Here is a 144179-nt window from a genome sequence, read left to right as displayed (position 1 = left end):
GTTTTGCTGCCAGCAAATTACAGCTCAGGGACCTGGGACTTTGTTTGGCCCAAATAGAAGAAAGTGCACTAAAGCTACCAAAACCAAATATTTGGTTTCTTCCAACAGTTATAGGAAGCCAAGACAGTTCAAAGAAAGTGTCGGTCTCAGATGCATCTTCAGCACTGTTTTAAAATTCAAAATTGCTCAAGACTAACAATTGCCAAGTATTCAGTTTGATATGCTAAAGAATCTTCTATCATCCATGACTAACTCCTGAAAAGCCATGCCTGAAATCAAGCTTCTTCTGGGGATTTTTTGATGCTTTGTCTGAATACTTTCACTGTTTTCCTATTGTAGCAATGAATGCAATAGTAATACTTACTATTTCCCAAGATATTGCATCAGAGCCATGCAGTAAATACAGACCTTATTTCACAGTCCTGATGGGCCTCAAGAGCAACAGTTTTTCCTTCAGGGGGCTTTGATGATCCAGAAGGAAAACCTAATATAAATTTTAGCTTAATAGCTTCCATAGCTCTAAGGCATCTTGCAGTAGTCTATTTCTGTTCACCACAAGCTCAGTTATTAGCCAAACCCTCTGGCCATCAACCAGATTATCTCGTGCTCTTGGGAAACAAGGATATTCACTTCCATTTAATCTTTGGATGGAAATTAGTGAAACAATTTCAGCACCTGAACACCTGCACTAGTGCTTATTTCTTCCAAGAAGCCAAAATACAAATATTGAAATCAAATAATCTGACATTTTCGATGTCATGTCACAAAGGAGGAAAGTAGAGCTGTTGTACTGGCAAGTTCTTGGAGCTGAGAACTCAAGTCACACAGGGTATGGGTGAAAGACCAAACCAGCAAGCTTTAAAAAGAAAAGTAAGCTGCAACCTCAGGCCATAATATGCTGTCTTTCAGCCATGCAGATAGCATCCACCACAAATAACTACTTCATTATGGTGGTTGTATTTAACTTCAGGTCAAAAAGGCCCCTGCAACTTTCTACTACAGTTCATACTCCAAAGGAGCTATAGAAGTGGAAGTCAATATTTGAAAAATATTATTTCACATCTTGACCAGAGCATTACATTGCATGCATAGCTCTGCAAGCCATTATTTTGACAAATGTGAAGTTGTTTTCTGTCCCCTTGAGACAGGCAATATCTCCTCCAGGAGATTTACTCTTTGGCCTTTTGGATTACATATGGAAACAACACAATACTAAGTGATAGGACCTCCAGGCACAACACTGGAGGGAAAAAGCTACCAAAACACATTCTGCATCCTGACAGATATCACAGATTGGCTTTTAGGTCACTTAATGCCATTTGAGGGTGCTTCCAAAATGCATATAACACTGAACTATGCCACCTTTTCTGTTCCCACGGGATTTAGCACTTTGGCGTAATTATAAGTATGAATTGAGCCCAGGATAGACAGGAAGCAACTGAGAGTCAAAGGTGATACCATTGTGTCACCTTTGGGTTAATTGTGTACTTACACAGAATGCTGACATAAACCATGTTAAAGAAGTTACTGGTTTTCCTATGTGTCTTGACTCAATCTGGATGAAGATTTTATACTAGTGTTCTCCTTACCAAAAGCTATTCCATTCACATGGAGTTACACCTCTTCTAATTTAATTCTCACTCTTCCTGAGAAACAAGATTTCCACCCCCAGGCTTCACAAACAGCAGCTGTAGGCCAACTTTGCAACACCCGCCAACACAGCATCAAAGGAGGTAAGTGTCTGTTGAAATATTTATAAGCTCATCTTCCATGTCACAACACAAACCCAGTCTTTAAGAAACTTCCTCCTTATATGTGAGTAAGATAAACCGTATTTGAAGGAAAATACATCTAAGTTGTTCTGTGAGGTATGAAGTAGGAGAATGAATGATTCAGGCCCAAATCGATCACTCTGAAGCTGTTATAAAAGCCATGACAAGAACACAGGTGTGACAATTCCAGTTAGCAAACTCCCTGTCCCAGTGGAAACTTCAGCAGGCTGATGCCTGATTCATGTAGAGGGCTGGATGTTCTAGGATCTCTAAAACACTGGCATCCCTCCAGAGAAAGCAGAGAAGTTGGTACTGACACTGTTCATGCTACATACAAAATGCACCAGTTCCCAGCAGTGTCACACTGGGTCCTTTCAGTAACTCTTAGGTAAATATCTATTTATTTGTTAAACTAGTGTGGGAAAGTTCTGCATTTCAGTGCAGGCAGGAATTAAAGAAGTGGGTCTCTGTCAGGCCCCACTGGCACTGTTATGAGATAGACCAGCATGAAAGACCTAATCAGGAGACCCATACAGGCATTCAGCTGGAGGAATTTCAAATCCAGATTTAGCAAGGTGAAGAGTATATAAGAACAAGCATATTACAGAGAGCCTGTATGCATCTTGGCAGTAGTCTGTTGCCCCTCACATCTCTGTCAACACTGCAGCTACATCCAGCCTCACCTGACAGTGAGTTCCAGAAGACCATGTACACTGATAGAGTTTGGTTTAGTGTCAGCTCAAGGCCTTGATCACGCCCTTTTGCCACACAACCCTCTGCTCAGATGATGAGGATGTAGCACCTTCAAAAAACCAAGGATGAGCTTAAAAAGCAGCCTTTATACAGCAGAGAAACATTCCCTTCAGCTTCTGTTGTCAGAACACACCGAATTCTTTGCTGCATCATGTCAGTTTCAGAATCAGTTTAATCAAGTAAAGCTTTGACTAACAGCATGAATAATTCCTATTTCCAGATACTTTTCAATTCCCTGTGCTGATTATATCTAGCACAAGGAGGACAGTCACTTTTCTAGGAGCAAAACAGAACAATTTTCACCTACTGGAATGACTGAAAATTGTAAGATGAAAGCCAAGACTATCTGAAACCTACACAGACTAAAAAACTGCCTGAAGGTATGTACTAGTTTTCACACCCTTATGCTTCTGCCTCTCCCTCTTTGGCAAACTCACAGGCACAGACACTCACCATTTAATAATTACGTTTACTCCTTCTTCTTTTCTGCTAAATAGACATTACTTAATGAAATTTATGAGCCATTCTAGAATCACAAACCCACTCTGGAAAAAAACTGGCTCGATATTAAAATAAATCAAATTTGCTAATGAGATCAAAGCTACCTACCTGGGATGATAATCCAGTGTTTAAACGCAGTACTTCTATCACTGATGGAGGAAATGAGAGAGCAACACTTACTAAGATATATATAAAGAGGAATCCAGCTAAGTACTGTCCATTCTGTTGGTCAAACTAAACCAAACTCTAGTAAAGCTTTCAGAAGTGTCTCAGGTAAATTTCATTGTGTTTTAGAAACACAATGGTAGTGCTATTAGAAACACAATAGCTAGTGGTAAATTCAGCATAGGCATCAAAGAAAAGGGTAAGGAGTCACTCCACGGCAGACAGCAACCCCTATTTATAGTACACAGAAAATATTACTGATAGCAGAATGGACATCCAGATATTTCCATCAGGCAAAGAAGCAGTGTTGTTCTTATAAAATTTATCACACAGCATTTAACAAAAAAAAAAAAATTCAAAATAGCACGGTCATATATCATATTGTTAAGGTGTGTAGAAAAATATGTTGCAGTATCTACAGGTATCCAATATGCCTCAAGAAAGCTATGGAAGGGTAAAGAATATAGTGGGATGAGATGACAGACTGAGAGAAGGAAAAGATACGTGAGATTTCAAAAGTCTCCATATGGAAGCTGCTTATCTTTCATTATTCTGTCCAGCCCTTGGAAAGACTTTTGCACATCTATTTAGAAAGTGGCCTGGTCAATATCTGAGGCATAGAGCTGCTCTATGATTTTATGAGAATAAATGTACAGAAGTAGGCAGGGGAAAGGTGGTGGTGGTGGTGGTGGTAGGAGGGAGGAAAAAACCAAACAACAACCATCAACAAGGAAATGACAACTCAAATATCTTTAGATGAAAAATTTGGTGGAGTGATATCTCTGGAGCCTTGTCCTACAAAGTGTCTCAATACTGGCCTTAAAGGTGTCTTCTCGTATGGAGCTACTTTCATTTTAGACCTCTCCAGAGCAGGGCTTCAAGACAGAAAACAAAGAAGGAGTTAAGGATAGAGGGACTCCACATCAATAAGGAACTAGAAAAGCACTTTTAGAGGTAGCAAAATGTAATCACCATCTCAGGAGAATAATTTATTTGGGGAAAACATTCCTAAAGGTTTTCTTGAGCCCTCTAAGCCCTGTTGTGGAAGGATTTGCAGATAATTTTTTCCCCACTCACAAAAGCTTTAATTAAGAGGCATTTTATTGAGGCAACACAGACAGAATGGGTAGGCTTAGCTATGACAATTTTATAGGAATGATAATGTTTGAAGCACTGCAAAAGCTGGTATGGAGAATTTATACATGCCCAAATAACAACAAAAGCAAAATATCCCTTCAGGGATAAGGAAAAAAATAATGAATACTTATTACTTAGAGAAGTGTTTACACTACACTATTTGCACTACAAATGTTGATTAAATGGTGTGAACAAAAGTGGTAAAGGGAATTAATTTTCAGCCATGGACCACATTAGGGCAGTCCTTCCCCAAGTGACAGTAGAGATTGGAGGGAACATGGTGCAGAAGCCATACAGACAACTACTTTGGATCTATACAATCACTCAGTGTGATTTATTTGCTGAGAAACACAGTAGGTGTAAGAGTTCAAGTCCCTTAAGTGCAGGTGATACACACACAGAGGCTTTTAGAAGTTTCATTTCTCGTCCTTAAAATTCTTCTGAGTGTTTGCTGCCCTGCAGTGAGAATGCCACCAGGTTTCTAGAATAGAGCTACTATTACAGAGCAAGGGAGAATTCATTCTTCATTAAGTAGAGTTCATGCAATACAAATGCCTCTTACTTAATTTAAGAATCCCACAAATAATTCAAAATAATTTTTCACATAATAGGTTCACATAATAGTGCTCATACTACAGCTCTGCTTTCGGCCCTCTTCTTTGCAGTCCTGAATGGTTTTGTTTTCTGATTGTATAGTATGCCCTCAACTTCATAAAGTTGAAGGTGTAATTATAAATAACACTTTCGAAAGTTAACGGAAGTGTTTTAAGGGGCAAGAATCTAGTTGAATACATTTCCCAGAGGTAGACAGCTCTAACTATTTATCCCCTTAAAATTACAGCAATTACTTTCATATGACCTGTGCCAGTGGTATACACAGGAAATATAATTTTAAATATATACTGTAAGGCTCATGTGGGAAATTTTATAGATAATCATCCTAATGGGGAAGGAGAAATACTTTATTGGAGGAAATTAGGAAAGCTGTTCTCCATATTGAAAAGCCTCCAGCCCAGCCAACTGTTAGGACAAAAAAAAAACAAAACCAAAAACCCAGATGTTCAGATAGAGTTAGATCTTCCAGTAAAGTAGTTACTGCAGGGACTGCCCAATGTAAGGGTCCCACACCACACAGCAGAATCTCTCCATGCTGAACTCAGGCAACTGCTGAGAAGACATGTCAGTCTCTCTTTTCAGTTAATCCTTGGCTTTTTTCCAAAGACCTCTCGAGAAAGGATAATTAATGCTAATTACAGGGTCTGGTCTTTTTTTAATGAAGTACACAAACCTGCATCTCTATAAAACTGGGCCCTATTAGATGCTGAAATAAAGAAATTAAAGGCTTCAGATTTGTTTTACTAAGTCTCTGAGCCATTCAGTACATCTTTCATCAAAAATAAGTTGTATTAAAATGAAATTGCTTTTAAAGCAGCAGTGCTCTCATGCTTTAGGGCTAGTCTGCAGCTCTAAACTTCTCTCAGGGTTCTTAAAGACAGGCAGGAGAAAAAAATTGCAAGATAAATACCTTTTTCACCTTAAAAATGCATTTTGGAGTGCCTGTTGAATTGCTCTAAACCAGTGATTAAAACACCATAAAAATATTAATATTCTCTCTTTAAAAAGTCATAAAGTCTCCAAGTAGAATCAATTGTTACCTTTTGTTTGTACAATATTCACAAATATGTTATTATATTTACTTATTCTAATCCTATACCACACCTTCATTCTTTTCTTTTTATTTACACAACATTTATAAACACTTCATCTTACTTTCCCTCTCCCTCCCCCAAGAGATGCCTCATGTATTAAACTTTCCTGTGCACTGTGCAACACTTCTAGCACCAACAATGGTACCCTGAGGTTGCCCAAGGCTAGGATTTGGTACATCCTGGCCATATTTTCAAGTGTTTCTTCAGGTACCAATGGTGGATAAATGGGTATTGCTGATAAATGGGTATTGCTGTTCCTGCTATTACTTTTTATTTGCATTGTGGTAGCTTCACATCCTATTGTGAGAGACACTTGGGGGACACACAATGAAAAAGTGTTCCTTACTCAAAAGGGTTACAATCCAAGCAAGACTGACGGGAGTGAGAGTCAGGTGTAAGGAAGCCAGGATCCACAACAGAGTTGCCCTCAGTCAAAGGGTTGAGAGAAGTACAACACGCAATACTGTCAAGAGTTGAAAAACTCAGGGGAAAAAGACCAACTCAAACAATTTCTTATAAAATTTTTCAAGTCCACTACAGAAGAGAATGAAAAAGCTCTCAAGTACCATCAATACATTTGTTTCTGTTTCTTCTCCTGATAATGCTGTCCACAGGAAGGTCAAAGCAGCAGGATGAGGGACTTTCCTCTCCCAGTAGTCCAATCTCCATTTCAGTTAAACAGATTTGGGTAACAAAACAATTTCAACATAAAGCTCAAATCTCCTCTCGCCTAAATTGTGCATGAGGAAAACCAGCAACTGATGTGGAAGCAAACTGAAGCAGTGCCAGGTTAAGTTGTATCAAAAGCAGACCCATCTATAGAATTGCAGAGGGCTTTTTACCAGACATTCCTCAAATCCTGTCCAGTGTTTTCCAGTGCCAAACCCAGCATCTGAGTCCTAGAGAACCAACAGAGATAAATCAAACTAGTCTCCAGGCTGCCCACAGCAGAAGTAGGTCAGGTTCTTATGTGCATTTGAGACATGGAGACTTAGACAACCTTTCACAAATAGCAGTTCTTGCCTTTGAAAATGATCAGGGAAAAGAGAAACAAAATATTTATTTTTACTTTTTTCCTTCATCTCAGCCATTTCAGATGGTGCCTGAGCAAACAGTTCTTTGTCATTCTGTTTTTAATAGAGAAAGCTCACCCCCAAAAAAGTAAACATGTAGTTTTGATGACCAACACATGAGCACTCATTTAAATGTTCTTATTATACTTTTTTGTTCATATAATGTTCATATAAAGTACATTATATTATGCATTTTCCTGACTGACTTCGAAGTACTGTGAGAGCAAAGAGGGATTCTTCCCATCACTCAAACAGGCAGCAATGTACTACATGACACTGGTTCAGTGGCTAAGAAAACCCTTTTATCTTCAGCTGAATGTCATTCATTTCTGAGGCACTACTGTTGAGAACCTTTGTTATTTTAACTTTGAGGAAACCTTACAAATGAGAATATAATGCAATATTACTAATTTCATAGACTGCACAGGTATTCAGGGTCAAAAGCGAACAACTTATTCCATTCTTAATGTAGACCTTATTCTTCTCCTTCTCACAAGCTCTTGAACATCCCTAAATACCTACATTTGCTGCCAGTTCCTCATGACAGATGGTTGCACTCACACCAAGTGAAGCTGATGCACGTGGAAAACTTGACCACTGTGCATGGCAAACGTGATCACTTTGGTATCTTTATGTGACATGAGGGACAAAGGCAAATACTGAAAAATGACTGCTCCTCCTTGCCACATCTCTGTATGCTTCCACAGCCTCTTGACTATCTCCTTTGCTTCTCTGTGAGCAAGATGAGCTTCTCTTTCTAACCCTGACAACTGCCTTGTCTTCTTCAGCTTGAGTAATCTTAGACCTCCTTGAGAGGCTTTTCTTTCATAGCTCTTTCCTACCAGAGTTCACATAAATTGCAGAGACAGCAAGGGTCAGATTTATACCTTTTCTTCTAAGAAAATGATTTGCTTTTCACATTATTTACTCACAGCTACAAGAGGCCAACCTAATCCTGCTTTCCATCTTGGTTCTTCAAATGCATACAAAAATAAGATAATCTACTACTGCCATTTTAGCATAGAGTATTTTTCTTCATGACACTTGCCATCACTTGCATTCACAAAGTTTCCTTTCTGCTCCCCATGCAGTAAACCTGACCCCTGACCAGATCATTTCTCCAACATTATGAAACCTTTTTATTTTGTATCTAGTCCTTTCAAATCAATCTTTACTCCTGTCCACAGGTTTACTAATATTTTATTTTAAATGTTATTTCTTCTTTGCTCTTTATCAGTATCCACTTTAAGAAGTGAGTCCGTGAACTTAGATAACTTTCTTACGTTCCAAGATGAAAAATGCAGTAATCTTAAATATCAATAGCTCAACACCAGTATTTTGAAAAACTATTTATATTACACAGTAACAAAGCAATTTGTAACTTCCACATAAAAGAATTCCAGACAGGAGATATTTCCTCCAGTTAGATCTTTGTTTATCTTAACCATGACGAAAGCAGACCCCTTTACCAAGGTTGCATGCTGTAGATGTCCAACATGTAGTGGTTTATGTCCACTGGTTTCAGCACATAAACACAGAATATTATCCTGTGAAATGAATATGGAGCTCTATGGACCTAACTTCTGTATTTATAAATTAAGCTTGTAAATGAAGCAATTTTCCTGGAAAAGACTAAGACACTGGAGTGTTCCTTTTCTAAACATGATGTGAGATACTGTAAAAGTCAAAGTTGGTATGATAACCGGTTGCATATGAAGCTAAAGACAAGCTGATTACAGTGAAGTCTGGTTTTGACAGCTACCATTCTAACACTGACAACACATTGTACTCTACAGTCAGGTTTCCTCCTCTAGCAATTTGTCTTTCTACTAAATACATAGGCAAATTTCTTTATATAAAGAGGGAATTAAGCTGTAACTTCACCTGCCCAAAATTTTAAAAGAATAAAGCTAGCAGAAATAAAAAGCTCGGGTAATAGGGTTTTATAGCTTCACCTGTCTGTTTGTTCTGCAGCTGCTGTACTTGTGTCCTTCCAGGCCAGGCTATGGTCAGAAATAGAAAATGAAATACCACAATATTATCAGAATACCACAATATTATCAGAAATCCCAGCTATGCTGAAAGTAGTGAGTGTCAAAGCCACAGCAAGAGCCATCCTTGTGAGACATCTCAGCTTAAACACCTTAAGTAGTTCAGATAAAGTTTACCAAAGCTTCTGGATGTGATTTTCCAAGCCTCCACATCTGCCTACTCTCAATTATGTGCATTACACTAGCTTGTTCAGCAGTCATTTCCCATCCTTTCTGCTGGGAGTTGAGTTACATGGACATCCAGCTTTCACAAAACCAACTCTCAGCTTCCCAGGAGTAACCATGCCTCCTAAATATGGCACCCAGGCCAGCCTCACCGTGCTATTTGCCCAAAAATATTGGGGAGGGCAGTGGCAGGAGGCCTGAACAGCCCTGGATGTGAGTAAGAAAGTTAAAGGAGAGCACTAGGGAACACCCCAAACAGACAGACAGTGACACACAGGAGTCCTGCTAGCCCAGACACTGCTGAGCTGTTGGCAAAGCTGCCCTGATACTTCCCTATACTTGTGGCACTGCCAGCCACCTATGTACGACAAGGGTCACCCCATACCTTCTTCTATCACATCACAAAACGTACTTGATGACTATGGATGCACCAGGGTACAAATATTGCAAATTGAGAGTTCTTCAGCACACGTTCTTTCTCCTTTGTGAATAGCTACAGTATTTGCATGTCTTCTTTTACCATGTGCAGTGTGGATCCTGCAGGAAAGTTCCAGCAATCACAGAAAGGAAATACAATCTGTACACAATGATCTTTAGTGTTCAGACCACATTTTGGATGAAAAACTACTTCCTAAAAAAATGCGCATTTATTTCATTAATACCAACAACAATTTTCAAATTTGAAGTGTTAAGAAAATCTGTACCAGTCCACCAGAGAAGGAACATATGAGAAGTGCAGTGCATGGAATTTTAGTGATGTTCAATGTACTTTCAGTGTAATTTACATTGTAATTACAGTGAATAATACTTTGGCAGAGTGACTAGAGTCCTGATTGTTCCAGGAAACTTCCAACAATCTATTGTTAAGTCTAAGTGACTATTACCTCACTTAGTTACAACAGAGACATGATTTTCCAGTCCAACAAAGCATGTAGGGTGAGCTTTAAGCACGTGAACAGTCTAATTGACTTGTTCGGCATGACTGGGGTGCTGAGGAATGAATCTGAGACTCAAGCACATGTTCCCCTGCTAATGGCTTTGTCAGTCTTCTGTGTACTGAAAACACTCCAGCCTCCATTTCTTTTTCCCCCTAAAACCTTTGTAATATAATCCCTGCTTAGATGAACCATGGGACTGTGAGAATGATTACCATCAGGGTTAATCTGAAGAAGAGGGAGGCAGATGCCATTGGCTGCAGTTTGTAAGAGGAAAGACTGAGAAGGTTATGAAGATGAGCCCTGACACTTTGGTTCCAGGGGACTGCCTGGGAGTTGTTAATACATTTCACATAATCATTTAAGATTTCTAAAATCATTAAGATTTCTAAACCTTGGCTGTTTAGCACTCAGTTGTCTTTGGAGGTCTACAATTTGGATGCAGGGATGTGACTTTGCAGCCAGGGTCATGTCTCATCACAGATGTCACCTCCAGATGGGAATAACACAGTTCATGCCAGTTCCCAGAGGAAAGTTATGAGGAAATACCAACCCTTGCAGACAGAGCCATCTCTGAATGTTCCCTTCCAAGCATTGCAGTCTGCCACACCCTCCTGGAACAGAGCTGGCAGGATGCCCTTCCACCCACCACAATGGTATGATTTATTTTGATAATTCAGTTTACTGACAGTTTAGTTGCAAAAAGTTAAAAGCTGCAAGTGGGTACCCAAGTCAGGAAGGGCTGGAGAAGGTTGAGAGGTTTGGCTTTGCAGCAATTACAAAGGTGGTAGCTAGATGAAAACAGACTCATAAAGTTCAATCCTCCTCTTTCACTTGCACTGAGAACCTGTAGCCCAATACAAGATAAAACTTAAAAATTAGAGGTCTCCACAAGTAAAGCTCCCTTTCCCCCTCTTGTGACTTCCTTTGATTCATGGGTCTTTTAGGGCAGTAAAGCTAACAAGGAATAAACCTAGAATTGGAAATCAAATAATCCTATTTAATTTTATGGTTGTTGACACAACTTGTTACATGTGTTTCCTACCAGAATAATGAAATCATAGTCATCTGATTTCCAAATTACCATATCTATTGTTTCAGAAATACAGGGTGTAAATAATTGCAGTGCAATCGCTTATGCCTGGACCTCTCTCATCCGGAACCGTTATCAGGATTAGCATAAATTACGGTGCCATCTAATAATGAAATCACTGAACACTGATTGTGCCAGCTATTTAAACCTGTAATTATTGCTCATTAGAAACGTGTTTCACATTATTTGCCCCTTACAGGCCCAAAGTTGTTGTCAAATGGCTTCTGCAAAGAATTCTACAGAGAGGAGCATGGAGAAATTTGAACCAATGTGCATAAATTTCATCTGCAAAGACTGTCTGTGAAAGAAACATGTTGTGGGCAACATTCATCTACCCTGAAAGCCATTTGTATCTGTTAATACAAAGAAAAGTTGCAACAGGTAAGAACAGGAAAGTTCCAGTATAATTCAGATAGGTGTGACCACTATGTGGTTTTCTACTTAAGTGGATAGTAATTAGCCCACAGTGTCCATTATCATCGTACACAATTAGTATATTGCAGACTCTAAATGAATCAAGCTTCTGACCTAGCCAGAGGGAAGGCTTTTGGCAGCTCTTGTCATGGCTAGGTAAGGTTTAGGTGGGACAGACAGCTGCCTGGGACACACCCCAAAGGTAGTAAAGGACAGATGTCAGAATCAAAGAGAAAATAACTATAATCTTTGCATGCTTCTCTGTAAAAGGTTTGCTAGAAAAGAGTTGATTAAGACTTCTCAGCTGCCCTGTGGATCAAGCTCTTTACCATATGAACTGGCTAAAGAGAGGCTCAGATAAGTGCTCTTCAGATATTTTTAATCAATTTTCCTTGACAGAGTGAAACTGATTCATTTTTTGCCATCTTCCTCCCACTGCACATGCAAAAACTTTTGCTACAGATGAGAAAATAATAGTTTCCACCATTTTCAGGAGCAAAAGGTAGAAAAGTAAGAAAGGAAAGACCAGTATATACCATTTTTAAAGACTCACCTTAGTTTGAAGATCTCAGCTGTTAGTGAGCCTACTCGTTTTCCCTGATGACTCCTTCCAACAGCTGGTCCAAGCCACAGCCATTGCTGTGGTGAGAGGGTTCAGAAAACTCACAAAAAACCCAGCTGCCAAAGTACACATCCCATACAGTCTGTAGATCCTCACTGCAACTGGAGACACATCTATTAATGCTAGAGCACTCTTGAAAGTTTAGCTTATATCAGTGCTTCAAAAACTTGTAAGAGCCCATCCACTTCAGCTGAGATGCAGAAGGCTCAGAGTCTGTCCTTTCCCTGACTAGAAAACCCTTGTTTTACTTACTAGAGGCCCTGTGACATGAAGACATACTATAAAGCAATTGTTGACACTAGGTTCAAATGCAGAATACAGGAAAAACTATATCCCTAGGTGATGTGAGCGTAACTCTTCTTTTTGCATCCCAACAACCAGCAACTTCGAAAATAAAATTAAACTTTTTCTTGAATGTGTGGGACACAACAAGTTCAGAAAGTAAGCCACAACTGTTCTCTTGGGAGATGTTCCCAAATAAAATTAAATAATCCAGGCAAAGCCAATCTAAACTTTTTGTCCCGATATGATGCTATGTGCAGGTATTTACCCTCTGATAAAGCTTTGCATAACTGAATATCGCTTTACTTATGCCTGTAGTCTGTGATGTTACTACTGCAAATCCAATGTCTGATGGAAATAATGAGCTGACTTGGGCTAAAAAAGTATTAGGAAGCTCAGTTGTACCACTACTAGCTCTACCTGTCTGCATCAGCACTCACTGTGGTGAATATCCTTACAGAACTGCTAGTTAATACCCTCCTCTTCCATTCCCCCTTCCCTCCCCCACCTCAAAAAGCCATATTTGGCTGTTCTGATCTGTATCTTTGAATAATGTGGAGCCCAAGCGTATTTCCTTTTTTATTACCCAATAGTCTTCTTCCATAATTTGCTGGGCACTAAGATTCTGTTGTTTGGTCCTTCTCTCCAACTGTTTGGCTTCACTAGATCTTGCAGGTTTACTATTTATGTTTCTGGAGAGAAAAACTCCAGGATATTGTTTATTAAGAAGAAAATCAGCATTTGGATAATTTTTCAGCGTTGGAAACCTTTGACCTATCCTGTGTGGACAACACTGCTTTCCATTGCATGGGATGATGGATATGTCAAATGAAGGAAAAATCCACATAACACAAAATTGTTAAACTTAATTAAAACTGTTGAAACCTTTCAATGATTCACAGTTTATAAAATAAATTGGTATTCTTTAACACCTAACAGGATAAACTGCAATTCTATTCAAATCATTGTTCTGCTTTTTCTGTTTGACAGTAGAAACCAGAAATTTTCTTTCCATTTGACTGCAATATTATATTTAGTGCATATATTCTGTTTTGTTCAAATAGAAGTGGTGATGTGTTGTGACAAGAAGACAGACCTCATACTACCATATATTTATACTCTGTAGAAGGAATGATGGTACATGAATAGGTTTATTAAAGCAGGTTGCTGTCCTTTATGCACATAAAAGGATAAAGCATCAACCAGCTCCACAATTATCTACCCGCTACCTATTTGTTTACCCAATTTAGCACACAGAGAAGTAATCAAAGATGAGAGACTGAGGAAAGAGGAGACTTTAAAACAGCAGCAGTTAGCAAATACCTCATTGGAGAGCTGAGAAATTTGTACATCTTGGACAAGATACCACAGTTCTGCAGTGACTTCAGCATTTTAATATGGATTAATTGCCTTACTCATGTTTCATTGCAAGATTGTGTTAAAGCTTTGATTAAGAATTATTTTAGCATACCTTTGACCAAGGGAGAAAAAGGAGCACTGCTATTGCTGTTGGCACAAGAGCAAACCAACAGTCAGTCATTCAATGGAACTGTTAATGATAAAAACATGTGACTTGTTCTGGTTTGAGTATTTTAGACCTGCTTTCATGTCCACTATCTCATACAAGATAATAACGAAAGAAAATTCTAAACCAAAATTAGGTAAAAGTTTCCCTATTCCCTACTTACACAGTTACAGGTAGAAGAAAGGTTACTTGGAAATACTACTTTATGATAAATATGAAGGGAAAACCATCAAGTCTTAAAATACCTGAGATACCAGACCTTAAATACATCACTTCTGAATGGTCTGCAATAGCAGAAAGAGCCTCAGAGGAGGTAGAATAGGGAGTCAAATGCACCTGTGTAGTTAGTAGTATACAATGAACACAGTTTAGCATAGGTAAGATAAAAAAGCTATTATCACATTTGGTAAGTGTGAGTATATAATGGTTTTGTTGAGAGATGTATAAATATTTGTCCATTACAATGTGCGTGTGTTCACATGCAGGCATATTTAAATATGATATAGTGTACTAGTATGAAGAAAATTGGGAGTTGAAATCTTAGTACAGTTATGTCTCCATAAAAGCCTGTCTATGAGCTCCAGGCCAGTGAGCCCTCAGCGATAGATGACCTAGTTCCAAGCTGTTAGCAAAGCAATATGGTCTAGCCTAAAAAAAATACAAAAAATTACTCCATGAAAATTGGTTTTATAAATAAAGGAGATGATAGCCCAGATGTTTAGAAGTCATTTCTCTTCACACAACAGAGTAAGATCTTTTTGGTATTTCTACATGTAAATTCTGAGTCTTAACCTCGCTAGGAGAGATAAATGTGGTATCAGACTCCAGAGCATTACATATTCTCTCTGTCTCTGTCCCTTTCTCTCTGTATATATTAATTTTATAGATCTTTTTATTGTCTCAACTATACTGGTTGCGTGAGAAGCAGAACAATAGGCCAGGTACTGCCATTTCACACATGCCACCTCCATAATTCAACAAGAATAGTAAAGAAGATCTATAAACTTGCTATAAATCAGTGCCCTAAACTAAATTAACCATTGAAATAGATTATCATAAAAATAATATCATAAAAATACTCTTCACCTTTGTAGTCCATGTGTGTGCTGGTGTGTGCCTATGCACAGGATGCTGTGCCTGTGCCAAGGCCAGTGGCAGTGCAAACAGTGTGGCAGGCTGCATTCCATAGCCTTGGAGAAAATAGCCGGCATGCAGTGCTGTGAAGATGAGCTTTAATATCTCTGTGTCTGGGAAAGTAACTCATAAACAGATCTCCTAAAATCTAATTACTCTACATAACTCACCTTTAGTAGTAGAGAGTCAGATCCGCTTTCTTATTATCAGGGAAGCACTAGTCTTTTTGGTTATATTTCTGGGGCATTTCTGGAAAAAAGATAAAACCCAACCAAGCTGCAGGCTAAAGGATATGACAATTTAAGCAACACACAGCCTTGCCCAAGGCTGGGTCCTACTCTGCTGTCCCTGCACACCAACTCTCCCATTATCTGACTTTCACACACATCAAGCTCCATAAGAAATGCATGTGTAAATATGTGGGGAGAATACAGAGACAATTGGATGAAGTTCAGTACTGGATTGAAAGGGCACTGGTTCAAGAGCTGGTAGAGTTTTTTCCATCCAGCTGACATTCGCTCTAGAAGAAGACATGAAAGCAGCAGAGTCCAAGGTGGTTCTCCCAAAGTTGAAATGAAGCCTTCGTAAACCCAGAAGTGCCACGTTTCCCGGAGGAGCAACAAACACCTCTGAGAACCAGTGGCACCAAGGAAAGAGTAACTCAGCCTCTACACTGGCCTCCCTCTGCAGCCTGCCATTCCTGTTAGAGTTTCTCAATCTGTATTTTGACAAGGCAATTCTTTCAACAAAAGTGAACTGTGAAATCTTCCAGAAAGGCAATACAGCTGCTTGAAATGGTAGAGTTGGGTGGCAGCCATCCAGCACAAACAGGGTCTCATCAGCTGGGAAGCATTGCCATTGCTAAAAAATGGAAATGGAGCACAAAGAGCAACCATGCCCAGGCAATAAAAAGTGTTAAAAACCTGGACAACTGCTTTCTTTCCTGCTAGTGGGATAGAGAGGAGAATGTGGAGAGCAACAACTACCTCATGACTAAGTAAGAGAAAGCCTGGGGAAAAGACGTAAGGGCTGGACTGAAGGAGAGGGACTGTGATACATGAGAAAACTGAAAACAGCTGTTCTGTTTGGGAGGCATGGGTCATTGTCTATGCCCAGTTTAAAGGGCTGGTTATCACTCCAGGAAGAGCCTGTGAGATATTTCCTAAATGGGGATTTTAGAACTGGACAGGAAACATGGATCACACTGAGGAAACTGAATTACTTGTTTCTGCTCACTGGGTTCATATGTGTATGAGCAGCCCAGGTTTTCCACAAACAAATGCTGGTGCACTGTGTGTTCAAGTCTTTATTTTGTTGCTGTAAAGAGCCAGGCAGATCACTGCCAACTAAAGTTCTCTTCATTTGAACTTACCTACATCTTTATCTCAAAGGAGCAAAAAACAGTCTGTTGTTATTGGGGCTATGACTGAGAGGGTAGGTGCTGAACCAGGATGGATGTAAATTAAAGCAGCCTGACAGAGTTGTAACATGAATTTTCTAATGTAATTGGTGCTGAAGTTAATCCAACCTGTGCAGCAGTTCCCTCTTTCATACATTGTAGGAAAAAATGGGGTTCAAAGCATCATTGCCCCTGAAGAGCTTTTAAAAGCCCATGCTTTTAAATGCCTCAGTCTGGTAGATAAGATAAACTCATCCTTCAAGATAGAACAGTCATCACGCCATTCCAAATAATCATTGTTAGAAATGCACTGAACTGCTAGGCCAGTTAATAACAACACCGCATTTTATTTATATGGCTCCCATCTGCTAAAGCCTTCTAGGCAGCTCACAATGGGTTTGATTTTTGGCCAGACCTTAGCATAGCTTCTGTTTATATGGATGCAAATAGCAGCGGTTGGATGGCTCTATGCATAAACAGGTCTAACTACTAATCTTCACGCTGCATGGTTTTATTCCTTCATGCGACAACAAAATGTCCATCTGAAAAATCCCTCTGACAAAGTATACAAAGCATGAAAAAGAACTAAGTTTTTCTGAGTTTTAATGGTTTCAAACAATTCAGCCTTGTGCTTGGCAGTCCCATGGAAGGTACATCACCATTGTGCCCACTGCTTAAGGAGGACCTCTGACTCCACACTGCCCAGGATGGGGTACAGCCCTTCAAAGGTGAAAGAACTAGATGTTCATTCCTTCTCCCATCACCTCCTCTCTCACTCACCACAATGCCCCCCCCACTTTGGCCAGTCCTAACTCCCTTTCTCACTTAACTATGCAGCTATCTCCCTGCCAATTTCCTTTCTCTCTTCTTTGCCTTCTATCTGAGCTTTTTTTCAGCTGTTTGCATACTCCTCAAAGCCTATTTTCTGACACAAGGCACTGACTTCTCCAGTGACCCTTTTCTACACCACCCACTGCTGCTGCTGCTATGCTGCACTGATATCCACGCCTGAGCAGCATTCCATGCCCTTGCTTGATGCTGCCTCCCACCCACTTGTCCTTTGCCAACATGTTTCAGCAGTGGATAACTGGCCTCTCTCTAAGGTGTCTGCATAAGACAGATTTCATCTTTTTGTCTTTCATGCTGAAGAAAGACAGAAATATGAATACCCTATCGAGTTCACTGATTATTGCTTGGAGTGCTTCTATCAACTTGATGGCATTGAGTGCAGTGCCTGGCAGTGCTCGCAGAGCTGGGCCTTCGGATAATGGGTATATTTATAGTATATGCATTGCTTTTGTACCAATAGCTGCCAAAGTAGTAAACAAACAAATGCTCTCCATAAAACAATGAGAAAGTAGGATCATAATCTTTGATCGATGAACAAGGATGACAGGCTTCCTCGCTCTTTTATGCAGATTGCTTTTCCAACTGCCTGAATCTGAGCCAGCATGAGGAGGCTGAAAGTCTGGAAAAGGATTAGGAAGAACAATTCCACACACTGCAATCCGCCCACACTCAGGCAAGAATATGAATGTCTGTCTAGTGCTGACCATATGGGGCAGGACATGTGAGAGGAGGGTCTCTCCAGGCACCGAGAGGGATAGCTCAGAGCCACACTACAAGACATGCACCAGCCAAGCTTCACCTGCACGAGAGGACATGGACAGGACATGGCAAAAAGCCTACCAGGCCTTTTGAGACAGATTTCTTGCCCAGCAGGGACTTCTCAGATGGATAGAGACTTCGGTGAGTGTGAGAATGGTCTTCCTAAAGAAGCTGTTCTGCAGAGTATGTTTCACTGACATCCACAGCCTGAATCTGCTCCTGGAGGATGAGCCTAGGCATGGTTCATCGAACAAGTCCCCCAAAAAGGATGGATTAGAGAGACACATTAAAACTAAGATCCATGTATTGATCTGGATCTAAGTTTTAAATGATTATCAAATCTACCTGCAAACTCTAAATCTCTATTTACATTTTATTCCATACAATCACATAAAAAATAAAGATATGCTCAGTGCAACCTCACTTTTGTTTAATGTCAAATATAAACTAACCAATCCACGAGTTTCAACATGGCTCCATACACCTTCCTGGAAGTCCAGAGAGATTTAAAATCAGTGATCTTGATTAAGGCATTATATAACTGATTAAATTCCAGATAGATCTTTGTTTGTTACTTCCTCAGTAAGTTGAAATGCACATGTTTTAAGAAGCAGCTTAACTGAAAATGTGGAACAGTTGTAACACACTAATCCAAAATAGTTCATGGTGGTTTTGAACTACTAGATAGGAGTGGTCTGATTTTCAAATTGTCATGAAGTAAAAAGCACAAGTTACACCAGTGCATGTTCCCATCTTTGGAACCCAGGCCATTAGAGACATTCTTGAAATTATATTAATAATATTAAATAATATTAATATATAATATTAGTGTGGATCCACTAATATAGTATTATTGTGAAGGGTCTATTCTACCTGAATAAGAACTATTTGTTGATTGAAACATAGAAAAAAATTAATGCTGATGACTCAACTAATAACTTCGCATTTAAACAACCTTCAAGCAAAGGATCCTCAGGCATTATGGAAATCGGAAGCATAAACATGTTATTACAATTTTAGGTAGGCAGAATGAAATTATCCAGATTGGATTCTGGCCAGAACAAAGGGCACTACCCACCCCCTCCTATTTTTATTTTTAAAAAAGCTCCCTGACAAAAGCAACAGAAGCTGTCACAAGAGAGGATCCATCAGTCGCTCACAAGATGGGGGTCCAGAGATGCTTAGAGTGGTGTGACCCTGCTGGGAGGATTTATGCTTTTGGCCAAGACATATTGAGAGATGCAGGGGAACAAATGGGTGTCTCCTCAATCATCCCATACCCCCTGCCACTCTCATGTATATATAACATTTTTAACATGCGTGCTGCTACATCTCCACTATTTCTCTTTGCACTTCAAGTCACCAGGATCTTTCCTGAGAATGGACTTTGCAGATACAGATGGTAATTGGCTTTGTGCCCATTGAGGTGAGCGTGAAGACCAGAATTCACGGGAATGCTCCCTGTACCAAGATGTGACTGCAGAGCAGTGTTGCCCTCTTAGCATCAGTGTCTTCCACAACTGTACTATCCCAAAATAAATATCCTCAGAAGTCAAGTGTTTTCCCTAGTTTCTCCAGACAACCAAAAACTGCAGGTCAGGAAAGCTCTTGCATCCTGGAAAAATGGTAGAACTTAGGTATACATCTAAATCCTCCCTGGACAGAGAGGAGATTATTCATACTTAAAATGCATGTTTATATGCTTTACTTTTGGGGAGCTCAAGACTCCCAGAATAATTGCACTGGACCAGTAATGAACCCTTCCTAAAACCAACATTCTCTCTGTCCCTTTACCCCTGAAATGCCTCCAGACCTGTTAGCAGACCAAAGCTATTCTAGAACTGAAAAGGGAAATTTATTCAACAAGCACTATAGCAGGTGGCAGCTGCTAAACAATCTGCCACCAATCAGCAGTTTATGAAAGAGAGTAAAGAATCCAATAATAACTCACAGTTGGGGAGGGAGACACTGAGCCTGCAGTTACTGAGGGAGGCTCATAATTAGACAGAGGCAATTCTTTGGCAAAATTATTTCTCTGAAAAATCTGCTTAACTGGTAAAGTTGGCACTCCACGACTCCTGCAGGAATGACACCCACAGCTGACCCCACCACAATGTAGCCTGTAGGTTAGAGATGGAAGGCTTCTTGGGAGGGCTGAGTTAGTGAAAATTGAGGGTGGTGGGAAACCCAGATAATTTTATATCTATTCTTTTGCCCATTTCCTTTCTCCTCCTGGAGAAAGTCTATCCTTATTGCAACAGCCCCGGATCTTTAGGACATTCAACCCTTTCCAAGATGGAAGTATGCAGAGTAGTCAATGGCACAATCTTCTCAGAAATCTTCCTAGTGCCAATCTGGTGAAGTGGGGCTCAAGCTGTACAAAGTATGGGGAAGATAGTGAGGGTGGTGTGCCAAGGCACCTCAGCCCATCTGTAGGCTTCTGTACCTATTCATCTCCAGTGAGCTGAGTTTGCCGTGGTTACTTAAAACTCAAAATCCTGCAGGTATGAAATTAAGCAAAATAGATCTGACTTCAGCTTCTAAGAAGGACTAAGACAACTCCATCCAGCTTCGTGGTAAATCTATTTTTTCCAGTTAGATTACAGCACCATCTACAGGCCTTTCCTGATGGAAATCTCGCCTCAGACAGGTTGCTTCACTATCTGTGTATAAATATTTTGTGGCTTCAGCAGCATGTCTAGTGCAGTGACAGACTGCACAGTCCAGCTTAGTGTAAATGGGGCAAAATGCCATTAGACTGGGCTGAGAAAATAGTTGGGTAACAGATGACAGACAGGTTTGTTTCTTCACAAGAAGTAGCTAATTAGTGAGTGGCCTTGGATTTTAATATCTTGATTCTAAAGCACAGTGTTGGAGTCAATCAACTCACTTTTATCTTAAATATTCAACTAAAATTGCATTTTTGTTATACAGTTCTGATTAGAACAGTTGAACCTGAACTGCAAGAGAGAAAAGTAGAAACACAGAAATTAGATTTCAGCTAAAAATGGAAGTATAGATTTTTACTGCTGTAGTATAAGCTTAAAATACTAGTGTTCATGTTGGGCCGCATATGGGAAAGCAGTAAGAACAGTTGATCCACCAGTATCTATTATATTTATCTTTAGCTGTTTGACACAGATAGAAGAACTCTCTACAGTACAAAACCTGGTTGATCTCTTTCTGGACACTATTATTTGCTAAATTACTTGACAGAACAAAAGAAACTTAATTGCTGCTATGCATTTAGAAGATACTGAAATAAGAACTGGTTCAGTGTGAAGAGGGCTGTGGTTAAGCAACCTGCAGAATAGCAATTAACAGTAAGAAAATAGCATCCCTGCAAGCAAAATTTATTTGCTATAAGAGAGTGACTCTGCCTTCATCTGAAGCATCAAATCACAAACAAAATGTAGATTGTTCATTCCTGGCACAAATGCAGTTACTCAAAATCCAGAAGCAAACAAGAATCCAAACAAGAAAGAGCTGAATGGGAATCAAAAACTGCAGAGACAAAAATAAAACAAACTGGGAAAACTTTACCTCTCTCCTGATATTGTGGCTCTTAGGAGGTGAAATTATATTTCAAGCTGTTCTCTGCACCTAGGGAAGAGATATGTCATTTTCTTTTTTTAAAGAAAAGTTGGGATTTAAACAATCACATGAGAGAACCTAAAGTTTTAGGACAGAATATTAACTACCACAAAACTTGTGTTAATATAACACAAATGCTAGCAGCACTGTGTGAATCAGCACAAAAAGTCTACTGAAAATTTTCTTTTTTTGAATCTCTACCATTAAATTAATTTATCTCTAATATCTATGTAAGGTAGGAACCACATACATAAAAGCCTTTCAAATGAGACATTGTTCCTCTCATTCCAAAATGGAGAAAAGGTAAGTGGACAGGGGGATGTGCATGGGTCACAGTTACCACTGGTGTGAGGATTTTTTTGTTTTAAGTGCCGGTGTGTTGAATGCTGCACATATTATGGAATTAAAAAATACAAAGTTGCTGTATTACTGATGTGTAACAGTACACAGTGCACACCAACTGCTTCGGATTAACTGCACGTATAAAGACAGATTTCTTTTTAAAAAGTCTGCGTGCGGAGAAGAATCATTAATTTCACTTGAAATGATTCCCAAGCAGGATATGGAGCCTCTCACAGCCCTTTGGGTTGTGCCAATTGTTTTGTGCAGGTGTTTAATCCAAGTGCTGAACTGCACGTAGGGAACAGTCATTCCGCAAGCACCGGGTGGAGTGGGAGCGGCACGGTGGTGTCACATAGCTGCAAGGGGTTGATTCCTGAAAATCAGCAGAAACCTTGGGAAGCTGCTAATTCTTGTAAACAAGAGCCTGGGTTTTATGGAGCAAAATGGAGCAGAAAACTCTGAAGTACATTAGAAACAAATCCCTTCCGAGAAAGCCCTTTTTATTATACCAGTGAAGCACTAAAACCTGCCATAAACAAGCTGATTGCTCATTTCAGTCTCTCTCTCTGTCTGCAGCCAGGAAAAGCAGCAGCAACCGCACACTGACTTGAGCTGCTGGAATAGGAAACATCTCTTGAAGGTCACCACTCCTTGTATTTTTAGGGTTCGTTAAAACTTCCTCCTTCTCACGGATTTGAAAACAATATATACACATATAGGATAAAAGCTGAGCTGCAATTGTTGTAGGTACAATATATCCCACTCTTTTCACCCTCTTTGTAACACAGCAGTTTGATACCAAGCTGCAGAAAGATTGGATGGCTCTGAGGTGAAGGAAGGGGAGAGGTCCCAAGCTATCACAAAGGATTTTTGAACCTACCACATCTGATTGTGAGGAGTCTGTTGAAAAAAGAGGCTTCCTTAAAAGCCAACAGGGCATCTAGTGAAACAGATTGCACACCCACCTCTGACTTGCAGAGGAGCAGCTCTGCTGCAGGAACCAGGGTGAGTCATTTGCAGTGTCTTGGGAGGAGGAAGAGAAGGAGGAGGAGGAGGCAGGAAGGCTGCGCCCCACACCCTTGCACAATCAAAATATGTTTCCAAAGGGACAGAGCTCTGTGAGAGGCTGTCCTGAGAGGCCTGAGTTGTAGTCTCAGACCTCTTCTGACTTTTTGTCCCACTCTTTTTATACAAAGCCACCTGCCACAGCTCTTCATGCTCTGAGTTGAGCAAGTCCACAAAATGATTCCCATGGGACAGATCTGAAATTAACTCCAGGCAGTGTCAGTTTAGTAGCTTCTATAGATCATGATGTCAGTCAAAACCCAGGAGGTCAGCCCTGAAAAAGGGAACGTGGTCTCAAGCGAATCTGCACTCCAGCAGCTTGCCTTGATCCAGAGTTACCAATAGCTTTCACTCAACCCTATTCAAAAATCTGTGTTGCTTTAAATATTGGCAAGCCACATACATGAACTTACTAAAGCAATTGAAGCACAGAAACTAACACATGGCAGCTATGTGGCTCACAGTGCCCAGTGTGCCTAGGAAACCAAACAGCGCTTCCCAGCCTACCTTCAAAACATCACACCAGCTGGCACCTACTGCTTGAGGTGGCAGCAGCCCTCCCTGTCCTGCACAAACACCACAGTCTTTCTAATACATGAACTGGAAAACAATTTCTTCCACCAAGTGGGACAGACGGTGCTACGGGCAGGCTGGAAGGGAGCACGCGAGCTCAGACTGGGTTTCACCGATGCAATGTAGCTGGCGTAAAGCAAGCGCGTTCACTAATGAATTATTCCAAGATCATTAACAGTCTGAGGGAGACGCTTGCAACAGTTTAATGCTTACTGTCAATGAAGCTAATATCAAGCTCAGCACTACCTCACCAACTCACAAAAGGAAACAAGGCAAAAACAGAGGGGAGTGAAACACTGAGGAAAAAAAATACAGCATTTGTGAGCTTTTAATTACAAAGATGCACATGTTAGAGTAACAAGGATGTTAAAAGAATTTTATTAGTAGACAGGAGGTCTGTTTTTGATAGCTTTGTAAAAGAGCCAGCACCCAGTGGGTCTAACAGTGGGCTGGTGAAAACAGCATTTCACTAAAGCCCATGTGGATCTGACCTCAGCACTCAGCACTGTCTGCATCACACAGGTGCTCAGTAAAACTGCCTGCATGGTGCATTGGGAGCTGTGGGGATCTGTGGCTTTCACACACTCAGTGGCTACACAACTGGTCTTTGACATATATTTTCATGTTTCAAGCTGTAAAGAGTGTTTATTTTCCAGCCTGAGTATTGGCTGTCAGTGTAAAACTCAGACCACTAAGGTGCTGACCAGTCACAGCCCCATACACAGGCAGAGTGGCAGCTAGCATATACCACGTCTTCAGGGAAGACATCCACAGGAGATTAGTAATTTACCCATATATAACAGGGATAAATAAATGGCAAATAATCTGACATCAATCTTACACTTTTTTTTTTTACACTAGGCTCAAGGCAACATAAGTCAAATGCTTCTGTGCAGTCATGATGCACAGAGCTAAGTTGAGCTCATAGTTATCAAAGAATATTTAGCACCCTTACTCTGAAGTTCTCAGACCAATGAAGTCCACAGGCTTAATCTCAGGTTTCCCATGTTAACAATAAGGTTACTGTAATGTTGGCCCTGATACTCAAAGGAAAGAGGATATGAGAGTAGAAACGCCTGGTAATGAAATCTCATGTAATGAAAGAGGTTTTAGAGTGAAATGTTTGCATGTTGCCAGCAAATCAGAACCTCACAATGTGATTTCCAAAAACCTCTATAATTATACAAGTGCCGCAAGCTGGGGATGGGTGGCAGGCAGGTTATTTAACATTTATGGTTATCACATAACACACTATAACTCAGCAAGCAAAAAAGGGTGTGAGAGATAGCAGTATTGCAAAAAATACACACAACACAGTTAAGAATCACAGGCTTGGAACATTTATAAATGCTTTCAGTATATGTTACTTGTTATTGCATACAGTTCAAGAGAAAGTCTTATATCTGTAGAAACCAATAAACCACAAGGGAGAAATCTTTCCAGTGGATGGTAAAAGAGTGGAGCAGCCATATCATGAAGAGGGAGCATGTGAAAAAACTTGAGCATGGTAAGGAGAAAACTTATGTGCTATGGAAGTGTTGCCCAAAGTGTTTCAGCCTACCTCATACCTTGTGACAGGTGAATCAAAACAATCCTCTTGTCAACAGTGGTATCAAAAGATATAAGTAAGAACAGAGGCTATGCATCAGCAAATCCTCTGCACATGATGTTCCCACAACACAGAAGGGTTATCCATGTTACGAAAGGGTGCAGGATTAGGGCCTCAAGGTAAGACCTCAAGCAAAGGAGGGCAGATTGATTTGCATACACAGGTGCCTCCACTTGTGTCAAAAAACACAGTTAAGACGTTTGCTTTTGGCTTGTCCTCTGAGTTAAAGCTAAATGTGACTAAAACCAGATGAATCTCTTTGAAATCTGATGCCCATCATGATATTCAGTAGCTCATTCAGCTATTAATATAGTAAAACAGTATATTTGAAATATCCTTTCAGAATGTTCTCAGCAGTATCATCAGCTTTCAGACAGATGCATCCACGTAATCATCAACCAGTTGATCATCCACCTTTTACAGTATCCCACTTTAATTACTCTCTCCTCAACCAGAATATACATAAAAAGACCCTGGTGCTTGGCTCTTTGTCATCAATTGATTTTCAGAGGTAGCACAGGGTAGATCACGTACTAAGCAAGCCAGGAAGCAGACGTCTCCTCTGCATGAACAAGCATGCCAGAAACACACCTGTCTGCTCAGCCAGCTTCTGCCAAGATCATCTTCCATCAAGATCATTCTTTCAGGATAGTGCAGGTGCAGCCTGTGAATCCAGTATATTCATCAGCAAAGCCTGAAATCTATGTTAAAAATTGGAGCTCATTTGATCTAGGCACTGCATTGATACATTAGAGACAGGTCCTAACATGGGATATTCAATGTCTGCACAAATAGGGCAAATAAAGGCTGGGAGTAATGGAAGAACTACGAAAAGAAGTGCTGTTGCCTATCAGGTCTGCTGTGTTGTTCAAGGACCTTTTATTTTGTGTTTGTTACTTGTTAATTATATCTGAATGTTGGAGAAAGCAAAAAGCTAAAGACAAACAATGCCCGATAGAGTTAGAAAACATCCCTGCTGTAAGGCACAGTCAATTGGTTGAGTTTGCAGCCAAAAGTGTTCCCAGGAGTGGGAGCACAGCTTGCTGCTACAAGAAAAGGGCCAGTTGGTTTCTGAAGCCCATGGACACACAAATAGAGGTGGTAAAACATGAGAGAGAAATTTGGAGATAATTGCACAATGGAAGCTGCACACACATGAGCAGGCTGTGTCTTTCAGAGGATGGGAATGTGCCCTAGCAGGCTGCCATGCACAAGCACGTGATAACTGGGACACAATTGTCTCACAGTAAACCTGACTCCTTTGGCATTGGGCTGCCCCAGTCCTGCACTCTGTCACAGCTTCGCAATTTTTACCAACAGGTAGCTGGGCCACTCTAACCCTGTGTCTCCGTAAGCTAAACAGCAGACTTAAAACTACCTCAGTGCCACTGAAATCCCACTTTTCTGTATTGAGGAGCAAGTGTCTGATGGTCTGGGTGTGCACTTTGGTGGACAGCATTCAAAATAATCCGAATACGGAAGTGTGGGCATGTACATTTATCAAAGCTACTTTGACTCAGTGTAGATGCTTATCCAAGTTTCACAAAATGCTCACCTCCAACACAAAACTCCAGAAAGTATCTTCCATTTTGAGATTTTATATCTCATCAAGTCACAGGTTAATAAAAATTAAAATATAAGACAGCTGTATAAGAAAAAAATATACTTCAGTAAAATCACCATAAAGAATTTTAAACATTGATAATGATAAAGGGCCAGGTTTAATTTTTCAGTACTTGCAGTACCTGGGCCAATGCACAGATATTCTCTACGGCTTTGCCCAGTATATAATCTTTCCTCTTTTTTTTAGCTCTGCAACAAAATTCTCAGGCAAATTCGTAACATATCTCCTGAGCTATTTTAATTTTTTTAAAAGCTTTTTTATGAACTACTTACCAAGTACAAGAGAACAGAGCAACAGTTTTCTTTGATGGAGTTAACAGTAATATTAGGTCAAACAGTAGAGCCCAACTTTACAGCCATTTGCAGCATTTATTACAATATAATTAATATTGCATAAATAAGCAACCTGAAGCTGCCTGCTTTTACTTCTTGACTGAGCTCTGCCCTTTGTATGGTGAATTTCACTCTGACTGATGGAGACAGTGACCTGCTCAGCACTGCAGCAGAGGAAGCATGCAGGTAGACATGAACAACACTGGCAGCAGTAGGTCCTCAGGATGGTAGGAATCTGATGGGGCCGGGGCAGGCGGCTGCTGGATCCCCAACCACTGCCTCTGCTTCTGGGGATGAGTAGTGAGGAACTTCTGCGTCCAGAAGTGACATTAGTCTCACTGCGATTGACAATCACCAGTTGGCTCACCCCTCTAATACAGCATCTAATCCTTTTTTGAGACCATTTAAAATCTTGTTCACTAGTTAGGTTAAAAAAAATAAACACATAATTCAACTAAGAACTGTACAAAACAAGAAATTTCTTTTATTTTCTGCCTGAAAGTTTCACAGGTTACTCAAATGAAGCTACAGCACTGCTGAGAACTTTCATCTCCCACTGGCTTCAAACAGCTCCAGGAGCTCTTAGCAACTATCGAAAAGCAAGTCCAATATAAACATATAACTGGAATTACATGAACATTTCCTTTTTAATTCACGTATCTCCACTCTACAGAAATGTTGACTTTCCTAATGATGTTTTAGACATATTGGCAAAGTGTGTAACCCATTACATAGCCATAAATATAACTATGGAATTACACTTCTGATTGTCTAAAGAATTAGTAGGGATATGAATGACCCAGCTTGCAAAATCAATTTACATATTCAACTTAGATGTTTATCTATCAAAACATCTATCCAGTTCAAATCATCATCATGAGTGCTGCACTGATCTTCTTTCAACAGTTCTATCTCCAGTAATAAAAATAGGAGAAAAAGCTAAAAAGGAAATCAGTGAAACTTCTGTAATGAGAAGGTCAAAATATTGTTCAAATTTGAAACAGAGGCAGTGTTGATTATTCCAATACAGAGTCTGTATTACTCATTGCTTTTCTCCAGCTGGACAGCTTTGCCAAGCATTCTGTTCTGCTGGGTTTCGCTATGCTTGTGTGGACATTGCTGCACAGAGAGAAGATATAGAGCCATAACAGTGGGAGTCATATACATCGTGCTCCTACACTATTCATTTGGTTGCAGAGTTATAAGAGTTGCTATGTCACCACTAATCCTCTCTCTCCTGGTCACCTTTTATATCTTATGGCCGAGACTGTAGTTAGTTATTTTTAGTGACTTGTTAAGGTAGATAATACTTCACACAGGTCTCTTGTTCACACAGATGCAGGCAAAGTACAAGCGTGCTTTGGAAACAACACCACGGTTTCACAGATCGCAGATGTCTGACGTGCAATTCATGGCCAGTGTAAGGCTCAGGCAATCAAAGCAGTGATGGAGAGCTTCCACTGGTAAAACATGGCCCAAATAAAATTCAGAAAGGTTTAACATACTCACTGCAGATGACGAGAATCCTGAATAATTTCTCCAGAGAGTGTGTGTACAGTATACAGCCATTTCAGCCATGTAGTAAATCAGAGCAGTGATTTGGTTTGAACCAATGTCTCACTACCACCACTCCTGCATTGATTATGCTGCCAGACCCAAGATAAAGTGTCTATCAACAGCCTCAAGAAGCCAGGGAGAGATCGGTAGCTCCTGGACACCAGTGGAATAGCAGGTTTCTCTCTTCACAGATATGCCTTGGTAGGAAAGAAAGTGTGAAGAGTGGTAAGCAGGTTGTTTGCAGGCAACAAAACAATTAATCTGTCTGCCTCTAAACATGCACAGTCCAAAACTGCAATTAATTTATGGCTCAGTCTCTCCTGTCCATATTCCCTTTAGTTCCCTCTGCAATGCTTTCTAACAGGTCTTCCTGGTTCAACTGTGTACTAAGTCTAACTACGATGAGAAACTGGCAGCAAGAACTAACGTCCCTATCTGAATAATGTATTTCATGTTCACCATGGTATTTCTTTTACACAAAAAAACACACTAGATTAAATAAAAACACATGGTAGAATTACTTCTCATGCCTGCCTTAATTTTAATTAATTGAATAAATATTATGAACATGATCTGTGGATGGAAATAAAAACAAAGAAATAAAATGGGTAGAAATAAGATCTGAAGACCATCAGTAATTTGACTCAGCTTGTAATTGTGAACATTAATGGTTGCAGTAATACACCTGGTTTTAAACCGTTTCTGTTCTGGAAAATTGGAAAACCATAAACAATGAAATCAGCCTGATGGATTAGTACTAAGACAAAACATTTTGGAGAGGGATTCATGCAAGTTCTATTGCTTTCCATGGATCAGCTCTAATGTGGAGCAGCTCTAACGTCAGGCAAAAGATCCTGATGTGTCTTTAGTATAGCGTGATTCAGTCATAGTTTTTACAGTGTACTTTTAAACTTTGAGCAGAAAATAGGAGTCTTGAATTTGTTTCAGCAGACATCTGATCAATGTCTCATAAACTTATAGGAGTCTTGAATTTGTTTCAGCAGACATCTGATAAACGTCTCATAAACTTGTAGTTTCCCTCCATTTTGCCCTACCCATTACTTTTTGCCCTACAGTTTTGTTTGACGGTTGTCTTCTTAGTTTGTTTTGAAGGGGTTTTTTTGAGGGTGGGACAATGAATATTTTTTTAAAAGATACAGTTGCACCTGTTGCACATTCACTGTGCCTGCACAGGGAGGCTAATCTAAATTCTCCTCACTTGTCATTTTCTTAGTTTACAGTCATGTTTCTTGCAAAACAATATGTATTTTCAGTTCACAGGATCCAGATAGCATTTACAGAATTTCCAAAAGTGCCAAGTGTTGATCTGGCAGCGTTTCCTTTTAAAATGACCTTTTACTTGTCAGCAGTACAGAGAGGGAAAACTAGCACCAAGCACTTTTGAACCTAACTTAGCACACTAAAAAGAAAATTACTTCTTTAAGGATCATGCTTCTATTTTCTTCAATAACTTCTTTACTCCCTCGTACTCTTCTGCTTATCTGTGGTTATCACATGGGTCCTATACCTTCAGAAATGTGTCCCTTTTCTCAGTTCTAGACACTGTTATTTGACCTAATGCAAAATTCAAATGGTTTACATCTGTTTTCTCTTCCTTCGCATTTTTTCCTCTCAATGAGCTTCACAAAATAATGTTCCTAGCCTTGTTGTGTAAGGTTTATTGCCTCTGAAGGCACACTGGTAACTTTTATCAGAGCACACTTCCTCATATATTTTGTGATCTCAGCTCTTAAAATCTCTAGGAACTTGCCTGCAACTGAAGTCCAATTTAGTAGCCTATTATTTCCTATTACCATAGGTCCATTTACACCCCTCTGCCTCCCTATAGAACTATTAAATATTGAAACTTATTTGTATTCTCCTACAGTGACAAAACTCAGCACACTCCTATCCCTCACACTTGCCAAAGACCAGCCAGCAATCAACTCATCTGAGACCACAAATACTAAAATTTACAGATGTGGCCTTTTTCTTGTGATTTCCCAAAATAACACAAATCTCATAGGTTTTGTCAGGATTCCATTTGAACTAAATAATAGCTTTTTAGAAACATACTCTCTAGGTTTTAAGAATCACCACTGATGGGAAACCCACTGCAATCTACATGAATTTGATTTGAAATCAGACTCCTTCCATTTTGTCTTGTAAACAATGAGCAAGTCAACCCAAAACTTTCTTTCAATGTAGCTAACCAGACAGTTGCATGTGTGGGTCATTGACAAACCTATTTATCTTGTAACAACCTTTTTGGATGTCAGGACATGGCAGGGGATAGGCCCTCCGTTGCATAGTGTCTGGTAGAGGGACAGTGCCACCAGCTTGGTCCTATCCTGCCTTACGCAGTGCGAGCCCTGGCCTGTGCCACAGTGCCGCTTTAGGACCTTACATTACACAGTATTCATCACTGTTCCTGAGGCTTTGCTGGCAATCGGAGCCAACAGAAAGTGAATCAAAAAAATCCATTAACTCAGCAACCAACCCTTCTTTCTGGGTTTATCTTTTAACTTTCCACTCTAGGTTTGCACAGCCCAGTAAAACCTTTATTCTTAGCAGCAAGAAGCCACCTTCTCAATGAAAGGAAGTTTCAGCAACTGTGAATGCCAATACCATAACGTTATTGGTAATTTCTAGTGACTCTTTCTCTGATTTGCCTTTGCTCTAGCCAACGTAAGCTTTTACCATTTACACAAACGGGTGCAGGATCCGAGTTCCCCTTACAAAGCACTACTCCAGTATCACTGTACTCCACCTGTGTAACAGTTCTGCTTAAATTGGTGGCATACAGTTCCAAAGCTCAGGAATAGGTAATTATATCTTGGACTTTCTACCCAACATTTATACAAACCTTCAAGGTGAGTATAACGAGTTTTAAAATATAATATATTATATGATAAGACTTAGTGGATTCATAGGGTCCTATTTCTGCCAGACCTACAGTTCAGAAATGCATGAAAAAGTTAAGGACCATGTATATCAACTCACACATATACTGGGGTAAGCTACACCTTGTAAATAAAAGTGTTTGTTTAGAAGGTGGGCAGGGACTGGGGGCAAGGGGCTAGGTGTTCTTCAAACAGCAGTGAGGATGGACTAACCACTGAGTATGAAGAAACTTTTTCTACATTTGTTTGTAAAGGGAAGACTGGAGTGTTTCTGCTCCCCACAGCAGAGTGCAGGAACCCCTCTATCCAGCCAGGTGTTCAGAGGTAAAGCCCACTGAAAGGGAGGAGTAAAAGCCCAAGAAATAACGTGCAAGGTTCTGGCTTAAAAATACATTTTTCAGGAGTGTAAAGGAAGCACAAAGCAGAGCTCAGCATCTAGCCTGTCCTCTCCAGCTCTCTAAGGGGTAAGGAGATGAACCACACTTGCAGGAAAGCAACACAGCTGATGCAGCCTGTACAAAATGCTTTCTCTGGGTGCTTTGCTCCCACAGATTGGCTCTCAGCCTCTCCCAGCAGGGTCTGCAGCCGCCTGTGGTGCTGTAGCTGCTGGTGGTGTCACTGACATGGTAGAGACTGCACTCGGAAAAGGACCCCAACATACTCCCATTTCACAATTCTTGCCCACAAACGCTTTTCCTGGGTCAGGCCCTTGAATAAATTGGCTGTTACCTCCTTGATGAGCAAACACAAAGTATTCCAGGGCCTGCAGCACCACCCTGAGAAATTTTTCCCTTTCCCTGTAATCAGATTTTTTTCACAAGCAGGCAAGCCTGGGAAGGTTTTCTGGCAAACCTCTCCCCAAAGCATCTCTTTGGAGACAACTTTATGCTAAAAGACCAAGTAGTTCATTAGCTGTGAGGAGAAGTCAGGTGGCCTTGCAAATGTCCCTTGCCAGGACATGTGAAGGCAGGGACACCATGGCACCTTCAGGGCTGCCAGCAGCTCCATGTGCCTTTGTATGAGTCAGCAGTGCCTGAGGGGCTGGCCTGGGCTTGGAAGGAGGCGGGTATGGGCTTCCCTGGCTGGTAGAATCTGGTCAAACAACAATGGCTTGGAATCATTTCCAAACTCAAGAACTGGCCTGCCAATCCTGAGTCTGTCCTGAAACTTTGGGGGTTTCCCAAACAAAGGAAAAAAAAAAAAAGGGAAATAAAGCAAAGCCTTCATGAGCTAAAGCACAGACAATATCCAAATCCCCCCTGCTCGTGTTAACCCTAGTTAGTCTAGGAGACACCCTTCATATCCAAAAGAGCATAAAGCAACATTAAATTAATCATTAGCTTCAATTTATGACAAATGCTTTATTGAACTTTATGAAAAGAAAGAGATGTTTGCAAGTGGGCTTTTTGTGCCAGTGCCTCTTGGGTATTTAATCAGAGGCTGTTTTCGCTAAGTCACATGCCCAGTAGGAAAGCCTTGCTTTACCCAGCTTTCTCCTAGAATACAACCAAAGTAACAGGCCTCATGCAATCAACTGCAATGGATTTGATCCTTAAAAACAACATTTGAGAAAGCAGGTGTCTTTGGCGAGCCTCACGCTCCACAGATGGGCGAGACAATTAAGTACTGCAGGAAGTGCTGTCTCGCGCTGCAGAAACCATACCAACAGCTTGGTAATGGTGCTGTTCTCATGAGAAAAGCGGGGTCATTATTAAATGGATGGAAACTGTTGTTTGGAAAAGGCATTTGTACAAATGTAAACCCTTCTTTACTGCCACATTAAATTTATCACAATGCAAAGAACTGTCAGTAAGAGGGTGTTCGGTCTTCCCCCGCCACCACTAGGCCATTTAAAGCAGCTAACTTCATCACTGGTGTGTTAATCCAAAACTCTATGTTCAAAAAGTGATCAAAATACTGATCCTCCTCAAATCCTTTGAATTCCTAGTGGAATCCCTTTCATTTCTGTTCAAGGTAAAGTTAGTTACTGATTGCATAAGACACTGGGAGCAATGCCTATGTATGGTACTTAACACCTTTCCTTATAAAAGAGACAGAAAGAGAGAAAGAAATCATTCTTCCTGAATAAATTTGCATGCAGCTATTACTTGCAGTAGACCTGTGACATTTGGTTTGAAGAAAAATGCCTTTACTTTCTTTCATAAAATTTCACTTGGGCTTTGCTTGTGTAGCAGCTGAAAAGAGAAACCTTTCTTCTCTGGCTTCCATTTTCTGAAGAATAGCAGCTCTGCAACAAAATGCATAAGAGACAAGCAAGCATACCAAATTTTTGCTGGAAATCTAAGAAGATGCTGCAGCACTTGGAAAAGCAGTATGGAGACAAAGAGGCTGACTCTGTCACCCACCTATAAGATCTGTGCAGCTTACACCCCAAAAACACCCAGAGACAGCAGATGCACTCCTAGAAGCATGGGAAAACAGAAAAAAAAGCCTGCCCTAATCTTCCCTCACTCTGGTGAACATCACTAAGACCCAGCATGTAACCTTCACAGTCCTATCCATCACTGGGATAACAGGATCTTCTCCTACCATTAATTTTCCAGTCCAAGGGGTAGTAGTATCTGCTGATGTGCTTAAGGAGATGGATGAAAATCCTATAGGTGACAGGAAAAAAGCAATTCATAGCATCATACGGTACTCAGTTTAACTGGGTTTCTTTTAAAGATACATGAAGTCCTGGTTTTCAACCAATGTTTTGCTTTTTAAAGTGATACTCTGGTTTCAAAACAATGTTTGAAGATTCAAGCATTATGAAATACCAGTTCCTTTGGAAATGCATCCACATTTCGACATGGCACATATAGGGGACACAGTCTTGGAGTAGCAGTTCTCCACAAAAAATCTGCTACAATCAATATACACACTGAAGAATGAAAATCAAAGCAGCAATTAAATCCTTCTTCAACAAAGGCTGGCTGGGGGTTCGAATGTAAAATTATTAAAGATGCATAATTTTAAAAAAATAACAAACCAGCAGCTTTCTACAGAGGAAGTTAATTTTAGTTAGTTAGTTTAAAAATATTTTCCCCAAAAAGAGATGAACAGGTAGAGACAGACTGACCTTGAAGTGTTACACCATTATTTTCTATGATATCCAGTAGGAAAAAAACCCACAAACTATTTTATAGGCACCTGGCTCATTATGTCTTACGAATTAAATCCTCGTTTATCTATATGCACCTAACAGTACCTATTCATCGCTTTCACTTAAAAACACATTGCCCTTCTTTCTAGCCTTGTTAATTTCCAGATGCTAATTAAATTTATATTCATAAATGTATCTGTTTAGCATGCATGACTGGATCATCCCTCAATATCCATTATCCATTGTACATTCCAACATGTTTACCTACTGCTTTTGTTTTGCTTTGTTTTGTTTGGATCCATTTCCATCAGTTTAAAGGAGGGAGCTTATGAATTTAAGGTTCCTGTTGTGATGCTGGGTGGCTGGATTCTCAGGCTTAGTGCTTTTGTAAACACCTTTGTCTCAACCTACTGTCAGGCAGAGGTATTTTCAGATTATAGCGTCAGAATATGGAAGAGTAGAATGGAAAAACACCACTCTGAAAAGAAGCATTTGAGTCCATTTATTGGGTGTTTCAGCAAAGGCATAAATTCTTTTTCTCCCCAGACCTGCCCTGCCCACCACAAAGTCTCACTGAATATTGTTTTCTGAATGCCCCACTCCACTCAGTGTAAGCAGCACAGCCCAAACTCATCAGGAAGGGACTGTGACTACCATAACAGAAAACAGCATCTGAGTTCTGGTCTGACTCCTCTTGCAGGTTTGCAAGATCTGGTCAGGAGAATGAGGTGGTAGCACTGCTGAGCACTTTTTCCAGTAACTTAAAAGTTCCCCTTGACAGGCAGGTAGAGGACTACCTTTCAACTTCTGTACCCAACCACAGCACAGAGCCTCAAGGAGAAGTCTCAAAAGGAGAAAACCTGAAAGGTCTCTAGCCCTGCCCCGCTCTTCTCCCACACACCACCACTGCATCTTCCCAGACTTGCAACACTGGACAGCAACAGCCTGGCCTTCGCTGGCTATCCCGGCAACTGGCTCCCAGATTTCCCCAGCCACCATGTGGCTCTTAGGGGTGGGACAACAAAAGACAGCTATTTCCTCTTCTTTGTTTCTGAGCAGGTACTAACTCCCTGGTCTCACAGTCTAGCCAACTCTACAGTCTCCATTTTTTGGTGTTTTGCACCTTTTTTTTTAACTAATGCCATCAACTTTGGTCTGTAATTTAGTGACTGCGATTTGTTGTGATGAAGGATGCTTGTCCTATAAAAAATCCTAAGATTTCAACAAAACTTTCTATTTTAAAATAGGGTTAAAAATCCACTTTTTAGCAGTAGAAAGCATTCCGAAAAAATCTGCAAGTTTTTTTCCTCTTCTTTCACCCTTACTAATATTTCCTTACTGAAACCTGATTTTTTTTTAGTGATGAATTACATCAGCCAGGGAGGATTTCAACCCAGTTTGACACTTCATGGTGCAGACTGCATATCAACGTACTGCTACTCCATCTCACTGAAACTGAACCTAATGTCTGTCTTAGACTCCTAGACAATTCAGTCCAGGCTGCCCTTTCTCCTCTACCATGCTCCATTCCCCAGCATGATCACAAAAACCATGACTTCCAGCATGGCTCTTGCAGTCAGTAGGTTCTGTGTAGCATGGAAAATGCACCTGGGCAGGAAGTTTAGGGTCAGAGCAGCAGTGGGGCACAATGTCCACAAATTTCCACTAGCAGAGGTCATTGCAGCTGCTTGTTGAGACACAGATGAATGCTGATTCCATCCCAAAGCTACCTGCTTTGATTGACCAAGCACGTTTTGAATTAGAACAGTTCAACGCAAAACAGAACCTACTCTCCATTTTCTCTATGAAAAATATGGCTGTGCAAAGCCTACTTTCTGTTGAGAAAATTTGAGTGAAACATGCCCAGTGCAGAACTGGTAGATGTAAAACTGCCATGCTTACTCAGGCAGAACTCTGGTTTTAACATGATCCTAATGCATGTCCCCAAAACTACCAAAACATGTCACTGCTCACAAACTTAATTAAAAAGATCCCTTTAAAAAATCAGAAATATTCCTAGGAGGACAGCTTGACTGATGCATTTAGCTTTGAAGCATTACAGAAATGGTCTAGCAGGAAGAAAATAACCCTGAGATTAGCTCAGTTGGTTAGAACATGGTGCTAATAACACCAAGTTGGTGGGTTTGATCCCTATATGGACCATCCACTTAAGAGCTGGATTTGATGGTCCAGCCTCAATCCCTTCCAACTCAGAATATTCTGTGAATTCTAGAAGGGCAAATACACCTCTTGTCACAGTGCCTGGTTTTACTGCTGGTAAAGTGAGGAGACTCCCTCTGTAAGAAATACCTGAGACTCTGTATGTTGCAAAAGCAGAGGCAAACAATGCAGGCTGCTGGTTTGCTTACACACCACCAATTCAGTGATTTGATTCAGCACAGGATCTGCAGTGCTATTTCTTTCAGTCTAACACAGATGATCACTATCTGTATGTGGGTGCTGAGAGGACAAGGCATGAGCGTGAAATCAAGGTCAAGGAAGCAAGAAGAACTCCCTTGTTTATCCCATGGAACAGTTATTCTATTCCGCAATAACGCGGGTTAACAAATAATGTAAAAAAGATTGGCGTGCTGCCAGGATGACTGAATTGATTCCTACACAGCACAGCACAAATCTTTTGATCTCCCCATAAAGAATGGGAAATTATAGCCACGGTGTGTACCTCGCAGGAAAAGCAAATAAAAATGAAATGAACATTTCTAGCAGTTTTGACCTTGCTTTGGGGAATACTGCTTTAAATTTGATTGCCCTGCCCACTTATTATTTCACAAGAAGACACAAGCAAGTAAAAAAGACAGCTTTTAGTATTCTCTTTGATGAGGTAGAAAACTGGATTGTGTTCTCCCACCCCTTTTTTTTTTTCCCCCTTCATTCTTATACTCAACAGAAAAGATTTTATCCAGGCTTTGATTTGATTTTCAGGATTTCTGGTGGGAAATTCTTACAGCAGATATTTTACTTCCGTTGGGGTTTATGGTGCTATTCTGTCTAATTATTTCTGGCATTTTGCCCATCAAATTGTGAGTTTCTTCAAAGGAATGAAATGACAGGAGGCCTCCTTCAGAGCAATCATGGATCGGGTTTGAATTTTGTTGTCTTGGAAACAAGCTAGTTCTTGTCATTGAATATATTCATAAAATAATGGTTGGAACATCACTGATAATAATGGGCTCTTTCCTTGTCAAAATTCATGTTCTGGGGACTTTGCTGCAAGAGGCTCTGTCAAAGAATTTTTGCAGATGTTGGAGCTAATTTCAACGCTTCTGTTTAAAATCTCCAGCTCAAGATTCCCACCCCTCCACACCTGTGGCCAGCTCTACTTACAGGAAGTGGCCGGTGGGAGTCAGGAAATCCTCAGTATCACCACCAAAGGAGCATCAGCCAACCGTATCCCTACAGCCAAGACACCAAGGCATGCACCCTCCTGTCCCCATTTGTCAGCAACAGATCCAAATCATGAGACCAGCATGGAGAACTTTGTCTGCATTGTGCCTGCTGATATAAGTTGCAGGGTTCAGGGTATTTACACTCTCTTCCAGGGGTCTGACCAGCTTTTAGCAGGTTCTTCACTTTTTAAAAAGATGGACATTGATCAATGAACCCAGAGAGAGAGGTGCTTTTTCAGGAAGGCTGTTCAAATCAGGAACCCACTACCACTCTTCAAGCTTCTGCATCAATAATCTGCCTTCAGTTTCAGATTTTCATATATATTTAAAATCAAGGAAAAAGGAACCCCTGCACCAAGATGCTGTTGGTTTCTGAAAGGTGTGAATTAAGCTGAGAACTGTGTAGGACTTGATAAACTCCTACGTCTCCCTGAGAGTCCTTATGTGTGTGTCTATCTGGATGTGCACACGTGTGCATGAGTGTGGCACAAACTATGAAGGCAGAGAGGGGTGAAGCTTTAAAAGTCACCAGTGGGACAGGTCATAAAAAGCTTCCATTCTACCAACTTGTCCGTGAAGCATTTGGCTAGATATAGTAAACCTGTGGGACACTTAAGAAAATTAAAACTCTAAATTATTACTAGAAAGACTAGCCATAATAGATCTGCGGCAAGAATCTTACTAGCAGTTTTACAATTTTTTTCTGTCCTTCTCAAATCACTACATAATGACACTCAATACACAAATGTCTAACAAGGCCATTTAACACAGCCTGCAGAAGAGGATTCTCCTGTGAAATTTTACTACAGCCTCTTTAGCACAAAACTTTCTCAGATTATTAGCAATTTGCATTAGATCTCTTTAATTTTGAGGAGTGCCAGTTCAGTGACCACATGCATATTAGAGCTTAGCAAGTGCAGGTGTCTAAAAAGTTACCAAAAGGTCATAGGAATTCTACAAGGCATTTGGGATTTTCAAATTTTCTCTTCATTGCAGCAAGGGAAACCAGCACAAACCCTTTCACAAGGCCAGAGCCTCTCATTTGGGGCCCAGCGAGTTGCAAACATTAGCTGTGTAATGCTCATGTCCTGGCAGAATCCTTTTCCACTACGTACAAGAGTATTTTAGCAAAACTTGCCCATTCCACTGTGAAAGAATAGCCTGAGGAGGGGGAAAAATCCATCCAAGAAATCTGAAGGAAAAGCAGCTTTTCTCATAAGAACTGCAAGAGCCACCTCTTTTCATGCAAGAAACACATGGACTGCTGGTGTGACATATACACTATCAAGGAGTTAGGAGTCACTAGAGGAACTCTGCAGCACTTGAAAATAGTGCTGACAGAACAATCAAATAACAAAGGATAGCAGCAAATAAAAGCAATATAAAGAACTAGGTTAGTTTTCTTTCATGAAAACATCCCTACCTTCTCCTTCCAAAACATCCAACGTCTTGCTTCAAACTGTTCCCAAAGCCTACAAGAGCGTAACACCTGAATGAACAGGTGTGATAAACCCTGCACTTTTTTGAGACCCCAGTTGCTTGATAACTGTGTTTCAGCAGAAAGACCACATCTTTCACCCAGCTTTAAAGTTAGGCCTCAATGGATGTAAAAATTGGTCTCAGAGCCATGTAGTCTCCTGAATAAAAGCCAGATAATTAACTGCTTTTTCACCTTGGTGAGATGGAAAAAAGCACTCACAATGTCTTCTGCTCACCAAGGGCACATAAGCTGTACAGAGCCTCACCAGTTTGTGAGGATATTTTTATGCCTTGTCTATTTTACACACATGCACTATTTCAGACTATCACAGCCACCCGAACACCAGAAAAAATAATTGTTCTGGCTCAAGAAAGTAGGATCTTGCCAAAAACATTAGCTCATCCTTGTGAGTCAGACATTCCAATCAAGATTATAGAATCTCCTACAGCAAGGTCTGAGAGGAAACGCAGCTTTACAAGGACAGAGCATTTCAGGCTGTCCCACATCAGGATTTGAAAGGGATTGTGTTATGCACTGTACCATTGCATTACTCTGAATGCACACTGAAGCATGGGAAGGTGAGGAGCAGACGGGAGGGGAAAACTCTTTGCAATCTGTTCTTTGTAAGTCAATGATTATGAATCAGTTATCTAATGAAGCAGTAATAGGAATGATGACTAAGTAAAGTAGCTAATAAAGCTAATTTATGTGAAGCTGAAATTTTTAGTATTATGCATTAAAGCAAGCATGATGTCTCAGCATAGTAGAGGCAATGTTAGTGCTATTACATACCAAGCACTTGCAACGCTTCAAGATGATAATACAACTAGATATGCTGAGCTTCTGCATTTCTGATTAAAAGCTTAGTTCTTTAGCACAGACCAAGCTACTGGCCTTTCCATGCCACCCACACGTTTGCTGGGAAACACACCCAGCTCAGTTCTGGGTGCCAGCATGTCTTCTCAACTCCATAAGGGAGGAAAGGAAACAAATGAAGAGCCTGAGAAGGCAGATGTTTTTCCTGCTACCAGTGTCTCCATTTTCCTTGCTTTCCCCACTCTTTTTGTAAAATTTAACATGAAACCAAACACAAGCATCTGACTAACCTTGACTGGAATGAACCTGATACTCTGCAATGTGTATAGCTGGCAATAAACTATGGCACATATAGCTTCTCAATACTGCATTTCCATTTTAACTGCTCAGCTATTGAGAGTATTTCACTCATACTGTAACTCCAATGATTACAGATTACTTTAATGCAATTTGCTCTTTTTTCGCTTTCATGGGTTTTAGAAAATTAATAGACGTAAGCAAGCTTGCCAGGAAGTTTGAAGGCAGAGACAAATGAAGGTCTTGGGAGCCCACAACACAAGCTACTTAGCTACTCAGACTATACCCTTCAGAGAGAGGAAATATGTAGTGTGATATATCTGTTTGCTGTCTCCGGCAGGAAGGCCTGCCAGGATAGCCTCACTGTTCTGGCACACACACAAAGTCAAACCAAAGCCAGAGACACAAGGACGCCCCAGGGCTCTCACTATCTTTGGTCTGAGAACACCTTTCTTAGTGAAAATGTAGCTGAGGTGAATCAAAAATTAATATTTGGGATAAGTCTTCACGGTTCAAGTTCCCAAGCCTGGAACTTGAATACACCCATATCAAGGCATCCTAGAGGTGAGGGGCTTGGCAGTGGGTGCACAGTGAGACTCCATACCTGGGACTCCAAGAGGCACAGTGGTTGGCAGCTCCCAGAACTGAGACACGAAGAAGCATGTTCAGGAGCCCTGACTAGACAAAACAGCCATCAGTACATCACACAGTAAAGCACACCTTGCATCATCTGCCCCAGAGGGACCAGTGGTTACCATACAGGATGTTCATGATGAAGGAAATGCCAAGGTGCTCATGCCATAACTGCCTGCAACCCAATATCCTCACTGCCCTGAAATGTCAACAGGGACTTTAAAAGTTGATTTTCTTGTACTGGTATCAAAAGACCAGGCAATACTTTATTAAGATGTAATTCGGGGGCAAGAACAATCAATGAAAGGCAGTAGCCAAAGGGCCAATATTTCTGAACACAAGTATTTTATTGCTTATCCTTTCTCCCAACCATTCTCTCTCCCTCTCAGAGCCTCCGCCCATGAAATTGAAAGATTTCTAGTAGGAATGCCTTTGTTGTATCAGCTTTGGAAATATGGATTACAGTATTCTGTGAAAAACATTTATTACTCTGAACTGTGACTTGGACATTGTTGCATTTCTAGGGTTATAGATTTTCTTTCAGCTAAACTAAGGTTGTAAGTCACAGTGACAGTTGTAATGTGTGTAATACCACAGTACCAGATTCTATTACATACATATTTTTGCTAGAGGTTTATGATGTTAAAAATATTTCTTCTTTCCCCAATACCTTTCCCTACCTGTTGTGTAAATATATTGGAACCTATAACACTGAAGTCAATTTCCAGATGAAATGTGCATGGGAACAAGTAGTTTATCCTTTTTCAGGAGAAAAAAAAAAAAAGAAAGAATTGGGGGAAGGGTATACTGCATACAAACTAATTATATTCAAGCACAATATTGAATTGTAATAAAAGATGAATGAGAGAAAGTGTGTGTCATTGTGAGGAATGGGGAAGGTTACAGAAAACTGAGACTAGGGAAGGATTTATCATGTGTGATGCTTCAGGCATTGTGTTGAAAGATCTGCAGACTTATTTGCAAGGGTGTTTTATGGGAAAAATAGAGCAGCTACATAGGAAAGAATTACTATAGATTTTTATCTTTTATACAAGACAAAGATACAAAGATAAAACACTGTTTCTGTTTAAAAAAAAAAAAAATCTATGGAAGAAATCCCAGTTGCAATACAGAGGGGGAAACCTTTCAAACTGAGCTCTGAGGCCATCAACTGCATAAATTCAGTGAGCAGACAGTTGCTAAAATACAGCTGATCCATAATTTTTAATGTAAGCACAAAAGTGTGCTGGGTTAAAAAAAAAAAAATCAACACAACTGCAACAACTAGAAAGCTTTCCAGTTTTGCTTGCAAAATCTCGGTGCACATATACATGCAAACAAACCTTTTGGCTGGTTGTTAGAATTCAGCTCTAGTACAGTCATAACACAGCTGTGGAAGCTGGAAAAATAATGGCATTTGGATTGTATTAGTATGCAAACGGGCACGCCAACACTTCCACTTTGCTTCCAGAATTCATCCAGCCTGCACATGTCATGTTGCAAATCAAATAGGGCTGGAAATCAGGAGGGTCAAGTACACCTGACACTCCGCTTCAGTCGTTCCTCCTTAGCCTAATGCCCAGCTGGGGCAGTATAAAGCTACTCCACTGCATCTCCAAGCGGAGATGGGACCAAGATGCTCTAGCACCATTCCTACCTCCTGCTGGCATTGTGTTTAATGGCTACAGAAAGGTTCTGTTTGGGCTGTCTTGTGCACTGGAGCCATGGAGTGGGTGAGAGATGAAGCTCTCTAATGAGAAGCTCATGGTTCTTCCATGGTGCTTTCAACCATAGAGATCAAAGCCCTCTAAAACAGGTATATTTAAATTAAACTTCAAGAGGTGTTTACCAAGCTCACAAGGATATTCAGCCCTATATTTTACAAATGGAAAAACTGGGGAACTGAGAGGTTAAGTAACTTTCCCAAGGTCATTGAGCTGAATCAATTTCAAAACTAGGATTAGGCTGAAATTCATTCTGAGCATCTGATCACAGAAACACAGACAGCGTCAACCTTTTTTTCCAAAAGAAGCTACTTATATGCTAAGCTATTTAGGGTTGAAAGGCAGAAGTAAAGAGCTTATTTGGGGAGTGAAGGGATTTGTTTTTAAGGAGTTTAAATTCGAAGAAGAAAGAAACAGGAAACCACTCTACAGCACTCCCTTCAGAACTGGAGCCTCTCCTTGAGAACCCACCAGCCAGCCAACTCAGTCCTTAACCCCGAGGACTGCACGGTCTGTCCACATGTCAAAGTCCAAACTACAGCACCCCAAAAAGAGCCATCATGGCAGGGAGGATAGGTTCCACTCCCCAGGGCTCTGCATCCCTAAGCATCCCAGTGAGGGGAAGAATGGGACTATGATCTCTAGCCCGGAGCTCCAGATCCCACACAGCAGTTTCCCCAGTGGCACTGGGCAGGCTGGGGCAATGTCAGCAGCCTCCCAGCCCATGCCAGTTAAGAGCTAGGACGGAGGATCTGCCCTCACCCCTTCCACCCACCCCATCACAGCCGTTTGAATGGCACGGGGGCACTGACATTTCAGTCCCCTTCCAGAAACTCCGCTGCATTCTGATTTTTCTGTGTGGCATTAAAAATACCATTAGGAGAGAAGGCTTACCAACCACAGAAACTCAATTAATGGTGCTGTCAAAGCTCTGGCAGACTTCAGTGCCATCAGGATTTCAGATGCAATCCCCATGACAACCTTAGCTTGACCCTTCTGTACATATGAGCTATGATAATGTCTACACAGCTTTAAAAATATTTTCTTTTTTTAACCACAGGCAAGTGCATCTAGGCCCATCTGCACAATGGATCACATCAAAGGAGATGTAGCACACCCTTCTGGGCTGCTACACAGCCTTTTATCTCCTCTGCAGCCTCAGAGAATCCAAAGCTTCATTGGGGTTGTATGAGTTGCATGAGCTATTAAGGAAAGAGAGGACAAGGGTCACTAGAACAGCAAATGCCACCTGTGTTCCGCCACTAGTAAATTCATGTCTATTAATTGCAATATATTATCAGGTTATACTGGCAAAGTGACACTTTGCCAGAAAAATAGGTAATGACAGGAAAAACAATCAGGCTACAGGTTTTGTTTGCCACTCCCCCAGAGACTATGCAAATTGAAGCATTTTTTCTTATGCAAAGAGTGGCATCATATAAAGAACAAGCATTTGCAAAACTGCTGATTGATCACATGGAGTAGAAATATTCATTACAATTACAGAACCAACTTTTAACTGCCAGCAACAAGAGTGACTCCAACAGCAACACCAGTAAATGCAGTGACGCCTTGTGGCCTGGCTGGGACCAGCCCGTCATACCCATTCACATATAAACACAGAAGGACATTTTTAAGCTAAAGAGCATCTTGTCCAAAAATACCTTCAGAGATCTACCCTCTTCTGCTGGAGGGCTTTGAAAAATACTAATGTTAACAAACACCTAACAGAGAAGAGCAGGATTTCTTTCTGTGTCCTGGAAAACATGTAGGAACTTTCTGAAAACTTCAATACGTAAAGTGAGACTTCCCATATATTTTATTTGTTCCGAGGCAAATTTTACTTTGTGTTTTGCAAAACTCCTTTGGACTAATGGAAAAGCAAAATACCTCACCATTTTTCTGTGTAAGTAGTGTTTTAGATACTGGCCTATCTACAGTTCAAAAAGGGGCTGTGACATTACAGGCTGAACTCCATAGGTTAACTAAAAGGTCTAAAAGCTCAGCTATAATATTACATTAATACTGATTTTTGTACTTAGCATACTAAAATCTAGAGCACTGGCACAAACTGGCACAAACAATTCAATTTTCCTTTTGTTACAGAAAACCTCCCAGTTCCATCCTCTTCCACCAGCTACACCTTCCACCGGCAGCCATCACCACCACACTGTGTGTGCCACAAGAGAAATCCATGCACATCGTGCTGCTGCTGTGCTGATACCAGGGTTTGCATTGCCCAAGTTGATGCAATGGAGGTGTTTCATCTGTGATGGCAGCACAAATGCAGTCTGAGAGTGTAAGTTAGAGTTGCATCACATCCTTTGTGCAGCTCCTGACCACAGCACATGAGTATAGACCATGACTTGCTCAAAGTCACACTAGGAAGCAGTGAGGTAGCCAGGACTGATGTTAATTCAGAGCTTCAGGAAGTCCCTCCAAAGCCCTAGACCGTCTTTATGCTGCTCTTCAAGGTGCTCACACAGGTTGGGCTCCTCCTTCACCCATTCATTCAGGGAACAAATGGCAGAGAGGATGCTTTCGTAAATCGGGCTCCCTGAAAAGAGTTTTTACCTGGACCCTTAGAGCCAGCCCCAAGAGTCAATCAAGATCAATAAGCCTAACAAGCTTTTGGAAGGCTTTTCTTCCAACAAAAAGCTTTCAGGGAGTGTGCAGACAAGACACAGAAAAACAACACAGAAATCATACATGTCAGATTCTGCACCTGTGATGGGGCAACCCTGGAAAGCAGTGCCACAGAAAGGGACCTGGGGGTCCTGGTCGATGGCAAGTTGAATATGAGTCAGCAGTGCACTGGTAGCCAGGAGGGACAATCATGTCCTGGGGGGCATCAGGCAAAGCATCACCAGCCAGTTGAGGGAGGGGATTGTCCTGCTCTGCTCTGCACTGGTGCAGCCTCACCTTGAATATTGTGTGCAGTTTTGGGTGCCACAATACAGGAAAAATATTAAGCTCTTACAGAGCATCCAGAGAAGGGCAATGAAGATGGTGAAAGGCCTTGAGGGGAAACCATGTGAGGAGTGGCTGAGGTCACTTGGTCTGTTCAGCCTGGAGAAGAGGAGACTGAGGGGAGACCTCATTGCAGTCTGTAACTTCCTCATGAGGGGAAGAGGAGGGCAGGCACTGATCTCTGCTCTGTGGTAACCAGTGACAAGACCCAAGGGAATGGCCAGAAGTTGTGTCAGGGGAGGTTTAGCATGGATATTAGAAAAAGGTTCTTCAGCTAGAGGGTGGTTGGGCACTGGAACAGGCTCCCCAGAGAAGTGGTCAAAGTACTAAGCCTGACACAGTTCAAGAAGCATTTGGACAATACTCTCAGGTACATGGTATGACTCTTACGGATGGTTCTGTGCAGGGCTAAGAGTCAGATTTGATGATCCTCAAGGTCCCTTCCAGCTCAGCATATTCTGTGATTCTGTGCTCAGTAGAAAATAGCAGAAAAAAAATTGTACAGCACTAGACAAGAGAAACCAACTCTTTGGAGATCAGAGCATGCACAGTGGGACTTTCTGTAAGCAGGGTGTTACTCGTGAGAGCTTTCAGTAGGAAGTGATCTGCAGACACCTTATAAACTTCTGCAGAGGTGAAGTCAGTGCTGAAAAGCTCTTCTTGTTCTGTTTTCTTCCTGCTTGCCTTGTTCCTCACACATCATTTTCTTTTATCAGAATGGATGGCAGTATCAAAATTGAAAGGAAGTAGAAGCTGTGAAAATAACAGACTCAGGAAAAGAATTTTTAATTTTGTCTCAATTTCTTTGATGATGAAACCAGTGTTGAATATTAAACAAGTCCTGAGAGTTGAATATCAAGAAGAGCTGAAAGTTTTGCTTCCGTCAGAAATGTGAGCAGAATTCCTCTATTCTGCTTATTCCACTTCAGATTATTATTCTCATATAGATAAAACTCTCCTCAATTTCCCTGGACAGATCCTGCTGTGCTGTGTCCATGCCCCCATCCTTGGATGTCCCTGAGGCACCTCAGTTAAAGAGTTTGTCTGCATTTTTACCAGAAAGAGGGGGGGGGTGGTGGTGTTCCTCCATTCAAAACTAGATTAAATTTTTATTTCAACACTCAAAAATGATCTTCAGAAACTTACCCCATAAATGAAAAAACTTTTTTAGAATACTATGATAATAATTATTCTATGGTTGTGTTTAGTTTATGAAAAAGTTAAATTACACCTTAAGGCCTAAGCGTAAAGGAAAACAAAACCCAAAGACCACTGCAGGAAGACATTTTTTAAACTAAATTACAGTAATGGTCTCTTCTAGCCCTAAAAACCTCTGAGCCTCCCTTGATGTGATTAATAATAAAACTGTATCTAGGGCAGCTATACAAACAAAAAGCTCCACTTTGCCAGCCCTGTGCAGGGATGGTAGCAATTTACAAAATCCAAAGTGGAAACACTACCAAAGGCAAAGCGACTGCTTCCCAAGAGAAGCACAGCAGAATCGTGCTGGAGGGAAGCTGCTTCTCCCAGAATGGAGCAGGGGCAGCAAGAGGAGGCAGAGGCACCACTTGGTCCTAGGAGGAGTGTGGAGCCACTCACTGACAGTGGGTGAGGAAAGGACTTAGCTGGGCAAGATGTCCCATGTGTTTCCCAACACGAGGAGTTTAAAATTTCAGAACCTTTCTAAAAGCCTTTTTTTTTCTTCCTTTTTCAAAGTTGGAAGGTTTACAGTAACATCAATGTCTCATTACTAAATCTAACTTTGGGAGTTTAATCCTTTCTCCTTTATAGGCACTTCAAAGACTTGAGAAAAGTTTAGATGAGAACAGATTTTTTCACAAATTTTACCCATGCAGCCTGGCTTGCCTATAGATGCTAAACCTCAATTCTAAATGTTTCTCTTTTTTTTCTTCCAAATAAATCCATTTCCTTTCATTTAAAAACAAAGTAGTGTTTCTTTGTTATTCAATAAACAAGCTCTCTGTCATAAAAAAACTTCACAAATCTTAACTTTTCTACATTGCTTGGTTAATGCAAATAAGCAGAGAAAAATCTTCTGGCCTTTTACTGCTTTGAACACGCTATAACCACAGAAAAGTTTTGATCAATCTCTGCACTTTGTTTGACAAGAGAGAACCTTACCATGAGATGCAAATCCTTACAAATGGAGTGCAATAAACTCCACTGATCTTGTAGCATGAGAGCTGCTACGGAGAGTTCCACCCACTCCCTTGTGCAGGAGGGAAGCACCCAGGAGGCACTGAGCCCTCCTCTCTATCCAACCTGTCTAGGTTCAGAAGACCATTCTTACCAGCTTTGTCTCTATTGCCATCTCGAGGCTCTTGAGGCTCATGCAGGGCTTTTCAGGTGTCACTTTTAGAAAATATGAAGACTGGACAGGGACTTCTATGGATAGTTAAAATCTGACCACTTTTGCTCATGTCCTGCTCACCAGCAGGAGCAATGGTGAGCCGGGCACTCAGCACTCAACAGACACCTGCAGCACTCAGGAGCAAAGGCGAGCAAGATATATTACCCAAACACCATACAACCAGGGAAACCACACAGGCCAGCTGCAGGCTTGGCTGACCCCCAGGTGGTCCTTCTGTGGAAGGTAGCCCGTGGCTCAGGACCAGAGTTCAGCCAAGCTCTCCACAGCATGGCCCTGGATGACTCATACTGCAGAGGCAGAGGAGCAAAAGCCGGCAGGCTGAGTGAACCTCACTGAGCACCTTTACAGACATCGACCTATGGCTATTCCATCAGCACATAGTCAGCACTACACCTCCTGCCCCTCTGTCCAAAGTCCATTCTTTAGTTTCTCCTCCCTCCCTGAGCTGCTTCTGACTCTCCTGTGCAACCTGCTGAACATCAAACCATCTTGCTGGCTGCGCCCTGACTCAAGTGGGAGAGATGATGCAGCAGCCACTGTGCTTTGCCACTGACAGTGCTCACATGGCACGGCACGTTAACCAAGCTGCAGTGAGTAAGTTGAGGCCTGCATCAAAAAAACATCCTCAGATAGGGAGGTTGGGTCCAATGCGTATTAGAGGCACCGTGGCCCAGAGCTGGAGACAGCAGGTGGGCAGCAGCTCAGGAGAAAGCTACGTGCAGTCCTTAAGAAGATGCAGAAAATGAATGGGTGAGGAGGTCTCCTGCCCAAATCCACCTGTCTGCCTCTGGAGAGCACTGGGATGGTGTTGTGGTTTAACTCCAACTAGCAACCAAGCCCCACACAGCCGCTCGCTCACTCCCCCACCAGCGAGATCAGGCGAGAGAATCAGAAAGGTAAAACTTAGAACTTGGGGGTTGAGATAAAGACAGTTTAATAGGAAAAGCAAAATCTACACACACATGAAAGGTAAAACAAGGAATTAATTCACTGTTTCTCATGGACAGACAGGTGTTCAGCCATCTCCAGGAGAGTAGGGCCCCATCACATGTAACAGTCACTTGGGAAGCCAAACACCATTACTGCAAACATCTCCCCTTTCTTCCTTCTTCCCCCCACCTTATATACTGAGCATGACATCATATGGTAGGGGATATCCCTTTGGTCAGTTTGGGTCACCTGTCCTGGCTGTGTCTCCTCCCAACCTCCCATGCATCCCCAACTTCCTTGCCAGCGTGGCCATATAAAAAGCAGAAAAGGCTCTTTGTAAGCCCTGCTCAGCAATAACAACAACACATCTATATTACCAACTCAGTGTTCAGCACAAATCCAAAACACAGTTTCATACTAGCCACTGTGAAGAAAGTTAACTACCCCAGCTGAAACCAGCACAGATGGCTGCCCTGCCTTGGACACAGTTGCTTTGTCCCTGAGCACCACTAAATCATCCCTCTGCAAACCTGGAGCAGGAGAAGATACTTCTCCACTGACTTGCATCAAGTGTGTCAGGGGATAAACATAAAAAGCAACTGCTGTCAGAGATGTTCCCCCTCTTCTCCTCACCAGCTCTCACCCCTCTGCCCTTGTACCAGTGTCCCATCATACCAGTAGGCTTTCACCACTTTTGGGGACCCAGCATGACTGTTTCCACCAATTGTGCTTACTATATTTGTGCTTGCCAAATACCTTTTATTTTGGCTGTGACAGGACTCTCAAGAGGAGGACACAAAACACCAGTTAACTGAGCCTCCTGATGACACAGCATGGGAGAACCAGCAAGGAGCCCGTCAGCACAGCTGGTCTCTAAAGCAGCACTTCAGCATCAGCACAAGTTCTCTATGCAAATGGGCAATCCCATGAGAAAACAGGCAACTCCAGTGCACCCAGTGGACACAGCGGTGCCTGATGAAGGGTTTTTGCCCAATACATATTTAGAGTACAAAGGAGACTGATCCTTGAGCTAGAATATAGCACGACAGTCCCCAAACTGTGAGCACATTTTTGGCCTTTGTTGTCAGAAATAATTATTTCAAGAGCTGATGGACCAGCTTGGGTTGTGCTGGATTGCCCCCTGCAGCTCACAGGTCGCACTGTCCCCAGCGCAGGGCTGGCCTCACATGATGGCACGGCACAGAAAATCGATCCACGAGAAAAGGCTCTGCGATCATTTTAATAACATTTTCCTTCCTGGCTGTAATCAGAGAAAGCTATTTGGCTTGTTTATTTCTAGATTTTTCTACCTGATTACAAGGGAAGTTTGGCGAAAGAAATTACCTTTTAAGAAACATTGCAGTCTCATGTATTTTTTTCTTCTGCTAGTGGATAGCAAACATCTTTTTCTAGGTATTTCCTCTCTTTTCACGATATGATAAGTGGAGAAAGAGAGGGGGAAGGAGGAAGGGGACAGAAAATAGGTGATGAAATATTTTCTAATTCTCCCAAGCAAAAGAAAGCAGCACAGCAAAGGAGATGTCAAAAGAAGGGGTGGGGTTTTTTTTCTCTCTCCGCACACTTCAAAGACGTGTATCCTTGTATAAAAGATATGGTACAGACAGCCAGAGACAACTCTGAAGAGTGCACAGAGCACAGATGTAGAGAAAATCAGGGTAGGCCCCATTTTGTTTAGCAGCAAAGGCAGTAGCAGATAATCAGTTATTTTACTCATGTACTTATGTCTCTGCCTCACCACACTGCTGTGAAACTTCTGAAGTATCTTGGTTTACTTGCTAGTAAATGCTGGACTTCAAAGGAATAGGAAATGGATGCTGAATGGCAAAGTGACCTTTTATTACTCCAGCTACAGTTTGTAACCTGGAACGTGACAGAACATTTTTCATTCTACTTTTTAAAAAAAACAATCCCGTGAAGGATCACACTTTCAAAGCAGCTTGAGTCCCAACATTACAGAGCCGTTCTGACAAGATACTGAAGTGTTATTTCCTGGTTCTAGACATGCGGCATGGACCAGGGCAACAGGAGGTTAGAGCTCATTGCAAAAGTCTCTTTCTAGCTTTGTTAGCTGTCATTATAGGCTTTTTACTGGCCTCAGATACTGCCCTTTCACTCCGTCTCCAGATGTTTTCCCTGGCAAAAGCAATCTTTGTTTTCTTTAGGTAAGCAGATGACAGTGTGCAAGGTGGGTTAACAGAGGTTACATGTCAAAATTTGGTGGCCATTTTGGAAATGTATCTCTTTGCATGATATTGTCTCTTAAGACTACTCTCACGATGAGAATAGTCACAACATAACATCTTTTGTTCATGTGTTTCATGAATTTGCCTTCAGCTAGTGGAATGTGAAAAGATTCTGGCAGAGACTTGAGACAAGTTGCTGCCATTTGAGGCAGTACACCCACTAAACGAAAGCAAAAGAGTAGCTTCAGACTGCAAAACTTGGTTCATAAGACACACAACATCTTCTTTCCAGTACCTACAATATTTATATTACCTTGGGCACTGATAAGCCTGGAAAGTAACATGGGGTCTATTAGTGTATCAACACAACTCAGGAAGGACAGCGATCATTTACTCTAATTCTTTTTTTAAAAAGCACTAACAGTGGAGACCATGTCGCAGCTGAGACTTTGGTCCCTGGCTCTAAGTCTTGGCAGAATTTCTAGGCTGGGTAAAACAAATGGGTAGATGTGATGCTTGTCACATCGCTATTGCTCACATGACTTTAAACCACTGCCTCCTTGCCACATTTTGGCATGCTTGGGTGTCCCTAGGCAGCAAGAGCCAAAGAAAGACTAGGGATACAGCTCCCCAGGTCATACCCAGCACAGTAAATCTTGGTACCTCTCCTTGCAGATCTCTGCCCACAGAGCTTGGCACTCTCCAAAACCTCCCTCAGACTCAGATGAGACCTCTCATCCACACTCACCTCCTACCCCTCCACTCCCAGCTTTTTTTTCATCTTTGAGATAAAGGCTCCAGTGCCTGACCAAATCCTCTTATGTCAAGGATGCAGAGGGGTTGAAAATGTGGTATTCAGCATCAAGGTAAATGTGGAAGGACTTTGGAGAACAGGTAGAGTACACTGCAGCATCTGTATGATAACAAGCAAGGTCAAGCTGATGAAATATGTTGGCAAAAAATAGTCAAGACATAGAAAATAAAAGGAAGAGAAAGAGAGAAGGCTGAGAAGGAGAAGAGAAAAACATCAGAATTTAAAGGCAAAATATTCAGCCATATGAAAATTAAGAGGAATCTAGCTGGAAAGAAACATGTGCTTAGGAACAGATGAGGGAAATAGGAAAAGTAGATAAAAGGTCTCAATTAGAAATTCATACAAATTACATAGCAAAGTAGGAGACTGAATGAAATGCTCAATAAGAAAAATATTAACATTTCTGGTACCACGTACTATAACAATTTTAGGTGTGTTATGCTCTGACTAAATGAGGGCCTCTTTCCCTTTGCTTTTCCAGAAGTTGAGAACAATATATGATGGCGCAGCCAGATACTCCTGACCACACAGAAAAGAAAACCCACTGGTTAGGAGGATAAGCCAAGACTTGTAAGACTTACCATTTTCTTCTCCTAATCTGGAACAAATGGACTTAGCACAGCAAAGGAAAAAGGAAAGAAAATATAACTGGGTTAAAGGAAGGGCAGGGGGATCTAAAAAAAGAAAGGGGAATGATAGAACAATAGAATCAACTGGGTTGGAAAAGACCTCCGAGATCATCAAGTTCAACCCTTGGTCCAACACCATCATGGTTATTAGACCATGGCACCAAGTGCTACATCCAGTCTCATCAAACCTCCTCATCCACCACCTCCGTGGGCAGCTCATTCCAATGTCTGATTTCTCTCTCTGTAAAAAATTTCTTCCTAATATTCAACCTAAACCTCCCCCGGCACAGCTTAAGACCATGTTGTCCTACTGCCAGTTGCATGGAAGAAGAGACCAACCACCACCTGGCTACAGCCTCCTTTCAGGTAGTTGTAGAGTGATGAGGTCTCCCCTGCTCCTGCTGGCCACACTGGTCCTGATGCAGGCCAGGATGCCATTGGCCTTCTTGGCCACCTGGGCACACTGCTGGCTCATGTTCAGCTTCCTGTCAATCCAAACTCCCAGGTCCCTTTCTGCCTGGCTGCTCTCCAGCCACTCTGTGCCCAGCCTGTAGCGCTGCAGGGGTTGTTGTGGCCCAAGTGCAGGACCTGGCACTTGGCCTTGTTGAACTTCATCCCGTTGGAATCAGCCCAACTCTCCAGCCTATCCAGGTCCCTCTGCAGAGCCCTCCTGCCTTCCAGCAGACCAATACGCCCCCCCCAACTTGGTGTCATCTGCAAATTTGCTAATGTTTGACTCAATCCCCTCATCTAAACCATCGATAAAGATGTTAAACAGGACTGGGCCCAGCACTGATCCCTGGGGGACACCACTGGTGACCGGCCGCCAGCTGGATGCAGCCCCGTTCACCACTCTGGGCCCAACCCTCCAGCCAGTTCCTGAGCCAGCACAGAGTGCCCCTGTCCAAGCCATGGGCTGCCAGCTTTTCCAGGAGTATATTATGGGAGACAGTGTCAAAGGCTTTGCTGAAGTCCAGGTAGACACATCCACGGCTTTCCCTCATCCACCAGGCAGGTCACCTGATCATAAAAGGAGATCAGGTTGGTCAGACAGGACCTGCCCTTCCTAAACCCGTGCTGGCTGGCTCTGATACCTTGTCCATCCTATAGCTGTTGTGAAGAAAAATAAAGCTAAAAGAACAGGGCAAGAAGTACTCAGGATCAACATTATGGATTTCAAATCCTACCAACATTCCAACAATGCACTTTAATAAAAAACACTGAGTTAAACAATCCCACCTGTGAATTTCATTTCCCTTAGCTTGAAAGGTGTCAAAAGTTCCTCAAAGCTTGCTCTGATATCCTTGCTTAATCATGGAGCAGCTAATCTTCCTCCCAGTTGGTTCTAAGGGTCTCCACCATACTTGAGAGGGAGGGTGGTACATACCTAGCAACACAAAAGTTGCATGGATAGTTTTAAAAAAATCCAGGTGAGCTATTCAGAGATAAGAGCCAGAGAAACCCACCTCTCCAATGGAAGAAATAGGAGAAGAGAAGGCTACACTGCCTACACCACCCCAGCTGAAACCAACAAGCAGAAACGCCACTCCCCACTTAAGTCTGTGGCTTTTAGGGAAACAATTAAAAAATGTGTTCCTCTGCACCTGGTGAGAAATAAAGCCAGCTTTTTGGCTGAACATCAGAAGATTTGTAAACACAAGCATGGAACCTCCATAACCAGCTTAAATCAAGGTTTTCTTCCAAGCATGCTGATACAGAGACTGTGTGGGAGACAAATTTAGACATCAAACAAGGGCCTGCACAGTAGACATCCATCTGGCTACACTCAAAAATGGGCATTCACTGACTCAGATGTGCTTTTACTTATATACTAAGCCATTTGGACGACAGTAAAACTGAGCCAGTCAGGAACATCATTATGTTTAAATCTGCCAGTTCTGCCAGGATAAAGTTGGTACATCATTTATGAGCATTCAGCATTCCACAAGGCTCACAATATGGAAAATTTATCTACAGCCTCCTGTACATAAATAAATATCGCATTATCTCCTATGCTGCTACTACTGATATTGTGTGGGAACAGATTTTGTCTTCCATCAGCAGACTGGTGGAATTTAATAACATTTTTGGTCATTCTGTCCAACTGGAAAGACACATCACACCCATCATACCGAATGGCTCATCATCAGCTGATATATAAATCCAAGAGAGCTGCAAACAGCAATAGAGTGACAGAATCTTTTATTGAACATGGATGCATTTTTCTCTGACAAATGGGAGTCTCCAGGGATTTATAATTTATTGGTTGTGCACCAGTAGTGGCTCAGTATTGCAAATGACTCAATGAGAAGATGGCCCAGAAGAGTTTGAAATCCAAGGTACTGAATTTTGGAAAGGTTCTGGTTGAACTATTCATAGGTATAATATCATCCTGAGATGTCTGGTGGATTGGGTGATTTCTAATGTGCATGCAGAAACAAAACAAGGGAAATATAACTTGAAGCTCAGAAGAACTACCATCACAGTTCTGCAGCCTGAAGGTTTCTCTAGTAGCAATGGATACCAGCATCAGGTAACTAATTGTCTTCAGATACACAACAGTAGTCTGTGTCCCCAAGGCTTTCTTTCAGAGTATATGACGACTTTTTTTCTCTCAGTAACTCAGAAGTCCTTTCTCCCCAGGATAACTTATATTGGCAAAAGACTGCAAAACAATTCGCAATCTAGTGAGCCACACAGACTGCTACTTAAAACTATGTGGCCAATAGACATTACCTAAAGGCTGTGGCAAGTTCCTGCTTCTCATATGTAGGTTCAAACAGGTCTTAGCCCTGAAGCTTCCCCCTAAGTAGTCCTTCAGCTGTGGTATTTCCTCACTACTTCTAGGTGACATTATAAGGTATTTCAAATACTCTCATGTCTGTGGATTCTGGTTTAGATGGCATCTGCCTACTTTTGCCTTGGCTTATACTGTTTCTCTTTTAATGTCTTCCCAACTTCTGCCTTAGGCACCCTCAGAAGGGGTCAGTACCTGCTGTGTTCCCAGCTTCCCTCTCATCAGGAACTGAATTTGGTCCTAACCCAGGTCTGGAAACCCTGGAAAGCCAAGGGAACCGTTACTCTTCCATGAGACCCCATTGAGGTACTCACATGTAGCTTTGGCCAAAGTCTCACCAAACTCCTCCCTTAATAATTTCTTGACCCTAGGTCACTTTCAGCCATCCAAGGAGTTGTCTGTTACGTCCTGCTGCTTTGCTATAGGCTGGCCACTGCCCATGGGAGGGAAATCAGAAGCAGAAAATGAGGTAGAGGTGCTGCTGTAGAGCCTGTGAGTTTCTCAGGGTGAGGGGAGCAATGCCATGGAAATATCCAAAGCACAGCCAGCAGCTGCCTGGGCAGAGAGAGCAGAAGCCAGAATGAGGGAAGGAAACAGAAAGGTGTAAAGGTGGTGCAGAGCTTTAGGAAACCTAGTCCCATGAAAATCCCTGATAAGTCATCCTTTGAGTTCAGTGGAAGTATCGTTTCACTCCAACTGCCATTCTGGCACATGCATGCAAAAGATACTGCACTCCGTTTCTCTCCAGTGAAATCTCACCTATTATAACTACTCTGAAGTACTGCTCTATTAACCCTGCTGTGAGTGCTGTGCCTTATTTTGATCTCTGTTCTTTGCATGAAGAATAGAGTACAGTACAGTAGAAATAAAGTCTGTGTAAAGTCTAAGGCATTACAATAAAAGCAGAGCACACCTTAGGTGTAAGAACCTGCTCTTAGTTGATGCAAACTAGTAGGAGCCAAGTAAACTTCAAGTGGTTTCCCCATAATCCTCTGACTCCCTTTTTCAGTCATGTGCAGATATCAGAAAGTCTGCTGAAATTTGATAATACAATAAATGTCTTTAAAAGAGGCTGAGTTCTGGGATCATCCCTGTTTCCTCTGGAAATCCCATGTGTTATTTCTGAACCTGCAGACACCATTATGTGTTTTTTAATTTAATTAACTTCCAATAAAGCTGCTTATTTTGGAAACAATAAAACTCTTTCTACCATGTCACTCTTCCATCTTTAACACACATACAAAACACACAGAAGCCTCAGGAAAGCTCCAGGCCCTCTAAGAAAAGAAATAACCAAATACCACCAAATATTTAATTTTCCGTGCCGGAAATGAGAAACAGGTGTAATTAAAATAACACTTTTTAAATTAAGTGACCTCTCTTGACCAACCATCTGTGAATAATTCAGATTTTTTTTTCCCATTATTACTGCAAAATTAAAACTAGGGCATATAAACGACAAGATACTCTTTAACTATCTTTAAGCACCAGCAATATATATTTTCCACCAGTTAAAATCCTTAATGATACCAAAAATCTGTCAAGCATAACTCCCCCAATTCATTTGCCTGAAACCATCAATATTTTATCATGCATTTGCAGTTGGCTTTAATTTAACAGTCCAGGTTACTAATCAAACAAAACACCCAAGTCATTAAAAGTTAGCGTGCCATTTAGAAAGTGCATTTCACGTTTATTAAAATATCTTTCATGGAGCCATTAGAAGGCTAAAGTTTTAATTACAATCAGATATTTAGTTCTACTTCAGTTATGCTTTTGGCACTCTCTTGCAACTGCCTTGATTAATCTTCCAGACAGAGCTCATCCATTACCTCCTGAAATTATTTTCCTCTCAACTTTTTCATAATTCATCTTTTTTCTTCCCCCCTCCAAACATGTAAAATGCATTTAAAAGGTGTGCATACAATACCTGCCTGAGAGATAAGTCATTAGAAAGATTCCATTTCAAATGCAATTTATTCTCAAAAGTACCAAATAGCCATAATTCAAACAGATGTATTGAAATTGAAATGTAGGTTTTCTTGTCTTTGTTGTCATTTTAACTATTTTCCCACAAATGAGAGACTAATCTGTACTGCTCTTTCTCCTGTCTCAGGTTTTGAAATATCCAGTTTAGCTGAATTTTGCCTGGGTAATTCTGAGGACACCTCAAGCTCACACACATTCTCTATCACAGAAAATTTCCCATCTTTTTTTCTCTTCTTTACTGTAATGGTCCCATTGCAATACATTTTACCAAACTTCTGTGCTGAGACCATTTCAATGGCTCTTTTCCATCCATTTTAACTAACATTGTGTGAAACCTCAGTCAGCAGTAATGAGAAAATACTCTCATGTGAAATTATATTTTAGAGCTAAACAGACGCCTACACTACATTTCGCAAAGATTCACCCTAAATGGAGGTAAGATTTCAAGAAAGGCTAAGGAAGCAAATTTGGAGACATGAATCTCGCCTAGGAACCCCTCACATCTCCTGCTGAGGTTTCACATTTCCTCTGGATCTGGAGTAGAGACAGATTCAACCCTCTAAACTCTACATCTGGGACCTGTGTCTCTTTCTGCTTGCTTGTTTTCTGGAGATATAGATACGTTTGGATTACACACACAAAAGCAAAACCTTGGAGAAACCCAAACAGACAGCTGAAGATTGGGCTTGTCACCCACAGGTTTAGATTCCTAGGTACACTGGCTATTTCAGACCCTTCTTCAAAGCTCAACCTCATCCGTAGATTGAATGGGATGAGAGAATGGTTTTCTCTGTCTCCTTAACGCATCATCATCCTTTACTTTATCCATAACTCCAGTAAGTCTATTGATATAGACTGGAGAGACCCTGACAGACCTCAGAAGTCCTTTCCTCCCCCACAGTTGCCCACTGCTTACTTCCAGGTGTCTCCTGGAGGAGACTAGGCTGGCCCATGCCCCATCCTCATGGCCAGACCAGGAGCCAGCTATCAATGGTGAGAGGTCCAGCCATGCCCCCAGCAGAAGTCTCACAATGGCACCAGATCTGCCCCTCTTCCTTCTTCGGCTGGATCCAGGGCCACATCCACCTGCATGAGGAAAGCCTCTATGCTCATGTTGGTTTAAGCCAAACACAAATCGACATCTCTCCTACAATAGCATCTCACTACAACAGTAAAGCCTGGTATTTCAAACCAGCAGAAATCATATGGCAGGAGGTCAGGAATAGAAGGAATCCAAATAAAGGCCTCTACCCTTGCTCATGCAGTCATCAGAGTTGGCTCCAAGCAGGCTCAGGAACAGAACTGCAGAAGCATATCAAGACAAATCTAAAGCACTTAAGCAGCAAACGAGCAGACGCTTGAAACATCTCTCTACATGACCCTTGTATGGCATTGTCTGCACTGTACTGAAAAGCCTGCCTGTATTGTCTTCTGTGGTGGAGAATATTGATTTCTTTCTTTTGAACTATCCAATCCATTTTTTGATTGAAAAATGCAGCAAATTGCTTTAAACAGATCTGTTTAAAGCAGGTTTAAAGGGGTTTTTCATCATATTCTTAAACAACATTTGAAAAATTAAGTTCAGAAATGGGAGCATGTAAGGAGGAGGGAGAGAGATGGGGAATTACAGGAACAGATTAGAGAGATAAATGGGATATTGTGGTTACCAGTAACCTCAGATTTCTGTTACATGTTACATACTCCAAATCTATCAAGGAAATACAGGAACAGCAGCTATATTTGTGTAAGAAAAGGAAACAAACAGATTGGGTTGAACAATGTCCAGGTTTGGAACAGACCCTGCACTGACAAAAAGCTCATGTTCCGGATTAGAAAAGGGTCTTTTTATTGTACCGACGTTTTAGTGTGGGATGCATGCTTTGGAGAGAACCGCAGGCTGAAACTGATGGAGTTTTCCGAGGAGAAGCCCAGTGCCACAGCACCATCTAGTGCCAGCTATGGCAAACAGAGAGGAGGCACAGGTATTTCCCAAACTGCCCCGAGCGCTGTGTTCTCTGAAGTCGGACCCTGCTGAAGAACAGGCCTTTAGATCATTTTAAACATGTGACTTCACAACAGCCAAGTGGGCCAAGGAAAATTCTGGTAGAGGAAGGGGACAGCGGGGCTTCAGCGAGAGAAATGGAAGAAAATGTGGAGCTCTTCACAGGAATGAAAGCAAAAGTTTTGGTTCTGACACTGGTAGCGCTGTATAAAACTTGTCTCAGGAAAAAGTCTTGTATCACTGAGCATCCCAGACACTCCATTTTTTGAAGGAAAACTTTTCTTTCCTTTAACATTTCAAAGATGCTGCTCTGATCATCTTTGAAGTTTGGGACCTTGTCATTATGTAAATTGGTTGTTAGATTTAAACCTCAGCAGACCACTGAGAAATAATAAACAAAAATTAAGTTTAAGACCCTCTCCACACAGGACATAAAAGAACATTTCTGCAGGTGGAATCATTTAAGAGAAGCCAGGGACATGTCCTTACCAATGGACATTCTGAAATCCTGTTCTCACTGAAGTACAGTGAGTGTTACTGCCGATTTCAATGGGACTATGATTTCTTTCAGTCCTACTACACCTCATCATGGCAAGTGCCAGATGCCAATATAACTTACCCAAAGCTTCCCATCATGTGTACTGCACTTTACTAAATTCACAGATGTGCCAAATAATGCAATCTACTGGAACTATGGCAGTGTTAGAGGGCAGAACATAGGAAGAAAATTGACTCTTTCATACACAGCTTCAGTATTGACAGCTAATTGCTGTATTTCACTTAAGTGAAGCAAAAGCTTCAGAAAAGCCTATTGACTATGCACAGAAAGTCTATGCATAGAAGTCTATGCATAGAAATCGTTGCATAGCTATAAAGTTTGAGAATGCAGACTTGTCCTGACAGCAAAATTCAGCAGTCCCTTAAGTGGGCTGGGGCTCAAGGAGATGACACTTTATTACTGAAAATTGTTCCCCTAGAAAGTATCTACTTTTCCTTGTAAATAGCAGAATAAGGGCTGCTGAACGAACTAGAAGTGGATTTATTCCCCTCCTTCCAGGGTATCTTTCCAATATGGCTCCTATCTCTGCAGACTTTGGGCACCACAATAGTAAAAAAAATGACATTATTGATGGTAATATTTTTAATAATAATAAATGTTAATTAAAAAAAAACAAACCCAAACCCAGAGACCAAGAAAAATGCCAGTTGTTCTTTTTCCATAGGTGAGATAAATTAACAGGAGTGGAAAGCATCAGTTCTTCCTTCTTTACTGCTTATCTTTGGTGGTAAGATTAAAGGAATATAACACAAAAACAAGGGGAAATTCTAATGTGGAACTAATGCAACATTTACCACTTATCATCTGATTATTGTTCTTGCATGATATTTCCACTTCTCTAATCTTTAATCTTCTTGAATGTAGATTGGAAGACCTTCAGGGCAAGACTCTTTCTACATGTCTGTGTAACATCTAAACACAGTGAGATCCTAATCCTCCCTCTGGCCACCAGAAACTCATGAAATTAAAATATACAAGTGATAAGAGTCTCTGAGCTTGACTCACCAAAGAATTTGGACCATACAGTAGTTAGTTTCTCAGTACTCCTAGCTACTTTGCCAGCTTGCAGAATGGAGAGACCTAAATCAAGTGCCCAGGTTCTGCTGGCCTGGGCAGGAGCAGTTCCAGCATGGATGATGGATCAGTGCCACCATTTAGCCAAGAATAATGTTAGTCAGGAACTGGATGATCCTGAAGATCTCTTCTGATTCTGTGATTCTATGAAGCATTATTGGGACCCTGCAGATCTCTTCACCTCCCTGGCAAATCTGCCGCTACTTTAGGTGTCTGACAATAGCCTTGACAGAGCTGTGACCATGCACTTTACTCCAAAGCATGCACAGTCACAATTTGCCCTGTTGTTTTATGTTGGCTCAAAGAGTTCTCTCACTTAATGTCAAACTGTGCCTAAAAAGGAGGCCCTGAGCCCAGGTGCTGCTCAAGCAGAGCAGTGCTGTTCCACAGCCCCACAACCTCTGCCTTGCTCAGGGCATGAACCTGCAAGTAGGTAGGTGTCTTGAGGTGGGAAGAGAATTGCATATGTTAAATCAGAGAAACTTGCAGTAAGAAGCACTCCTCCTCTCTGATCTGGATACCCAACCTTCAGTTGTCCCCTGACTTAAGGAGCTCACCAAGCCCTTTCTGATGGATTCCCATGACAACTATTTGCACTTACCACAAGAGAGATTTTGGTACAGCTTCTCTCATGTCCCTTGAGAATTCAAACTCACATCTTACATCACAGGTGTGCAGCATATATGGTCAGGATGGTGTCAATGCCACCAGACTGAAGATGTTCTATTTTTCAAGGAATATTTAAATATTCCTTGGGTCACAAGAGGAAAAGAAACTCCAGCTACATCCTTAAAGCCTCAGCTCAAAAGAGAGGAACAAATTCTTCTTCTAATGAATACTTCGATGTTTGATTGTAGGGATTCATTAATATTATTTGTTGTGTTTAAAGCCAACTACAAGATCTTAAAATTTGCCTTTCTGAATATTACTTCCCCCCATAAGTAAAAAGCTGCTGTCTTAAAAATGTTGGTAGCCATCAAAAGGATAGATGAGCTGAGGAAATGCAGATACAAGGTCTCCACAAAATAATCAGTCTTTTCAAAAAGTTTACATTCTAGGAAAGTTTCAGAAACTTTGATTAGAGAATGATTAAATAGTCATTTGGTGCAAGACGTTCTCCATGTGCATTGTAGAGACATAGTTTAAGCCACATTCAAACCAGACACAGGAGCATAACTTTCTTTTTAAGTTTCTAGAACATCCTGCATTTCTTTGAGGGCAAGACATTGCCACTCCCATGTTTTATGAGTATACCAGCATATCACTTTCATGCAGGAATTGAAATTTGCTTTTATCACCCATTAGTAAGTGGTTACAAGAAGACACCTGATAGAGCAAATTAACAAAATGAGAAAGTCATAATAAAAAAGTAAAATAACAATAACAACAATGCAGTGAGGTGACTTCTGCTACTCAGTCAGCCCCAAAAACTGTAGAAGACAGAAAGGTGTAAGCTGGTGAACATGACCCATGGAGGACTCCTATCTGACCTGCTCCCATCAGTGCTACAGTGGAAAATGAAACCCTGCAAGCCCACAGCAAGCAAACTGGCAAAAGACAAAGTGGACTCCAGATTAAGAGGGTATCAGCCAAATAAATCAATACCCAGCTCCAGTGCTCCTGACTGCCTGGTAGTCCTCCATGACAACTACACAAACTCATTCCAGGAGGGCAGGATGACTAATTACTCAGGAGAGGCTTTTGCACTAGCATCCTAATTCAAATAGAGATAGTGCAATGCTCTTCCTAGATTTGCAATAAAAGGTTTGGATACATGTGTTAACTCTTTACATGTTATAGCAAGAATTATTGATTCTAAAACCCAAGTAACCCACAAAAAGGAGGGTGTCACAGGACACTAAAAACTCTACAGGACACAGCAAGGTAGCACATCGCTGTGATCAACCCTACTTCAGCTGCAGGATGAGGAATATAAACACTCCTTCCGACCTTTCCCACATCTGATTTTTTTGATTCCAGCAATGATCTCTCATAGCCAATTGGTGCTGAACAGCTATTTAAATACCTCAGGAGCATTTGCTGCATTCAGGCCAAACATAGCAAAAATGAGTGTTTGAAGAAACAGAGCAACAGCTAACAGCAGGCAGTCCGGCAAATTGGATAATTTTAAACTCAGCAACCATCTACTCTAGACTGACAGCTCTCCTTCCTTGGTGCTTCTGAGCAGTGGGGAACACCAGCTGAAGGACTCTGTTGAACTGAGATAGTACAAGACGTTGACTAAATGTCAAAGATGATGTTATTTTAGAGGTTACAGTCCACTTCTGAAACTCCCAAGAAAGGTACATGAGCAACAAGGACAATGAAATTGAAAAAAAAATAGGATTTTCCTTGAAGAGCAGTCAGTAAGAGGTTGTGCAGAAGAGTCAATGAGTGAAAGAAATTCACAGTGAAAGATGGTCAGGAATACTAAGGCTGGTAGAGAGCCAAAGCATAAGGAAACAGCATGGTAACATTAAATTAGTCTGGAAGGCATTTGGGGTAAAACCCCCCAAAAAATAAACTCAGGTATATGGACATGCCAGCAACACCATTTTAACTGAATTATAAATTATTACTCATGGTTTGCTAATGTCGAGAAACAAAACTAGTAATAGTACTAGACTGGGTAATCAAAGTCAACAGTTAGTTGAGGTGATATTAATTGTATTTGACTGATGAGAAGGGGTGGGAGAGTGAATAGCTGGCAGAGGGAAAATGTAAAATTTGATGCCTGCTAAATGAGGCATGATGAATAATGGTTTTTCTTGTCAAAACCACTGCTAGATTCCCCTCAAGCTGCAAGCGGGTATTCAGGAACGCGTGTCTGGTTTTAACCAGGGGTCTGATCCACTTCCTAATAAAAGCAACAAAAATGAAGATAACTGATACAAACAGAAGCTGAAAAAGACCAAGATAACGTCCTACAGCCACAAGCAGAAATTCCATCTTATTTTACAAAACATACATCCAAAGCAAGTTAAAAACAATCCAGGGAGGGTACCTATTATCTTGCATGAACAGACAGCAGTTGTTGACAGGAGTTAATAGCATTTCCCATGAAACTGGGCTTAATCTGTTTTTTGTTGAAGCCTATTTCTTTTCATGTATTTATTAACAATAAGTAGAATTTCTGACAAGATACTCTCTAAACAAAGCATTAAAAGTGGGTCTCAGCTAAATAAAATAATGCAGCAGAAACATAAGCCATTCAGATCTTAGGATAAGGTTATTCAGAGTTAATATCAGCAGTTTGTGTTTATCTTACTGGCTACATCTTTCCAGAAATTGTTCAGCTGTTAGCCTGCTCTATTTATGTAAGCAGTTGTCCTGTTACAACGTGCATGAGGCTGAATTGCACTTTTTTGTGGAGGAAAGCAGTAACAATTACATCTGTTGGCTGCAGTCTGATGTATTCTAAAACTGCTCTCAGTTCTTGTTTAATTTTAGAGAACCAGGACATTTCCTATCATCATATAATAAAATGAAATTGTGATAGGGCAACAAATAAATAATTACTCTTTTTAGTTTTCTTGTTATGCAGAAGACAACACTGCCCAATTATCGGGACAAGCGCCCCAGGGGTTATGCACATAGAGACTTACTCCACATAATAAACCAATAAAGATGCTGAAAGTCATATGCAGAACAGAGACTGACAATAAAAGCAACAATGCCTGAGATTCATTCCCTCTAAACTACCTTTCAGACGTTTTTTCTGTATTGTTTCTGAAGCAAACTGATATTAGATGTTTAACAGCAGGCTGCAGAAATAATTCAGGCACAAAACAAGCAAAGCGTGTCCTGGGGACGGTGTGGTGAGTGAGCGGAGCCAGAGTCTCATCAAGGTCCTGCTGAATCCAATGAAGAAAACTCTGAGCAAGGGCTGTGTAGTAAAAATCAAGTAGGGAAGCTAGGTGGTTTTCACATCCAAACTTTTAAGACAAAAGTCAAAAAGAGCCTTAGCCACTCCACTGCAGAGCTTCATGAAACTTGCCCAAAGGATCTATTACTGACCACTTTGAATGACTGTGAAGCAGATCCGGTGATTGCCCAACTGCCATGTGCCAGGCACACAAGAGGAAATCAAAGTTTTGAGAGATACAAAATTAGGACTCCCAGCCCACTAAATCTTGGGATTGGAAATGAGACCACATCACCAGAGGTCAGGCCTAAATTCAAACTTCCCCCAAATTTAGAGGGACTAAAAGCTCAAGTTCTAATTTAGGTCCATCTTTGGCTAGAGTTTAGATTAACTCATGAGCTCAAGGGTCTGCAAAGTCGACTTACAAGTCATTCTAATGGCACCTAGACTGCAAGTATACATTGCCACCGAGATGGGTGAGGAGGCCCAATGACCTTACGGAGCCCTTCCAACCCTTGCAGGCAACATGCTGGAATGCAGAAGGGATTTAAGTGCATAGCAGGACTTAAATCCAACATCCACCTGCCATGTAAATTCAAAGGTGCCACCAGTCTTGTGACCACAGCTCCTTTCTCAGACACAAACCATGCCTTTGTGACACACACACCTACAGCCACAAGCACCATCTAAACACTTCACCTTCTCCCTCCCTCAGACACAGCTCCACAGCACCTACTGAGATGCTCCAGCATTTACCCCACCTCTAGGAAAAGCAGCAACAGCAGTTTGCAGTTGACCCAGAAGCATCCACCTCCTGTCCACTTATACTGGGAGAGATGGCAGAACAAGCTCTAGCCTGGGTGTGTGCAAGAGGAGGAGTCTGCCTTTCTGGGCACTTTGAGCAACAGAAGAGGCAGAAGTGTGTGTGGGCCCCATGCAGTCTGCAGGCTGGCACTCAGATCACACCATCATGCATCATTCAGAGAGAAGACACGGCATGCTATAACAGCCTTCTGTGTAACAAAGCCCATGATGAGGAAAGTACATACTTACTACGCAGGTAGTAAATAATTTGAGGATTTGATATCCCTTAGTTTGAGGAGGGTTTTGTATTGTGACAGTATTTTCTTTTTTTTTTTTTTGAATTGCAAAGCTTGCCAAAGTAAAAGTACTAGCACTGGAGTGACATAAACAAACTCCACATAAACTTGTAAGCAGATTCCTACAAACACTTCTTCAGCCCAGCCTGAAATACCCCTGCTGATCCTGTGCAAAACCTGCCAGTTTCCACAACTGCCTGCTGTTGATGTGACCTTTCAAAGATGTCGAGTTGAAGTGAATTACAGAAGAGTTCAGTATGCCTCAAACAGGCACTGGGATGAAAGCACAGTCGTGTGTGTTGTTCAGGAAAGAGGAAAGCACTATTATGTATGTGCCTTGCTGGAAACCAGCCTTTCGTTTCTCTCTAACAACAGGGTCTCCCATTTCTGCAAGGAGTGCACATTGGTTGGTTTAATAACATCAGTGTAAATAATATACAAAACAAGGGAACTTTCACTCCTTTTTGGTTTTGCCCCTCCCCCCCCCCCAGCCTGGCACATCTATGAGATTTGCTTTTTCCCCTTGTATTGCTTTACATTGATTTTAGCACAATGCCTCTTACACAAAGAGATGCTGAGGCTGATGGGGACCCTTTGGGGGTTATCTAGTCCACTCCCTGCTTTTCTGCAGATTTTTAATCTCTATGTTACAAGCATACAAAAGCAGAACATGGGCAGGAGGTATTCATCCACGTACTTTTCAAAGGACTCAAAAGCCTTCTAACCTATTAATTTATCCATACATCGGGGTTTGTTGGGTTTTTTTCACCAGAGAAAAAAAGGTGTGCCATGTGAAACAGGGCCATTGCAGCAAATTCCATAAACACACAGTGGGCATTGCCCCTCAACAGTGAACATGCAGAAGCAGAGGCAAATGAAGTCGTTGTAAATTCAGATATCTATTAGCACAGTCTCTTGTCAATGGAAAAAATATTGAGGTCGTACTTCCACTAGGTGTCATCTGCCAGAAACTGCAACGATTGAAGTAACTTTATCTGTAAATGGAAATATACCATTTGCAGCTCCAAATCTTTCCCCAGAGACATACTTTGATAGAGCCTGTAAAAACAGTCCCCATGTAAGAGGTGTCCTTTACCTGTGCTCATGCAAGCGTGTGCTCAGGCTCTCCTTGAGGAGGTTCTTCATGGGGTGAGGCAAGGACAATGCTTATCTGTGAAATTTTAGAGAGGATTGATTTTCTTTTTCAAGCCAAGCAAAACATAGCACTGAGCTAATATTCCAACAGTATATACCAGCCTGAGGTAAAGAAAGAAACGAAGGTGGGCAACATCAGTACAAACTGTGTCTGAAAAATCGGGCTCATGCAGATCGGCTGTCAGGCTGCGAGGCTTCCCACTTGCTCACAGCAGAGGGCTGTCTTGGGCTGAGCAGAGCCGGGACTGACAGCCAGGAGACTTAGTTGCAGAAAAAAACCCAGGTCTTAAGCAGAAGCAAATCCCTGGGTCACTCACTGTAGGATAGAGAGGAATCAGGAAGGACCAGTATAACCTCCTCTTACCTGCCTTAGAGCACTGGAGGTCCTGCCTTCACTTCTGCTCCATCCCAGTAACTTGAAGTACAATGTGAACTTCAGGCCATGCAACTCATCCTCCCCTGAAATAAGCTTACTTCTCCTTATTGGGTGGTCTCACCCAATTTCAATTCCAAATATTTTTTTTTTTTTACACACATTTATTCCAGGAGAAAGTGGCCCCTTTGCTGCCATTGTATGAATGGATTGCTCACTCTTTGCCAATTCTGATCATTCCATTACAAAAGGCATGTGTCACACTGGGAGTGTTTCTGGTACAAATGTTATGGATGATTAGAAACCCAGGAAGTATAGAGTAAGTGCAAGGAAATGGACCTATTATCTAAGAAAGAAGATGGGTGCTGCAATATATCCTTTAAAACTCTACATATACTGTGTACATAATAGGACACAAAATATTTTATTTCAGTGGTATAAGGTGGGATATTCTGAGATGTACAGTATATACTGTTGCAATAACAATATGCCAAGAGTGCTATTCCCACAGTCTTAAAATTGCAGATATTTGTGATGGAGCTTGGTTCATAAGCAAAGAGACAGAAGCGTAGAAGCCTGTAATAAGCAGAAGCCTGAGGTCAGATCAAATACTTTTACTTTCTTGGGAGGAGAAGGAAATAAAGAACTAAAGGATTTGAATGATGGAAAAACAGCCTGAACAACTGCCTAGCACCAATGCTGCGTCACCATAATGGATTCAGTTTTATTGTAACTACAAGCAGTGGCCCATATGAACACAAGGAAGAGCTCTGTTTCACCTCTCCTATGACTGAGCACATGAGACTCACCTCCTATATAGGAGATGCTCATTTAAGGACAAGCTCTTCTGTTCCTGGCATATCTTTGGAAGGATGAGTTGTTCTCATTTTGCTCACTGTGGTGTGTCAATACTCTACAGAAATGGCAAGTATTGCAGTTGAGATAGATCTATTGACGAGCAGCTGCCTCTCATGTATTTTTGAGAAGTAACAGCTTTGGTGTCTCCTGAAGTTTTATCAAGGGAGCTCTTTCCTAGCAATAATGTGAGGCAAAACATCAACAGAGAGACATCTTTATGGCCCTTACTCTTGAAAAGGTTTGGTAGCCCATTGCTGTTTTCATTGTTTGAGTCACCCAAGCACTAAGGCACTTCTCACAGGAACAATTTGTATAGGAACCTATTTTGAGGAGGATAAGGTTCACTCTCAGAGGTACAGTGACTGCACATCAAGCAACTCAGCCTGTTTTCAAATGAGTCACAAAAATCTCCTCATGAGGGTAAGTGGGCAAGATACACTGGCCATGAGTCACAGCTATCATCCTCCATTTTAAAAGGTTTGAATCCTTACGAACTGTAAGCGGGACTGAGACAGAAGCATAAAGATGATACCTTGAAACACTGGAATTAAGCATTTCCACCATCATTTAGATGGGTCTGTCCTGTAGGGCTATTTCAGATGACTGAATTAGCACTTGGATCAGAAAGGAGACAATTTATATAAATAGGAAAGAGCAAAAACTGTCATAAATTTGGCATCTCACCTGGGCAGTATATTTCACATCTCAAGTGTTATACGAGATAAATCTCATTTTAAAGTTGTGGATTACTGCCTCCCTTTTTGTTTTCCTGTACATTCAGTACAACCTAGGGATGGGGATTAGTCTGAACATAAACAATCTTACCACAGTAAAAAATGGGTAGTGAGCAGTGTGTGCGAAATTGCCAAGAAAGTTATACATATTTTTCAATCATCCTGAAAAAATGGTGAGTCTTGTTCAAGAGGTACAAATCATCAACCAAAGACAAATTTAGGAAAGTGCTGCTTATTTTTCAGACAAAACTGGTTCATTCATGCTGTTCTAATAGACACAGCGAGGTACTAATGAAAACAAACTAATCCCACTGTCATATAGTTTGCAGTTTTGAATCATTTGCAGCTAGATTCATTGTCACTTTACAACGAAGCTTAATTGGTTGTAAATTACTGTATTGTATTTTATACACCTGGCTTTGTTGCAATTTCAATTAACATTGCTGACACTGTAACCTCATTACTGTTATTATGCTGACAAGGTGACAAGTCTGCACCCCTTGTCTATCTGTCTCCAGAATATAAACTTCGTGACATGCTGCAAGGTTCATCATGACTACATGCTACACTGTCCTTCAGTATTAAGATCAGAAAGCAGTAAACATCTAAAATCAGGGGCCATTGCAGATTCAACCTACTCTTTGCAGTGCTAAGAGCTAACTCCACATGCAGCATCAGCACCATCCCTAGGGATTGCAGGATGCGCTTACGAGAGGCAACCACTGTCCAGGCACAGCACTACCCACGTCTGCTTCCCTTCTCCATGTCCATCACAAAATCCAAGAGAAGGTGACAGTGGAGTCACTAAAATTATTCATTAATAACGACTTGTTAATTTAACATTATGCCATTCCCCTAAGCAGGGGAACCCCCTAGACTGGGCAGGGTTGTTAGGGCTGGCAGTCTCTCAGGTTAGACAGGTATCAATCTAGCTCAACAAACTGTGATGCTGATCTGCACAGTTGGTTCTGCACTTGGGTGGGACATAAGCAAGGCAATGTCCAGCGTAATTTTTTTCAGTGGATCTCAGATTTTGCTGTCCCTGACATTGTCTTGACTTTTTTTTCATCTATTCATCAAAATAAACATCTTATTTACTTAAAAACCCATAAACATACAGAGAAGTGAGGGTTGCCTTCCTCTTACACCAGACTAACTGGTTTTGACCATTCATAAGCTGATTCTTACACTGTCTGAAGAAATATAAGTAAAGGGGATTGCACTAGCCAGTCTGCTCAAGATCACATCACTGAGAGCACTCACCACAGGGTGTCTGCAATAATAAATAACATGGATGTATTGCCCAAGAGCAGCTAAAACACTTAAGATCAAGTACTCAGGTAAAATACCTTCTAGATTAGACATAAAACCACAGTGCAATCACAGGAGCATGCCCAAGCCAGACCTGCACTGCTGCAGCAAGCTCAGGAAAAAGAAAGAAAACAGATACCTTACCTGGCCTTACCTGAGCACTGCCAGGTGCTCATCACACTCTACATACCAGCTATGACAGCAAAAGATGAACCAACAAGAGACTTCCCGTATGGAATGGGATATGTCTCAGCTGTACAAGTCATTTGCTCTTTGTATTTTAAAAATGAGCACTGTTGGTGGCCAGCAAATGCATCTGACACAGTAAAACCACATACTTCTGCCAGGTTTCACCACGGAGCTAAGACTCATACAGACTTTTGAAAACTACAAAAGCAGGTATTTGTTCCTTCCCTACACCAAACACTCTTGATAAAAATAGTCAGCAACCTGGTTGTACAGGCCTTTCCTGACAATTAGGGGAAATCTCTATTATAAATATCCAAAAGCTGTGGTCTGGAGCAGGCAGTAAGTACTAATCAGGAGTAATTTTATGGCAGACCAAGCCAGAACAATATCTAGAGTCTGGCTCACCAGCAGACCTCCTAGATAATCTGTAACTAGCACTCCGCATTTCTTTCCTAACCAAAATATCTACAGCTATGGTATGAAAACAACTTCAGCAGATAAATTCAACACGAGTATAAATCTAAATGCTGAGAAAGCTAAAAGAGGCCTGGGTAAGCAAACAGAAAAAGTTATTCTATAGGATATGCTGAAAATCAGACCAAATAAAACCAGAACAGTAGGGTAATAAATATGGAGAAGACATCATTCTTAACCTAAAGTATTAATGCCCTTGCCTCAATAGCCTTAAAACAAGGAAAAGGATAACCAACCAAAGACTTAGGAAATGGGATGAACCAGGAAACAGACTTTCAGTAGAATCACAAAGAGCACAAATTTAAAACGTTATAGAAACTGAAAGAGAAAAGAGTGAGCAAAGAGGGAAAAGAGGGCCCACACAGAACAAAAGCAGGAGGACAACAGAAAAGAGCTGTCTTGTCGATTTTCATCTTCATAAAAATAAGGATTCTGGCTTCAAAATGCCATTAATTTATAAAGAAAACAAACAAAAGAAATAAAAAAACTGCAGGATTTCAAGACTGAAAGGACTTCCCTCCCTTCTTTTAATTTTTTTTTTTTTTTAAATAAAGAATGTGCTTAACCTCCTTTTGTTTATTAAAGATTTTGACTGTGTGCAGAGCCTGCACTTGGGTGTGCCTTGTTTGGCACTAAGTTGCAATATAAACAAACTCCAGCTGTTATGCATGAAAAACCTAGGAGCAGCAGAGAGCTTAATGTCTCTAACTGAAGTCTGTTTGGACCTAAAATGAGGCATTGGAGACTTCAGATAAACTTTGGCATGTAACACATTTCAAAGCAGAATTAGGAACTGAATAAATAAGAATTTATCACTGCTGTGCTCTGGATATATTTGCAAAATGGAGATGATGATGAGACCTGAGTATTTTTTTCTGTGCTGTGCCCAGGCATAGCCATCCTTGTGTGTCCCTTTTACTGCATGGCAGGTCAAGAAGAGCAGAGAGATGTGAAAGAATACCATGTTCAACTTATCTTCAGATCTCTCCTTTAAGTACTGTGGCTATGTCCAGATTTGAACTGAAACATAAACCACTGTATGGGTTCATGCCTCTGTAACATAGATTTTTCAATGAAGCCACCCTTTTCAAAATGACTTTCAAAAATGACTGAAAGTCAGCTTTAAGTACAGATAAACAAGACCAGGTTTATCAAAGCTATCATTAAACCCACAAGCCATAAAATAATCATAACCTTTCTGCTCTCTGTGCATCACAGGAAGAAAACACAGAGAATGCACTCCTGCAACCGCTGAAAAGCTGAGTGCATTTGTGGGCACAAGCCATTCCCACTCAGCTCCACTGTCCTCAGAGCACAGAGCTTTCCTTGGCTCCATATTTGCCTGCTGAGGTTTCACTGGTTGTGATAAAAGCACAATTAAAGACAGTGTACAAATACCATATGCCTGAACTCACAGGCCAGAAGCCAGGATATTTACTCTCTACCTTGGCACTCCTCCTTACCAGGCAATGTTATGTACTTCCATGCTGTTGTATTGTTACCTAGGCTCTCCTTAGCGCCTACGTGCCCAGACTTGACCACAAATACTCAGATCCATAATGAAAAGACATCTAACTCACCATCCCATTATGCAGCACACCTCCCACCCTTCACAAGTGCCAGGAAAATATCAGAGGTCTGCCTCTGAGGCCACCAGCTCAGAGCTGCACTGCTGGCACAGACACCTCCCCCACACTTCCAGTCCCCAAAGATCCTCTGAAGCCAGTTCCAAGACAACAAAACAGGAGTTGAGGCTGACCAGGGGCAGCAAGGTGGTGGAGGCTAACTAAGAAGTAAAGTCCTACAGAAAAAGCATTATTTCAGTTCCTTGTACACAAGAAAAGACCTAAGACACCCAGAATATGGCAGTAAGTGTGTGTATGGTAGGATTATATCACAGAAATAGTATGCTCACAGAGTACAAAAATTAATTACCATAGTACAAAACAGCAACAAAAGAGACACACAGACTCTGCGATAAGTCTATATAGAACAGAAAGTCAAGAGGACGTGAACATTCGATACCAGGCAATCTCATCTTTCAGATTATCACCAGTTTTTCAATACTGTATCATATAAAATGGCCCATACTTCAAGTCAGAATTGAATCATTCTATCATCCTACCAAAAGGAGGGAAAATCATGTATGGATGTTTACCAACAACAACCACTCACCAAGTATAATTCTGAAAATTTTGCTTCTGTCTTGAACATATAAGGCATTAGGAACATGCATATCTATTTTTAAGAAATTCTTGGATTTTTATAGGCCAGTTAAAAAAAAGGCCAAGAAGTCCATATGAAAGATATGTTCTCACAAAGTATCAAAAATTTAATCCATCCTTTAGAAATGCCTTTGCTCATTGGAGGAAAGTTTTGAATTCAAAGTCCTACTTTAACCCAACCTGAGAACTAGTTAATATCAGCAGAAGGAAAAAAGATATAAAACTAATTTGATCAAATTACCCAATTTTTGGCCCTACATTATTGCCCAAAAGAGATTGTGTTTAGCACTGCTATAGGTCTACAGGGATTAAAAAAATCCGATAATTTTCCTTCTCAGTTATCCCTGGTTACTCTCCACTTCCTCAGCTGTTGCCAAGCCCCATGTTAAAACTAGTGGAAATCAATCTGCAGAAGACAGGCAGTGGGAAACTTAATTTTCTAGGGCACACTCCGGTCTCACCCATTACATTCGAGTTGCACTGCATGGTGACGGGGTAGCACCATCAGCAGTGGTGTAGCATGGAGGTGGCAGTGCAATAAATGCCCAAGTTGAGTACGGACGAGGTGGTAAGTAAGGATAAGGTGGAATTTCATATGGTTTTGAGAGACTGGAAATAGTACTATAGAGCTTATGGAAGTAAGTCCCACTTAAACAGCCAAGGCACAGCACCTGCTACAACTGTGCACCAAGCAGAGACAAAGGAGCAGAGGGGAGGCAACAGGCTCCACCCTTTCTTAGAAGCACCCAAAGTGAGAGGCTGTATCCCTATCAGCTTCAGCAAAGATTCAAAACAAGCTAGGACACCTTTTCCCCAGCAAGAATATGAACAAAATCTGACAAAAAAGCAGTGCCACAAAATTATTGTCTGCTGATATGATCTGTATATCCTACACTATGTTTTTTCTGTCCTGACTCAGTTTCCCATAAGTCACCAAAAGGGGGGTTTTCACTAGTGAGCATGAGAAAACCACCAAGGGTTTCTATGGAATTTGTTGGCTTTTCAAGTTCTCATGACAATCTGACAATTTTTCCAGCCTCAGTATGCAAAGCTCTGCTCTCTGCTTCAGAGACTAGCTCTATCGACATTCTGTGCCACTCATCTCCTTTCAGCTTCATTACCTGTATCAGGTAGCCTTGGATAGATAGATGTGCTTGCATTAAGTAACACTAAACTGCCTCATTTACTCAGGTCAAGATGAGCACTAGAGAGAATGTGTTTAGCCCAGGATTTCTCACCAGCACTCGCCTCTCACCTCCTTATCTTCCTCCCACTACTTTGGACCTCCAACTTTCCCCTGCTCCACAAAGAACACATCCAGCATCTGCAGAGCTCAGCCTTGGCTTACCAGCTTCACCAGCTCAAAGTTAATGTTGCACACTTCTTACGGCTGCCACGAAGGGCAACATTTTGGGGAAGAAAAGGGGAGCATTTTCCTTGGGGGGGAGGATGGGTTGTGTGTTTATTTTCTCTTCTCAAACATACTTCGTAGTCACTCCTGCTTCCATTTTGAAAAGTGTTGGCTTAATTCAGGGCTCCTGTCATTCTTTTCTTCATGACTGCCATATTGAATCTCCCTTTGAAAGGAGAGTGAAGTGGCACAGGAAGCATCACACCCCTGAAGATCTCCTCCCTTTCTGTAACAATGCAGACACTTCACTAACTCTGGATGCAATCTGCAAAAATTTTTAAAGTTGCGTTATTTTTCCTTAGAATTTAATACAAGGTGTTTGCTAAGATGCTTAAGCAGCATACCAGGTGGGGAAAAGGGTGCTGTCAACATTTCAAACCTCAGTGGCTACAGTGCTGAGCACCAGAAATGATCAAGCTCTGTAACTGAGTAGGTCACATGATCTACTTGCTGCATATTCAGTGGCCTGGCAACCATATCCTCCCCTCCTTAATAACTGATATCCATCTCTTCCTCATCTAGTATTCCTCCCATCATCTGATATGGGCCAACAGGGCCTGCAAGAGCTGTACATGGCTCCAAAGGAGCATGGAGTGGACTGCGTGGCATCCAGGGAGAGGTGCTGGTCCATGGGCTATGACTTGCTCTATCATATACACATGAATAGGCAGTTTCTTCTGGAAGGACAGGTAAGCTAAAGAGAGAAGTTGCTGTCGTTTATTTTGAGAATGCCATGAGGTCTGGACCACATCAGCTGTCAAATCTGCCCTGTGGTAACAGTGGTGACTGAAGAGGAAAAGAAAGATGAAGATGTCATACCGAGGACTGATGAAAGGGACATGGACAAGGCATCCCATGAACACACACCCCCCTTACAACGTCACACAGAAAGCGGTAACGGCAGGGAACCACCTCCCCAGGCTGCTTTTGGGAGGGGAGCACAGCAGGACATAGCCCTGTGGATGGTAATAACAGGAATTCTTTCTGACACAGAAAGTACAGCACTATGAGGAAGTCTTGCTAGATTTGGTACTAAATATAAGGAGTGATCAACTGGAAAAGCAAAGGTGACAGCAACCAAGAAATGACAGACTGAGTGATCATTTGGAAGGCTGAGTAAAAGGTGTTAAGATAATAACCGTCAGTACAAGGTAAATTAAAAAAAAAAAGCCTCTTACAAAATCTTATGCTGTGTTATGGAAATTTAAAAAAAAAAAAAAAAAGGGAGGAATTAGGGTACTAGTTCCTCAAAGAAATTACAGATAAACTCTTTACTGACCTCAGATAAACACAGGGAATTATACAGAAAACAATCTATTTCTTACTACTAAAATGAGTAGAAAAGAGTAGCAGGAGTGCCTAGGGACAAAATCAGCTAGAAGAATAGGAAATTCAGAATAGGAATTCTAAAAAGAAGAAGAATATAAAAAAATGGCACAATTAATATCAACAACAAAAAGGGTAAGGTTACATATGGCAGTGTTACTTAAGTATTTCTAAGAAAAATATTTTAAAATAATGAAACAAAAGCATATTTACAGCTTGCTTGAATTTTTAACCCAGAAGTCCCAATAAGAAGAACAGGTTATGATAAGCTGGCTATCCTTTTTCATACTGGTTGAGAATAATGTTGTCTGTTCCAGGTTAATTAAAAAAAAAACAAAACACAAACAAAACAAAACAAACAAACAAACAAACAAAAACACACCCAAAAGAGTAAATCATACCTTCTCTAAACCCACAAAAGGTACTAAAGCAGATCAATGGTAGGAAACAAAGCATACCAAACCAAACTAATTTCCTTCCACGATAGCCCAACAGGCTTTGTGGACAGGGAAGAAGAAATCGATGTCAAAATCGAATTTCAGTAAAGGCCTTTGATGTTACCCAATATGACAATCATGTAAGTAAGCTGCAGAAGCAAAGAGCAGATCAAACCATAGCCACAGGATGGCTCAAAAAGTAGTCAGACACTATTACTAAGGGGCAATTACCCATGGTTCCCTTTCAAAAAAGAAAGATGCATTAGGGTGAATATTTCATGGATAAGTGCACCACTTCCAGCCTCATTCAGTGCTTTCACTAATAATTTGGACAACTCAATAAACAACCTTATTAAATCTGCACATGAGAAAGTAGAGAGAACTGCAAGTATACTAGATGACAAACAGAATTTCAAAATAAACAAAATGAAAAGCAGTCAGGTAAAGGAAAAAGGAGCCAAACGAAGCAGGAACTTATATCAAGCATTCCATTTTCATAATAACATCCAAATTAATGAATTTGGAGCAGGAAATGGCAAGATAACAGCTCTTAAGAGGATGGGAAGGCAACAGATATGAAGCAAAATGCAAGTCAATATAATGCCACTGTGAAAAGGGAAACATCAGGAAGGGATGTATAAACAGAATTATTTCATGTGTCTTTCAGGATACAATTTTTCTACTTTAGTTGGCACTGATAAGGCCTTGGATGAGAAAACATCCAGTTTCAGAAAAGACTGGAGGTAATTTAGCTTATAGAAGATTGTTAATTCCCTGTGTTGTCCCTCCAGCCTTGAAGTATATAGAAACGTGTTGCAAAGGAACAATCATTCATCTTTGCACATGGCAGACAGGACTGGTAGCAATAGGCTTAGATGGAAGCAGGATTATGGTTAGAAATAAGGAAAATCTTCATAATCGGAAGGGTAGCAGCTCCACCCCACAACAGATTACCTGGTTTGTTCATTTATTTTTACAAGCATATGATCCAATAAAAAGCATCCTAAAAAGACACATAAGGACAAGAACAATCAGACCACCTTCTGGCTCCCAAAACTGCAGATGACCCTGCTGATCATGAAAACAGACTCCCTTCTGTTCAAAATCATGCACTGCTTTTTGCTGTACTAGCAGACCCCAAAATTAATCTCTAAGTGGAACAGAGCTCTGCAAAAGCACACAGCTGAGAACAGCTGGGGGATCAGCCCTTGGAGACAGACAGGTGCCATCTCCTTTTCACCAGTGTAAAATCCCTCCCTCACTGACAGCATCCTTGTTAAAGGGTAATTCTTAGGGGCTTGTCATTTGCTGATGGCTTTGGGAGGTTGGTTTGACTAGAAACCTTAAATTTACAGATCATTTAGAAGCATAGCAGTTGTCTGATGATTGTAATCCACTTGACACCCTGGCTTGTTATACCAGTACATCAAGCTGGTATGACAAACAGGCTAACTTAAATGGAGAGCAGGGACTATTTTCACAAGCTTCACTCACATGGTAGAGGTGAGCTTTAACTCCTTGATTGCTGTCATTCAAAACAAGTCACTGCATTTAGAGTTGTTTCCAGGGGAATTGCAGGGATCAGGTGTAGGTGCCCCAACATTACCTATTGAGTTGTCAATGAAAAATCTATCTCATTCCAAGCGAAATTTTCAATCGGGTGCAAAGAAAAGCTGGAAGCTAATGTACTTGAGGCCAAGCACACTGCATGGTTGAGGGATATCTAGCCTGGACACATGCTAAGAAGGATGCTATCATCCCCCTGATACTCTCCAAAATTTATTTGGATATGAAAGCAAGGACTGGCAGCCAGGCTCTCCCGGTGAGTGACCATACTATTGCATTTTAGGTACATAAGTAAAGCTGCCATTAACTTCAGCTAGAAAGGGTAACCACATCCCACACCCATTAAACTGGACATGGTGGCAAGAGGAATTCAAGTTACATGGATCCTTGTTTTTGCCAATATATCAGAGACCTTATAGTCCAAAGAAACTAAAAATCAGCTTTAACAAGAGAAGTTCCCTCCCTTTTCAACTACTGCAAAAAGATACAAAATAAAGGTCTAGTCTCTGACTGAAGGCACCTAAGTGGCACTTTTTAAATGTTCTGACCCCTACAAAAAAAAGTTCTTTACAAAGAACTTTTTTTCTTGTTGATGAAGATCCAGTGCTGGGAGACAAGACAGCATTCCTTTTCAACAATTCTTCTTAACCATGTATCGGTCAGGAATTCACAAAAGAACATCAACAGCAGTTCTATACTAACCAAAAGGAAAAAAAAATTACTCCATAAATACTGACTGCAAAAACAAGGTTGTCTTCTCTGGTTTATGGTTTGGGGCCTTTCATGAAAAGACCCAGCTCCCATAAATAAGCTGTTTTCAAGTTCCACAGGGAACAGCCTCAAACTGAATTAGTGGAAATTAGATTCTTCTTTTCATTCTCTTCATCATAGAAAATGGAGAGGACGTATTTTGATTTTTTTAACAGCAGAGTCACTCAAGGCTATGACATGTTAAGTCTCAAGTACAGAAGTCCCCAAATGTGAATAAGAATGAGTCAATGTTAAAGCCCAGAAGACAATTCAGGACATGTATTCCAAGTAAAAAACATCAACAAAGCACAGGGTAAGTCCAAGAGACACCTATTCCAAAAACAGAGTTAATGAGAAGGTAAATAACTCTGCTCAGTTTGCAAGCTGTTCAGTTTTACAGGAAACATACTTGCAAATTATTGCAGCAGATGCCTCTCTTGATTCTTTCTCATTTCAAGCTCAGAAAACAGTGCTTTCTGTTGTGTTGGTTTCAGTCTTATTAACGAAAATGTTTTATTGACTAATAATAGCATTGAGGGAAATGCAATGTTGCTGTCAAGATCATATCGGGACCACTGTCATCTCAGCACCTTCCCTCTTCTTTCACCCTGTCACCCAATGCATTTCTAACACTTTGGATTCTGTATAATTCTCCTAATGCCTACTGCTTTAGTTGCTATTATGATCCATGTAAACTTTTTTATATTGCTCCTTCACCTGACTTCTTCCTTAGTCAATAAAGAACAATAGAAAAGCTGTTTCAAAGGTTCTTCCAGAGATCACCTAGTCCAACCTCCCACTAAAAGTAGGACTAATGCCAGCAGGAGTGCCAATCAGGTTAGTTATAGCTTTGTCCAGAGGAGTCTTGAAAATCTTCAAGGACAGGAGTTTTGCAGCCTCCCTAGGAAACATGTTCTTAACTCCCAGACATCTTTATAGCCTCTTCTGGATCGTTTCTCACCATCCTTCTGGAAGCAAGGAGCCCAAAACCAGACACACTATTGCAGCAGCTGCCTCAGCAGCAGGATGAGAATAATGATTTCTCTTGATTTGATGGCCACGTTCTCCTACTGTACTCTCACATGTATGCTGCCATATTTATGTACTGAACTCACTGTTGGCTCATGTTTAGCACACACCATTAATTCTCAGAATCTCTCTCAGCAAAGCTGAGAATTTTGCACTTCTCCCTGTCAAACAGGTTTCTGTCAGCCAAATTCTGAGCCCAGGCTCTAGCCTTCAGCATATTAACTCCCTCCTCCATTGCTGAATAATCAGGGTCTTCTATGAAGATACTGAACATCAGCCCAGTATTTACTTATTTCAACTTCTTTTTTGGTCTTCCAGTTCACTAACAAGCACCTTACTTATATAAGTAAGCCTTTTCAGAAAAAAAAAAAATCACTCTCTTCACCCTCACAGGCTAGAGGTCTGAGCAGACCCTGACCACAGCATCATCACTGTTACTGTCCCTGCCTTGTTTTTCTTTGTTATTGTAATTCAGTGCTTTATCCTTGGTAATTCCAATCTCCCACTGTCAAAACACATCTGGAACACAGCAGGTGAAATAAAATAGACATGGATTGATTTCTGTTTCTCTTATCCGTGTTTCCTCTTCTGTCTACTGTCCCGTCAAGGCCTGACACTATTTGAGAAAGCATGCAGTGGTTGAAGCCAGTATAATGCACAATGTAAGGGTTTATCAGTAGTTTTATGGAGAGTTACAATGTTGCTGAAACATCAGACTATAGGTGGGTTTCCAGCAAGACTGCTCCTTGCAGCAGGCAAAGACATCCATGACACTGGTATATCATGGGATGCATATATGTTGGCTTTAAAAGGAATCATTACTACCATCATCAATCAAATTAGAGATAACCCATCAGTGTAGTATCCATTCCCCACATTGCAGTCACCAGCCAAAGGAGGAACACAAGACTTGAACTACTCTTGCCACTCATCTGAACAAGCCTTATGATTTTTCAAAAGGCACAAGACAGAACATTTGTGCTCACGTATGCACATGACATTGACCAGAAGCAGTACTGAAACCCCAGATGTCATGCAGATACCTAGAGACTGTCCAGTTCACAAAGCACAAAGCAGAGACCAGAACTGGTGTCTCTGTGTGCTCTATTTCAGTTTGTTCAAATACTTGCAATCTTTTCAATGGCTTAATATAACTTTTTCCAAGGAAATGCAAAGAAGTGGCACAAGTCCTTCTGCAAGGTACTTCTGATCTCAGCATTAGGCACCATCACACTGAGCAGGCAGACTGCAGCTGTGTCCTGACCCAGAAAGCCTCACATCTGCAGAACTTGTCTCCTATTCTCTGGATACAGATAGCCCCTTGACTCCTTTCCAATGGGGTTCGCCTTTTCATTTGACCAGACACCAGGTCAGCAGTCCCTGTTTGTCTAAGACAAACAGAATTTTGTCCTCAGGCCCTCTGAGCTGAGTACTACTTTTTTGTCCAGCCTACTGAAATACTCTAAAACAGCACAGAAGGGGTTTTGAAAATGTTTTTTTAAAACAAACTCCAGTTCATAGAATCACCCACTAATTCAATCCTGAGTTTGGGAACTATCTGCTTAGTCTGATTAAAATTCAGAGTCCTACCCAAGCATATAAACTTCTTGGGCCCTGGGATGTGGCACAGGAGGCTTTCTCTCAAAAATATTTGTTTTAAGTTGGTAACATAAGCAAAATAATAAGCTGCCAGTAGTCTAGCACATGTAACTAGATAGTCAAATTCAGCCCATGCATGCCTTTGGATTGCTCCTCAGATGATCTGACAGCACAATCCTATTGTGCCAGAAAGAATATTTTATTCAAAGACATCTTCCAGACTTTCGTAACCTTACCAGTGTGTATTAAATAGCATCACTGAAAAATGTGTTCTGAGACATTAATTTCTTTCTTTTTGAAGTTTATGAAGCAAGAATATCCCAAAGGAAAAACAATTCAAATGGAAGAGAGGACAACAACCAATCATTACAGAAGCAGGAAAGGAAGACAGACCTTGGACAGAAGATTTTTGGTTTAAATTCTTATGTGATCATAAAAACTCAGCTTTTCTGCCTCAGTAGACACAAACAAACTTCACAGAAAAGACAAAAATATCAATCATTGCCAAGACAATTTTTTTCCCAAAAAAGTTCTCTTGGGGGCTATGTAGTATGTCTTCTCGCCATTGTGAAATATGGGCCTGAAATATGCTGTCCATCTCAAATTGCAGAGAACACAAAATGCAAAATATGCCAATTCCACCTGCAGATATGTGCATGAATAAAAACCAGATATGTCAGACATGATGCTTGTAACTGTGTGAATATTAGCAAAGTGTTGATTACCTATTTGTGGGAGGAACATGATGAATGTGTGAGCAATTTATATTGTGTGTGGTACTTTTATAAACTTTCATATAGTTTTATAAGCACTATAAGTTATAGGTGTCAAGATGGCCGCAGGTGTCTTTTCAAGAACAAAAGGAAATCGGTGCCAAGAAGAAGGTGGAGTTCCATAAAGTAAATAATGGCCTTGTTACCTGTTAATAACCAATTATAAAGGTATTTGTAATGCATGTTTACATCTGGACAGTGACCTGTAACCAATTATGTGCTTCTTGTCACGAGACCTTGTATACAGATGCTATAAAAACCCTGAGCTATCCTAATAAATCGGACATATTTTAGATCTCATAGGTCGTGTATGTATGTCTCAGAGCCTCCCCGTCAACACCTATTAGTTCCAACTATGAGACAGGTCAAGGAGCTTGTACAGGAACATTCAGGCTTAGGAAGTCATATCCCAGAACTATCAGTTTTAATAAGAAAGCAACCAACTATGACTATAAATTGAATCTCGGGCTTCTTCCTCAAACATCTCATTATCTGGATAACATCTTTAATAGGTAAAAGAAATAGTATGTTTTTGGAGGGGGGGGTTGTTGGTGTTTTTTTTTTTTTGATCATAACAGTATGCAGTTTATCAATCATATGCTTTACTTCCAAACCTCGAGCAGTAAAGCCTAAAAGAGACACCTAAAAAAAATCAGTCACCTTTTCATCATTAAAACACCCTCAAAATAAATCCAGGCTGATGAAACTTACTGCACTGACAAGATTGATATTGTGTACAGGACACACCCTTCAAGGTTAAGAGCGAGCAACAGAAGACTGACAAAAGAATCTTCTGTTAACCTGTAAAAGCACATGTCAGCCAGTAATAGGCTGTGACAGAAAATAACCACCATGATCAACAACACAGAGGATTGCTGCTACCTGCATAGATACACAGCCTATCCCAAGATTTTTAATGTTTGGTTTGTACCAGGAAATGGCACATCCTATATCCAATTTAGTGATTACTGTTCCATGATTATCTGTCTGCAGCTGGCATGTCCTATATCCAATTTAGTGATTACTGCTCCACCATTATCTGTCTAGCTTATGACAGGTGTCGAGGTTTTCCCATTAATTTACTTAATCAAAACTTCTGTTTCTGTAACACAAGATCTAACAGTAAAGCCTTTAAAATGATTATTTAGTCTTTAATACCAAACACCATCACTCCAAACCTCTAAATAAATAGATCAGTCACATCCTACTGGTGCTAACAGGTGCCTTTATGACACAAAGGATCTCTAACCCAGGTGAATCCGTAGGTCCACACATTCCAACTGCACAGTCTAAGCATGAGGTCCTATCACCCCTTAAACCAACTCCTCTGTAATGTTAGGTAGCTCCTAGCTTGGTAACTGCTGTATTTACATGAAATATTTACTGCCTGTCTAGTAGTTTGGGGGTTTAGCACAAATATCAGCTTCAGATTTCAAAACAAGGCTACACTTTCTATTTAGGGAAATGACTCCATTTTTCAAAACACCAGGAAAAAATATTTCAAATAGGTTTAAGTTTCTCAAAAAGCAGAGGTTTTGTAGAAGAATTTTCATCCCTCAGTTCATCCTTTTACTGTCCAAAGACACAATTTTCATTTTCAGCCTCTCTTCTTTGGTATCAATATTTCACTGTATGAACCTTCCCTTCCATTTCACATAATGAAGCAATTTTAGATTAGAATCAAAATATTCCTTCAGAATTAAAAATGCTATTAACACAGGGTCTTCTCCACATGGGAAAGTGGAATCTCTTTATTAGGCTCCAAAATGTCAAGGAGCTACATGTTTCTGTGCCATAAACCTTTGCAACAGCAAAACATAGGGAATTATTCTAAGTGTAAATTAAGAGTCTCCAGTACTTAACAGGGCTCTTTCCAAGATAAAGTGTGCCTCTAAATTCATATTATAAAGTCTAACTATTTGATCCATAAACAGATCCAGCTTATAAATTAAACATATATAGTATCATTTTTTCACTAATAAAATAAGCAGTACTACCAACAAAATAAAGTGCTAGACAGTGTCTTAGAGGTAGTTTGGTTTTGCAGTTGTTATTTGGTTTTTTTTAAAATAATGGGAAGTCCACTCATGAATAAGGTGTACTCTGTTAAGCATATGTGGTGGATAGCTCAGAGACACCACAAGAGGTGCAGCAGCACTGCCTTTCAGCCAAGACCACCTCCCAGCTTCTGAACATTGTGTTAAACATTTAGTGATAAAGTGTTGCATAATGCAATTCTTTATTTTATTTAACTCTTAAGTACTTGTAGCATTTGAGATAGACACTGGCTGCCATTGCAAAATTATTATGAAGAAAAAGCTCAACTCTAATTTTATTTAAGAAATCAGTATTTACTTAAGAAATTGAATCAGGTTTACTCAAGGTCTATTCAACTCTTATCCAGCTAAACTCTCAGAGAGAGTGGATATTCATAACTTTCTTAGTATTCCATCATGCAGTGTTAGCTGAGATGTACTGAAGATCTTGTGACAATTTACTGATTTATGAAAAGCAGAGGGGTTTCTGCCAAAATTCCATGCTGAAACCTAGATTAGATCTAGTGTTTCATCTCTCCTCATTACAAGGAGAGGAGGGTGGATCCAGCTCTGGACTATGATGCCAGATTTTCTTAAGCCACCACTACACAAACAAAAGGCAGAAAAGACAGCAGCTTTTGTTCTCAGTGATGACTGCTGTTTATGGAGGACCTAAAAGATCAAACAGAGACACTACCCATGAAACTTTTGTTTTGCTTTTGTCTGGAAAACAAACAAACAAAAACCCAAACAAAAAAACACACACACACACCCCCAAAAAAAAAAAAACACCACCAAAAAACCCACCACCAAAAGCACCACACAGGTATCAGCACTAGGTGTCAACAAGAGGGGAAGAGACTGTCTTCCTACAATAGCAGTTGTAGAAAACATGGTCAAATCAGCAGGTGAAAGGAACTTCTGGCACTGAAAACCTTTACTGAGGTCCCAATTCCAGAGTATGCTCCTCTGGTATTTTAGAGGATGGCTGCTGTCTCCACAGCTTTGTGCACAGCCCACTCACCCCATGGTACCCAATCTCTTCAAATTGTGTCTCTTCACCTCAATATAACCTTTATTTGTTGTTAGCCAACAGCAGGTACCCCTTCTTCAGCATTTATAACACACACTTCATTACTGCACCTGAATGGAACTGGGCAACACTTCCACAACATACCAGTTGCACCAATCTGCAGCAACGTAATGCCCATCTAGCACACAAGATACACCTTTACAGCTCCTTTGCTGCTTTCACATCTATTTCTTTAATACCGATGGATATACACGTGGATTTCTTGCAAAATTTTCTCAAGAAAGTCTCCCTTTAGGATTCTCTGGTGTTTTCCTTCACAAGGTAAAGAAATCAGAAAAGAAACCTGACAGCCTCTGTCTCCAAACTAACTGCTATGTAATAATTTTTGACAAGAAATAAACAGTTTATGTATATATATATATATAAAAGAACTCTGTGTGTGCATATATTTATTTAAAAAGATATAACTGATTCAAACTATACATACACAGGTCCTGGACCTGTTTCTGGCTCCAGCCTGACTTCACCCAATACTATGTCTGTTTTGGTTACAACAGTTCCTTCTGCAAAGGTTTTTAATGAGTAATTCTCCACTACCCAGCCCTGGAGGCAGCCAAGGAGCCTCTGCGGAGCCGGCTCTGGGAGCCCCAGGGCCGCCAGCACAGCAAGTCACCCTGTATGGGCGGGGTGCCCTGGCACACAGTCTGCCTGCCCCAGGTGGGGCTGGCCCATGGTGCTGGAATTATCAGTTCTGCTTTGACACAGTTAATGCATTTTTAAACGCTTACTTCTAATTACTCAATCTAAACCCCGAGAGCTATTACTATTAAAAGACTAACATAAACTTGCAGGTTTCTCAGGTGAATTTTTTTCTCATTTCTCACAATTGTTTTTTTCAAAATTAATCGAAATTAACAATGGCTCAATTGTTATCAACATGTTTAAACAAAAGCATAATTGACCAGCTGTCTCCAAATGATATTTAAACTGCCTTTGACCTCCAGCTTGCACAGACAAAGCTTATGGTTCTATCACAGAGGACATGATCCCCCAGCTAACATGACAATAAAGCAGACTGGGGAGAACAATTTGTTAGTCGTATGATTCATTTATTATTCAAATTTAATGAATAATTAGATCCCTACCAATGCCCTTATTTTAAAAAAAGAGAACTAACTCTGCTTCATAATATCACCACTTGAACCATCTCTTCACTACATCAACCTTAAGAAAAGGAGATACTGCAGAAACTTTCTTCTAGAAATTCAAACTCTAGTAACACATCAAATTTTATTAATTAAATTACTCCATCTTTAACAAAGTCTCCAGAATCTAGAAAGAACAGTCCAGGACTATGAGATTCTTGATTTAGACTAAAAGAAATGCTGAAAAAGACTGTACTCAAATTAGCAAATTGAGTTCAAGTATATCACTCAAGCAAATGTAACGCAGATGATTGGAAATTGATTCTCAACAAAAAGCAGACAGCTAACAAAAGTCAGTATATCAAAGTTTTTTTATAAAACCTTTAACAATTAAAAATCACGTTTATTCCTAATGCCACCACACAGAAGGGCTTTCCCCCCATACAAATAACACATCTACTGCTGAGAAAGGGGCTATCAATCGTGGTAGTAGTTTGCAAAGAGATATCACAGTATCAATTTAATCCACAGAGAGATCAGATTCATGCTATGTTACTTCAGAAAGAGTATGTTAACTTATCATTAACTCCATCATGCTTAAAACACTGATATACAACTCTGGATGCACTTAAATAAAACCACAAAAAAGCACCACAAACAATAAAAAAACCCCACCAATCCTAAAACCTTTTGATAGTCAGTTACTAATAAGTGAAAGCACTAATTTAGAGGGAATCTCCTACCAACTTCAGTAAAGCTCAGGTTCACCTAAAAAGTTTAAGGCTGTTTATAGCTTCCAAAACAACAGGGTTTTTAATTAAATACACATGAAGTTTTTAAATAAAGGGGAAAAACACTCTTTTCTCATAAGAAAAATATTGAGAAAATTAAATAAAACCTAAAAGGCAGTATTTGTATAGGTACTGCACATCTATAATTTCTGATTTCAACAAAAGTTGCATAAAAGATATAGCAGTACATATCATTACTGGGCCACTAAAATCACAGTACTTTGGTCAAGTATCACTGTTCCCCTTTTGGAAAGTTCTGAGAAAAGCAAGCAGCATTCAGAAACATATTAACTTCTACAAGAAAGTTTTGCATCAAAACTCTGCTTTTAAACTTTTATTTTTTTAAACAACAACAACAAAAAATTGTCCACTTAAGAAAGTTAAGTTGTCACCATCTTATATTTCAGAATACAAAACTGAAAAAAATCCCTATTAAAAAAAAGACAGGACTTCAGCCAAGTATTCAGCTACTTATTGCTGTAGTTGTAACTCAAGTCCATTGAAACCCTTACGTTTTGGTCGTTTGTAGCGAAAACATGTTTGGAATACTAGCAGCAATAGAAAACCCCTTTAAAACCTAGACATAGTTACACTGTTGAGTGAAAATTAGCAGAAACCATAACCATTGGAACATAATAAAGTATCCTGTAAAATTACAATTGAATGGGTAGCTAGAAAAACAGGGTTGATTTAAAATGCTATCCCAAAGCCTTATGTGGGCCTATGCCAGTAAAGTCCATTTTCCCCCATTAGATAAAGCCCAGAATTACAACCACTTGAAACATAACAAATGCAGTCTTCACTCTGCTTCAATGCCTCATCTCCCCCAACCTCCTCCAACAGGTAGAATACAGAAAATTGAAATAATTGCCAATTCCAAATTTAGGTGATATGCACAAATATACTGTTGAACAAAGTTTGGACAGCAAACAGTACACCTGAGTTCAGTCATACAAACTAACTTCTGTAAATAGCGTTAGATGAATATATCCATGTCTCTAATATGAATCTAGATGTATTTTCTTACAAAATGCATTAATAGAAATATCCAGGCAAATACATACCATACAATAGCAAAAGCTTTAAGCCCCATTTAATAAGATGACTTTCAGATTAAAAATAGAAGGCAATTAAGATTTACTCAAAATTACAATTAAGAAAAGCTTTCACAGTGCAATATTGAAACTGTCACAAAGTTAAGAAAATACTGATATCAAAGTACAATCACAATGTTAAAGTAGACAAAACTACTATACAAGGGCGTATCTTGTAAAATTAAAAGGAATGAACACAACATAGGGGACACCTCATGTCCCTGCTCTACATATCTCATTTCCTAGTCTTCAGAGTCATAATTGTGTCTTTTGGACATTGGTAGAAATCTCGTTAAAACTAAGAGGTTCATTCTTCTTTGTAGAACAGATTTCAAAGCCCAGTTACTTCTTGATGATACGTTCTTCATCACTGCACAATTTCGAAGTAGTGCAATATTGCCATGATGTGCTGAGGCATGAACACATAGCCTGTGTACAGTGCCATTCCAACAATCGAAACTAGCATGGAATCTGAATGACAGTTGAGGAAAAAAGCATTTGAAATAAGAAGTGCATGAGACATCACAAACTATAGCATTAAAACTTTACTGGTTACTATCTCATAATGTTATGTTTTGCAATCAGACAAGGTCAACTGTATTCAGAAATTACAGCTACAGGAAGAACCCACTGAACACCTAAAACCAGAACACCAGGAGACGCTGTTAGCTGAATCGCAAAGGATGCCTTGCAACTTATCCACTGCCTTGTCAGTGACACAAGAGGACAGGTCAGAGACAGGAAGCATGTTGGAGAACAGAAAATGGGCACTGAGAAGACACAGGTTTTTACATGCATCTTCCTAGGTGTTGAGCAAGTCTACAGAAGCCAGCCCCATCCAACCAAGCAGAAAAAAGTCAACCATCACAAAAATCCAAAACAAAACCACAATAATATGATAGCTGTACTGAATACTACCATTCTTATTTGTGGATGACCTCATTTTTAAGTGGACAGCATGAGATGCTGATCTCAACTTCCTGGAATAGAATGACCTAAGAAATTCAATTTATGATGCACAAAACACATCTGGTGTGAAAGCTGTACTGTTAGCATAATAGTCAGGAAACCTCATATCCATTTCTAGCTGCCAGTGTCCTCTAGGGCTCTAAGTCACTATAATATCTGGTCCGTTTCTCCATCAGTAGTACTTTACTATAGCAGATCACACTGCAAAACAAACTTTACATGAAGATATCATCTAAAAAATCTTAAGATGACTACTTTATTAGCTGAACACCTAACAGGAGAAGTGAGACAACAGCTTAGAAGTAATGTACAACTGGACTTTTGTCAAGCTCTAGGGCTCTTGAAGCTTTGTCTAAAGACATCAGATTACTGAATGATTACACCATTGAAAGCTTAAGGCTTCAGAAATTCAAAAGCACTAGAAATTAATAAAAATCTGTTGATTTCATCCAACTACCTGCAAAGATTCAGTAAACTTAGAGCAAAACACTATAAAAGGCACTGGAGATTAACAAGCATGATAACCCCAGAGAGCAGTATTCAGTTTCCGCAGGTGAAACCAGAGGAGCTGTGCGTGCTCTGCATCTTCATGAAATCAAGTCACCACACACAAGTGTAACAAATGCTTTATGACTGACTTCCCTATGGCAGAGCAGAGGTATTAGCTGTGCTTATTAGAGCATACTAGCTGCTCGGTGTATTTATAGTCCCAGAATACACTATACGGTAGGAGATACTAAAATGAAGGTCAACACATAAATCCACATTTCCGTATCAGCACTCTCCTCTGATGCTGGAGCACAAGCAGCAGCATGACACGCAGCAGAGCCACACACCATCAGCTCCCAAGGCCACCGTGTCTGTGCTGCAGCCACACAGCACCTGACAGACACGGCCCACCCACAGCCAAGGAGTCCGGTCTGAAGACAAAAAACATTTTTGCTGATCTGAGATCACAAGTGATACTTGTGCCACTCATTGCATTTGTCAGTTACGTGGCAGTTACAATATGAGCATTTTATGAAAGTAAATACGCATACACTTTCACTTACTTAAATATTTTGCGTAAGTTAAAAAGGAAAAAAATACTCATGACAAATATTATTGCAGTGAGAACAAAAACTAAGTTTCCTCAGTGAAACAGACATGGCATAAAAGGAGAAAGGTAAGTTAGCAAGGAACACATTTTGAAGGTAAGAACTCCTAGCGAAAGAATTGTGCATGGTAAAAAGAAAAGTAGTAAGTTTTTATAATCCCCATTTCTACTGACTTTACACAGGAAAAAAAATAAATGTCTGATCATACCACTGTAACTTGGGCAACTACTTTTACATAGCAAAAGTGAGTTTCTTTACAAAACTGAGTAGTATGTCAGTAAAGGGCTTTCTCACTACTACTTACACCCTTCTCTTTGTTATTGTTTTCAATCATTTCTCTTTGCCTCTCAATGTTAAATGAAGACGGCTCAGGGTCATTTACACTGAGATATCGTTTTAAGTCTACATCAAAACAGCCCCACTTCAGAGAAAAATACATGCGATGCCATAACAATACCTGAGAAAATATACTGCTGATAAGAAAGGAGCGGGTAAAGAAGAAAACCTGTAAATAGCCTTTATACAGATGCCTTTACATGAGCATCTATCGAGTTCTTCCACTCCAAAAGAGACAAACTTACCAGCTCGAGGATTAAATACCTATGTAAAAAAAGCCACGAGACAAAGCACCATTAAAACCTAGGCTTGCAAGGTTTTGCAGCGTCCACATTTACTTTCCTCTAGGCAAAAATACAACAGAAAACATTAAAGACACCTATCCTTAAAAGAAAGCTAGGGATTTCAGTACAAAAGCCGGAACTGCCGGAACTCAAGATATAAACTTGTGCTGGAGGAGAAACGGACTAGGTCGCCAGACGCCCGGGTACGGGATGCGAAACAGTCGAATGAGGATTATTCCCAGATTGAGCAGCATGTTAGTTTGGGAGGGAGAGGAGCTGAGCCCCTTCCTGCGAGAAGGGGACGAGGCTCGGTCCCGAGCGGAGGCTGCTGCTCCTCTGCCCACTGCGAGCTCCGGCCGCGCTCGGAGCCTCAGGCCGGCTGCCCCCGGCCCTGCCCGGCCCCGCGCCGCTCCCCTCCCGGCCCGTCCGGCCCCGCTCTCCTCCGCCCCTGAAAGCCCCGCCGGGGCAGCGCCTTCGGCACGGCCACGGCCCAGGCGCTCCCCCGCACCGCGCCCGCCGGGGCCGCCGCCGGGCAGAGCAGAGAGGGAGGGCAGCCCCCAGTGACACACACACACACACACACACACACACACACCGCCAGAAGGATACTGAAGACGGTGCGTTCCCAGGGCTCCAGCATGTAGAGCGCGGTGACCAGCAGGTACTGGTAGTACAGCCACGACATCTGCTTCAGCGCCGACATCAGCGCCATAGCGCTTCCCACCGCCAGCGGCCCCGCGCCGGGACCAGGCCGAGAGAAGCCGGGGCGGTGCAGCCGGGACCGCCCTCCCCGGCCCCGCCCCGCGCCCGCCGACACCGAGAGGCAGCGGCCTATGGGGCCCGCACGGGGCGGTACCGATGATGCCACAGCCCAGCGGAACCGCGGGGGCACTCGATACCCCGGCCCTCCCCGAGGAACGCCCACAGCGGGCCCAATCTCATTACATTACGCGGCTGACCCTGAACCTGGTAACGCCCCCGCCAGAGTCACACCTCCTGTTCAGATTTGATCTGGGAATTGCGGCAGACCCGAAGCCTGTGCTTGGCAGGGCCCACGGGAGGCGTGTTAAAAATGCTCTGCGCAGGCCTTCAGTTTCGTTGTCACAGGGTAAAGCCCACCCAGCAACACAGCTCAGATAAATGCGACCTTAAGATCGGCCAACTGCTGATGACATTCATCCATATTAACAGAAAAAACAACGAGGGGATAGATCAACTGTTTACTGTGACTGTTGCTAACTTTTCACTTCCCTAAGGCACTTGGAGCCAGAAACTGGAGGGTGTGGGACACCCCTGCCCTGACTGCTAATTTGCCTAAGATAAGAAATTCACAGAGAGCAGTTTGGGACTACATGATTAGGAAGGCCCTTGGCAGTTTATACTGCCACTCGAGAAGGCACGAGTTGAAAGCCTGCTGGAAAAGGATGTACACAATCATCAGGCACCTTAACTAAGCAGAGCATGCATTGCAACAACCAGCTGCAGGTCCAGGTCACCAACCAGGACCTCACTTGCCAAGAGTGCACACCATAGCTTCTGATTAGAAACTGGAGTCAACCCACTGTACTCACTCTGCGTGGTAAATCAATTTGCATTTATGTCACTGAGCAGTGATTCTGTTCCTACAGCCACCCCGCCCCTACCTTCACCTGTGCTATTTGTACAATGAAAAACAAGGAAATACAACCTCAGGAGGATTCAAATAGGAGTTATTTACACAGCTGCAAAATACAACTACAGGACCAGGAGATAACTGTGAAAAAGAAAAGCAACTGACAGACACAACTTAAGACTGTACTATTCCATGTGGCAGGAATCTGAAAAGGGATTTAATCCACCCAGAAGACATTTAGACACACTTTATCTTTGCAGGTTTATTAAAACACAAGTAGAAATGAGAGCACTCACACAATTAATACCCCCACGCAACTGCCTACAGGAGCTGTTGCCCCTACCCAAGACTGCCACTGCTTGTTGCAATGGCTGCTGGAGGAGCCCTGTCTTGGGTGTTGCTGCTTGAAAAGGCAGTGGTAATCATAAAAGACACCTTTCTGTATAAACATGTCCAAAGTTCAAGGACAAGTGGGGTATTCGGCACAAGTAAAGCATTACTCCCATTCAAAGCTGCAAGAGCATTATCAACGTGCAGCAAACAAGTCCCAGTCCTGTCTGCTCTTATGATTCCTAACAAAAAGCTCTGAACTTCAAGTGTTAAGGCAAACAAAACACAGCAGCAAGAAAGGACTTGGGATGAGATGAAAGGTAATATCTAGAGGTGTGCTGTCTTCAAAATCCTCCACTGCATCTGCCCTAACACCCCATGTGGGCAGCCCCTTACACTTTTTTGGTAACGTGCATACTCGTGAGAGGTTTTTTGCTAGTTAGCCCCTTCAGAAAATGGACAATATTCCTCTGTATAGAGTTTCCCCTCACTCACCAGCTCCGTTTTACCCCTGCTTAGGGACTGTCATCACCCAGTAATAATCCTGACAGCACCTGCATCGATTCTTGAGCCCTTGAACTACATTCCCACATGCTCATGTTTCCAGCAGGTCAGTGCAAAGACTCTTAACCTAGAGAGCCTTTGTGTTTCACCTGGAACACGAAGAGAGCTACATCGAGGCCAGCATGCCAAAAATCACAGACCATATCCTCTGTATCACGTCTGTTCCTCCATACTTCTACCCAGAAGAAACAGTTCTTTGTACATTCAAAATTTTCTTTATGCACCTCCTGGCTCATGGCACACAGTAACAATTTCTCTCACTTTAGATGATCCCACAGGTATCTGATACTGCAAGTTGGACACTCCACTAAGGAGTCTGACTAGTAGGTAGCAAAACTGAGATTGAGATCTTGTTTCAGGCATATCCCAAACCTCAGAACCAGTATGGCTCCATTTTATTTGTAGGTTGCACATGCAGAGGAAGGCACACTATACTGGCCAACCAAGTAAGTGTTCAGCAGCTGCATCAACAGTTCTCTACTCTACCAAGCAGAGGTTAAGTTTCTGCTGATTTGAAAATAGTAATTCAGCATTTTGCTCATGTAATCCTGGCAGAAGAACCAACATATTTATTTCTTCCTAATCTCATTGTAGTAGTTAATAAAAACAAAGGTGAATAATTTGCTAATCACATTAAATTTGTAATGTTAGTGATTAGTTTGAATTGCAGGTGTCAAGCCACAGTGTTGTGTTACTATGGCAAGCTATATCTTGTTGTGTTGAACAAGTTTTGAATGCAAGTTTGGGTGTGCCTGTAAAATGTGGGTGGGGGGAAGTCGTCCAGAGGAACACGGGAGGGAAGTCTGGACCTGCCGCTGTCATCTAAGCACCACCTACAGGGGAGGGGATAATGGCACATATAAAAGATCGGTGCAAGTTTTGGCGCATGAACCCGTTGGTGGAACAGGAGTTTCCCCCGGTCTACCAGCGCGCTGTTTTGCTTATTTGCTTTTAATAAATTTCTACTATATTTTAAAAATATATCTGGTCTTTTGACTATAACATCATTAACAGTGTAGCACGAGTTTGTGTAGATTAGTAAGATATTACACTAGGGACTACAAAAGGTAACCAAAGAGTTACAAGATTTTATTATAATCTAAGGCACAAAAGAAGTATGTCCTTCAGGTTCTTGCCTCTTAAGTTTATTTCTGACAATTCCTCAAAGCAATGTAACAAATTATTTCTAGTACTATCACAAAAAAAAGCACAAAGATGAGATTTTTTTCAGACATACCATTGTTCAAAAGTAGACTTTAAAACATATCAGGCTATAGAGAGCTTTACTAATAAAAAAATAAGAAGAGTTCACCTCTTGGGCGTACACCTGGAGGAAGAGGGGGAAGGATCTGTTGTTAACAGTGCAGTGGTTTCATAAATATCAAATAGCAAAAGCTCTTTATGCTTCCATAAAGATGTAAATGTAAAAAAGAAAAAGCATAAGAACTAGCTCTATGGTCATAGATCTGACCATAAATTTCTTCTTAAAATCAGTCATCATAAGGAAAAAGAACAATAAAGTTCAGTACTTTTATCATAGACATATTTACATGTAGAACACTCAGCTGTATTATTAGGCATTAATATTCTGATTGAAATGATCCATTGCAGAACAGTCCATGCCACCAAGCTCAATATAAGCTCATTTTCCACTCTATATAAATGGAAGTTTCAACTTTTTGAGATCTTAATGAATGAAAAATCCAAATATAGTGACAATTCCTTCTTTATCAAAGTGCCTTGGTTTTGGCTGGGACAGAGTTCATATTCTTTTCAGCGGCTTGGATTTAGTATGAGAATTATGTTCTTGTGAACACCCTGATGTTTTGGTTGATGCTAAGTGGTGCTTATCCTAAGTCAAGGACTTTTCAGTGTCTCATGCTCTGCCACGACAGCTGACCAAACTGACCAAAGGAATAGTCCATCCAATAGAATGTCATGGCTCAGCATATAAACTGGGGGACTTACATGGAAGGGGGTCAGTCGCTGTTCAGGGACAAGCTGCGTATTGGTCAGCAGGTGGGGAGTTGTGTTGTGGTGGGCTGACCCTGGCTGGATGCCAGGCACACACCAAAAGCTGCTCTATCACTCACCTCTGCAAGTGGACGGGAGAGAAAACATAGCAAAAGATCCATGAGTTAAGGACCAGGAGAGATCACTCGTCACTGTCATGGGCAAAACAGACTGAACTTTGGAGATATTAACTGAATTTATTACTAACAAAATCAGAGCAGGATAATGAGAAGTAAAATAGATCTTAAAAACACTTTCCCTCCACCCCTCCTTCCTTCCTGGGCTCTACCTAGTCCCCACCAGTGGTGCAGGGAGAGGGGGAATGGGAGTTACAGTCAATTCATCACACATTACTGTCACTGTTCAGGGAGAAGAGTCCTTTCCCTGCTCCAGTGTGGGGTCCCTCCCACAGGAGACAGTCCTTAATGAACTTCTTCAACATATGTCCATCGCATGGGCAACAGTTCTCCACAAACTTCTGCAACATGGGTCACTTTTCCACAGGGTGCAGTCCTTCAGGCACAGGCTGCTCCAGCATGGGTCTCACAAAGGGTGACAAGTCCTTCCAGGAAACCTGCTCCAGCGTGGGCTCCTCTCTCCACAGGTCTACAGGTCCCTGCCAGGACCTTGCTCCAGCATGGGCCTCCCATGGGGTCACAGCCTTCTTTGGGCACCCACCTGCTCTGGCATGGGCTTCTCCAGGTGCTGCAGCTGCATCTTGGCACCCCTGTGGGCTGCAGGGGGACAGCCGCTTTGCCATGGGCTGCAGAGCCTCAGCTCCAGCACGGGCAGCACCTCCTCCCCCTCCTTCTCTACTGACCTTGGTGTCTGCAGAGTTGTTCCTCTCACATATTCTCACTCTGCTCTTCTCTGGCCACAATTACTTCTGAGCAGTAACTTCTTTTCTTTCTTAAATATGTTATCATAGAGGCACTACCACCATTTCTGACTGGCCCAGCCGTGACCAGCAGTGGGTCCATCCTGGAGCTGGCTGGCACTGGCTGTCAGACATGGAGGAATTTTCTACCAGCTTCTCACAAAAGCCATCGCCGCTACCAAAAGCTGGCCACACAGTTGTGCATCACTTACTTTCTCTCTCCCTCTCCCTACTATTATCATCATCATAATAATTTTTGGTTTCAGCTAATAAATTGTTCTTATCTCGCCCCATGAGGTTTACCTTTTTTTCCAATTTTTCCTCCCCACTGAGGGAGGGGGGAAGTGAGCAAGCAATTGTGTGGCTTAGTTGCTACCTGAGGTTAAACCACAACACAAACCTACCTATGTGCAAATCTACCAAGAACACAAGCCTAAGGACACCCAACATCCTGACTTAAGAGTTGTTTATCCTGTGCCATAAACATGACCACTGCAGCTACAGAGAACAAGTTACTATACAGTGTTTATTCCAAGAAGCAGTTCTAATACATACTCAGATAATGGATAGTATATATACAGGGAATGATCATCATATACAGATCTTACATATTTACAAAATTTTAAATCCCCAATGATGCAACCACCTGATGGCAGAAAAGAATACTGCTCTCAAATGCACGCAGTTAACTGTATTTCTTTGATAAAGTTTGCAGAAGTCCAACCATTATAAAGTTCTCTGATGAAAATGCACATTTACAAGACCACAGTTTAAAAAGGCTAACATGCCTGCATTTCTGACACTTCCCACACTCTTAAAACAGTGCAGTATTTTTTCCCCCTGCATTTGCACATTAGGAGTGGCTAGCCAGAGACATTGAAGAAGTGAAAAACTTCATCTTTATCCATTACTGCCACTTCAGTTGAGCATTCAGTACATAATACTGGATGATACACTTCCTCCTCTTCTTGATTTGATTGTACAGAGCTAGTTTCTTTGCTGTGCTTCATTTTCTTACTTCTTCTCTTTACCTTCTTTCTGTATTTCAGTATTTCCTCTTTGTTAACAGAGCAGTTCATCACAAACATTGCTCTATACTGTGTTTTGTAAGATTCATGTCTATGGAGAAGGGGAGAAAATCCAAGTCATACCATTTAAACAATTCTGCTTCCAGAAAATCTGTAACCATCACGGAAAATGAGATTAAAGACATCAAGTGCCATGACAAAGAGCGGAAAGCCAAATAAACACGAAGTTTTATAAACAGAAGTCACAACTATAAAAATAATAAAACCATAGAATTGCAGCCATCTGTTATGTTTTTAAGGCATTTTTTTAAAAATGCTGGCTGTTGCTGAAATAACCAGCCTGGAGTACAATGGCATTGGTACTAGAGAATTATGCATTGCTACATATAGCTGGGAATAGGTGAAAGATCAGGAGTGCAAATGACTCAGCTACTGCCATTGACATCCTAAAATGTCTTGCAAGCCTGAAATTCCTTATATATAAATAACAAGAATTAAGATATCACACTAGAAAAAGCATGTCTACAGTAAAACATAAAATGCATTTTCAGCTGTCATCAATCTTAACAACTATATATCTGGAGTATGTAGCAAAATTCAGGGCTTTTGTTCAATTTAACACAATATCCCTTGACTTCTGCTGGCTTTACTGCTTGTATAATGCTGTGCTGAGCTATTTTAGTTGATTAAAGCCAGGAAAGACCAGTTTGGCAATAAAAATTGAGTTTTCTGTCAGCTTAGCAAACTGAAATGCTTAATTATAGAACAGGGTCAAGAAGTACCAGTGCCAGCAACGCAGACAGAGAAAAACAGCACCCAGTACTTAGATGACTTTAGGCTGCTGTGGAATTTCATCCTCAATCATCAAAAATACTCAATAAATGATAAGTAGCTTATTCCTCATTTCACAAGATTTCTTTCTCCTGTTACTCTTAGTTCAAGAGCTCTCTCTTTAGTATAGGGTAGGCCGCACTAACTAGATTTGCAATGAAGATACTGTTAAGACTCGGTTAAAAACAAGTAAGAATTCATTATCTTGATTTTGCTTAATCCTTTAACAAGGGTAGAGCCCTTCTCAAATCTTCATTCGCAAAGCCTAGCCATAATGAACCTGGAATAGTTCTGTGCCTCTAAACATCAAGCAAAAAAAAAACAGGTACAGGTATATATCTAGAAAAAGCCCCAATCTGCCTGAACTACCTGCTTAGTCCACGATTATTATTTTTTTAAAAAGTTTACCTTGTCCACTTTGGTAAGGTTCTACCTTATTCTTCCACATCTCCATATTGTAGGTTAAATTAATCATCATTATTACAAATCAACATCCAACCCTAAACCTGATTCATACCTACCCACCTTCTTGTTATTTAGCGCCACTTTGCAAGACAGAATTGATAAAATCCATTCATCAAACTGAATACAATAAAAATACTACTGACTGAAAAAAGACATTACAAAAAGACCCTTATTGTTCACTAGTTACCTCTGGCAGTCCAGGCATAATGTTGTCATGCAAGCAGGGCAGTTCAAAACAGCATCACTATTTGGAACAGGTGCAGGTTTTGCCTGCTGCTGCTGTGGAGCTCTTCTTTGGTTACGGTACCTACCAATCCAAGAAAGGAGGAAGGAGAGGCAAAAAATTAATTACATGCTCTTGCTGTGGTCATGTCAATTCAACTGTCAAACCTGTTTTACATTAAAAGACACTATAAATAAAGCAGGGAAAAGCACATACCAGTATCTTTTCATTTACTTTGTACAGAGAATTTTCATTTGGGGAGATAAATACATTTGGCATGAGAATTTCTGCCTAATAACCCTCTCCTCTGACAAAGCAGGTATCTCAAGTGCAATCTCTGCAGGCAACATATATTATCTTATTCGAGAGATATACATGGAGAATTTTCCTTCAGCTACAACAACCATTTTTCTACTTTACCCTTCAAAAAACCCTCAGTGAAGCAGATTTGTGCTGTTCCTGTTTTATCTGAACATCTTGTGGCTTGCTAAATTCAAAGTTTTCCAAAACTAGAAATACAGTATTTAGCAGGAACAAATTACCTTACCTTGACAACTAAATTACCTTACAATTTTTAGTTCACTGTACGGTTCTTTAGATAAGATCTACAGACAAAACTAGCTTACAGAAGTCAGAAATTGTGATTTTAGAAATTGCAGGTTTTGTGTAGTTTTGAAGACTCAACTTCCATTACATACGCATAAAACATTGTACAGGCTTCTATATTTCATATGCTGTTAAGTTATAAATAAAAAATAGTTTCACTGCATGGACTTGACAGCATTTGCTTTTTCTCTACATTTACCATTTCCATTTAAAATTTTCAGTTGTTATTAAGCATCCTACAATTCAAGGATGGTCTCTTACCCTCTCCTCTGTGAGTCTACCCACTCTTGGTCTCTATTGTCTTCCTCTGGATCATACAGCAGTTCATCATTGGAAAGAATCCGACGCTGCTGATGTTTTCTGTTTTTCCGGACATCCTGTGTATCTGGAAAGATTAGTGCAAGAATGTGTTACATCTATCAGGCATATGATAATTCTCTACTTAAATTATCAAAATACTTTTTCAATTTTCCTTTTCCATCCTCACAATAAATTTAAACTGAAACTTAAAGGTCTAGCTCATCTCTCCTCCAAATACAGGACCCCAAAGCATTAACATACCTTACATACATTGGGATACATCATCAAGTTGCAGGAGATTATATAGGCTGGTAATTCCTCCCAAAAGGCTGCCTTCAGAAACAGCCTCTTGACCCCCCAGGAGAATTCTACAGGATCTGAAAGTGAGCGGTATAGTAAAGATGCCCTCCTCTCTCCTCTGTCATTTACCTATTTTATCTTCATCCTCTGAATCAGAATCAAAGTAAATATCATCATAGTATTTTGAAGTGGCAGCAGGTCCAGTCTGCCCAGTACTTGAGGAAGAACCTATGGGTGAAATTAGAGAAATGGTAGGAGCACGCCAACAAAAGGACAGCAAGTACACAGCCCAGAACAAACCTTCACTTTTGATACTCTATCCAACAGCCTCCCTAGCCATGAGAATACTACGGTAACTTCACACCACTTATCTCATGATTTTATATGCAAGCAGCTGTTAAGTATGATTTACCCATTTCTGGTGATATCCATTTGCCTTCCATAGTCTTCATGGTGGTGTTCAGTTCTGCTTCCATCTCCTTTTGGAACTCATCGTCACTGGAAGATTCGCTCTCCCCAGTCAGGCACTCCCGTATCAGCTTCCGCTTCTGGTCAGGAGTGCCGTGTAGGAGCACATCCACCTCATCCTCTGAGCTACAAACATTTAAGCGTTACACACCTAATTGTTACAACCAGTTTAAAACATGGACACAGTGACTTGGAGAACGAACACCTGAATTGTGTGGGTGCGCTGGGAAGCACTTATTCATGTTTATGTAAAACGTACTTATTAAAACACTTTATTAGCTTGGTGATATTAAAACTGGTTTAAACGCAAAGCAGCTTCAGCCGACTGTGTCCCTGCAGCTCCCGCTCCGCCAGGGGCCGTTTAACACACCGCCATCGGTGCGGTCAGAAACGGACATACGCCGGTTCCAGGGAAGGAAATCCCCGGCTGTGGGGAGGCCGATCCCGCTGCACCCCGCGGGCGGCCCGAGGCAGCCCCGGCGCACACGGCGCGGCCTGGCCCAGCGCCCGGGCCCGGAGACGCCGGGCGAGAGCGGGGCCGCTGCCGCCGGCCCGAGCCGGCCCGCAGCTCCAGACAGCCCGGGCTCGCCCGCACCTGCTGAGCGCTCGCTCCTCGTCGCTGGGCTCCTCCACCACGTACGGATCGTCCTCCTCCCGCAGGCGGCTCATGGCGGCACCGCCGCTCTCCCGCTGCCAGCCCCGGCCCGGCCCCTTCCGCGGCTCGCGGCTTCCGGCGGCAGAGCCCGCCCGGCCCTGCCCGCCCCTCCCGGCCCCACCCCGGGACACGGCGGGGACCGGCCCGGCCGGTCTGTTCCCTTTGCTCCGTGGAGTTGCAAGTCTTCGGGTCACGTTTTAAGCACTTTGCTCCGACGCTACCGAGCCAGGATTAGAGCTTTAAGAGACACACCCGATACCAAGAGGATTGAAAAAAATTTAATGAGCTAGTAACACTGAACAGCAAAGACTAACCTAAAAACTGTTCCCACATCCTACTTAAAATATTTACAATTTTGTTAACTGTATATACATTGTCATCTTTGTCCCTTATAGTCTATTTATAGATGAGTTCCTTAGGAATTATACCTGTTATATTTGGAAGATGAACAGCACAGTATTAGTGTAGTAGGCATTGCTGGGAATACTCTGTACTAGGCGAGTTGCCAAGAGCCATTGGGCACTGGCCATTGAAGCCTGAGGTGATGCGTATGCGAATCAACACACAATGCAAACTCCTCGGCAATGTTCTGATGTGCAAGGCAGCAGGGTAAGTATACTACACTGTGCAATTCACCCTATTTGAGAAAAAAAAAAAAAAACAAAACAAAAACAAAAATCTCACCTCTGTGTGGCAATATAGGGCATCTGTAATCACAGAGACATTGACTTACACTGATCTGCACTTCCAAATGTATCATTCACCCAAAATTCTGCTGCTCCACTGATGGCCTAAGAACCCATGTAAAAACCAGCAATCCCACTGTGAAGAGTAATTCATCAAGTAAAGCCTAATTTTACAACATCCTGAAATTACACAACAGAACAGCACCTCTTGAAAAAAATTTGTGGTTCAAGTAAAGAGACACAAATCAATACAACTATTAAAACTGGCTTCATAGTTTTAAGTCCAGTTCGCAGAATGAGATCCTTTTCACATACTCCTTCAAAGGGGATACCTTCACTTCTTTTTCTGAAGCAAAACTTTTTATCTGTATCACAGTGGGGCAGTATTACCTTTCATAGATATTTTATGCACTTTCTGAACTACCTTCTGCTACTACTTCCCCTTTCTGGAAATAAACCCCCAAGAAGTTCTCTGTAAAGTATTTCTGCCAAAGAAATTGCAGAGTCAGCCACCAAGCTCAAACAATTTAAGTACACAGGATAGGAAAGTCACAGACAAACAGATAAAACCTGAGAATGCAAGTGAAAAAGTACCAGGCGAGTAGTGTCAGACCAATCCAATGCTTAGTCAATGGTTTTTACGTGATGAGAAAAAAAAAATCTAATTTACTAGAAAATATTAAGCTTACAGATGATACAATGTCTGCATAATTTTAGAAAAATCATTGATTTCATGGTTTATTTTACAATAATTGGATTAGTCTACAAGTTAAGGCAAACATACTAATGCATCTGCTTTTCTTTTTAAATCATAGTTATAAAGGTTACACAAAATTCTCCAAAATTTCTAAGAAATGTTCACAATTGAAAAAAAGATAAGTTTTTTGATAGCAGTACATGGAAAAAAACTAAGACAGTGTATACAATGTCATTATAGTAACAATATTCAAATATCTAATGGTAATATTTAGGCCATTTGAACAATGTGTTTCAAATGGTGAACTTCAGAAATTACTTACAAAAGTAAATAAGATTGCAGCCGTATCGTAGTATTCATAACATGAATATGATTACATTGGCTATTTTCACAAAACCCGAGCATTTGTTTTCTGAACAATGAAAGCATATAATGATTAAATAAACATGAATATGTATGTATAACAAGTATGCTGTTCATATAGTCTGGAGCTACTTTCAGGTGTTTGTTCTAATTCTTTTGAAAGAAGAAGCTTGCTTATGTGCACTTGGTCAAATGTTTTTTCTTCAGGGAACTGTAAATGCCTATTTAAAGTCATGAAAACAAAATCCAGAGGAGGGCAGCCCTTGTTAGTGGGAGGACGGAGCGTAGCTTATGTGTCACCGTTTAACACTGCCAGGCAGCTCTGCAGAAGCTGTAAGTTACCCTGTAAAAATAAAGAACAGTATCACCACATTTCTCTTCCTTCTTCTAAGCTTGTCACAGATGTTTTTTAAACAGCAATACCACCACTAAAGCAGAACAGACAAGTTTTAAGCATATGGAAAAATACTTGTGTAAGTAACTTTTTTCTTAAAAGAGTTTTTTGAATGGAGGAATATTGTGTCATGGAACTAAATGGCACCAACTCGAGATTCAAAAATAAGTACTTAGTACCCTTTTCATGTTTCTTCCTAAAGATCTAGTCTACTCACAAAAACTATTCACTGCAGAGCACTCTCTCAGCAATGAAGTTCACAGTTGTAAAGTTTTAAATTTTTTATACAGCAAGTACCATTACTCTGTGACTGGAATATGACTCCCAAAGAGTAAGTATTCATATATTACACTGAATACTGAATTTATCAACAAGTATTAAACAATTCATAGCATTCAGGATCTCCTTGCTTATAGCAGCTATCCGAGCTCACAGTTCTGTTCAAGGACAGGCCTTGTTTGAAAGACAGCAGACTGATTTACCAGCTTAGCCAGGTGATTTAGCCATCAAAGTTGAGTTTAGCAATAACAGCTGGAGCTACAATAGTGAATATCAAAACATTACCTCAGCTTCACTCTAAACCAAGCTCTGCCCTTCTTTCCGAACACAGTTTTTAATCTTATTTAAAGCATTCTGACTGTACCATAAGCAGACTGATTTTCAGGAATCTGAATTAATTTACAGAACTGACACCTTTGTGAATCGAAGAAAACATGACTGACAAGCCAGGAGTTACTTTGCAGAAAAAAAAAACCACACCAAAACAACACGGTATTCACAATATTCACACTATTTTGTGCATTCATTTATGCTTAGATCAATTTTAAACTACTAGCTATTCACTATGAAATAGCTGGACTAGATTTGTTCCCAAATCTGAAATCTCTGTGCAAGAAAAAATGTCAGGCTGTTGACAGTGTTAAGAGTAATTCCTATCAGATTCAGATAAAATCCAGAACACACAGTTTTCTGAATGCCCAGTTATGAACATGAGAAAAGCTGCTTACTTCCAACAAAAATTTTGGATCCAAAAAGAAACATGTAAAGAAAAGTTCAGACAGACAAAAACGTGTAACTAGCTGTGATTTGCATGCCCCTCATAAACAGTCCCCAGAAGTACTAAAGAATTTGTAATTACTTTTTCAGTTAAAAGCATTCCAAATGACCTGTGGCAGATAAGCAGAAGGATACATCCCTCAGCCCAAAAAGGTAAGAAATCATAATTCTATCCCCCATTAAGGTTCTTATAATCCAGATTAAGCAATTAACTGATTTAAAGGCTTCAAAGCAGAAGATTCCAAGTTATGCCTACTGAATCCTTTTCAGTCTTATCCCAGAAGGCAGCAATTTCAGTTACAGCTCCAACAGTTTTCTTCTCTTTTTATGCCTATATTGGCAGAGGAGCATCACAAGCTATTTTTTAGAAGGCTTGTAATTCTGTGATATGAACAAGTTCTATATAAGCACAGATACATGGGGACTTGGTGGCCTATCTTTGTGGTGTATGGAATTCATAAACTAAGGTCTCTGTTACTGAAAAGCTGATTATTGACTGTAATGACCTAATGAACGAAAAGGAATACTTCAGTCTGAAGTGTACTTGTGAACCACACATGTTACCTGTAACAAAAGTGTGACAGGAGTCTTTTGGCCACGTTCTTACAGCAGCATGAAGTACACTGGCAATTTACAGGCCATTGTGTAACATTCTAAATAGACAGTACCAAGACATCTGTGGTAGTTTTTGCTGGGGGAGAGTTGATTTCCTTCACAGTGGCTACTATGGGGATTTGTTTTGTATTTGTGCTGAAAACAATGTTGATAAATATTGATATGACGATGTTATTGCCAAGCAGCTTTTACTCAGCCTTTTCTGCTTCTTGTACTGCCATGCTGGAAGGGTGGCTGGGGGTGAATGGGAGTTGGGAGGAGACACAGTTGGGACAGGTGACCCCAAGTGACCAAAAGGATATTCCATATCATATGACATGGTGCTGATTAGATAAAGTGGGGGAAAGAAGATGACAGGGGCATTCAGAGTGTTGTCTTTCCAAGTAACCATAACACATGATGGAGTCCTGCTCTCCTGGAGATGGCTGAACACCTTTCTGCCCATGGGAAGCACTCAATTAATTCCTTGTTTTCCTCTGCTTGTGTGTGTGGCTTTTGCTTTCCCTATTAAACTGTCTTTATCTCAACCTATGAGTTTTCTCACTTTTCCTCTTCTGATTTTTAGTTACCAACCAGGGTTAAACCATGAAAATGTCCTTTACACATCAGTCGTTTCCAAACTCAGCCAGCCACACTACTAAAATTTTCCAAATAGGCACATAATTAATTTTCATTTGATCAATTTTACAAAGTTCAAAAGAACCAACTTATTTAAATTATAATAGATCAAGGACATTACTCTTTCTGACTGCAATATCTGACATACTTGACTTATATAAGCACAGCTCAAGAAAGTCCTATACATTCAGATAAATTCAGAAAAGTGTTTCTTGTGAGCTCAGACTCCTAATCTGTAGATATTAAAGTTACTGGCAGAACCACAGTGACAGAAACATCCTTTTCAGCAAAGAAAGAATTACTGACAAAACATTTCATCAAATCCCTTAGCACTGCATTTTGCTTACTTCCTTCTACTGTCAGTTCCAAACAGACATCTGTTGCTAGTAACACAAGAAATTATTAAAAAAAAAAAAAAAACACAGAGGCAAGAGCATATATATTAATATTTGGGGAAAAAATATGTTTCTCATTTTTTATTTGTTTTTATTTGAAGGGAGTGGCTATCTTAGTTACAATTCATATGTCAAAAGACTCAAAGTACAGCCAAGGCTACGAAAGTACATGGTTATAACCTTAACAGTTTCACCAGCTATCAAACCTCCCTTCTCGGACATGAAATCCAACACAGGACAACTGCAAAATCCAGCTGTTTAAAATACTGAATAGTACACCAAATGCAGCTTTTGCATTAAAATGGCCAAACACTTAATTAGGTCTCACATTAGCTTCAGCTGCATGAAGTTATGAAGAAACACAGCACTGGCAAACCAGAAGCACTACCAAGGGGGATAATCAGCTGAAACGGCCACACAAAAACAAACATCAATCTGTTTAGTATAGGTCAGAGACCAAGGAGAATTTAAAGCTGCAGCTTGGCAGCTATTCTAAGTAAATCTAGGGTACATGCTGCTGATAAGAAGGCAGCTCTCTTTTATTGCCAGACCTCCCAGCTGAACCTGTATGTACAAGGGATGCTGTGAAAACAAGACTTAAAGTAAAGCTGAGAAAAACTCAAGAGCAACTTTTAAGCTCCATCTTACTATGCAGCTGCACATGTAATTGTGCCAACATACAGGAAAGGAACAGTCATGCATCATCATACTTCCTGGCAGGAGCCTGCACTTGCATCAACTTAAAGCAATCTCAACCCACAGTCTGATTTTTAGCTTTTTTCAAAAGTCTTGATTTGCAATCAGGAAAGGATCAGAGGATATCAGCAGATTTAAAGAAGTATTTTATAGGGAAGTAGTATAACTGTAACTGGGCAGTGAGGGTTCACTTAGTATATGTATATATATAGTGTCCTTGATTTACTCAAAGTTTATTTCCCTATCACCCTCTAGTCTTCTAAAGCTACACAGCCAGATACAGCTTACAAAACGTGAGCCATGCCTCAGAACTTTCTCTTGATACTTTGGTCATTCTTCCTTCTTCAGTACAGCAACCTCTGTGTTGAGATTTGTGGTTTTATTTCCACACACATAACTTTTAACAGTAGGTCATGCAGCAGCCTTCATTATGGCTGAATTCCTCCAAAAGACAGCCTCTCAGGTGAGTTCCAGCACCCACGGCTACATCGTATTTTTACCTCCATGTCTTCTGTGCCAGGCAGCTCCAAGGCCAGAAGATACATGGCTAGACTGATTCAAAGACAGATGCCATGACATCTAGTTTGGACACACTCATTACAGCAAAAAAACCCCCACAACAGCAGACTTCTAACAAAAGCCTTCAGCAGTGGTATCTGTTGTTCACAGACCTCCTCCCCACTTCGCGTTTTTGCTGGAAAAAACCACTTAGACCTGAATAACAGGTCATGTTTCAAAGTTTGCAAGTGCCATGCTCCACACACTACTGACCAAGCAATAAGCATTTTATTGCTGCTAAAACTTCATATGCCTGCCTCCAGTAAGTGCAGAAGCACAAAGACAGAGATTTTGTCCAGAACCTAGAAGCCGAGGCTTCTGATATGACTTAAATAATGTACTGCCTACATGAAAAAAGCAGCTTTCTTTTTTGCTTCTACTAGTCCTCTTTTGGCTGTACTGCAAGAGGAACTGAATTAAGTGTCTAGAAACAGCTCAGCTTAACCCAGCCAAAAACAGGGCTACCTAGCGTCCCCAAAATGAGAGCCTCAGAATCCACAGAAAGAAAAACACAGCAACCAAACTGATCCATCTGTAGTAGCTTAGCTTGTTTTAAATATGAAACACAGGCTTTGAAAAAAAGAGAACTTTCAAACATCATGAGAAATTAAATATCCTTTCCTTCAACAGGTCACAATATTTGTTAACATTTCAAGAACTGTCACCCTTAGTCAAAATGAGGTTTTAAAAATAGGAAGGTTTTCAAACTCTGCAGCTATAAATACCAAACAGCTAAAGAAACATAAAACTGAAGCCAAAATTGTCTTTGAAGAGATGAGCTTTCCAAAGGCACCTCAAGCATACCAATCTCTCAGAGGTACTTCACCTATACCTTTTTTTTTTCTCTATTATTAAAGAAAGTTCACCTTTCTGGATGATGCTTAAATTCAAATTCCCCTTCCTGAATGTGATGTGCGTATCACACAACAAATATAGCCATTTTGGCTAATCAAGTATATAATATTCAAAATGAGTTGAAACGTAGGCCAAGAAAGATCACAGTTACCTTAGCATGCTTTAATTCCAGTTCTGCTAGTTCCACCAGATTTTTTCTGAATGCTGCAACTCTTCTTGTCTTAAAGTCTATCAGTTCTATAGAAAATAAAAGTGGACTCATTAACAGTATCCCTGCTAGTGGCCTCAGCTGTTAACACTTTCCTTCAGGATGGAAGAGGTAGAGGGTGAGAGAAAACAAAAGGAAAAAACTCAAGTTTAATCTCAGCACATTCTGGGCTCAAAAATACTGCTACACAGTTGGATGAAAGCAAACCACCATTGCAGTTCCTCACCTCTAGGTAACCTTTTGTGGACACAAAGCTCTTTTGAAAATAGACTGCTTTTAACATTTAATTCTCTTATTCCACCTGCACTGTTCTTTCAGGCTGATGTCTGAAAGTCTTTAGGGAATATACTAAGCTAAAACTAGAATGAACTACACTATGCTTTTTTCATACAGCTTTGTGGCTAACAGGATCACTCATTCTCCACTGTCTCATTTACAGGAATCACCAACCAGATTTACTGGCTCAAACAACCCTTAAAAACAGAAGAACATGTGTTTACATCTTGAACAATCTGCCCCAAACGATGAGTCAGATGACTACTAACTCACAAAAGTATTAACCTAAAAAAAGGCAGTAAGTTTCAGTAAAATCTCATTTCATTATTTCTCCCTTCTCTAATGTAGTATCATGTATGTGACAGACTGGTGCCTTTACAGAATAATGCTTAAAACCAAAAGGGGAATTTCAACAACACTTTAAAAGATTTGACTGCCACTACTGCTGGCAGTTACCATTTTGTTTCACAGTTTATGCAAATGAAAAGAAGAGGTTAACAAATAGTTTGCTCCTAGACTTAGCTCTGTCTAATGAGCTATGAGGAACCAAATAAAAGTATAATTTGAACTTTCTAAAATAAGTAAATAGTGATTAAAAAATAATAACCCTGCTTAGGAAACATTACGAAAATGTATTCTCATTAACAGCATCCTAAAATCTGTTAATTTTCAACTGGTCACATAGGATCAAGGACCACCCAAATACCTTGTTTTGCCGATTCAGAAATTTTCTCAAATTTCTGACAACATATTTGTTGAGTAGTTTCAGCTTGCAGCACATCTTTATTTTTTGCTCTTGCTTTATCCAATGCCTTATTAGCATTTTCATAATCCACTAGTGACCTAGATCTTCTGTACAGGAGATCCTATTAAAAAAACCCATAAAGTTTGGTTAGAGTTTATAAGACTCTACCCAAGGATTTTATTATATATCCAGTATTTTTAAAAAAATCAAATTAATTTTAGTTCTTCTTGCTGTATTTCAATTCTTACTAAATTATTTGCATTCACTTAGTTCATCCTGCAAGACCCACAACAATTATGTTGTTTGGCCTCCATCTTGTCCGACAGAGGCCAGCAACAGATGGCTTAGATGAAACTCCAAAAGGCCTGAAAAGGCAAATTATAGGAAATTTCACAGCTTCTTATATTAGAAACAAACTACATTTAGATTACAGATTTTAAATACACAGAGGGCCCAAGAAACATCACTAAAATTTTTCAGTGCAACAGTTATTGCTGTGATCATCTAACTAGAGACAGTCTTCATCCAATGCTTCCACGTTCTGTGATGTTATTTCATCATCTTACATCCAACAACAGTAAGAATTATATTTTCTGTAGCCACAAAATATCAAATTTGGGCCATGTGGTTTTGTATCGCACTAGGAGATCATATGGAGTCCAATTTTAATATTTAAAAAAGGTAGCACTGCTTGCAGTTACAAGCACCAAACACATGGCAAACACACAAAGAATTCACCAACAGCTCTTTGACTGCTTTTTTTGTTATACTGCACGATTTGGCCTCAACAAGTGCCTCACACAGTTCCATAGAGTCACTCCCAGAGTCAGCAATTCCATTGTTACTCCTTACATAGAAGAGAGATACAGTTAAGGGAGAAATTACAGGCTAGAGGTGGCAGCATTTTAACCTGTCTATATTGTGTATTTCTCAAGATCATCCCTTATCACTTTCTTTTTTTTTTTATGTCAAAGAAACACAATGGCACTGAACAAAAACCCATAAATTCACCTTAGCAGCTTGAGATTCCCTAAGGTAGTATTTCAGAAGATCAGAAAGTTTAAGATCTTCATCAGCAGATACCCGAGCCTCTATTTTCTGGAAAAACAGAACAAAACAAAACACCACCACCAAACAGAAAACCAGTAAGTAAAAGCATCTATTTAAAACCATCCATACTTTGGGTATTCACTTGTATGATACAAACTCTATGTAAAATATACAGTACATAACAGCTTGTCTTTTTCAAAAACTAAGATCAGGCCTTAATAACAGAAAATATGCAAAATGAGAATTGGTATTAGGATTTTGTATTAAAATGTAAGCAATAACCTACTATGTGAGCAGTAATTGACAAGTAGCTTTTTATGTTACACACTGCTTTATTTCCCCCCAATATCAACTATTTAGATCATATGCTAGAAAAACATCAGAGAAACAAAAGCTTGTATTAAGCATTGCACAGGAAGTTTTATATTGTTGTTGAGATCAAAGGAAAACCAATTTTTAAGGCACCTTTGCAGACTACTTTTGTAACTGCTCGTACTAAATGCTCTAAAAAGACCAATAAATTAATTTTCTTTTATTTGAAACAGATATTTCTATGAATTTAGAAACAGAGTTTGCAGGTGCATTTTTTAAACCCTATTTTAAAAAAAATAATTTCTAAAATGCAACATTTTGAGTCAAGCCAAGTACTTCTGTTAATTTTCTCCTAAGTACATATTTATGCAGATACAACTGTCTATTAGGAAATGCACACATTTTTCATTTGAAAGTTTTCTTGATACATGGCATACATTTTCTTTCTACTAAGCCAAACAAATAAGGCAAAAGAGAAGATATTTGAAAATCTGCTTAGAAGCATCAGCAGCAGTATTTCCAAGTCAAGTAACTGCAGAAACAGATCTTGGCTCCAGAAGAAAGCAGTATGCCCACCATTTTTTGGATTAAGGATTACATTTCTTCACTTCTTTTATCTATAACCAGTCCTGTGATACCCAGTAACGATTATGGAAGATCTCCGCATTTTAGAAGAACAAAAGTTTTACTAGTGTATTACAGGGAGACTGCCTGGAAATGTTTAGTAGACTGAAGATTCCTAAGGTTCATTTTACAAAACAGATGAGTGAAATCTTATGCTTTCTCATTCCAAACAGCACATTGCTTAAATGCTGTTATAGAAGCACCCATAAAACATGCACATAATAATGTCTAGCTGACACACGACATTCGCTTCATAGTACGTACCCTTGTTTTGTCAAATAACTCTGACACCTTCAGAAAAAACCTGCACAAAGGAAGCAGTTTATATTACAACATTAATTTGAACAGTCTCACAATACAGTCTGTGTCTGGCAAAAGACTGCAAAGGCACTGCTCGGAATTGTAATTCACAGAACTCAGAGAACACACGAGTTTCAAGCTGTAACACTCCAAACATCTAGGAACTGTGCAACTAAGAAAAGGCAAAGGGCAAACAAAGCATAACGGATGGGTTTTAGTAAAGAATAATTGCACGGCTCCTCAAGGATTCTTTATGCTTCTGTGAATTAAACCCCAAACACCAGCACTCTGGTTAACTGTCTTACATTATTATCAGGTGTCCTTTACTTAAATTTGAATGTACTTTTCTTCACACAGTAAACGCGGGGCACATTTTCATCACAGGAGACAATACAAAGCTTCAGTCTAACAACAGACTAAATTACAGTCCAATTATTTTTGACAGAAGACAGATGTGATTTCTGACAGACTCTAACAGACTACAACAAATATAAATACTCTTATCAAGGTAACTGATATGTAAGCTATCACCACATTTGGAAGTATATAACTGTAATTCAGGTGAATTAATAAAAATAAGTTAACTTTCATATTCATCTCTTACCTGTCATGACACTAACATCACACTAATGAACTACGCATGAACATTCACAAGTGCTGACATCTTCAAGTTAGTTAACTAAGTTTTACTTGCTGATACACCAAACTTCAAGCAAATCACTAAAAGATTAAAGGACAAACATCTGTGCATAAAGATCCCCTTCTATTTTCAAAGTTCTAGGGATCTCTGTAGATTCCTTTATTTGCCTAAATCTGCCAGAACAGCAAAACTGTTTTTCAAGATGCTGGTACAAGAACACTCAAAAAAATCTATACAGTCAGACTGATACCTGTGCTTGCTGCACATGTCAAGCACTTATTTTAAAAAATGGTGAAAGCACTGGGTTTCTTTCTTGTTCTATGAGGAGTTTTCCATCTGAACTATGTAATTTTCTAAAAAATGCAGAAATCAGCATTTTTTACAGGCAAATATTAAAGCAAAAATATTAAAAGTAGCCTGTTACAGAAATGAAATATTAGAGAAAAAATATCTTAATGGGATATAGCTGTAATGAATTCTGGTTTTCTCATTAAAATAGTTACCAATCTCAGCAGGTCACCATTAAGACTGCTACTTAGCAAATTACTCCATAAATTATTAACAATATCTTACTTGCATATATCTGTGGAGTCCTGCGTTCCTAATGCATATAATGAAGACCCAATTCTATTGTAGTCATCCGCCACATCTAGAAAAACAAACAAGCCCTTGTTTTACTATTTCATTCTTCTGAAAATTTTGAAGTTCCTCTCTTCCTTCAAGAGTAAGAGTTTTTCTAAAAGGACATACTTTAACACAAAAGCAGAAATAAAACTGCAATCATGTCACTTTTTAGGAAGGATAACTTCACACAATAAAAATGGTGCCCTCACCAAATTACACAGCCTGTAATTCACCTAGGAATATTTTATACAATTAGAACCTGCTGGCTAAATTTATTGTGAAACTTTGTTAGGTTTCATTTTGGTGGAAGATATACAAACTCAATGGTTAAAGTCTGAATTTAAATCTGAGTTTAAAGCTATCTAAAAAAAAAAAAATCACAGTTTAACAACAACAAAGTCTGTGTGCTTGAGAGCAGTAAACTGACTACAAATTCCAAACTACCAAAAATACATTGCTCTATGCACAATACACTTTCTAGTACATGATTAATTTTCAAGAATCTCTTACCTCATCAACAGTCACTGGTTAAAGTAGCATAAGTGCTAAAGCACTTCAAACAATGAAATTCGAAGCAGTATTTGTAAGAAGGCTGTATAATTTGACTAGTGAGGTATTGCTATGTAGTAATCATAAAAATCAGATTTCTGCACTCATGACTTTTATAAAGAGCTTTTAGTATAAATTCAGTGGATGATGAAAACTCTCACAAATCCAAGCAGTGAATGGGAAAAATGTATTTGCTTGTTATTTGTGAAGTTTATATGCCTTTAAGCAGAATTTTGGTTTTTTAAATAACATAACCTTATTTTAACCTTATGAGTGGGTCAACTTCCACCCAATTCATTACTCCATATATCATCAGTGCAGCTGGTTACAGCAAAGAATGGTATTCGGAAGCTATTAACCTCCCCTTCTATTCCTCCCATTTCAACATAAAAGTAAGATTTTCTGCTGGAAATAGCAAGTCAATGTCTTTGCAAGCCCTGCAGCTCTCTGCCAATTGTAAGTTATCCATAAACTACAGATTGCTCATTTCTAAAACAGGCTTCCCAGGTCATTGCTTTACTCTGCCAGCCAGAATTTAAAAAAAATTGTCCCAATTTGCAGTTTGATAAAAGTTGTCAACGAACATCCTATGTGACTTGAGTCTGAAAACCAGTGAAGCTCTGTCACAAGTTTGATCGACACCTTCCTTTCCTCTACAACCTCATTTCAAATTATATTCCTGGTTCTACAACCAACGTAAAAGGCTTCCTCACTATGTAAATAAATCTTGGCACTTAACTATTATGAAAGCAATTCAGTTTTCACTTTAAGAAGGCAAACAAAAACACCAGAAACCACTTCAGGTGGGAACTGAATGCAGACACAGGGCCCCTTAATAGTTCATTAACCCATAACTCACTCTCTCCATCTGCTAGCAGAGATACTAAAGCTACAAGATTCAGCCTTCATACAACAATATCCACTTAAGAGATCTTACCAATGGAGATTCATAAATGATTTGTGACCTGCTTTTGTGTGAACTATATTACTGTAGATAGCAAGGACAGAATCTGTAAATCAAACACAAACTTCAAGAAAGTAGACAGAACCTAGCAGATCAATTTTGATTTATCTAGGCACAAAATCTTACAATCAAGGGCAACATAAGTAATTGTTTTCTGATCTTCTCAAAACACAGTAATGCTAAACCAAACACAATAGTCCTAACCCAAAGCTTTTTCATTTTCTCAAATAAATGCACTGCAGTTGAGAAGACTATCTAGAGCTTTCATAAATCACATTACCCAGCACTCAGCTCAGGAACAGGAATCAATAGCCAAGTGGAAAATCTTGTCTCAGTAAAAAAAAAAAGCGGTCGTGCAAACCAGGCTACTGAGTGTACACATTCCAGTTTCCACTCTAAACAGATGAAAAATGGAAACCCAGTCTAGAACTCATTTCCTAAGTAGGAGTTTGCTACTAACAAAGGTAACTTTGCTAGCAAGGTAATGCAATGCCTAGAGTGCCAAGAAATTGCACTCTGATGAAATCAACCTCATCTAATAAAAAACAACTTCACAAGGTGTAAAATCATATGGACTTCTGGATTACCCACCTCTGTACCTTAATGACTAAGAATTAGACTTCAAAAAATATTAATACATAACGTGTTTCTCTTCAAGCAGACAGCATGAAGAGTCAAGGTATCTTCGGTGTCACACCAGGCTGTTCTTACTCCATCTAGTCTTCTACAGCAAAGCCTAAACTTTGAAACTCAGATTTAGACTATGTGAAGGCTACACTTGGAGAAATAAATTCACTTTTCGCATGCAAAAAGAAAACTAAAACTTACTTCTCCTCATGAACAACTTCTGTCCACTTTAACTAGTACTATTTTCACCCTGGGAAAAAAACTTACTTTTATGTGATCTTGTCATTTTATCAGATTTGGCAGAGGCATCTTTGACTCGGTTGTGATATTCTACAAGGAATGTTCTTTCATGTTCAAAGAAGTCATCCACATCCTACAAAAAAAAAGAGAACAATTAAAAAAACAGTATTCACTCACTCTCTACAGAGCAATTGCAGAGTCAATTTGCATGTCACTTTGTGCAAATGCAATCTATTTTTATTGTCTAAAACACCATTTATGTAAACTGACTTCTCTACTTACATCATGAGCTGAAGTTTTAATAAGAATTTAATAAGAATTTGTAACAAGCATCTTAAAGGTCTAGGTGACTACATGTGAATGATATAATTTCACTACTAACTATCATAGGGGTCACCAAAGGGTGACAAAAAACCAATACAATACATGTCAAGTACTTAATAAAAAAAGACATCTACCTAGAAAAGAGGGAGAGGGGATGAAAGTCAGCCAGTTGCACAGATGCTGTGGTTACAGCAGAGATGATATGAACTCCTAGCCCAGAACACTGATCTCAATGACAGTGAGATCAAATTCTTTCAAATTTGGTAAAGGCAGGTAAATTTAAATGTTTTCTGTATTACAATTTGAGATACTTGGTCTATATTTATTTTTAAAATAACACAGATGCTCAATACCACAGAACAGCCTACAACATGGGCTTTGAACAATGTTCTTACAAAAAATGCTTGTTATTTGGACTTTACATTTTTATCCAAGTCATAACTAATCCATAGTTATATCCACCTTCCAGCAGCTTCAAAACTCCAGATTTTAAAGCTAGAAACTTTAACTCCTGTAAATTGCTAGCAAATGGAAATTTACCACTAGAAAGAAAGGAGATCAAAAATCATCCTCTGCAGAATTTATGCTTATTATAAAATTGACCTTGTAGCTTTTGGAAAAGCCAAAATTAAACTGAATTTTCTATTTTCTTTTTTTGTCTCAGTTACATTCTTGCATCTAGCGGGAAGTATCATATCACCTCTACTGCTGCTCTTAGCTTTGAAACAGTAGAGGCATTCTACTAGGCTGGTAAAATTCACTGTGTTATTAACTTCTGAATTGAAGTAGTTGTCAAACCTAGTTCTCCTTCCCACTGTAAATGCCACAATAAAATGGTAGGCTGGAACAAAAAGAACCCCAGATTACCAATTATATATGGATTAAAAAAAAGCGCTTAATTTCATAAAACAGTGGGAAAGAGCACTTAAAACCCTCTTTCACACAAGCAAACTCTTCGTTATCTTGCATCCAGGCCACAACTTTTTTCCCATGGTCTGCCACTAATACTTCAGTTAGATATCAGTATAAAAGTCTCATTTTTGTACCTATGTAAAATTCTGCTTCATTAAAAAGAAGGTGACAACAATGTTAATACATTTTAAATCTTGGTATGTGAAGCAATAAGAAGCAATAATCACCTTTACTCCTGAAACAATGACACCATCTGCTGATTTAACCATATTTTTGAAGAAGTCTTCAAGTTTCTCTTTCTTATTTTTCCCACGAACACTTAACTGAAAAACAAATTCATTTATCAAGTTCATTCCTCTTCTGGTGGCAATAAAAGCTTTAAAATAAAATTAACAGAACTGCATACCATAACTTGCTACACCTAAACTGGTTTTCCTGTTCTCTGCTAAGTCTTATACTCTGCACTAACGGGGACAAGGCACTATGCATCCAGGAATGACAGACTACCTTATTTACTAGATTGCTTTTTATCACCTAAAATACTGTTCTAGGAATTTAAGAAAAAAAAAGAGCAGCAACATTCTAGCACCTACAAGTAATACCAAATGTACAAGATGTACATTTCAGTAATCAATAATACAGTACTTATCATGCACAGAGCTGCTGAGTTAATATATCCAAGTCTCACTTTTAAAGTGCAGAATAACAGATCTTTCACTTCCAGAGGATAATGCTGGTTTCAGCCTCATCACACTCCTCCTTGTCCATCTAAGTTTGCCCAGTTTAGGTAACTGAGTTCCTGAAGCAATAAGCATTTCTACATCAAGCAACAGAGGAACAATCTCTGTTACAAATTTTGATTACAGTATGTACGCAGCTGAGCCACTCTTTGTAATGATTTAACATTCAATGTTGATTCCTGCAATTTTAAAAAGTAACTAAAAACTGTTTGCAGAATATTAGCAACCACTAACTCCAGCACCAAAGAGTTATGAATCAGAAAAGTCCTCTCTATTAACTCAGTATGTAACATGTGGATAGTCACACTAGTTCAATACTAAAAAAAAAAAAAATTTTTTTTCACTTACATCATTAACAAAAAGGCTTTACTCATCACGAACATTTAATTAGAAATTCTCTCTAGTTTTGTTAGCAACAGAATTTATACCACAGTTCCAGATCCTAAAAATTAGTGTTCCATCTTTCTTGTATCATTCTTCCTCACAACAACAAAAAAACTTCAGTCAGAGTGGAAAAGTATAATGTCATGTGAAATCACCACCAAAAGCTCATCTTTTTAAGCCATTAATACTTTTGATGCTGAGGTTAGAGCACAGTGCATTTGGTTCCACACATGGCAGAAAATGAACTCCTACAGACCAAATGAATTTCTAACTTTTACAATACAAGTATGTCTGGTATGAAGGAACTGATGTAATTTGCTCCAGGAGGTAATGCCCTCTTAATCAATTTTCCATCCTACCATAAAAGTACATCTTGATTTTTCTTGCCAGCAATTCAGTTTTCAATACTCACATCCTGATTATATTCCAAGAATACATGGAAATTTAAATCCTTTCTCAAAATAGGATGTGCTGCCACGCGACACAAAAACACTTCATGCATTGCAACTGTCTTCTTGAATATTGCCAAATATTCACTAAAAACAAGAAATAAGACAGACATAAGAACTTCATATGAAGCAATTAAGTTTGAGATAAGCCTAGTGAGCAGCTTTAAGAGATCCTCAGTAAGGGTACAAAATTATAAGCCAAATAATAAGAGTTTATCACTCCAGTATTTGATATAGACATAAATAAATAGTACAATGATAACACTAGTGAGAAATTTGAAGCCTGAACACATTACAGAGAGACTTTGATGAAGAGTCAACAAATACACTCTGATTTTTAAGGTTAGCTAACAGACACTGGTTTGCTGAACATGTAACCTCATGTCATTGTCCTTTCCCCAGCACTGAAAAAACCAAGAAACTGAAGTACAGACTACAGCCACTAGGCACTAGGTACTGATGTGCAAATTCCTTCCTCCCCATCTCCATCCCCATGCCCATTCGCACCCTCCTTACTTATTTAAAAGTTCATGTAGTTTTGTTAGCTGTTTAGTCTTTTATTTCACATTAGAGTCCCTAGTCTTTTTGAGCCGAAGCTTACGTTAATGTCTTGCTTCATGGTGACTCTAAAGGTGAAATTAAGTGGTAGGTACAACAAAAAAAACCACATTTAACCATAACATGGTTGCCCAGTTCAGCCAACTCAACTTGAAAGCAATTACTCACTTGCAATTTAATTAAGAGGAAGGCATTATTATCAATACAAGTTTGCTATAATTCATTTTGCTTTGCAAATTCAGTGAATAAGATGTAACTCATCTAAAAATGAGGAAGGGCTCTTTTTCCCATTCTGAGGTCAAACAGTGAAATTATAATCAACACTTTTCCTTCCACTATGTGCAAGGAGGTTAAGATTTACATACCAGCAAACCAGCAGGGCCAGTGTTGGGAGATGTTTGATCTCAGTGAGAGTAGTAGTCATTCAGTGAAGACAAAAAAGGAGGATGCAGAGGATGGAGGTGGCAGTAGAAGAAACCCAAAGTTTTCTGTGTTATCCAACCCCTAACCAGACCACAAGAGAATCATGATCAGGGCCGCTGGAAAACCAGATTCTTTAAAATCTATAGTGTTTTGCTAATTGCCAGTTTTCTGCATATGAAGTGTATATCTACTCTGCTGTAAATTATGTTGTACATATCACTAATACAGAGCTTTTTAAGACATTTGCTCACAGCAGCTGAAGTTCGGAGAGAAAGCAGCAGTTCTAAGAGTTCTATGTACTTTTCTTGCCAATTCAGAGCTCTTGATAGAAGCAGTCTAGAAGCAGCGTAAATATACACTTGAAAACTGAAACCAATGACAGGAAAAAGATCAAAGAAGTGAATGCATGATAAGGAAAATGGACGAAGCAAGGAGAAACTTCACTGTGTAACTCAATACGGAACAAGAAGCCTCAGAGCAGATGTTTCAACATAATTTAATTCATAGTAAGGGAAAACACTATTTTCAGGAAGTATATTCTCCTTGTGCAGAAACAACCAAAAAAAAAGTATCAAAAAATATTTTCTACTAATCTTCATATTTCTTGGGGAACAGAAGGTTGGCATGTACGTTTCCAGTACCAACCACATGCAAAACTCCCTACGTCAATTCCTACCTACATGTATAACCTTGAAGTTTCATTATGCTTTTAAAATGTGGAACACCAAAACTAAGAAGGACAGAGGTTATCTCCTCCCTTTGCAGATGTTCTGTGAAGAAAAGGACCTAACTAGGTTCTCTCTTACAGGGGAATGTACAAGAACAAGCCAATTTATTTTTCCTGTTTCAGAATATCTTCCACAAAATTATTTCTACAATTTTCCTAATGGCACTGATCATGATCACTAAGATTAGCCCCGGTTATGTAGCAACTGGATTCTCAAGCCTGTTATCTCACAGAGAACCATTACTTTGAAATCGGAAACACGGGACAGCAAGCGGCTTTAAAAGTTTTGGGATATAAATAAGTAAAGATATGAAGTAGTGATCAAGTCTACATACGCTTCCAGTTCTTGTTTCATCTTGGTGAATTCCTCTTTAGTCATCGATCCTTCCCCTTCTCCAAGTTTCTGCAATTTCTCCCTGGAGGCATCAAAGTCAGGCCTGGGTGGTGCTGGTGGAATCTGGAATTGAATCCAATTTTTTTTAATCTCTCATCTTCTCAATCAAACAACAGCCATTCCGTACAGGAACTGTAGAGTGCCTGCAGCTTTTTCATATATGGCTCTCTCTTTCATCATTCATTATAGCATTTCTGGATAAAGTCTCTCATTCATGACTTATACATGCCGCATTACTATACCAATTTTGGTCCAGTGTCCTTGAAGATTACTAAAGTATTAACTAATGGCTTCAGTTTAATTACAACAGAAACCAAACAATACCTAGCTTTCCCATGACGATAAATTAAAACCTGAGATCATTATTTTCTAATAAATTTTTGTTTAGCTCATTTGGTATTACACAACTGTTTTCACACCATCCATTTATAACTCCCCAAAAACTTTAAACCAAGAAAACCATTCCCTATTGTTTACAGACACTAGCGCTTTCTTGCAGCACTGTTGACATTAAAGATGCATCTGCTGAAATAACAAAGCACACAGTAAACACCACAATCAAACTAATCCTGCATTGTTGTCAGGAAAGGGACACAGAACAAAGCTAAACTATGCTTAAATTTTAGTCTAATGATATAGGCCCATTATATTAACATATTACTAAAAAGAAAAATCTAGCATCTAGACAGTCAACTATCTGAAACTAGTTGTTAACACACTGAAGGTCTAGTTACTTCAAATTGCGTTGCTGACTAAGAAAAGACTAGCTCAAGAAGGGTATGACACATCACAGATTATACTCATTATAATGTACCAACTAATGAATTAGAAATATCTGCTTACCTTCTGCATCAGCAGACACCCCCCAAACACAAAATGAATACCTAACTTTCATACCAAGATGACAAATATTCCTATTTGCAATTAATGCATGAACAGCAGCACCCATTTTTAATATGCACTATTGTAAGGGGACTATTTTGAGACCTCTGGTCTCTGGAGGCTTGAAATAAACGTCAAACATTAAGTTATTGTGTATTGAAGTTCTCTGTAGTTCTACATGTTATTTGTATTGGTTTTCCCTGCTCTGATTTATGGTAAAAAGATTCTGATCTTTATAATGAAAACTGGAAAAGTCTAATTATTTCACTCTGCCATTCCAGCTAAAACAAAAGCAACACAAAACTCGTAACAAAGTTAAACATTATCTTGCAAAAACAACACCACAGCTCAACTATCTCTCACATTTTTAACACAGTAGCCTAATGTACACTTGGAGAGAGATGAAACTGCTCGTTCCTTAGGAGAAAAAGGGAAGAAAGTATGATAACTACTGTAACTTTCCTCTGAACTAGCTTCAACCATGAAATCTGTGTAATTGCATAAAGTTAAGTATTAGAGAAGCTGATCTGATTTTAGAAGGAACGAACACCTGCTGTTTCCACTGCATTTAAAAGCAGTTTTAAGTACTTTTGATACAGCCCACAGAAAATGGTGCATATAAACCAAAATAACATCAGTACTTACGATATAGCCAGCATAGTCCTCGTTCTCAACAAAAGAATCATGAAGCCAAATAAACTCTTCATGTTGCCGGACAACAGAAAATTCATTTTGTTTGAAATTTGGTAAGGAACTCTAGAGGGGGGGAAGGAGGTAGAATTATAGGGGGGCAAAAAAAACCCCACAACAAAAACCCCAATGTTTTTCATTACTGTATGAGAAGCCTTGAAGGAACAACAGAACAACAGAACTGTCCCTGTAAAAATAACTGAATCATCCAGGTAAGGAGTTGACACACGAAAAAGTTCATTCAGCAGTAATTACCTTCATCTTAATTAGTGCAGCAATCAATTGGAATAGGTTGCCCAAAAAAGTTGTGCAGTCTCTTCCCTTGGAGATGTGTTTAATATTTTATCCATTAATCTCGGAATTCTGTTTAGTATCTTTAACAATGATTTGGATGAGGGGAGAGAGTGTATCCTCAATCAGTTTGCATATGACACCAAGTTGGGTGCAGACACTGATCTGCTGGAAGGCAGGACAGCTGTACAGAGGGATCTGGACTAGTGCATCCATGGACTGAGGCCAGTTCTATAAGGTTCAACAAGGCAAAATGACAGGTCCTGCCCTTGAGTCCTTAGAACCCCAGGCAGTGCTACAGCCTGGGAGCAGAGCAGCTGGAAAGCTTCCTGGTGGAAAAGGACCAGGGAGTGCTGGTCGACAGCAGCTGAACATGAGCCACACTGTGCCCACAGGTGGCCAAGAAGGCCAGTGACATTCTGGCTTGTAGCAGAAATCATGTGGCCTACAGGACTAGGGCAATGATTGTTTCAATAAACAGTTTAAGTAAACTTTCTTTTGTACATAATCAAGAAAGCATTGAGTGTACAAATCCAAGGTTTTACCTTTGTATGGACAGTGAATTTCACTTTATCCCTCTCACTGAGTGCATCTGAGATATCCACTTGCAGAGCAGCATCAGTCTGGAGATCTACATTTATTGCTCTAAGCTAAAAAAGAAAAATCTATTTAGCTTAATTTAAAAAAAAAAAAAAGTTAATTATATTTCCTTTATTCTCGTTTGAGAACACTGATCCCGCAATGCTGAAGATAGATTACAAAAAACTCCAACACTAAAAGATTATTCTCAGCAAAATAAGAAATCCCAGTAGCATTCCTTATAGCACAAATAACTCAAATAATAATCTCCTTTACAGTACTCCTTGTTAGCGCACTATTTCCATTTCTGTATATTGTTACCTTGCTAGTAAGTGAGATAGTCGAAGTACATTTACAGATAACAGCAAGTTTGGGAGGTTTTTTTCTTCATTTTTCTCTTCATTCCCCTCACTCCTCTGAATTGACAACCTGCTCTAAGTAAATGTACTTGTGAAGGTAATTATAAAGATACTACCAGTTGGAAAGGTACTTTTAAGGAGAAAAGTAGTCCTACCTTTCAAAGAAGCAAGAGCTGTTAAAGACCTGATTTACTCATATTCTCTTACACTATTTTTCTGTTTAATGTTTCTCATAATATATCGAAAAAGCTTAAAAATAATATCCTGAGCTTTACAGAGCTAAGTCTTCTTGGAGATATTTTTCTGAAACCCCCCCCAAAAAACTCAAACCCAAGATTTCAATATCTTCAAAATGGCAAAAGTGCAAGGAATACATATATTTTTTCTGCAAGACATGAAACCCAAACTCTCTTAACAAGTAATTTCAAAGTCATATCGAAAAAATCAGACAACAATCAATTATAGAAAAACTGGAATATTATCTGAGCACCACAATATTTGGCAGTAACTCGCTTCAACAGTACGTGGTGTAACTAACCTCATCTAGACTCCAAGCGGAAATTCAAGTCCCCTCGCTCTTGCACCCTTGTTGTTCTAGAGGAATTTGTTCATGACAATTTTATCATCATGACCAACTGACATTCAGGATGTTTTTACAAGTACTAAGGCTAACTCTGAATCTTCTCTGAAATCACTGTCAAAAATATTTCAACATCATGCTCATATGGCATACTTTTTACTGAGACAGTGTCTTCTTTGATACTGCATTTTTTCAACAAATATCCTGTTCTACAGTATAAAAATGTTTTGCCTTACAAAGATATAGACTTTTTCCATGCAAGTCTTTTCAGGATTGCATTTTGAAGTCTGTACTTGTGTACAGAAATGCTTTAAGTATCAAGAACATGCAGTACAAAGCTTACACATGAGCAGATTTTGAAGGTGGCTCTGTAAACCACTGGAATAGCACTAAGGAAGAAGCATCAACTGCCACATCTTGCTTTCCATCAGAAGATGGAAAAGATTATCTTAATCTTTATCTTAAATCACAATGGCCGGATCCCACCCTAACCAACCTCAATGTGTGGACAACCGTTGTCTATGTAGCAGCAACCAGACTAATGTATCTTAGAACAGTTTATTAAAGTAAACCAAAATCGAGCAGTCTAGCATATTCTGCTAGGCTAGCAAAATGTAAGAGTTCAAAAGCTATTACACAAGTAGTAATAGATTTTCCTTACACAAGCTTTTCCTTACAGCAAAGCTGGAAATCATTAAAATGACCGCCCAGTAACATATGCACACACGTGATTAAGGCATTGCCTTTTGTTTTCCCAAGGTTTAGGGGGTCACTGCCTCATACAAAGGCATATTATCATGCAACAGTCCCTTGCAGATCACTCCACAGAGGCAGAATCTCCTAGCTCCTACTGAGTTTGCAATGCTCTTAGTATCTAATTTAGGAAAGAAAAATATAATGATGTACCAATGTCTCCTGTATGTCATGACACCACATTTTTCAGTGTGTAAAAAAGGTTTTTGTGGTTACACTGTCTGGGGTACTGTTTGCTTTCTTCCAATCCCCCAAGAATAAATTAACAGACATGGTAATCTCAGCAAATAGTCTGGATTATCTAAATGGCATTTTTGTAATCTTTCACAAGTCACAAATATTTCTACCAAATGCTTTTCCACCTTTTTTTTTTTTTGCAAAGTAGTACTACACAAAATTCTAAGATTCAGTACAACAGCTGACCGAGCCTGTCACTAGAGCATATCTAGGGTACCCTGGTCATATGCACTATTCACAACTTTAGATACAAAACTCTTCTCTGTGCTGAGAAAACTAAGAACAAAACATGACAACTTCACTCACAGCATACAACTGTAACGGACTATTTGTTTGACTTATACTGAGTTAAGTCTGTAACAGTTTTGAAGAGTTTAATCATATGTTAAATTACGCTGTGTAGCCTGACTGCCAACGGGGAACGTTTTTGTCTGCAGTGGTAATGAAGCATTTATGAAAGGTGTCAAAGACAATCAGAAAGTTGAAGGACTTTAAATGTATTCATGTGACACAAGGTTCACATTGCATTACTGGAAATTGAATTCACCGACAACATCATAGCACAACAAACTTAAGCAAACTCTTCATCACTACAAAAGAAAACTACCACCAATTGATGGTTTTCTAGTCATAAGGAAGTAAGAAATGAAAAACTAAAAGAATTCTGATATGGATGAAAACTGAAAGTACCTTGAAGTATGGAAAAAACAGAGGTAAGATGCAGTCCCTTTTTACCTTGCCCCCCTCTGATGCTAATACATACAAATCACACAATAATTTTATGCTTAGATACGTACTCTACATCCACGCTGAACAACTTGCAAAACAAAAACTAATTTGATTTAGCTACTTTACAGTTTTCTATGCTTTCCTAAGTCCTTGTTTTATTCAAAAGGTCTAGAAAACAACAGAAACCAAAACGATGATACAGTACTAAAAGAGAACACAAGGAGAGGATTTAGCATCTAAGCTCTTGCTTAAGAATCAATTATACTTCAAATGATAATGGAAAGAATCTGATAGAGGCAAGGGAAACAACCAAGCCCTAGATTCCTAGGTAATGTCACCCATTAACACCAACTTTCATGCTCTAAGATCTTTCAAAAAAGGTTAGAGAAAGGACCCTTTCTTCAGCAGGCTCTTTACAGGTAGATAAATACACAGAGCAAAGGGACAAACAACACCTTTATAACAAAAGTTTACTAAGTGTCTTCACAACATTAAGTTTCCAGCAGACCTGTTCTAAGGGATAGCTCATTTCCCCTGAATGAGTAGACAGGAGTGTTAGCCAAGTCAGCTAAAGTGTATATACATACAAAATATACAAGATGGTACTAGTAGAGCAATACTGTACCACTTTTCAAAGCACATATCGTTTACATCAGAGAGAGCACAAAAATCCCAACAGGAACTGCGTTACTCCAAGTGAACTCAATAGTATCTTCCTAAGTGAAATTTAGAAAAGCAATTCCCAAAAGTTCATTTTATGCAGAGCATTTACAATAAGCTCCTTTTACCGACCACCCACAGCTACTTCCTCAAAGATGATTCTCAGTGTTCTGTTTTACAGTTCTCCAGAAAAGGCTCCATATGGTATAACACAATTGTTTGAGAACTACTGTTCTATGTGGCATCAGCATAAACTCCAGTCCTCTTTTTATCCCATCACCCCAAGGTTAAACTAAGAAAAAGTTAGGGAAATGAGAAGGACACTGTTTTGGTTTAATTCCTCAGTGCTGGATGAAGACGGGGGAGGGAAAAAAAAAAAAGGCTGCACTTGGCCAACTGAGATGATGTAAGTTTTACAGCAGTACAAACAAGACTGCTAAGAGATTTCTTAAGGTTTTCAAATTACCTTGTGAAGTCTGACAACCTGTACCCTTAGAGGGAAAACTAATAACCAGTCAAACAAACAAGTTTCACACGAGGTCAAATCTGCATTGTTATGTTCTACCTGCACCTTCAGATAAAGACAATTTAACTGTTTACATCAAAGTGTGTTCCTAAGTACCAGGGACAACCTACATAATTCCACAACTAACAAGTTCTTTGGTCCTTCTTCTGAAGACACTCAAAGGACAACAATTTCCACCTTCCTTCTTTTTTATCCAGTGTTCTTACTAGAGTTGCTGCATAATTAAAGGTAAAAGTTCTGGCAAGTAGCCAGAATTGGCCTGACATAATATTAGAACGCCTTTTTTAATTTTTGGTCATAAACTGGAACATAAAATACGAAATTCCTACCACACACATACAGTCAAAAATAATTTAGTACTTAAAATTGTATTTGACACCCAAGTCCGGCATACACACATGGTAAAGGTTTATACCAACACAGTGTTTCTCAGATTTTTGTATTTTTTAGTGATATACTGTATGTAGTCACTTCAATAACCACAACAGCCAAGGCAACCTAAGCAACCCTGAAGCTGCTCTTCTATCTTGCTCAGAGTTGGTCTTTTTTAAGATAATAAGCAAGAAGGGTAATCAGTCTGAGTGAATTATACTGTATTAGCTAATTTGTTGCCTAAGTGAGGCAGGCAAGTTAAGGAAAGATGGATGCAGCAGTCAGAAGAGAAACGAAAGCAAGAAATAGAAGGGCAGAGAAAAAGGTTTTCTCAGTAAGAAGCATAACTGTGGTATCCTGTCCCAACAACAGAACTTCTTTTCAATACAGAGTTTATTATGCAGCATGTGCCTGCTATGTAAATGTCCCATTGTTATCTATGGGAGAGTCCCTAAGGCCTGAAAGGGAGAAGGGAGAGCAGGACTGCATCACTCAGGCCCTGGCTCACGGCTGGAGATGGAACGCGGTGCTCCCCAGGGCTGGTCAGCCCGGGCAGGACCGGCCTCTATGGGCGGGAGAGGCCCGCAGGGAGAGAACATCGATCCCCGGGCACACACACAGCCCCTCCCGAGCCGCTCCAACGGCAGCACGAAAGAACTGTCCTTCCCAAACTTGTGACAGAACAACGCGCAGCCAAGGCTGCACACACACACACACACGCCGGTTTCGGCCGTGCCAGGCGCAGGTCCCGGCGGACGGACAGGCAGCCCGGACCCCGCCGCCCGGCATCCCGCCTCCCTCCCGACACCCACGCGGCGGGCTCGGGCCGCCAGCCCCGCAGGCCCCGAGGAGGGGCCGACCCTGCCCTCCGCCGCCCAGCCTCAGGAGCCGGGGTCCCGACGCCTCCCCGCGGCACTTACACCTCGGTCCTCCTCCGAGAGGAAATCTGGGCCGTCGTCCGAGCCTTCCTGCTTGGGGGCGAGGCGGAGGCGGGGGCGCGGGCCGGGGGGCGCGGAGCGGCAGGGCCGGCGGTAGGGAGGGTGTGGAGAGACAAAGCGCACAGGTTAGTGACCGGCCACGCCGCCCGCCCGCCCCGGCCCGGCCCGCGGCCGCCCCGGACCCACCATCATGGCTGCTCGCGGCGCTCTGCGCCCGCCGGAGCCGCGGCCGGGCGGGGCTGCGGCGCGCGGGCGGGCGGGGCGGGCGGCGGCGCGAGCGGCGCCTCTCGCGAGGGAGCGGCCGCTGAGGGGAGGGGAGGGAACCGGGACCGGGCACAGCGGGCACAGCGGGCACAGCGGGCACAGCGGGCACAGCGGGCACAGCGGGCACAGCGGGCACAGCGGGCACAGCGGGCACAGCGGGCACAGCGGGCACAGCGGGCCGGACGGGGTGCGGCGGCGGCGGAGCGGCGGAGAGGATCCGGGCCGCCGTCGGACGCGGCGATAGCGGCCGCGTGTGTGGCAGCGTCCTCGCTTTCCTCCTGCGCTGGTGTCGGTGCTGGGGCTGGCGAGCACCGGCCCGCGGGTGTTCAGGGCGCAGGGCGTGCCCGGAGCGCTCGGGAGCGGCTTTGTTCCCTGGAGCGCCGGGAGGAGCGGCCGGGCCGCCGGTATCGCGCACGGCGGGCAGAGCGCCGCTGCTGCTGCTGTACCTGAGCTCCCTTCACTGCTGAGGGGCCCCCGCCTGCCCCGCGCTGCTCACGGCGTTCGTGTGGGAGATGGGCTTTGCGCCGGCCCTTCGCCGCTCCACACACGCTTGTGCCAGCGCGTGTGTGACACTGTGCGATGACACAGCGCGAGAAATTGAGTGGTTTATAATATGGCTTTGATTTATGGGCAGTTACGTGACTAAGATTGACAACTGCCTATTTCAGACTTCGGAATGGAGCCTTTAAATGCCCTTGTGTCTAATGATACTGGAAAAGGTCAGCATCTGCAGACTAAACCGAATGCAAGTGTGGAGGGTAGGGAGTCCACGCCTGCGACCGCTTTTCTGCGTGCATCAGAGCTAGAGCGGCCAACAAACAACCTCAGGGCGGGGCTTCATGGTCAGCATAATCTCATCTCGGCGTTGCCGAGGGATGCGGGCAGATGGACATGAGCCGTTCCAGGGGACTGCAGTCAAGAGAGTGGAGAGCACTGGTCCACCTGCAAATTAATCCTGCAACAAACTCGTAGTTTCCATCCTAGTTGGTTCCACAGCCAAGCCCATAGTTAGTTACACAAGCGCTAGTGGGACAGGACCACCACTTGCCACAGTAGCACTGTGGATTTAGATGGAATTAAGTCAATCAGGAAATTACACCTTGAGAAATGGTGCTGATGCAGCCTCAAGATAAGCGAAGATAAAGTTTTCTGAGCTCTGTACTACTTTCTAAGCAGTGTGTTTTGGAATTCAGAAATTGTCTCTTGGAAATTGTTCTTAGTGCTGTGGAAAGAGGTACTTGGATATGCATTTAGTAAATAATTTTAAAAGCTGTTCTTAAAACAATTTTCCTGTATGTACTCTGTCTTTATACAGACACATGCAACATCATCCAAAATACTGACTTACTACTGGGCTTGAGAAAAATAAAAATATTTTACAAGGTACTGAGAAAGAGTATGTGACCTGTTTAAACACTGGCCTTGACATGCTGAAGGGGTAAAGACAGTCACAGAAGAAACTGATTTCTGGAGGTTCACTTGCATGCATTCACATCCTGTTCTATGTATAATATGGGCTCAGTATCCTACTACCATTTCACAAAAATAAAATTTGGTGACAGATTGAGTTTGCTTTTTCAATGTGTATTATTTATTGTTGATGCATTTCAGTAGGACCAAAGAACCCAGGTCAAAGAGTTGAGAAAAGGCTTAAGAAGGAATAAAAAGACAATTCTTTCTTCCCAGGAAAGCTAAGTAGGTCAGCTGACTGATATGAATCCAGCAGGATTACCATCTCAGTTGCATCTACAAAAAAATAAGGTTATATGGCTTTCCAGTGCGGCTCTGGGAGCAGTCTGGTCATGTTTTGGATGGCATAGCGGCTCATGATGGTCCTGGTCTAGTGAGAAGTGTCCCTGTCCATGGTAGGGGGGTTCAAATTACATGACATTTAAGGTACCTTCCAACCCAGGCCATTCTGTGACTCTATGATACTCCAAAACATCAGCAGTATTGTGGCTCTAGAAGTTGATACCAAAAGTAGATACCAAAACTGCTAAGCAGCAGTACTATCCATGATATTAATCTTTTGTCCTGCCCTGATCAACTTATCGCAGCTCCGTGCCCTGCCCTGCTTTTCTCCCCATGCTCCTCCCTGCTGGCAAAGCAGTGTTTGCTGCATGCTGTTTCTGCTTCAGTAGCTGAGACACGGATCATATATGCCATGGGGACACTATCTCTTCTCAGTTCTCTTCTGTCAAGACTCAGTTTGACAAACCTGCTTGGCAGCTGCAGAATCACCTCACCTAAGGAGTTTCCATCTTGGCTATTTGCACATTCTCCTCTGTGTCTACACAGCAATAATAAACCAAGTCAATGAACTAAATATAACCGAGGAAGAATGAAATTACATGTTGTAACTGAGGCAATCGACAGCCCTTTGGTACCAGCACATTCTTACGTTCCGCCACACACCTCGCTGTCTACACCAGCTCTGGTCTTCAGCAGGCCCTGACTCCTGTCAACCTCTCTCACCAGCAGAAAAATTACAGAGAATGAAGAAGGGGAAAACTGTTTTAACAGTGAGTTGCATTGACTCTGATAAACGTATGGATGGCCCAAAGGAGGATGCACAACTCTGAGGCCAAAAGAAAGAATAGTCTTGGTGCTTTCAAATGACATATTGAGAAATTATTCTCTTTACTAACAACATCTATCTTTTGCTCCAGGACACACTTTGACTCATTCAGCTAGCTACTCATTTTTGGTCTCGTTTTTCCTCCCTTTTTTCCTCATTTTTTTCTATTCAGATACCATGTTTTCTTCAGCTGCTAAACTCCTGAAACAAAGATCAGCATTCTGCCTGAGTTTACAGAGCTGTAAGTAGAAAGAGGAATCGATTCTGTGCCAGTTAGGGGAACTCTGCTACACTATTGTAACCCATAGGTCTTTGATGTTCTTAAAAACATCCACCTGCAATGACCCATAATGTCAGTAGATGGTGCTATGTACATATTTTTAGGAATTCTTTTCAGCCGAGGATTACCCAGCCAGTAACAGTTCCTTTGTGCTTAAGTGTGACATCCCTGAAAAACTAGAAGCCACACAATTTAAGAAACATTTGGCTTTTATCAGAGAATCACTGCAGAGACCTCATGGCATCATGTCATATAGTACTACCTGTACTTTATGACTCATCATGGAGCGATTCAATGGAGGTGGGTGTTGTACACAAGATGCTGTATTTCGGATGTTTCATCAGCTGATATTTTCTTAAAAGTGTGAGGAACTATTCTTCATGCACTTTTTCCTTTTTGAGAAGTTTCTCGACTTCCCTCTCTACACCTAATTACTCTCTTTTCCTTCAAACAACCTCATGTACTGTTTATGTGAAGCTCAAATACAGCATCTTGCAGACAAACTGTGGTCAGCAGGACCAGCTTTTCTGTATGTCAGTGATGGATTTATTCCTCATTTTGTTTCATCTTTGAGATGAAAATACTTTATTTCCTTACGTACTTCATTTAAATTTTCTCTGCTGCTGCTAACTGAAACTATATTAAGGAACCAGATCGTTCAAGCTGCCTTTTTTTTTTTTTTTTTTTTGGTGGCAGAGGAGCTTATTACGTAGTTTAAAAGGTGAATCAACGTTTACCTTTTATTTCTATGTAAAGCTAGAACTTTTATGTGTAATTTTTTCAGAAGATTAAGGCTGAACAAGAAAAAGCCTTCAAAACCATGATATAAAACCTGTCTAAAAAACTCAGTTAGCAATAGAGATCTTTTACCTCTTATGGAGATAGATCACTTTACAGCAAATGATTACTCTCAAACTGATCATATTTCTTTAGGAACTCAAAGAGGATGTGAGCTATAGGATTAAAAGAACAAAGAGGGGAAAATGTATAATATCATAGAGAAGAGAGAGGAACATAGCTTAGTATAGTGTGTGCCTAGTAACTTCTAGATACTCTGAAGAACAGTAATTTCCATTAGAAAAGAAAAAAAAAATATCTGTTTCTCAGCGTGGAATAGACTTCTGTGAATTCCAAAGCATAATGGGGCCATATGCAAATAATAAGGATGTGTGGATTTCTATTCAGACTGCAGGGATCCTGAAAAGGTTCACTCTGTATTTTTAAAAATCCTGGCCTCTTTGCACCAGATGCTGACTATATGTATGCATATATATTGTAATGCAGTTCATCACACTTCTTCCCTTTGGAAAGAATCAGATTCTTTCTTTTTAAAATTAATTTACATGGCATTATAGACACTGTCTTTGTTTGCCATGAATGACTTAATGTCCATATACAGCCACACTGATGTAGAGAGTGGAACTATCTAAAGCTTCATTTTTCACCAGTGCCATGAACTACTGCCAAGAAGCTGTAAGGGAAAGAATATATTATACATGTACATACATGCAAAATTCACTTATTCTGAGCTCTGAACCTTTTGAAAGTTTTCTTCCTCTTTGGATTGTGCAGTGTTATTAATCTAACCATCATGTTTCCAAAACAGAATGTAGGCAATCACTGCTCTACACAAATCCTTCTTTAAAAAAGGGTGTAAGAGGAGACTGCATCTCCTATAGTTCCTATAGGATTGTCCAGGAAAGAGCCTATAAAGAAGTTTTGTCTTTCCCTGGTTCACAGGGATGCATAGAAATGTTTATAAATTAGTCACAGACTGATCAGCATTTCAGCTATCTACTCTGGATTTAAATCAATTGAACTCATTTCTTTTCCTAAACTCCAGTCCCTTCTTCTTTATAAACCAGCTGAAATGAGGAGTACTTCAGAGAATATTCTGAGAGAATCCTTTTTTATCATTCTTCCCAATTCTTAATATGTCTTTTTTTAAGAGAAAGACAGAATTTCCTGCTTCACCTTTGCTCCAGACTAAGGGATTTACTTGCACGAAATACTGGCATGAAATTTTTTATTGTAGCAGAAGTTATTATTAGAACTGAAAGAGAAAAACCTTTTTGGTGACATCAAAGCTGAAAACAGGGGAATTCTTTTCTCATGTTGCTTCTCATGTTTTTAATTTTAATGCTGCCTGGTTTAATCCATGGGTTGTGGAGGGCAATAGGAATGCTTTGGGATATCAGCCTCCCCATGGTCTTAACTCTGTCAGTCAGTAACTACAGTGGTAAGAGCATTATGGGAGACTTCTCCAAAACAAATTTATTACTCTTTTCACGTCAGATGTTGATGAGTCTGAGGTAAAAATACCAGAAGGGCATTTACAGTAGTGCTTTCATCAGGACTAGAACTGATGATTCTTGTCAGGGCTAGGGACTAGTAAAATAGAAAAAAACCCTCAGTATAAATAAAGCCTTGTTGATGAAAGTGTGACCAAGGATAAAAAGCAGATTTGCTAACACTGACCTCATACACATCATTCCTCAAAGGCCAGCTCTGCCCCAGCAGGGCAGCACCAGGCAGGGAAGACAAAGCAGCTCTTGTCATGTCTTGTCACTGGTACAATAATGGGTATCAGGAAGGACTGCAGAATGCTGCTTATTCTATCAGAACAGACTGAATGACACTTTCTGCCATATTCAGTAGATACCTTTTGTTTGGGACTATTAGTCATTATTCTTTGTCTTTTGTTCCCCTGCTATCTTACTTCCTTTTCTCCTAGTACCTTTTTTCTTTTTAATTATTTTCACCTCTTTTTTTTTTAATATTTAGCATTTTTCATTCCTAATACTCATTTCCCCTCCAATCTGTCTTTTTCTTTTTCTTTTTCTTTTTCTTTTTTTTTTTCTTTTTCTTTTCTTTTCTTTTTTTTTTTTTTTTTTTTTTTTTTTTTTTTTTGTTAGACCACCCCATTCCACGCCCTGGTTTCCTTTGGTTTTGACTGAGGGCAACTGTCTGTCTCTCCAGCTCATTACAAAATGACTGCTCTCCGCTCACTCCCAAACCTTCAGGTCCTCCCTGTAATCAGTCCCAGCTCATGCCATTTTTGTGTCTTGTTACTCTCAGTCTAAGATTCAGCCTTCTGTTCTCCTATTCCTCTCCTCACTGGCTTCTTGGTCACTTGAATTTCACTGTTGTCCTCTTTCATGTCTGGGATGTATCCACAGTGTTCTGAGTTCTCCCCTGAAAATCTTGGATGTCTCCTAGCACATCCTATGAATGCCAGTAGTAGTAGAGCATCACTTACAGCTTGAGAAAATGTGATTACCACTAACATGCTCTGCTGGAGGCAACATTCACAAGCTGGCCAAACACTAACCAGGTGTTCTTTGTCTTCCTACACATATCAGGTGAGCCATACTGACCAGCATCCTAAATATTTTCTGATAAAACTAGTCTCATTCAAAATTATCAAAGTCAAGAAAAAAACCCAAACACATTATTTCTGACATATGTTTATCAGAGAAAAAGCTGAGTTTGATAGATGCCATCAACCACCATTAAACCACCAATCAGCTGAGACATTATTTAATGGTCAGGAGCAGCTCTTCTAATATGATGTCTGACTCAAAACCAAGGCTGCTTCCCTCTTCAAGCTAATCTGTTGTGACATTCATATTACAGCACATTATATGGGACCAGCCAGCCTAAGACACATCTTATGTTTCACTTACAATCTCAAATGCCTGCTTGCTCAGAGGTCCAGCCAAAAAAAAAAAAAAAAAAATTCTATGCTGCATCCAAATGTGTTCCTTTCTCTGTAGTATTTTCAGAACCAGAGGCATTAGGACTGGCTTGGGGGTAGTCAGAAAAAAAATAAAATTAGACATTGGCTGGCCAAGAATATCACCTTCTTGGTTCTTTTTTCCTGACTTAATAGCTATGGAGATGCAGATGTTTGTTAATTTTAAATTCTGTTGGACAGCCTGTTGCAATAAGAGGCATGGGCTAAAATGGAGTCACACAAAGCACTCACTGTTAGGCTTCACTGCAGTTTTACTTCCAGCTGTCTGTTTTTGAGTTACCATCTCCTGAGACAGCTTGACTTGACTGATGGTGTTCACTGCAACAGCCAAGATGTGCAGGTTTATCATAACAGCTGCACTGAATGACTGATTCCCAGTGTGTGACCACCAGCACTTGAGCTGCAGCCCATGCTTCCAGACAGGCCAGTTCTGTCTGGTTCACCACACCATCTTTCTGGATCTGCAGAAGTTGAATGCGAAACAACCACAGAGTGCAGTTTGGATTAAGCTCATCATCACTGAACTCCAGCTGTCAACTAAGTACCACACAGTCGGTGGGGGGGAGGAGAATCAGAAAAAGGTAAAACCACTGGGTTGAAAGCTGTTTAATAATTGAAATGAAGTAAAATATTATAATAATAATTGTAATTAAAAGGGATATAACAAAAAGAGAGACAGACATAGAACTCAAAGAAAAAAAACCAGTGATGCACAATATAATTGCTCATCACCCACTGATCGATGCTCAACCCGTTCCCAAGCAGCACTTGGCACCCTTCCAGGTAACTGACCCAGTTTATATACTGGGCATGACATTCTATGGTATGGAACATTCCTTGGGCCAGTTTGGTCAGCTGCCCTGGCCATGCTCCCTCCCAGCTTTTTGTGTACCTCCTCACTTACAGAGCACGAAACACTGAAAAGTCCTTGACTTAGAGTAAGCACCACTTAGCAACAACCAAAACATCAGTGTGTTATCAATATTATTCTCATACTGAATCCAAAACACAGCACTGTACCAGATACTAGGAAGAAGATTAACTCCATCCCAGCTGAAAACAGGACACCCATCAAAGGCTATGCTGCTGCTGGAGGGGACCTCATGTCTCTCCCTGACATGCCCCTTACTCTCTCTGCTGTCCCAGTGCTCCCTCGGTGCAGCCCCAGGAGCAGAGAGATGAGAGAATTGACTCAATTTACCAGCTTTTCTTGCAGGATCAATTTCCAGGAAGCTCACTTGAGCCAGCATGATAGGAACATAGGGAGAGTATTAAGGATAGCACACTTCATCAGCTTTTCATCAGCAGTGCAGTTTTAGGCAGGCTCAAACCAATCAGGAAACCTCTCATGGCACTACTAATCAATTATTTCAACCTGTGCTTCAGGCACATTACAATAAGGCACCATGCTGGGAAAATCCAGTGGGCACACCAGGAAAAATTCACATGGCTCCTGCTGTGGTGTTTTAGAGTAGTGTGGTGGTTTTCACTGATGGACAGGATGCGCCATCAGGCAAACACACTGAGCCCATCTCAGCAGAAATTCATCTGGGATAGCTTGCATCACAAGGGAGGTCTGCACAAAGCATGAATGGCTACAGACAACAAAAGCACTTGTCCATCAACCTCTAGTCTGCACAACTTTATGTTGTTGGCCAGGTCAGGCTACAATATGTAATGAAAATTAATGAAATAACATTTGGCTCTCCATTAGCACTTCACTGAGTTGCAATATCCTGCAGTCAAGGCAAAGATAATATGATACCATGAGAGGTTACATATTTGTAGGCAGAAACCAGAACTTTAATTCTGTATTTGAGCACAAACAAGCTTGTGTTGCAATGCAGGGAACTGAAGTGTTTGGTATTTGAGACATTGACCTGTACTGCATGTAGTCAGAGAGATACTTGTAATGTTCATGAGCAGGTCCAGGATCAACTCCTCAGAGAGGACCTGAGCACTGTAGCAGGATCAGATCTTCAGAGAAGAACAAAGTAGTATTACAGATGCTTTTTGTCCCAGCAGGTCAATGTGTGGTGGAGGGAAGGAAAGAAAGCACTGGTTCTTTGACTTTATTTTGTTCTTTTTCTACATTCATGCTTTTTGACTTAGGGATTTTTGCATCTGAGTGGGTGGATCTCATGGTGAACAAGTAAACCAGTCTCATGGAGAATTTTACACATGGCCAAAGGCAGTGCTGGGACACAAGGGTGGCTCTGCAAACAGAAGCTGAACCAGCCTGGGAGATGTTTCCAGTCCTCCCACTGGGATGAAGATCTGTCTTTCCCAAGCTAAAAAAATAAATACAGAACATTAGTTTGGGTTTGGGAAGGTCAGCTGTGTTAGCCTAACTGATATGTTCAGATGTGTCCACAATTATCACAGCAACTGTGATGTGTAGGGCCAAATCTCGCTGATACATGGAATAACATGGACACCAAAAATTCTTCTGTCAGGGCAATGTTTGACTCCATGCAAAAGGCAGGTTTTTCAGAGTCCTGTTCAATGCTGCTGAGTTGTCAGGTCTTCCTGTTATCCTTCTGCCTTGTGGTAGACACTGTACAAGTGCACAAAGCAATACATACCAAGAGTGGAACAGGGAACTATGCTTAGAACTGATGAGGCATCCTCATCCAGGCCAGGGGGAAAAAAAGGGAATAAATTCAGATGCTCCTCTGGAATGTGCTCCTTGCTCTTTTTGCATTAGGACTTTTAAAGACAGCTTTGGCACTGCAGAATGGAGCTACAACCCTAAATAACCTCTGTTTTTGATAATTATTTCAGGGATATTACCCACATGTACCAGACCGTCAGTAATGCCCCTCTGTCCACTCAACTCTTCCACTAGTGCAAATCAATGTTTTTCCATTAAAGTCAATGGAGCTTTGCTGATTACATGAAATCAAAATCATTATGTACAGTTTATTGGCTTTAGTCATTTGATGATACTCTACAATGGGAAATCTTTTGCATCTGCTTCTTTTATAAAACACAAAGGACCTATATGGTTTCAAGTCATTATATTTTGTTCTAGTCCCACCTTCTCAAAAAAAATCCTTTTGTTACCGCTTACTTGAGGGGGCAGCTATGACTAAGTGGCTGAACAAAACCTTCAGATTTACCAAACCTGCAATGCAGTTCATTTCCCAGCATTTAAAGCAATGCTATTCTTAGAATTCACATTTTGAAAGAGTCAATGCTTAGGAGAAAGGTAGGCACCACTGTAAAGCCCAATTACAAATGCACCAAATAAAAGTTTTATGTTAAATTTTGCCTTTCACTTCTCATAGAAAAGGTTTCCTTGCTGTATTTCTTATTTTACATCTCTATATAATCACCCAACTGTAGCACTGAAGACTGAGGAGTTCCAGTAATGTCTTGGCAGTTCATTCCCCCTCCAGTCTGGGCTGATCTTTATGAACTCTCGACTTCATGTAATCCTGTGTCCCAGGCATACCGTCACAAAATCAGCTCTGAGCCACCAACAGCTATGACTTTTGCTTAATCATAACTACTTTATCTTAGAGTGTACATTAATTTCTGCTCCATAAAACACTCCAGTGTCCTGTAGTTGTACAATATGGTATCAAATCCTGCAAACACAACAGAACTGAGTTACACCAAGTTGGTATGTGTTTATGGGAAAGGACAGCCAAAACTGCCATACTGGTGATATATTAGGTGACGCTTCCCTCTGCAATGGCTGTGAACCAATGCCCTAAGGTACATGGGTCTCTGATTTCCACATGAATCATAAAATTTTTGGCTGCTTTTGAGATGTGATTGTGTGTTATGTGTAATCTCTGTGATGAGCTAAATCAAATTACAAGAGTAAGTAAGGTTCAATCAGTTTCAGTAAGGCTGTTTGTCAAATCTACACATTTTCAGCTCAAGTCCCATCCTAACATTCTACCAGTTGTTCTAACCCCCTTCTCTTTGGGTCACCTGCAGTTCACATTTGGTTCTGAATTTAAAACACATCATGATGAAATTTATTTTAAGGATGTGCAACATCACAGCTGAGTCTGATTGATTCATATTGGGCAAAAAGGCTATCATGTACGGTCCACAGTGAGATAGCACACTTCATAATTGGAAGTTGGCTAAATAATGTTTATAGAATTTGTGAATGCCACCCACAATAACATTTATAGCTGTTCCATTGTTTTCATATTTCCCCTTTTTGTACATTTGTACATTTGTGAAACACTATTCAATAATTATTAATAGAATATTATCAAATAATTTATTATGTTTTAATTCTTAGCATTTTAACTTAGAATGAAGTACCAAATATTTGGGGCTTAATTTATTAACAGTAAGATATCAGTCTCTTAATATTAATTTTTAGATATAATCAAAAAGAGAATAAATTAACTAGGCAGCTGCCAAAGCATGTATCTCTGAGTTGAATAGTGATCAGGATTTTATGACACATTTGGGAGGGAAACATAATAAAAGATAAAGTGGGATCGGAAGTGGGATAAAAGTACCCACTTATCATGGATAAGTTATTCTAGAATTGTTTGATATATTTATTTGATAAAATTATTGCAGGTTCTTTACAGAGATAGACACTAGTCTTGCTGGGCTCCTGAATGTATTTTGTATAACACTAATTAACATGAAAATCAAAACTAACATATGGACTGTAAAGCATATAAGAAACTGACTGGAGTTGTCTGTCAGAAGAAAGGGTTATTATTAATGGAGTTTCCTAAATTCACTCTGGGAACAATTTTATTTAATCTTCTCATTGATGACCTTGGCACAAAAAATAGGAAGAAAATGAGAGAGTGAAACCTGCAGACAACACAAAACTGGAAGGTACTACTGATACAGAAGAGGGCTAGAGTATCACGCAGGAAGAGCTTCATGACCTTGAGGACCACAGTAATAGAAAGAGGATGGAATTTTGTAGTGAATAATCCAAAGTGACGTTGTTAGGGGCCAAAATAAGTTTCTATAAGAGCAAAGGAGAAGAAAAAATTAGATGTATCAGTCACATGATATAATCAGACTTCTGTGGAAGAAGGCATAGGATCCTGTAATGCAGAGAAAGCAATGCATTCATAACCTGTAGTGATGAGGCCTGGTCAAATATCTTCAGAAAAGAAAGATTCAAACTGGACCAGGGACCAAGAGGTGCTGCTAGGACAATTAAGGGGATGAAGAAGGCTATCTTTCTGGCAACATCTTGGTGTGAACATATAAAAGAAGGGAATATAACATCAGGGCATAAAAAAAAAGGGAAGGTTATTTAAAGTAAAGAACAATACAGGTACAAACTAAAATGCCCAACAATAATTAAAATAAGGCTTCAAAACATCAAAGCAGGATTCTGGAACATCTTCTTCATCATAGTAGCAGAAAGAAAAAAAAAACAAAGTAGTTTTAAGTTGCAGTTGTTAAATTTGGGGACAGAAAGAAGAACGGGGCTATATGGTTTGATAACAGACAGTAGCCAGTGGTTGGAATTAAAGCCCCATTGGGTGGTACCATTCCCTGTCAGCCAGATTTGCACAGAAAAATTATGTGCAAACTTTCACATGCACAGCATGGAGTCCTGACCTGTACCACACCTGCTTACTGCAGGGGAGGAGCTCTGCGATCAGACTTGCAGTCACTTTGGGTGCTGTAGAACATCATCCAGACAGAATATGGGTACCTTTCTGTACCTGTGTACCTGTGGCTGTGGCAGCCCTATGCTCCAGCAATGCACAAACCCAAACAATTCCCATGTGAGAAGTGAATGAAGTGAACAGCTTTGACCTGTTCAGAGAGTCCGCTCTGCAAGCCTTGGCAACATGGTGAGCGCTGTATTTGCAGCAGGAATTGATTTTTACAGCAGTAGCCTCTCTTGCTTCCCAATCTGTAAGTATGTGGAAATATTTCTTAGCATCTCATCACTGGAGCTTAGGCTGAGAAAAACACATTCATTTCTGACCAAAGACAGTGACTGAGAGATGGTTTCTGAAGGAAGGAAATTAAACTCATGATGGTGATCAAAATAAATAAGGGAATCTGAATCTGATTCTCAAAAAAAACCCCACCAGGCTTATTAAAGAGAAGGACTAAACAAACAGCATAAGTAAGGCATGTGTGAGGTGTGGAGATGTTATGATCTCTAAGAGCTGAATCTACAAAGTGCAAAGTGAGCTGGATATGATGATGTGTCATCACCACAATGATACAGATCTGTCTGATTTCTAGATATCTGCTCCCTAATCACTAACTAGTGATGAACTGTACAAAACATTTGTAGAGTTCTGGAGGCAGAAACCAGGAAAATGAGATCCTGAGCAGTAACCAGTGTCCCTCTGCTGCATTCAATTTGAGGGTGACTGTGTATTAAAGCACTGATTTGTACCTTGGCAGCATCAAAGGATGAGTCTTGGCCATCAGACCAGGCTGTCACACAGGAACACCAGTGAAACCCCTAACCTACAGTCCAAACAGAGACTGGTGTGAGTCTGGTTAGGGCACTAACGTGAATTAGAACCATAACTAGTCACAAGAGACATGAAGTTAGGCTTCTTCCACAATAAGCAGATTTTCTAATATTTTTTTATGGTTTTGTATAAAAAAATGGAGGGATCTCATGCATTTATTAATTTCTATGGCAATAAGACTGGGCTGTGGAATGTTTGTCCTGAATCCAGTGCTGTCAGGGTACGCCAGTCACATTTAAAGTACCCTTACTACACTGGGCCACTGGGGAGACTCGGTCAGGAGAGCCCAGCTTCTGCCTTACAAACGGGCCTTGATGTCAATGCTGTTTTCTGAACTTAAATTCACAAAAATGAGGTGTGTTCAGTATGCATACAGAACACAAAGAGACAGTACATAGGTGCTGATCCAAAAAAGGCCATAATAGATATAAATGGACACATAATAAAATAACAGCATTTATCATTGCATTTGGTGCATTTAAAAAGTGAGCACTACTGGGTTAAAGTAATAATGCTTATTTAAAATAACCTTTTGATTAAAAGAATCATGCCTGCATTTCTTGGACTATATTCAGTCTGGACTATATCATCTGTGTTGTCTAAAACTGCTGATCTGTGTTGCTCTGAAACATGCATAATGCTGGTAAAATATTTGGCTTTATCTACTGTTCACCCAGAGAATTCCTCTGGTGCCATTAACATGACACCGTACTGTTCTAATGATTCCAGACACTAATGAACTTGTAATAAGCATTTCTAACTTCTTCTGATTTAATGGAGCTACCCTTAATTATGCCTAGATTATATCAATCCTGACAAAAAAAAACCCACAACCTCATATATACTTAGCATATACGTGCACTGGTGGAATTCCAAATACACATCAGGTGAGCTATTTTGCCTATTACTTTTGCTTTCTATCTAGTCTACAATAAACTCGTAATTTACTTGTCTGCTTAAAACACCACTAGATACAGATCATTTGGAATGCTAACAGAAAGCTGAAGCTGAGCAAACCAAGTTTTTCTCACTAATTAAATGAACAAAGCAAACCCCAAACTCTTGAGAAGTGCTGGCCCTTACATATTCAAAGTTCAGTGACTGTGCTGTACATGAAGCATGTTTGCCTACACCCTTCAGAATACTATGGCATGGCAGAATTCCCAGTCACTGAAAGCTTGTAGTCAGGACTTCAGAATCTGAGGAATTCAGTTAATTCATATCATGGACCTCCATGGGGGAAGGGTGGTGAGAACACTGTTAAAAGGGGTGAAGGGAGGAAGGAAGAGCTGGAGTCAGGCATGCACATGCACATCTGATCTGGTGCAATCCAAATTTCACCTTAAGTTAAACACTAAAATGCCTTTACGTGTCTCGTGTGGCATAATCAGCAGCTGAGATTTGAGGGACCAAATTTCACCACTGCTGTTCAGGAGTCAGAGTACTGAAGAATACACAGTTTAAAGTATGTGCGTAACGAGAAGCTGAGATGCAAGTGATCATTGGCCTTTCCTGATTTTCACCCAAGCTGTGCCAGCAAAGACATATATGACTATGTCAGAATCAATCACTACATACCAGAGACCCAAATATCCTATGCTTCTGGTCTTTGGTAAATACACTGTGAGTGCAGATATCTGCTCTGTAATATGTGGACAGACACCATTCAAGTCTTCCCAGAAGAGCTGGACTCACTGTACCAGATGTATGTAATACAATAGCTTGGAGTCACCTGGAAATGCACTGAGCAACATGCAGGGGTATGTTGGGTGTCATGAATCATAAAATTGTTTAGGTTGGAGTAGACCTTTAAAAGCCATTAACCCAGTACTACCAAGTCCACCACTAAACCATGTCCCTAAGTCCACATCTATACACCATCTACATCCCTCCAGGGATGGTGACTCCACCACTTACCTAGGCAGTGTGTGCCAAAGACTGACAACCCTTTTGGTGAAGAAATTTTTCCTAATATCCAATCTAAATCGGTCCTGGTGCAGCTTGAGGCCGTTTCCTCTTGTTCTGTCACTTGTTACCTGGGAGAAGAGACCAATCCCCACCTCGCTGCAACCTTATTTCAGTTAGTTGTAGGGAGTGATAAGGTCCCCCCTCTCAGCCTCCTTTTCTCCAGGCTGAAGAACCCCAGCTCCCTCAGCCAATCCTCATAAGACTTGTGCTCCTGACCCTTCACCAACTTCATTGCCCTTTTCTGGACATGCTCCAGCACCTCAGTGAACACTAAGTTTAGCTTCTCCAC

The 144179-nt window shown here is 40.5% G+C and overlaps 3 protein-coding genes and 1 long non-coding RNA gene across 4 annotated transcripts; 1 reads left to right on the top strand and 3 right to left on the bottom strand.

Annotated features, from left to right (window-relative positions):
- Positions 1 to 88245: 88245 nt before the first annotated feature.
- On the bottom strand, positions 88246 to 92512 carry SPTSSA (serine palmitoyltransferase small subunit A). Its single transcript, XM_050335796.1, has 2 exons — positions 92330 to 92512; positions 88246 to 89505 (listed from the first exon to the last, which is right to left on the bottom strand). The coding sequence occupies exons 1-2, from the start codon at positions 92430 to 92432 to the stop codon at positions 89402 to 89404; spliced, it is 207 nt and encodes a 68-aa protein (XP_050191753.1). The 5' UTR covers positions 92433 to 92512; the 3' UTR covers positions 88246 to 89401.
- Positions 92513 to 97626: 5114 nt separating this feature from the next.
- Positions 97627 to 102047, bottom strand: EAPP (E2F associated phosphoprotein). The gene is made up of 6 exons (XM_050335787.1): positions 101933 to 102047; positions 101282 to 101463; positions 100999 to 101097; positions 100531 to 100654; positions 99628 to 99747; positions 97627 to 98235 (listed from the first exon to the last, which is right to left on the bottom strand). The coding sequence occupies exons 1-6, from the start codon at positions 102004 to 102006 to the stop codon at positions 97980 to 97982; spliced, it is 855 nt and encodes a 284-aa protein (XP_050191744.1). The 5' UTR covers positions 102007 to 102047; the 3' UTR covers positions 97627 to 97979.
- A 203-nt stretch (positions 102048 to 102250) lies between these two features.
- On the bottom strand, positions 102251 to 128829 carry SNX6 (sorting nexin 6). Its single transcript, XM_050335775.1, has 14 exons — positions 128778 to 128829; positions 128574 to 128621; positions 123404 to 123508; positions 122523 to 122633; positions 120937 to 121058; positions 118857 to 118980; positions 117548 to 117643; positions 116112 to 116217; positions 113654 to 113729; positions 112405 to 112444; positions 111166 to 111252; positions 110116 to 110275; positions 109077 to 109162; positions 102251 to 104081 (listed from the first exon to the last, which is right to left on the bottom strand). The coding sequence occupies exons 1-14, from the start codon at positions 128781 to 128783 to the stop codon at positions 104028 to 104030; spliced, it is 1221 nt and encodes a 406-aa protein (XP_050191732.1). The 5' UTR covers positions 128784 to 128829; the 3' UTR covers positions 102251 to 104027.
- LOC126650695 (uncharacterized) lies at positions 128610 to 130241 on the top strand. The gene is made up of 2 exons (XR_007631466.1): positions 128610 to 128716; positions 129524 to 130241. It is a non-coding gene; the product is annotated as an uncharacterized LOC126650695 (long non-coding RNA).
- The last annotated feature ends 13938 nt before the right edge of the window (positions 130242 to 144179 follow it).

The sequence above is a fragment of the Myiozetetes cayanensis genome, unplaced genomic scaffold (assembly GCF_022539395.1).
Source record: "Myiozetetes cayanensis isolate MyiCay16 unplaced genomic scaffold, myiCay2020 scf6-25, whole genome shotgun sequence".
Lineage (NCBI taxonomy): Eukaryota > Metazoa > Chordata > Aves > Passeriformes > Tyrannidae > Myiozetetes > Myiozetetes cayanensis.
Note: the sequence above shows the minus strand (reverse complement) of the source record. Positions and strands in the feature narration are given on the sequence as shown.

Excerpts from the sequence above, each read along its gene's own strand:
- EAPP (XM_050335787.1), bottom strand. The coding sequence starts at position 102,006 with ATGAGCCGCCTGCGGGAGGAGGACGATCCGTACGTGGTGGAGGAGCCC. Across the intron at positions 100,655-100,998 it reads AGAGGATGAAGATAAAATAG|ATACACAGGATGTCCGGAAA; the intron begins GTAAATGACAGA and ends TAATCTTTCCAG. Across the intron at positions 99,748-100,530 it reads GTAGACTCACAGAGGAGAGG|GTACCGTAACCAAAGAAGAG; the intron begins GTAAGAGACCAT and ends TTGGATTGGTAG.
- SPTSSA (XM_050335796.1), bottom strand. The coding sequence starts at position 92,432 with ATGGCGCTGATGTCGGCGCTGAAGCAGATGTCGTGGCTGTACTACCAG. Across the intron at positions 89,506-92,329 it reads CTGGGAACGCACCGTCTTCA|ATTCCATGCTAGTTTCGATT; the intron begins GTATCCTTCTGG and ends ACTGTCATTCAG.
- SNX6 (XM_050335775.1), bottom strand. Across the intron at positions 113,730-116,111 it reads AATGACAAGATCACATAAAA|ATGTGGCGGATGACTACAAT; the intron begins GTAAGTTTTTTT and ends TTGTTTTTCTAG. Across the intron at positions 111,253-112,404 it reads AGTTATTTGACAAAACAAGG|AAAATAGAGGCTCGGGTATC; the intron begins GTACGTACTATG and ends CTGTTTTTCCAG.